The sequence below is a fragment of the Manduca sexta genome, chromosome 9, assembly GCF_014839805.1.
Source record: "Manduca sexta isolate Smith_Timp_Sample1 chromosome 9, JHU_Msex_v1.0, whole genome shotgun sequence".
In the NCBI taxonomy this organism is placed as follows: domain Eukaryota; kingdom Metazoa; phylum Arthropoda; class Insecta; order Lepidoptera; family Sphingidae; genus Manduca; species Manduca sexta.
The window spans coordinates 13,052,887-13,197,065 of record NC_051123.1 but is presented as its reverse complement, the minus strand read 5'-3'; the positions used below and the strand labels follow the sequence as shown (position 1 = coordinate 13,197,065).

The window sequence follows — 144,179 nt, the reverse complement described above, 5'->3', positions numbered from 1 at the left end:
CCGCAGACCTTAGACTGCAAGGGACACTACTGGTTTTATGATTTTTTACGAAAATGATCCCGAGCAGATACTGTGCCGTTCGGGCAAAAGAGCGCGTCTGCAGCAAACCGGACCGCAAGACGTTTACACTGTCCATAGAATACGTACTGAAAAAAAGTTGTGACACATCTTATTCATATCGCATATTACAGCAAATACACGAGAATGTGTAAAACAATAAATACTTCACAGTTTTTGTATATTTCCAAAGGATTATCAGATAAAATGTCAGTTTGGAATCATAATGCGTCTGAATAAAATTTTACGATCGTAAAGGTAATTTTTGAAATGTCACATCAACCAAATTTTATTGGATTGCTAATGTCAGATACTTAATGGGGAAACCTATTGAAATAACCTTCTGCCGCGGCATGTGGGGAGTGGAGTCTATCTTGGAGTAGAAAACGCCGCGCCGGCAGCCGTTAGCTACAACACGGTCTGCAGGTCGTTCCGAACTTGTACCTGAGAAGTAACTAAATGTCTAATGGGCCGTTTTCAATTAACGATCCCTATCTTTAATCATCGAACTGATCCTTAGTTTTAACCAATCAAAATGAACAAAATGGTCACGATGGATAAAACAAACAATTGTGATTTTTACTGAAAATGGCCGTAAAAGATAAGGAACGCGATAGATCGAAGACTTTTCACGTTTTCTCCAAGCCTTGACCACGCAGTTGATATTATCTGCCATTGAAAGAAAAACCGATGAGTTTAAAATTATTCGTTAAAACTAGGTTTTTTATGTTTTAATATTTTTTGTTAATGCAAGAAAATATTTTAAACAATCTACTTCTCAATAAGATATAATCTGAGTAGAATTAAGTGCGTGTTTATATCTACTCTAAACCAATGCGCAGACGCCGAGTCAGGTCTACGGGCCACGTGCGCACGCGCACGTGGGACGTCCCGCGTAGCTACTAATGATAGCACAACACCGAGAGGAGTTTGGACTTGATTGACATCGAAACTTGGTTATACAAAAATGAATTTTAATACCTACTCGATAAGTATCGATACACGCAATCGTAAGTCGTAACACAAGACAAAACAAGTCTTATATACTGTAAATATAATTAAGCCTCTTTTGACTATGTTTAGAAAATTTTAAGTAAATTACAGTTATGTTGATTATCCTTTTAAATATTTTCACCTTGTAACGTTGTAATTTGGTATTTAAATTTTATAACATTAAATACAATTAAAAATTGAGACTACAACGAATTTGAAATATAATTTACTTTTCAAACATTTCATAATAAAACAAAATCAGTACTATTTTATTTCAACGCTCAATAAATACACGCAAAAAGGAAACTCCATTATACGGGATCACACCCGGAGCGTTCGGAACGTGAGTTGTTAACCTAGAAAAATAAGGACGCAAACTGCCCTCAGGGCAAAGGCCAACAGAGCGCCTTTGTATCATGAAACACTGAAACAATGGCCGGCTTATTATCCTGCGGCTATACGCAAATGAGAACGAATGCCTAGTTACGATTGACAAAGGATATTTTATGGTGAATGAAGGGTCGCATGCCTGGGAATTACCGCGGCTGTCTATGAACAGGAAGAACAGAAATTGTTATGTGGCACTCTCGCTCGTCATCCTAAGACGTACATTTTATGTCTCCTCATGCCTATTGTCGCGTGTTCACATATCCAGGAATCAGTAGGTGGATATCCAGTACGACGGAGACAGAATAATTACATGCGACAATCGAATGACACAATTTGTCTAGTTTAAATTATCATCGAGTTCAATAATTACTGTGCTATGAATTATGATGTAAAAAATAGCTACACGATTGCTATTATTGTTTATTTCACAACTATGAAACATTGTTCATAAACTTGATAGTAAACATGTACAATCATATTAATCCTGCGTTTAACGTAACGCACGTATAAGTGGATGGTTGGCACCGCTCCAGGCGTTGCTTTCCAATTTCCACCGTGATGTTGTCAGCAACGGGAGAATTATGGAAACGAGACGTACGCCCGGCGGTAACTTTGCAACGGTCAAGGTTGGTTGTCTAGTTTTGGACACTTGAGTTACTGGACTTGGAATGGAGTTTTTCTCTTAAGTTATTTATGAGCCTCACGAAAACAATTAAATATAACGTTAGATGGTTATATTTTTATTGATCTGATACGGAATATCTGACAAGAAGTTATAATGCTTACAAATTATTGCTCAACGATCTGATATGTTCAAATAACAGATAAAGTATTTTTAAAAAGTTCTGAGTATGCCTGAATGAAGCGTTTAGTGAATTTTCAAACTTATTTGTCAGTATTGAATGGTTGCAAAACAATTGCCAGTATGCCAGATCTACTGGTGGTAAGATGCAGCAATTTCCAAATGGATACGATTATCAAATGTCGAGAGAATTAACCTATTCAGACCTTATGGGCAGGGTTTGAGATGCAGAGTCCTCTGGCATTGTGATAGTTCATAACCGCCGGTAATCAGTTGTCTTATAATAAAAAAGACAGAACAATAAACACTAAAGAAACTCAGATATGTTGAGACATTTCTCAATAGAAAAATAGGTTAAGACCCGTCCGCGGGCCGGCGTGACGACCTTCTTTCCACTCGATCTGTATTGATTTTCATTTATCTACAAAATTGAGTTTTCAACTCTGATATTATTGCCCTTACTTTCTCGTTTCACCCGAAGAGAGTTATTTTCAGCCATCACTTACCATTTTAATATGACGTTGGCCTAGACACCGCCATTTTGTAAATTGGATACATTTTGATTATAAATATAAGCGTGGAAATTTATTTATTGCGAGCAATTGTGTTTTAGAAATGTTAAAGACATATTAAAACTGGGAGATTTGTAACATTTTTGATAGTCCTTATTTTCTATTATTCCCTTAGCTTTCTGAAAAAAATTCTGCATTATAATGTGCACATTAATATTATGTTTCAATTTATGTTTTGGTTTACACCGGCTGATTCCGCTAAATTTAGAATAACGAGTATTCTTTTCTAATTTAGATAACAAAATACCAGCCACAGATCAGCGGCGATTCTCTAGAAAGTTCCATAAGACTAGCAATAGACTGATCATTTGCACTTTGGATGTGCATTAGTGAATCAGAAGTGAGCATGTTAACTGAAAGGTTATCGGGCGGCGTGCGGCGTCCGGCTGCAGATCTCAAAATGTTTATCAATACAAGTTTATGGAAAATGCCGTGTGTGCATATTAACCTAATATAACTTGTCACCCTCGTGGTGGTCTAAAGCGATCCATATTGACTTTACTACTTTAAAATTATTATGAAGAGCTAGGATGTGATTTCCGCATAAAGTTTTTCTTTTTCGTCAAATAAGTTGAAACATAGACGCGTAGTCAGAATCGAACAAGAGATACCGCTCAACAGAGAGCTCTGTCCGTCAGTCGCTAGTTCAGCGCATGCATGTGCAATCTTTGGAATGATTCCAATGTACACAATATCTTGTATACATGCACTTCCAACTAAAACGACTCTATAAAGTTTTAATTGACGGTTCTGTCGTTGTTTGACAATACCCAGGCAATAACGAAGGTCTGGTAGATTTATTGATAACACAATTAGTTATCAAGGCTCCAGTGAGTGTGGTAAATGTATCACTAAATCGTATTCGTGATGAAGGTTAAGGATTAAACCACACGGGGCTTGTTCATAAGATATTATAATACAGTCTTAGTAGTCATGATAGCTTCTGTAGTTTAGTGCCATGCCATTAGTAATTTATTTTTATCATAAAAGAAATTTATCACCAATAAAGTTATAAGTTTTTAATTACGTATATATAGTTTGCCGTGTATCTACTAATAACAAAATAAAAATAAAAGGGATGAATAACGAGGCGATTTGGCGATGTTGTACGGATAAAGCGAAAATACAGCGCCGATAGCATACTACAATATAAGACCAAGTCAAAATAAAAATGCTTTAATTATCGCGTAGGCGAACAAAGTTGGACTTATGTTTCGTTAAAAAAGGTATATGTATTTTTAGAAAATTACATTTAAATCAATTATAATTATAGACAATTAAATGTATTAAAAAAAGCGTAGCGTAAACCAAAGAAGCTGGCTTGGGCTGGCAGGTAAAGGGTAAAAAAAAACACGTTGCAATAAATTTGTAGACATAGTCTAAAACTATCTATAATATTGTTTCAGTGGACGAGAAGATATTCTGCTGCCACGGCGGTCTGTCGCCCGACCTGCAGGCGATGGAACAGATCCGGCGGATCATGCGGCCGACGGACGTGCCCGACCAGGGGCTGCTCTGCGACCTGCTGTGGTCCGACCCGGACAAGGACACCGCCGGCTGGGGCGAGAACGACCGCGGCGTCAGCTTCACATTCGGCACTGAGGTCGGTAACGAGGGCCAACTAAAACCGGCAGAACCTCAATGTGAAACAAAACTATATAAATTATTTCAATTTCTTAGAATTAAGGAACACTTTGTGAATCATTCGGAAAACACCTCAAACCGGCGCGTTCACAGTACAACCAACAATACAATACATACTACACAGAATGTTAAATATTTTTCATATTACATAACATTATAATTGAAGGGACCGATACATACATGGATGCAAACAAAACATCACACTGTTTGTTGACTTCATTGATGAGTGAACAATGCGTCCCTCAATCGTCATAACGACTGACATATTTTTATACACGTACACTACACACATGCGACGTATGAGTGTTGTTCGCGCCAGCTTCAGATAATCGAAGTATAACAGCGGGTTTTCTATGTTATCATATCCGAAGGATCCAAGAACTCTATCCTCCTTTCCCGGTCTATGGTTTTAGAATCGTGGTGTTAATGCACATTGAAGAACACATGACATGCGTGACCCGCCAGCGTGTAATAATAATAATATCAGCCCTGTATTACATACTGTCCCACTATTGGGCACGGGTCTCCTCTACTACTGAGAGGAATTAGGCTTTAGTCCACCACGCTGGCCCAGTGCGGATTGTTAGACTTCACACATCCTCGAAAATTCCTATAGAGAATTTCTCAGGTATGCAGGTTTCCTCACGATGTTTTCGTTCACCGTTAAAGCAAGCGATAATTCACAAAGAATACACACATATTTTTTTAGAAAAGTCAGAGGTGTCTGCCCTTGGGATTTAAACCAGCGGACATTCTCGGCAGCCCGTTCCACAACCAACTAGGTTATCGCCGCTTACAGCCAGCGTGTGCAATGAAAAAAATAATAAAATACGCAGTCTCGAAAAACATCGTGCCCGTCAGGCCAATAAACCTTTCGCGGTTTATACATCGCGATAACACAGATAGATGCGCTGTCGACCTTCACACAGCCGGCTTCGCTTCCTCATCACCGAAGCTGATTAGATACCGGTCAAGGTCTTGAGCCCTCGCGCTGCACCGCGCAGGCGTCGTTTGACTTGGTACCGCTGCAATGTCTATTTCTGCCGCCGATCAGCAGTGTTCGTGCACTGTTTGAAAGATTAGGCAATTATGTAGTGGTTCTATAATATCGTCGGCTTAGTGCAAGAACTCACTAAGGGCAAAAAATCATCAAGTACAGTTTATAACGCCCTAAACATAATATATTTAACATACTCACTTGATTTTAAGAATAAAAATTATATCTAAGATGATATAGGGAAAACAATATAACTAAAACTAAAAGTGGCTTAATTCATACTTTTGTATTTGTCAGTTAAAGTGTTCTTGCAGTAAACCGACGATATAATGATTTGTAAAAGGTTCTGCATGAAGTCAAAATGGCCTTCGATACGTCGAGATTAAGAATATAACAAAATTACGGTAAAATTTGTATCTAACTTTAGATGAATCAGTAGAGGCACAGATGATTTTTTGAAGAAGGAACTTTGTGTAATCATAAAAGCGAATAAGTCTAATTCACAATACAAGGTGTTGTACAAGGTATGATCCGCGTGAAAAGTCTTTTAGATTACTGATGTCCCTAAATCACTAAAGATTATTTCAACCACCTCTACGACACCAGCGCCATATATTTAAAAGATCTGATGAAAAGCTCGTATTACTTCCCTTGGAAACAAATTGCCAGTATAATAAGTATTTAGCGGCGTAAAGATAGACACCGCTGTAGAGGAACAGATGGTTGCGTTCCTCTATGGGAGGGAAAGATTTCCAGTCAGGCAGATGTTGCGCCTGACCGGCCGCGGCCCCTCCGACTGTTCCTATTCGGAGGTGGTATATATGCTGCACGTCGCGCAAGTTATGCAAGCGTAATCCAGGATCGTCTGTCGCCATCTTGCGTGATTGCTATGCGATAAATCACTACAGTTATGTCCATACCACATAGGTCTTCTCGTAGTTCTATTGATGTTGACGAGATGGCGGTGAGTATACTAACTGTACCGTCACAAGTAACCAACTAGTTAATCCCAGACATAGTCTAGCCTTATCCCTCAGTTATATTTGCGTTTACTTCTAACAAACACCCAAACATTTACATTTATAACATTAACAGTTAGAATAAGACGTGTGCACGTGTTTGCAGGTGGTGGGCAAGTTCCTGTCGAAGCACGAGTTCGACCTGATCTGCCGCGCGCACCAGGTGGTGGAGGACGGCTACGAGTTCTTCGCCAAGCGGCAGCTCGTCACGCTGTTCTCCGCGCCCAACTACTGCGGCGAGTTCGACAACGCCGGTCGGTATTTTGTTTCATACGGCCACTGCAATGTGACTGACTGCTCATAAACACTTTGCACGAATAATAAAAAAATGCGCCAAGTATTCGCGTCGAGTGCATTAACTGCTAAGTATTTGTCTTAATTCTCAGTCACAAAAAAAACACACACATCACGCATTTTTTCGCCAAGTGTGTTCCGTTCCATGATGTGATAGGGGGCGAGCCTATCGCCATATCAGGCACGAATTCCAGATTCCGGGCTGATACTGAGCTGAAAAACCCAAATATCACTTTGCTCGACCCGGGATTCGAACCCAGGACCTCAAAGCGCTGCTGTACCACGCATGCAGTACAATTATGCCACCGAAGCAGTCTATCAATTCTCAGTAAACTATAACTATATGTAAAAAAAGGAATTCGTGCTACCCACTCCCATACATTTTGGCACACACTGTTCTATGGGTACCTTCCACATGGAAAATATACAAGCTAACCCCGGAACGCGACACACGTGAGCTACTATTATGGGGCCGATTTTACACACTGTGTACGGTGGTCGCTGTCCGTCGAACATGTTCCAGTTAATTTAATAACTGCATTATATTTTAATTTAATAATTGCGTTAATTGCAGGTGCACTGATGTCCGTGGACGAGACGCTGATGTGCTCGTTCCAGATCCTGAAGCCGGCGGACAAGCGCAAGCTGTACTCGGGCCTGAACATGGGCCGCCCCAACACGCCGCCCCGCGCACAACCCAAGAACAAGAAGAAGTGAGTCCACACCCGCGCACGCGCACGCGCACACACACACGCACACGCACACGCACACACACGCACACACACGCAGCACACGTACAGCACACGTACAGGATCGCACAAAATATAAACAAACGTTCCACGGGATCGTCGCGTTTTTAAGTTTTGTCATAATACATAAAAACAACAACGTTAATGAATCGCATTTGAAAATCGTTTAAAATTGTAACGATCAAGATGTATGTTCCTACAAATTCACGATTGCTTAAATTTCCCAGTGTGATTTTAAAAAAATACTTCGTCACAATATGAAGGCACAGAAATATCGACATAAAACTAGATTGGTCTCAGCTCATCCCAATGGCCATAGGATCAGCTAATGCAAAAAATATGAGGTTATTCTAGCTAAGTAATTTTAAATCTTATGTCCAATGATATTAATGTCAGTTTTGTGTCACCACAGAGACATATGAGCCAGACGAAGCCTAAAGGTACCGGATTGTGTGATGTGTTAAGTGATGAACTAACACACAAATAACCGAGTGTCAACTCACTGGTACAATCGATTCCACTGTGTGTTTTAACAGTTTTGTTTAAAAATAGACTATATTCACGTTGAAAAAGGTTTCATTTTCATTACACGTAACATTCATTATCATTATCGCACGAGTCAACTCATGTAATTGCGGATGGTGTAAAATCCCAGTTGAGCCCTAAAGGTCCTTAGTTGAGGTCGACAAACGTCCATGTGCCAGTAGTCACTGTGGCCTTATTCCTTGAAACATTGCTCAATCTTCGGTTAACATCTTATAATTTCAGTATGATTAGCTATAGTTAACCTCACCAGCGATAAAACCTAACCCGTGTGTATAGTCATGTTAATATCGCGAAGATCTATATTCTAACATGTACTCATAATAGTAAAATGATTGTCACATAATTTGACAAAATGATCTATTGATTCAAAATGTTGTCTCTAAAGTTGTAGTTATTATGTTGTGTACTGTTACGTACGTCGTGATCCTATTCTTGTATAATTATATTTTATATTTTTGTGAACTGTTATGAACTTAATTGCCGAACATTTTAGTTTTTTTTATTCGCTTCCTACAGTCAATAGTCTATATACCTAATAATATAACTAAACACGAGTGTTTGTCTGTTTCCGTTGGCGCGCTGCAGCTAAGCCCACCCGCCGCCCCGAGCCACCGACATGCATGGAGTCCCGCCACCAACCGCCCCGGCCCGCGTACGGACATAGAGTATCCCACAATATCACCCCAACGAGTCTGTGTGTGGTCTAAACTTTATCACGAGCTTCCTTACCTCACCAATACTATATTCTATAATACTATGTTCAATATTTCATACTGTTTGTTGCTACTGAACGCAAACGACTCGTGTTGGTCATTTATCCAAGTTACACAACAATAAGGATGCAGACATGATGGTTTGAAAAACTCACGTTTATTTGAGCTATTGGCAACAGTTGTAATTCTTGACTTATTATCATCGAAACTGCCTTTTGATATGATGCCAGTGAGACCGGATAAGTGATACTCTAAACTTCAACTTGGCCTTTCTGCAAAAATGCGCGTGACCGACAGTAAAATAACTGTTTATTAAAAATTTTAAGGGCATATACCAGTGTTTTGCAGATTTTATGACGATTTGCAACCAAATACCTACTTTACTGTCTGTTGTACGCGCTTATCCATTTTATAGAATTTGTATTCATTATTTTTATGTATAAAATGGTTTTTACAATCAAGTATTATTTGTGAAGCCGCTAGCTCTCTGATGTCCCCCGTGTAGTCGCGGTGACGTGTACAGAGCGATGTTGCCAGCCCACTGTAACATAATTACACTTTGCTTCGCAATAACCGTAACTTGTAAGTTTGTATTTTTTTAATACGACAATTTCAGGTCCAAAGGATGTTTATAATATAAATATATTGGTATTTGGTACTAAGTGTTGCACAGTGGCGGTGTATTTCTCTGTACGTTGAGTTTTTAAGTTATGTAGTAAGCAACATTAAGAACCAATGTCACCGTTCACGCGCGATTAAAAATCGATAAAATTCGAGAAGTCGCGCGTGCGGCAACACTGGATGGGAGATTGTTTTTTTAAATCCGAAACATTTTTACTCTTTAGATATAAACTGCCAGTGTTATTCCATTTAGTCATCTATATTATATTTTTTTGTTTATACTTGACGATGGCAGTCCAAACTTGGCTTGGGATATCCCTGTAGGGCGTTTTGTCTGCGGACGGATGTAACGTGTGCTGCGTGAATATGTCTGGGAGAATGTTTTCGTATGACTGATGTATGCTTGAGTTGTAATCATTATCAAACCGTGTTAATGTAAGTGCGTCGGTCGGTTTCCACGTCGGCGGGCAGACGATTCCACGTATACAAAAATATTTTGGCTAAATAGAAAATTTCTTTATGTAACAAACAAATATTCAACAATGACAATATGCTACGTTACTACCGCAGTACGACGAGGCGTCCTCACGCGCGACGCTCCGCCCGCGTGGAAACTGCGCGACACGGATAATAAATTTAATGACCGACTAATGTTAATTGAAAGGAAATATTCAAAGTAAACTAAACTCCTTTGTATAATTAAGTAGTAAGCGTAAAGAATCCACTTGTAAACGACGCGTAGTGTGTTGATTATATGAACAAAATAAAAAAAAATATATAGTTGTAAAGACGCAATCACACCGTCCCCTTGGTGTGTACGATGCTTTGTGCGACTGAGGAGTCTTGTGCAACCTGCCACTGCGACTTTTTGTAGCCGCGTCTTTCCTTATCTTTTTCGTCGACGGTTTTAATTGGAAAATTACGAAATTGGCACATCTTGTAAATATTGTTTTTTGAAAAAAATGTCATGTACATTGTCTGGAGAATAGATTTTTTAATTGAATGAAGTTAGCGTGTCTCGCTTACTTGAAGCGGTTTGAAATAGCCGTTAGGTATGCTTCGTTGAAACCGTCACGGTTGCGACTAGTAAGATATCAATGTTTGTCCATGCGCCGCCATGTTGAAATTACTTATTTATGTTTATTAATTTTCCACCGATAGTGTTACCATGGTGTTATTCCAACGGTTGTATGAGACGAAAGGCGTTCGGAACATTATAATTTAATCGCTATTGAATGTGTTAGACTGATCCGCGCGGCCGCCTGCCGATCAACAAACAATCAATGATCTATTGATGTATGAAGAGAATTGTATATTAATTTCATAAATAAAATACTTCTGAAATATGTGTTTATTTATTTTTACTACTAGTGTAATTGTTGAACAGTTTCTGGCGTCATATAGTTTATAAACTCTTGGGAAGTGCACTTACATCTCTACAATACTATAAAATTGCGCTACACTTGCTTGCTAGAGTAATTATTGTAAAGTAATAATTTAGAAACTCCATTTGCCCAACACAATATGAACTTGTGTTGTTTAATAATTTAAATAAAAAATATAATATGGATAAAGTTGATTTAGAATCGTCAAGGCGTAGGCTAGTATTAAAAACGATCCGAACGGCAGATTTTTGAGTGTTTGGAAGTAGATGTATTCGTGACACGTGATGCAATAATTAACATTTCTAAAAGGGTAAGTGGATCTGAAATAATATGATCCATATAATGAACTAACGTCTACATTGAGTGCAGAATGTGAAGTTGAATTATTTTTCATTAACGTTGACCAACAATGTGTAATACGAGAAAGATGTCTTGATTATCTGAAACAATACGATAAATTAGTAAAATTGTCAAACTGTATATCTAATAATTATCAAAAAAATAGTCCTCTCGCGGCTGCACCAGCGTAGAACACCATAGCATTTATTGAATCCAGGAAACTGTACTTTAATGCCAGTGATGTGAATGTTGAACGGACTAACTATCGCATTTTTAAATAAAATATTCGAATGGAACAAATACTAAACTACACAGATCACGGGACATGAAGCATGATTTAATTAAACCGCAAATCATAACAATTTTTTATTTTCAATTTTATGAAATATAAAAACTTAAATTTATATTGTAATCCAAAACATGTGCCCTTATACGGGTTAAATACTACGGACTAAGATAAATAAATCATGTCTAGGATTCGTAGAATGGTTTTAATTACAATTCTTACCACGACGAAAGTGTGCAAATCCATCGGCAGGAACCGGCCTGCGCGGACCACCACGGGCCTCCTGTTGGCCTGCAAGATGTTAAGCAACATGCGGCGCGGCTTCACGCCCATTGTGTGCCACACGCTTTGGTACGCCGCCGTGGAAACGCGGTCTGCCTGTATAGTTAAAATTACTATGCAAATGCGAAATTTTTGAACACGTTTGGTGGTGGCTTGTTAAAAGTAAACGGATAAGACCGGATAAGATGTAACCCATATCTTCACATCATTTATCACCGTATCTAATGTGCTAACCTTAGACTTGCGTGATGCCCACTCGCATGAGTTTGAGGCAGCATACTACGATAATATATACTTTTAAAACGACTAAAATTATGAAATCTTAAAGTATACGGAAGTCATTTAATTTTTCTATCTACGACATACACCCTGGGAAATTTATCTTGCTATGCCATAGTGTTTCTATGGTATTTAACTCTCACCTAACTTAGGTACTTGTTAAAGATTAACGATGTATCCATAAATATAAAATATTTTCGAATATTTTTATATAATTAGTAATTTTACTTTGAATATATATTACCTGAATGATAATTTGATTGCCATAATAACAATACACAAATATATCCAAAGCAACCGCTGCCAAATATTCCACGGTGACCATGTCGAATTTCTAAAAACAATTAAAGCTGTAAATCATGGCCAAAAGAAAAAGAATTCCCGTACCGGGAATCGAACCCGAGCCTCCTGGGTGAAAGCCAGGTATCCTAGCCACTAGACCATACGGGAGATATCGTACCATTCAAAATAACGAAATAGTATGTTATATTAACCATTAAAGCATCGGAATGTTTGTCGGCAAACATTCCGATGCTTTAATATAGAATAGTAACACTATTGGTCTGGCAAACAGACAATAAAAAAACGATATGGACCTTAAAAGTAAAAACGACCCCCCAAAGCGGGATCTTGAATAGTATCGACACTTCGTACTTTTATAAATCGCTTTGTTTCAATAATAATATTACAAAAAGGAAAGATTTGTTTGTACAAGCCATTCTCTGGAGCTACTGCTTCGATTCTGGAAATTCTTTTACTACTTATATTAGACTACATTATTTGTGTAACGCAACCTGTCAAAATTAAATAACAATTTTGCAACGGGAAGCGCTGTTCTGCGTCTCCCATTCTTGTTTGGAATGGCATGTAATATTTTGCAATAAAATTTTATTAAGCGAGTTATTTTCTTAAACATATTAAATTGCACCACGTACAATTCCTTCATCATCCTTGTGACTACTTTTTACCCCGCGAACGGATTTTTTCGCTAGCGGAGCTCAAACTGAGTTAAGTATGCTTTAAGAAAATGTAACAGAATTTTTGCCGTAACCATTAAATATCTCACCAATGTAGCCGCGTACAACAGTGTGCAGAGGTACAGCGTCACCTGGACGACTCTTAGCACAAGGAGCGGCGACACGAACGTCTCAAACATCTCCTTGTACTGTTTTATGATTTGACACAAGCGGGCGCAGTCGCACAGTGCGTCCACGGTTGCTTCGTCGTACTCCGAGCTGTACATGTCTAATAAGGACGCAAAATGTCATTTACTTCAATAAATAAAAACCCTAAATACAAACAATTGCCTGGAGTGGAGTGCATTGCACGTTGTCTGACGAAATAATGCTAATATTTCGCGCCAGTACTTCACAAATTAGGAACATCACGCAACTTTAAAATTTCTATTATATATAGCCAAAAAATATTAAAGTTATATGCGCTGCAAAACAATTTATTATAGAATTACGTATAGTAGTGACAGCGTGTGTTCTTGCAGCCCGGAGAGACCCCAAATTTGCCACCAAGGCCCAGGCAAGAGCAAAAGAAAATATTCAATTTTATAAGTCATGACCCCCCCCCCCCTCCTCACGCCCCTCTAGCCAATGGAAGGTGCATGTAAATAAAGTTTTTTTTATTTTAAAATCATGTAAATTACATACATTTAAAATTTGGGAAATGAGGAGCACGAGGAAATATGATTACTAGTTCGCCATTATATTCTAACTGTATTACTTCTTACTAATAATGTAGTGTTTTTTTCTATGACTCACCGCAGTAAGATTCAAGCGCACATGTTGGAACCTGAAATATTCAAGTGATTTAATTATAGGGTAGTATTCTATCTATTAGTGATAATATGTAATGTTATTTATAGCATAGAATGGTAACAAATGAGTCAATTACCTTCATTTATTAAGTAGGTATGTGATTTTCACTGCTCGTAAACATATATTTCCTAAGAATAAGGAATACGCTACGATGATATGGGTAAAAATGTATTATTATAATACGTAATAGAGAAGGAAGCGACTGCATGAGTTAGCGTCTGACAGCAGCGGCCTGAACGGTTCTATCAAAAAACTTATTAACTCTTGGTCTCTCGTGAATCGCCGGCGAGCCAAGACAGCTACATGACATTTGCGTGTGTCACGGGATTATAACCTTATATACTACATATATACTACATAATAAGGTTATTTTTCCGTCACACGCGTAGCTGTCAATGTTTGCCGGCAAACATTCAGCTACCTCACGGGTTAAGCAAATTTTTTAAATGACATTTCTTAATTAATTCTAAAATGGCGATACCCTAGTTGGGTGTTTAACGGACTGCCAAGACTAATGTCCGCAGGTTCAAATACCAAGGGCATACACGTCTGACTTTTCTAAAATTATGTGTGTATTCTTTGTAAATTATCGCTTGCTTTAGGTGAAGGAAAAAATCACGAGGAAACCTGCACATCTGAGAAGTTCTCTATAGGAATTTCGAAGGTGTGTGAAGTTTACCAATCCGCACTAGGCCAGCGTGGTGGACTAAGGTCTTATCCCGCTCAGTAGTAAAGGAGGCCCGTGCTCAGCAGTGGGACAGTGTATAATACAGGGCTGATATAATATATATAATAATATTTCTTGGCACAAATTATCTTATATAGATGAAGACCGACTGACGTTCAAGTCAGATCCCGACTGTGCGGCCTTCCTTAGGAACCGGAACGATCTCTCCTAAACCCAGGACTGTGGAAATCTCACTCACCACTAGTCACCATAAATAAAACACAAGGACGATATTTCATTTTACGTTGTCTCATGGTCAGACACTAGACATCGATATTTACCACATAGCAGTGGCGAAGGGTGAAATTTTTGAAAAGGTAACCCGGTGTAAAAAAAATTAGCGTCAGTTAAGATATCGGGGCAATTTATTGGAAAACAAAAACGAAGACAACGAATTAGTCTTGAATCGAAATCGACAAACATTGACATGCCTACTAAATTACCTATTATGCGTAAATAATTGAAACATCCATAAAATCGAACAATAAACGTAGATAATTCCCCTTCCAGTCATCACAAATATAAGTACCTACGTATTAATTTGTTATAACAGCAAACTAAAGTAAGTATTCAAATTATAACCAAACTACGTAGTACCTATGATTATCTGTTTATTTTCAAAATAAACTGTAAGTAAATGTAATTTCTCCTTATAGAAATAGCTATTACGATCGCCAAACAGACCAACAGTTTAAATGCACCTACATGATAAACTTATATAATTATCAATTTAAATAATCAAGAAAGGTTATTCGTTAATTTTTGATTGTAGCGTGGTGATATTTTAAATTCAGTAAAATAAAATATTTATTTTCTTCTAACAAACATTTTGTATCTGAAATCAACAACTTTCAGATCTACTTCATATATTTAACCATCTAAATACTAATATGTGAAATCACATACTAATAATATACTTACGTAAAGGTAGACATTAACTGATCACAAAGTAGTTAGTTATTTCCATTATAATACACTTTTATTTGTAGTTTCTAAATAAACAAAGCGCTGGTAACTAAATAACACAGAACTATCAAAAAATAAAATGAATATGACAATTTACAAACACCGCAACTTGGTAGCATAATAAATTATGACGTTTGAAGGACGTAAAAAGCGACAACTATACAAAGTCGGTTAACGTGAAGCCGAACTAGCTCGGGTTACCTTTGCCCATATCTTCCGCGCGATTTCGACAAACACTGGCATAGAAAGTCATAGAAAGTGCTGCCATCTATATTAAAAAATATACTACGACATTAAGCCGCTTGACAGCGGGTTACCTTGCGCCTGTAGCGTCACAATTTCACTTTGGTAACGGAATTTCTGGGGAACTACATACAAGGTGCGCCATCTAATGTTATTTTAAACTAGCTTCCGCCCGCAGCTTCGCCCGCGTGGATTTCGGGTTTCAAAAATGGAGAAGGTGCTCAATTTGTCGGGATGTTCTTTTAATTTATGGTGGTATGCAGGTGGTCCGATTGTCCGGTCAGGGTCTGATGATGGGATCCTGGTGAAATCGAAGGAACTTTTAACCATTAAGGTTGCACACGAAATGACGAAAGCTTAAAAATGGAGTAACTTCTCCCGTTTTCCCAACATTTTCCATCACTGCTCTGCTCCTATTAATTGTAGCGTGATGAAAAGTATACTATAACCAGCTCAGGAGTATGAAAAATAATTGTACCAAGTTAAGTTAAAATCCGTCGAGTAGTTTTTGTTTCTATAACGGTTATACAGACAGACAGACAAAAATTTTACTAATTGCATTTTTGGCATCAGTATCGATCCCTAATCACCCCCAGTTATTTTGGAAATATATTTCATGTACAGAATTGACCTCTCTACAGATTAATTATAAGTATAGATATGCAAAAGTAGCTCAAAAATTGTCAATAACGAAAACATGCATTTTAAAGTAAAACAAAAGAAATAATATCGTGAAGCCAACCAAATAACTAATGATATATTAAATTTTGTGACTGTTCAATTTAGTCGGGTCCGCGATATCACTTTTGTTGAGTTTCAGAACGCGACATTACATTATTATATTCTGTGCTCCAACGCACACTGCTTTGATGTTAGGAACACACCTACATTGCTTAGACAACAGTGAACTTTATACAATAGCAATAAAGCTCAAATTGACTCTACGTATTAGTTAGAAAACGTTTGTATGGGAAATAGAAAAATGCTGTTTTGAGGATTTTCCCGGCAATTATTCGAATTTTTCTCACCTTTTAAACCTTCCCTAGACCTCCACGAATAATTCAAGACCAAGATAAGATAAATCCGTTCAGCCGTTCTCGAGTTTTAGCGAGACTAACGAACAGCAATTCATTTTTATATATATAGATAAGTAATCGATATCGGTTAAATTTAATAAACAACGGGCTAATGGCCGATAGTTGTCATTATTAAGTTATCATTAATTAATAATTTAAGCTATTATAATTATTGTCCATTGTCTGATATGTTGTAATTTAAATTTACCTATTAAATATATTGTTTAGTATCACCGAAAACCTAAAAGGGAAGCCGGTGGGAATCGGCTTGTATGGACGCTTCGCCACTGCCACATAGTATTTTGTTGCGCTTATACGCCTAGCGAAATGTAGTTGCACTGTTGCTGTCTAACCCTTCGAGGACAATGTCGTGAGGGCTGTTACACTTCATGTAATAATACCCTGGTAGACACTTAAGTAACGAAAAGACCAAAGTGGGCTTATATTATATACCTTCTTCTACATTTTACAACAATCAAAATTTTGTCGAAATTGTACTCACAACTTTCCTATCGTAATGAAAATCAGAATTTATAGTTTCAGCAACATTGTAAATGTAATTGTGTCGCTCATCGGCGGTGAACTCGGCGCGCGCCGCGAACAGAGCCGAGTACCGCACACCGCGTCGCAACAGCGCGGAGTAACGCGCATTGCGCAGGCTGCAACACAACAGGTCCAGCTGCCCGCAAATCAGGATCGAATTTGCCGCGAAGAAAACTCCTTGAAAAGAGTTGTTCATAGAAAAATAAACTGAAGACATACTAAATAGTTTTTGTTTATAGTGTTGTAATAAATAGTGATATGTATTTATTATCTCTTTAGTACTTACCTACGTAATCTGATGATCTCCAGTATAAAAAAAAAATATCACGTAACAATTCTACTATCTTAACTCACTAATAAATATTATCCACATATGGAAAAATTTTAACAAACCTTTGGATGTAGAGTTTAGACCATACCCTATATTACACAGTATGAGTCTTATTCAGGGAAGGTCTTGCGCGGACGGAGCCGCGGCCAATGCCTTATAAATAAATTCACAGGTAACTTACCAAACTGTCCCATAGCCAATCCCACGAAAAACTGCGTCAGAAAATAACGCAAGAAGACAAATTCCAAGAATGGAGACTGAGTGACGTCACTATATACCCAGCTCTGAATAGGTTCCTTTGTCCACACTGAAAGAACGATACAATGTACCCACGTACTCTAATTGTCCCAGAAATGTAAACAATCGGTGATATGTGTCTCGTATTGAAGGTTTAAAGGACATTGTGACCGCTCCAAATTACTGGGCATTATGAGACGGTTTATGAATCATGAGTAATAAAACATGTATTGTAGAGGAATTTGGATAGTAGCACTTTAATAATTCATTGTTTATGAATAAATTTGACGAGCTTACATAGGTTAGTGTCGATTTGCGTAACTACCAACTACGTGCAATTTTACTTGAATTCTAATAAAATTCTCATGCCTATAAGTAATCATATTAATCAGTTACACAGATGACATTACTGACGGCAAAAAAAAAACGGAAAATGCAAGGAAGGCTCGGAAATCCCAAGCCTTTCTACTAAGAATTGTAAGAACCGGAAGTGGATATTGAATTTTTTCCACCCACGGGGATTTCAAAAATTCTTTGTATATTGTCCAATCCTGAATTATGTAGTACATACACACAGAGGCACGTAAATAACTAGTAATTAATTATGTAATAGTTTTCGCCTCCTAGTGATCATCGGTAATAAAAGCAGCCTATGGCACTCAGAGATAATGCAGCTGCTCAATTCCCATAACAAGATCGTTTGCTGAAAACGGTCGTAGTTAACAATTATTAATGATCGGGTAAGTATCAGAGATTAGCCCATTCTACTATTAATTGCAAACTGTACCTATATATAGCTTTTTCTACCGACTCAGCCCTCATGAACTAAGTTTAGTAAGGCTATAGAATTTAAAAAAAAAAATACGTTTATTGCGCTAAAATTGTACACTTCATATTTTCTTATAATTGAAGGTTACTCCATACCAAATCTTATCAAAAACGGTTCTTTACTGAAGACCTAACATCGAACTCAGACAAAATGACCTTCTTTCACATTTGTAACATTAATATGGACTAGTAGTACAAACTTACAATGAAGGATAAGCGGCAAGGTGACATACATAGTAACGCTGAACATTGTGCAGGCGGTATATATCCTGCCGAAGTTCCTCGCCTTGCAGTAGCTGCCCCACATCGTCATATTCGTCAAGCCCCTCGCCGAATGATGCTTGAAGTTCTTCTCCATATAGTCCACTAGCGTGTACAAATCTTTTCTATAAAGGGCGTAGTATGACACTATAGCCACAGAAACCAACAGGGGCAGACAATCGGCTATTTTGTCCAGACTGGACATAATGTCCTGCCATTCAGTGTAGAGATGTACCGCAAGGGCAACTGGCATGTAAGTGAGTACAAATAATACCATCCCTAAATAAATGTTGTTCATTAATATTTCACGGTTCCTCTTCGGCTTTGGAAACCAATCCCAACATGCAACTATTTTCAAAGGCAGGATAATGTAATGAATGTAGTTCGTTGCTTTTTCTATTTTCAAATCCTTAACGGTCATTGCGATTGGGTGCACGATAAATGATTGTCTTCTGTGGATTTTGAATACGTGTTTATAAGGCTTTTAGCTACAAAGAGTCCTTGCACATTAGGTACACATGGGTATCATTTATTTACAAAATATTTTCGACGAAAACAAATATTTCTTTATCATCTCTAGAATTAGATTCTTAAAACAGTGACGAAATCAATTGGACAGCGTTACGTCATGCTGAATTTGTGCAACCTCAACAATGGTCTAAATTAAAGTACTTGATGTGTAACTATCGCAAATGATGTCTTCTTAGGTAACAAAAATATTTTGTTTATTACGTTAGAATAAAATGAGTCATGATTTTTATGTTTGTACTTGAATATTGAGACGTTGATTAATTGCGGATTGGAAATTTTTGGTCAACACGAGTCAATTTAAATTTGTTTGCTCCCTTTTATGAAATGAATGAATTTAATGAAAAGGTCTGTAAAAATTAATAGAAAACCATTTTGGCTGGTGTACGCGGTCTATAAGACGCGACAAAAGTTTAAAACTTGTCAAACTTCCTAACTGTTTCTAGCAGCAATTATATCAAGAAGTATAATTACAGTTATACTTACTTGTAATTAATCGTTGGTAATTTCTTTGATTAGTTTAGTGTTAGTTTTGTACAACCTCAAGAAAAGGGTTTAGAATTTATATATATGCAACGCTTCGCTCAAATTGTGCAAGCGTAATCCAGTATCGTCTGTTGCCATCTATCACGGTTGCTGTGTGATATCACTACAGTTCTGTCACCGCATCGAGCATCTTGCAGTTCCGGCGATGTTGACGAGATGGCGGTGTATGCACCGCCACATAACGCCTATATATTTGTAGTTTATTTGTTTATATAAGTAGTCATATCAGAATCAACACACAAACCCACATCACCTTTATCACCGAAGGTGTAGGCAGAGGTGCTACTAGGGCATCTATTTTGCGCACTGTGTTCCATCCCACAGTGAGATAGGGGGCGAGCCTATTGCAGACTCCTAGCTAATACTGAATAGAAAAACTCAATCATCACTGCTCGAACCGGGATTTGAACCCCCGACCTTGGAGCGGTGGAGTCGTATCGTGCACACTACAGCAACCCCACCGAGGCAGTCGCAGTCAAAATCAAAGTATTATTGATCGTTGACATTAGGGATTATTTTTAGTAAACAGTTAAATTGTTCTCATAATAAGAGCTTGTAAGAGAGTGATGTGGTGGCAAAGACTGAAAGAAGTATGCTGAAATTGTTTGGGTTCATGCTGAGGATGGATGAAAGGAAATTATTTCGTTACCGAAAAATAAAACAAGAAAACGTATAACAAATATTATGCTTATTAATGCAATTGATTACAATTTAAGTAAAAAATATTTTAAATTTGTTTGAAATAACCAATGCAACGTCTGAAGAATTCACAATAACATTCCAATTACAATTTGTTGATTGGCTGTAATTTTTTTAACAATTGTGCCAATATCAACTATGAAAAGAAAAAGACACTTGCTTTATGTATATTAAATAAATCTATCGCCGGGTGAATAACATTAAAAGTGTTAGTGCCAGATTAAGATGCATGTCCACACGTCCAGTAACGTAATAAATCAAATAAAAAAATGTCATACTAAATGTCATATTCCACATTGTCAGTGGCACTGTTTATTTATTTAGATATGCTAACAGTTGCTATAATTTATTATAATTTGGACATCAGATGCAAAACATCAGAAATGCAGGTATCGACAAAAAAGGTTGCAAAAATCATCTATTTTTTTACTCTAAACTTTTATATATTTTAATATATTTTTTATATATTTTAATTCATTCAAAACAGTTATAAAATTTAAAACATTAACAAGAGGCATGGTTATCTATGCAGTATGCACCATTCTAACAAATAAATATTTGTGTCTAAACTATTTGTAAGTTTCAAATAGGTGCACGTAGTTTATCAAAAAGGAGCGAAAATATAAATATTATTATTATTTACTTTATTTTTTTATTGCTTTGAATGACGAGACGAGCTTGCGGTTCGCCTGATGGTAAGCGATACGACCGCCCATAAACAGCGGAAACACCATCCAACATCATGAATTACGTACTAAGTATTGTTTAGTATTCCACTGCGCTCGCCATCCTGAGACGTGAGATGTTAAGTCTCACTATGTCCAGTAGTTACACTGGCTACAATGTCCTTCAAACCGTAACACAACAGTGACTACACACTGTTGCTTGGCAGCAGAAATAGACATTACAGTTGTATCTACCCAGGCGGACTCTCACATATGACAGACCAACCACCAGTGAATATTGATAACTAGGTGGTCTATCATACCTTTCTTCATACAATAAGTTAATCACATTGGTAACTGTGTTTGCGGCCAGGTCTTTGATTTTGTAAATTCTGTCCTTTTTGTTAACTATGTCCTATCGTCACACGATGATATGTACAAAATAACGCCATGGGAATAAGTTCAACATCAAATAAATCACATCATAATGTTATTTCATCCACGAGGACGCGCCCCACTACTGACCTTACCGCTTACAATGTGCCTGAGCGAGTGCACGCGCACTCTATAATGTTTAGCGTCTAAATTGAGACGTGGATCAGTCTCATTACCACGCGACACCTCGTACCACCCCGCAACAGCTAGCTCAGACATGGTGCTAGCTCAGACGCGTCTTCATGGATGAAATAACCTATACACACGCTGTAGTACACGGACCTATGCACAAGACGTTTATTAAATAAGCTTAAAATTCCTGTTTATTATTCGTGTATTCTTGAGCAGTTTCAGCGCAAATTTGAATTTTTATATTAATTTTTAACGTATATAGTATTTTATTATGAATACTAGCTTCCGCCCGCAGCTTCGCCCGCGTGGATTTCGGACTTCAAAAATGGAGGAGGTGCTCAATTTGTCGGGATGTTTTTTTAATGTATGGTGGTATGCAGGTGGTCCGATTGTTCGGTCAGGGTATGATGATGGGATCCTGGTGAAATCGAAGGAAGCATATAGCATGATTCAGTATTCACGCGTGATCGCTTATTATTAGCGTATTTCATGTATAACTTTGGTGTTTCTATACTGATTTCTATGATTCTTTTTTATGGAATATTTAATAATGTTAACTTTTTTAATTAGGGATGTCTGAGAGCAGCCCCGGATCTTGAATTTTTTGAAGGCGGGGCAAAATCTGGATAATGCCGCCCCTAACCACCTATATTTTTACTTTCGTCATCATCATCATCATTTCGCGCTCCGCGGGAAATAATTTATGTGTGTTATATACTGGTCTAGCTTTTGCCCGCGGCTCCGCCCGCGTTATAAAGTTTTTCAAGCTAAAGTTTTCCGTTATAAAAGTCACGCTATATATTTTCCCGGAAGCCTGTGTTCTTCCCAGGATCTCAAACTGTCTCCATACCAAGTTTTATCCTAATACGTTGGGTAGTTTTTGAGTTTAACACGTTCAGGCAGACAAATTCAGCGGGGGACTTTGTTTTATAATAAATTTTTGTATAACTTTTTAAGAGGAACAATCCCGTCATACATCATTGTTGCATAACTTTAACCGTTTACGCAGCGCACGCAACAGAAGCTCTCAAAAATAATATATTTTCCCCGTTTTTGCAACATGTTGAAACTGTTACTGCTCTGCTCCTATTGGTCATAGCGTGATGATATATAGCCTATAGCACTCCAGGAACAAAGGGCTATCCAACATAAAAATATTTTTCAGTTCGAACCGATAGTTCCTGAGATTAGCCATGACTGAACCGCTCCTATTAGGTATAGCGTGATGATATATAGCACTCCACAAACAAAGGACTATCCAACACAAAAATATTTTTTCAGTTTGAACCGGTAGTTCCTGAGATTAGCCATTACTGCTCCGCTCCTATTGGGTATAGCATGATCATATATAACCTATAGCACTCCACGAACAAAGGGCTATCCAACACAAAAAGATTTTTTCAGTTCGAACCGGCAGTTCCTGAGATTAGCCATTACTGCTCCGCTCCTATTGGGTATAGCGTGATGATATATAACCTATAGCACGCCACGAACAAAGGGCTATCCAACACAAAAATATTTTTTCAGTTCGAACCGGCAGTTCCTGAGATTAGCCATTACTGCTCCGCTCCTATTGGGTATAGCGTGATGATATATAACCTATAGCACTTCACGAATAAAGAGCTATCCAACACAAAAATATTTTTTTCAGTGTGAACCGGTAGTTCCTGAAATTATCCTTTACTGCTCCGCTCCTATTGGGTATAGCGTGATGACATATAACCAATAGCACGCCACGAACAAAGGGCTATCCAACACAAAAATAATTTTTCAGTTCGAACCGGTAGTTCCTGAGATTAGAGCGTTCAAACAAATAAACAAACTCTTCAGCTTTATATAATAGTATAGAGTATAGATGTCGCAGTAGTCAAAGTTGCGTTAATGATGAAATGTGTATTCGTCTGCCAAGTTTGAATTTCCCGCCCTCTAAATTCGTCGCCCGGGGCACGGGCTCCTGGCTTACCCCCTCCCCTAGATCGGGGGCTGACTGAGAGTGTTATAAACGTAAGAGTAGACAAATATAATGAGAAAGCTTCGAACTGCTATGCTATCGGGAACTACACGTGTTATTGTGAGTCAACCAAAAAAGATAGACATATGCTGTCGTGGGATAATTTTTATATAATTTTAAGGCGAACATTTCCGTCATACATGATTTCTGTGTACCTTTAACCATTAAGGTTGCACTGGCGGCGGAAGCTTAAAAAATGGAGTAAATTCTCCCGTTTTCCCAACATTTCCCTTCACTGCTCTGCTCCTATTAATTGTAGCGTGATGAAAAGTATACTATAACCAGCACAGGAGTATGACAAATAATTGTACCAAGTTTCGTTAAAATCCGTCGAGTAGTTTTTGTTTCTATAACGGTTATACAGACAGACAGACAGACAGACAGACAGACAGACAGACAGACAGACAGACAGACAGACAGACAAAAATTTTACTAATTGCATTTTTGGCATCAGTATCGATCCCTAATCACCCCCTGATAGTTATTTTGGAAATATATTTCATGTACAGAATTGACCCCTCTACAGATTTATTATAAGTATAGATGAAACATTTTAATAATTAAGTATTTACTTATCACATATAAATGTCATGATAATTTATTGTGTCATTTGTACCTTATAGACGATGCATCACCGTTGATGTATCACGTGTATAAGTTGTGCTTGCAGGACATTGGTAGCGAATCAAACATTAACATCAATTTTGTACCGTTATTTATTTATTATGTTCAGGTGCTACCATTAAGGGAACATAAAAAAAAAAAAAACTACACTATTCCCACGTTTACAAAGCGAGCAACTTGTTACAGCGGTGATCATTTGGGATCAGTTCAATCCGTAACATTAGATAAAGTTCATATCACAAATTTTCTAGTTACTATACAGTTTGTCGGGCCATCAACCCACATTGCATATTCAATCTGATATAAATCATACTAATATCACGAATGGATCTGATGGAGAGATAATCACTTTACAGTTGCCGATTGGGCTGGTCTCCATAAGTGTCGTGTAGTGTAACACTTCGTGACTAACAACGATTTGTAAGTACTTTGATGTTGGAATAAGTTCGGATGAATGATCATTGATTCGTAATTACTGCTAAAACGTACGCGTCGGAGGCGAGCCGCAAACAACTGCTTCGGTCGAGCGCTCAGCCGCATTGTTGCCTGCGGTCGCTGCAGTTTCTATGACGAGATGGACTGCAAATGCACACACCACGACTATTATTCAGAATGAATAAGAATAATGATTCGCTACTTTTATTTTAGTATGGTTTTATAAGTAAAAACACCACTGGTGCTGCGGCGTGGTGCAGTCTTGTACCTTCACCCTTTTTTTCTTTTTTCGCGGGGTTAAACGCGCTGTCGATACATTCACTTGGGGAACGATCGGTACGGTTATGTTGGTTTCGCCGGTCTTACGGCCCAATGTTGATGTTAAGGAGTACAGCATGATCCGAGCGATCATTGGACCGAGTCCCTAACCTTATGTACACCCTACACCGGCATACAAACCAGAACCCGCTCTCTAAGCGAGGGGACTTTCCAACTTAATCCTAACTTATATTAAAAGCCCAACAAATAATATATTAGAAAATGCATTTTTATTTATAAAATGTCCCTGTAGGGGAATGTATAGAAACCATAGAACTCAGAATGAGGGGTTTTCGAAAAGCTTATCACTGCCTGCCGGCATTAATGCCTTAAGAGTTGATTGGACGGATACATATGGACACCTCTTTAGTTTTGAAAAAATGATTCACCGGTTTCAACCTAGCGCAAACTCGCGTCGTGCTGGATAATGTTCTACGACCGCTTGGTCGTCGACACTCGACACTATCGCCACTCTGCACCGGCAGCGCCACCAAAGCACCGCGGCACACCTGTCCCACTGTATTGAAATAGCAAGGGCAAGAACAGGCTAGTTGCAAAAACATTTGTTAACAAATTTTTAATTCCCTCGCAGATCTGTGTTTCGTATTTAAATTAAATTTATAGATTACTAACCCCTTAATTGGTAACATAATGTTTTATAAAAAAAGATAAAATATTGCGGTAAGGTCGTTTTTTCGTCCGTCTAATCCAATTCGATATTACATTTGCAAATTTTATTTACGTATATTTACGAATACTTACTGAACTGTACTAAGGGAAAAAAAACAAACATTTGTTCTGTAATCAGCTGACGAGGTGTTTATGTTTGTACATTTTCCGCAACTAATTTACGTGAGTAATATATAACATCTACTATTATTTATTATTAAGTCCGCACAGGAAGTTTTTAGTCGCCGACAACGTTTGCGCGTGCATTTCCATATTATGAAATATTAAAACGTGCAGCCCCCAACTGAATACCATTTACTGCGTTTTATTGTTTGAAACGTGTCGTCGGATCGACTTAAAACGTCGTGAGTACAGGGCATTAGGCACTAGTAGTACAAAAAATATTCAAAACTTATAAATAACCAAATATACAGGGTCATTTTGACATTGCGTTACTAAATGAAGCCACATACTCGTCTTCACCTTTGCTGACATCGTACCAAAAATTATCCATTAGTAACGAATATTTTCACCAAAAATCCTGGTTTTAGTATCCTGAATTTATGATGAATAATTCAAAAATGTTAAAAAATTGCATTACGTTATACTTGAACGGCGCCTTAAGCCACGATTGAAGGACAGGTCATAGTGCTCAGGGAACACCGACACACGGACTTCATTCCAGAGCTTACTCGTCTAATTAAAATTACTTTCTATTAATGTTTATTTTGTTTGAAACTTACATTTTTTTATTTTACATTTACGGCTCAAGTAACTTATTGTGTAGTGTTATTTCCAAGTAGATAAGTGTGTGGTTTCATTTAGTAACGCGATGTCAAAATGACCGTATATATTGATGGTGCACAACATTCAAAAAATATATTACGATTGTTTTTAAATAGTATCCAAAAGTTAAATTAATTTTTTATATATTATAAATTCGAATTATAAATAGCCTCTTCTTTTCTAATTTTTTCTTATTCATGGGAAAACAAAGGCGTTATTGCACCACTGGGAAGTGAGAGGACCGCTCATTTTGATTTCACCGGTCTAACGACTCAATGTCAACGCTGGGAAATATACTCCCAGTAGGGTAGCATTTGAATTACTTGTAATTAAAATAAATATTTGGTAACAAAATACATATTTGGTATTTTAATTTCGTCCTAAAAAAAATATTTGTAAGTAATTCGTATTTTTAATACCTGACACTGTTATTTTAAATAGTATTTACTTAAAATATTTAAAGCTTCATAATACAATTCGTATAACCTAAACCTTCTTTTGGATACCTTTTTAAAAACAACAACGTTTTTTCAATACATCTTACAGTGTGTATACATTTTTTTCTCACAATACTAAGGTAAGGTTTTACGTTTTTAGAAGATATGTAGTAAAAATAATCTTTATTAGTTTGCAACACGGTCTACAAAATGTATTGAAAAATACAAAGTACTATGACTGTTCCGTATTGTGAGTGTATGTGCTCGACTAGAACATCTGAGGAGGTAAGATTCCGCTCAAAAGTTGAATCCCGGCATTCAAGTATGTCTGACAAATTTGCACGACTCGAGGATCGCTGCAGCCGTAATCTCTAACTAAGTCGTCTGTCAGGCATTGGATACTGGCCAGGGAGACTGCCGAGGAGTTCACGACGGCGTCTGGTAACTGGGGGAAATCAATTCAGGAAATACATGACATGTACTTACATGTGTTGCCGACACGTGACACTGCGCTAAAGCTATTGAGTCTCTGAAGGACATCGTTTAGATTCCTTCCTAGCTGAATTTCGGCCATGATAGCCAATCTTAACGGAGATCAGCTAAGTACACAGATATTATAGTGCATAAGTGTGTGCGCAATATACAGGTGCACTCTCTGTTCCTTCAATCTTAGTCCGGTGAGATGACAATCCGACATGACCGGAGAGAGATCGGGCGCAAGACCAATGGCTTTACGTGCTTTCCGAGGTACGGCGGTGCCACATCTCCTCTCCATTCCTGATTCCCAGCTACGACTGATTAATTTTAAGAAGTAAAAACTCGATCACAATAAATTGTTGGCCTGACCCGGGACGCGAACCCAGGACCTCAGTGCGGTAGTTACTACTACGTCACCGAGGCAGTCAAAACACATTGTTGGTGAAATTGCTGCTCATTATAAGACTCAACATTAAATCTCTCAAGGTGATAGGAGCAAGTTTGCGTCACACATTGCTTTGTTATTGCGGATGGCACTGCTCCTTGCAAATGTAGCTTACCATCAGGCGAGCTATTTGCTCGACTAGCCATTGGTATATAGAAAAATAATTTTCACAACGAACAATGGCACCAACGAGAAGCATAATAAGAATTCAAGAGATTAATATCTAGCCCTTTAAAAAGAGGCGATAGCCTAGTTGCCAAGACGAATGTCCGCGGGTTCAAATCCCAAGGGGTCACATCTCTGATTTTTCTAAATAATTATATGTGTATTCTTTGTGAATTATCGCTTGCTTTAACGGTGAAGGAAAACATCGTGAGGAAACCTGCATACCTGAGAAATTCTCTATAGGAATTTCGAAGGTGTGTGAAGTCTACCAACCCGCACTAGGCCAGCGTGGTGGACTAAGGCCGAAATCCCTCTCCGTAGTAGAGGCCCGTGCCCAGCAGTGGGACAGTATATAAAAATACAGGGCTCATATCATAACAAATATCTAGCCTTGATAGATTTATTGGAACATAATATCGTAAGTCATAATTACCAGAGGCACGAAGTTTTGCTCATTGGTTACAATATCGTTTCCTGCAGACTCCATGCGGCTCACATCAATGGATTCCACCTCTGAGGTACTTGAGTCAATGGATTCAGATTCGACAGATAGCAGTCTGGGACGTTTGCGTCCGGAACTCCGAGTGCTCGGAGTCTGGGCACGTTTGCAGTTCCTTTGGGGTTTTTTCATATCTTTAAGGTCTCGAAAGGGGCTCGAGCATGATTGTAAGCCCATAACATGCCGTGCGTACGCGTTCCCCCTGCATCCCATACACACGGTATTATAAAATGTATTATACAATATAATATAAAATCTACAATAGGAAATAAGCAGCGAGTAGATACAAAGCATGATACAACTATACGCACCACATGTCCTCGAGGGTGAAAATGATTTCGATTGCTCGATGAGTCATATTTCTGAAGCAGGTGTTCTTACATTTCATCTCGTAAATGTGTTGGATCTGAGTACCGGTGGCGGGCACGACGATTGACAACCAGGACTGCGGGTTGGCCGGCTCCCCCTGCTGGTACACCCCGGGCCCGGGTTGGTACGAGTGCAGAACGCTCTTGGCCAACACTTCACCCCCTAAGACAATAAATACTAGCAATCAATCGAAGTTCCTGCTGACCAAATTACATTTTTACAACAGTGTTTTATAACGAACTAGCAATAATTATCACTGACAATTTTCTTTAATCGAAGCACGTCCAAATGTCCAAAATGGAATGACCGTATGAATGACATAACAACATGCTTTTACTGTCAACACTGACAACAGAGTTTCAATTTGACACCACAATCTCCATTTACAAAATGATTCGCCATTTATTGAATTCATTTATTAATAAAAAATCTGATAAATGAAGAACCGCTCTACTGATTTTGTGCAAACTTCACATGAACCATCTACTCAATAGTCCGAACAAAGCCTAAACATTTGGTTTGGATAGGTGAGCCCGTTCTAGCTGGCTCAAACCTCACCTTCCTTCCTTCTAAGGAAGGTGAGGTTTGAGCCAGCTCTCAGAAATCAGAACGGCATGAACGTGGGCTTACGAAAATAATCTCTTTTCATTCAGCCTTTAACTAACCACTAAGCTGTCATTAAAATTTGTCATTTAAATACTAACTTAAATGTATATTTCCTATTTTTCTAATATTTCTTCAAATACCGGAAATACCGAAAATACCGGAATACCGGAATTTATTGTAGGTCAATACCGAAAATACCGGTTTTGAAAAATGGTCCGGTATTGCGACCCCTAGTGCGTCGTCTTCTTTATGAATGAAACATGGACGTACAAATGTCACGACAGTACAAATAAAACTTGAAAATATATTTTAATGAATATAATATAGAGTTATGTCAAAACTCATAGAACAAATATTGTTGTTTATGATGTTAGCTATCTAGTCCTGCGAGGTTGTTGGTATTTTTTAACCCTGTATAATGCACATATTACAATACCATTTGTTTTCCTGCGGGGAAAAAGGCGTTATCGCTACCACCACAAGGGGGTGAGTGGAACGGTTGTGTTGGTTTCACCGGTCTTACGACCCAAGGTCGACACTCGGAAGTATAGCATCATGCGAGCGAGCATTGGACCAAATCCCTACCGCTATGTACGCTCTACACCAGCTTACCAACCAAAACCCGCGGTGGCCCTCATCGGCGTATACGAGACGGCCCCGGAGTATCTTGTTGCACTGAGATAGTTGCGCGGAACAGTCTCTGCATTATACCGCATTGCGGCACCTCTGTATTTGTGGGGGCTAAGATGCCCCCGGACGCTGAAGGACGCCTTTGGCGTCTGCAACATCGGGAGAGCGACGTTGTTGTCCACCTCGTAGTCGCTGTATTCGCGCGAACTGACCCCCCCTGCTCGCTCCGCGGCTCTCAGTGTGTCCCAAGTAGTCGCCTCTTACGACAGGTAGAGATGCCGTGGCGGAACTCTTTACATGCCCCCGAACCACAGGGCACGAGGCGCCGGTCAGTCGTCTTCCCGGCGCCTCCTTCGTCTCCTCTGGCTGCGGACGGGATCGTCCAGCTCACGACCCCGCACTCTCCTTCCGCGAGATGACGCACTCGCAGAAGGAGCCCATCGCTCGCCATGACCTCCTGTCGCTGACCATGGCGGTATATTACACTACTACTGCCCCAAAACACCTTATTACTTGTCGCACCTTTAGAATTAGTCTGCGTTGCCGTTTGCCTGATGGTAAGCGATACGACCGCCCATAAACAGTAGAAACACCATTCAACACATTGAATTATAAAGTACTGTTTGGTATTCCACTGCACTCGACATCCTGAGACATGAGATGTTAAATTTCATTATGTCCGGTAGTAACACTGGCTACAATGCTATCATTTCATTATGTTAGCTGCCACATAAATTGCATGAATTATTGCAAGGATGCAATACCAGTGCGTCGGTGCACTACGCGTGTGATATCCGAATTCAGTTTTTCATACTAGTAATAATATTTTCAAATCAGACAAAAAAGTTGCAATCTTTTGTAATCTTACCAACAGTCAATTGTTGTACTAACAGCCGTTCTCAATAAACCATCCTGATCTCAATCTTCAATCCTATTCAGAGAATGCATCAGTCAAAATAACTCATTTGTAAACGTGTCAAATATAATTGTTCTGGTAGGTCCATTTTTGTGATAATGAAAAGAGTGATGGGGACCGTTTATTGAACATTAATGATTGTTAATCACTCAGACATTCTTAACCGTGGCTGCACAGGGTAGGTTTGGCTGCTGGTAGGATGTTTTATTTCCGCCCGGATAGCGACCACCGTACACAAGGAGTTAAAACTCGCCATAGTGGCCCATGTAAGTGTGCTGCGTTCCGGGATCAGCCTGTGTATATCCGTTTCCAACGGGCCGGCACAATTGTGTCGACTGCCGAGGGCTAATCATCTCTCGTCAGTCGACATTCTATTTGAACCCCCCCGAAAGCTTGTACACTAAATGCAGACCGGTTTAAACATAGCATAATATGTTCTGCGAGACGTATCAGTAGAGACCGGATTATATGAAACTTAAAAATACCGAAAAACGTCAAAATATGCAACATAAAATAATGAAAAGCAAGTAATAACTAGATTTTTATTTATCAGCATACAATTGACAATAGAAAAGAAGGCATTGCTTGTACCTACACAAAAAGTCCCGTATTTAATTTTCAGAAAGTTTATCTTATTTGCAATAATATAACATATAGCCTAAGATAGGAAAAATATGCACATGACTTATGGCATTATATGCAAAAACCGGCGAAAATAGGCAAATTATGCAAATGTATATATTAACTCCAGTTACCAGTAAAAGATGGATGTCTCACGGCTTGTATCCTGAAGTTAGCATGAGTTCCAAATAAGGGGCCGTTCAAATATTACGTTAAGTAATTTGGGGGGTCTTATTAAACATTACGATGCGTCACAGGGGCGGGAGGGGGTTTCGGAGAAATCGTTATGTAACATTGTTTTTTTTTATTTTAAAACACAAAGGTATTTTAACGACTTTCCGGTATTTTGCGTAAAATAATTGTGAATATTAGAAAAAGGCGTACACGCAACGTTACGGCGCGTTACATGGGGGGGGGGGGGTCAAAAGTCTTCAAAAATTGCGTTACGTACTACTTGAACGGCCCCTAATATACTTACTGGCTGGCCTCAGTTTGTCGTAATGGCTTCTGCAAGTTTCCACTCTTTTTCCAGCTTGAATGGGGTTAGCAAATACAAGCATAGCCCGCACACACATCGGCTCATTCCCTGGTAATCTTCCATAGTTAAATTGCACCGCGAAAGGTAGATCCGGTTTCACGAGCGCAAGGTTGAACCTCCTCGTAAACTGTCAATAAATAATATTTATATTAGTGTTTTTTTACACACTCTACAGTACAACATAGACTTGGAATTCTTAATAACTTTCAAGTTTTTGAGATTGACGCAGCATCCACCTTTAGATAGGGCGGGGTGTACCATCTGATTACTATTGTATGGATGATATGTACTTGTTAAAAAATAATAATGATCTTCAATTCATATTTAGTACTAGCTTAGGCGCATGCGCATCCGCCCGCGTGAAAAAATAATTCCCGCTTAAATAATTTCCTGGGATAAAAAGTTGCTTATTGCATTCGGGACTGTAGCTTCCTATTAGTGGAAAAAAAACGGTTTAGTAATTCCTGAGATTAGCGCGTTCAAACAACCTCTTCAGCTTTATAAATGAGTATAGATTTATAATGACTGATCAGTGATCACCATCTCAAGTCATATTTACATTAAGACACCATTTCGGCGGAAGATTTTATTCCGATTGCGAACTGAAGCAAATTATATATAAATTAAGTATTACTTACAGTATAATGTTTTGGTTTTTCCTTTGGAACTAAAACTTTCACCGTAAACGGTAAGAGTTTCAATGGTTCCTTGCTAGGAACTCCAAGCGAGATCTGCACAAAATAAAACATAACTGTAGTTTATACAAACACACGAGTTGAAAAATTAACAAGAGAATACTATACAAATACAATACGGATGCGAATTATACTTAATATCAAAACGTACCGACATCCTCGTTAGCAAGTATAGAATAGACTTAAAATTTAGGAGATAAACATTACACAAATGAAGGTGCAACTAAGGGCGTGTATAAGAAAGGCAAATAATGTAGGATATGTTGGCTGCGGCAATGCGAGTGCAAAGTGCCACACGAAACACGTGTTGTGATTTGACATTTGCGGCACTTCTGTTCATCCCAACACGTAGCGTGTGCTCTTGGGTCCTTGTATAGGTACTTTTAGAGCATGTGGCGTGTTGTGTTGCACTAGCTGTGCACTTCTATTTATTTATTTTCTAATACACAGTCATTACAGACATTTTCCAAAGTGATAATGTGGGGTATTATTAATGTAAAATCAAAAAACAATTATAAAACAAAAAAACAAACAAAACATTATTAAAAATAGAACAATATAAAACATAAAATGAATAAATACTAATTATTAGGTATAAGATAGATAATGGTTACAAGAGATTAGTTCCAGCCGCTGCTCGAGTGGGCTTCAGGTAACATTTCAAGATAGAATTGATAGAGTAGTCCGTACGTATTTTGTTCCCTGCTACTTCATCTTAACATTAGATTACACTTCTCACCCAGTTATGACTATACGCCGACTGCTTGTTAACTAAACATTTAAATTATGTATTGTAAAATTGTTAAAGCTTACAACAGATCGTATACATACGTGTTATATGGAAAAACATTCAACGAACTAGCTAATTACTGATGCTGAAATTACTATTAAACGGAGGTTTCGCGGAGAGCTGTGTCATACAGAACAAGCTCGCTCAAGTCGCCGTTCGAGCGGCACCGCGAGCGATTTTGTATCAGAGACTTTCGCGCCCTCACACACACACACCAGTACAACTGCAGTAAGCCAGGACCGGCACGGATTTTATGACACCGAGCGGTACAGCTCAGTGAGTCTCGGGGAACAATAATCTGTCTTTATCCCGCAACGAAATTAATCAAATAGAAAGATAGGGAAGAGTTGGAAATATTAATTGTCCACTCCCCTCTATAACTAAGCGGGAGACAAAATAATAAAGGACAAAATAGTATAGGGACATTTACAACTAGAGAAACAGGTAAAAAACAGCGCCACGAATAAAAATGTAATAATACGGTACTGTTACATATAAAATACAATTACGAAGCATTTTCAAATAGTGATAAGAAATAAAACACAATAAAGTAGCCATTCATTAACTACTTAAATTTGATCGCTTACCTCCTACGACATTATACCTACTGGCGCGCCTCCAGGTCGAGTGGTGCGCGTGCGGCGGCGCGGCGCGACGTGCCTCATTTCAATGAACGACGTTTAAGTTCATGATTTTTGATCGTATGATTCATTTCCACGAACAAAATAATGACCTTTTTTAACTTGACTTTATTATATAGATATCCGTGTGGAACTACTAAGTTACTGTATCTACTTGAAGCAAACTATACAATAAATCTACGTACATACATGTTTAAACAAAAAAAAACTAATCTAGAATGAAGAATATTTGTAAACACATACGCCGGTATTTAAAAATGATATTACTACTCTACTGATAACAACATTTGTAAAGCATGAAACAAACCAAGCGAGGAGAGTAAAGAAAGCTTACAATTCAATTAGAATCCACATAATTAATGCGTAGTTTCGATTTTCAAGGCCAAAGTTTTTATTTGGTAACCATTTCGCTGTGGTGTCTACAAATCCATGCCCATCAATAAAAATTCAGACCTGTAGAGAAAGTCCATAGGTAAGTGAGGCATCCGGCCGTAATACTTAAAAAACGCACAGCCAAGAAAGACAGTGACCAGTGGGCTAGGATTACGAGACCAATTTTTAAGTATCACGAGCTCAGCTCAATGCCAACAACGATACCCGTATTCACAATACTAACCCTGTATTGTATAGGGTCATTTTGACATTGCGTTACTAAATGAAATCACATACTCGTCTTCACCTTTGCTGACATTGCGCCAAAAATCATCCATTAATAACGATTATTCTCAACAAAAATCCTAGTTTTAGTTTTCTGATTTTTTGATCACTTATTAATTTAATGCGACTATGGCTATATTTTTACTGTCCGGCCAGCTGCGTCAGACACGTGACGTCACGGTCTCTATTCTAACCGGCGTCAACCAGTCTCGACTCACCGTGTTAATACAATATTGGTGTAACTCCGAATTCCGATGCATATGCAGTTAATCACTACACAACTTTATGTACCTACTCACATTATATCTTTACATTTTGTCGATTCATTTATATTTAGGTTTTCTGCTGATTTTATAACTTGCTACAAGCCAGGAAATCAAATTTATTTATGTTTTCCACTTAATAGCCTACAAACACGGACATCATGTCGTTTTTAAGTTTACATTAAGATGTAAACTTAAAAACGACACTAAAGGAATCTACTTGTATTTAAATTGAAACTGACAACATTAGAAACTTTTTCATGACGCGATTAAAATGTAACGAAAGCCTTCATATAGTACTTTGTTTTGTTCATTTAGATACCGTCATTTCTTTTTTCTATTATTGTACGCGATTAAATTACCGTGACGTAACTTATTACGTCTTGGTAATTTTATCGCGTAGTCTGCTTCACTTTAAAGAATCGCACTAAAGTATTAATTATCGTCCGAAACCCACACATACGAAGTAAACCGCATACTACAGGCAAAATATTGCATGTGACGCTTAAACTACACAAATATAAGTACATATTACATTAATAAAAATTGCAAACAATGCTAGTTCGTGTCTATTAGGAGCAAAGACTTGTTTTCGAAATAATTAATTAAATATAATAATTTCATTTATGAACACAAAACATTTGTTAAAGCAGAACAAAATTGAAAAATAGAGAAATTATTTTAAAAATAGTATTATAATACAAACCTATTTAGTACGTACCTACAAACTGCAAACTTATCAACTCTATATAGTCCATTGAAATGTTACAATTTTAAGGACCGAATATTTAATTTTTTTGAAGGACGCAATTTTATTTTTGGGAAATGTGTGGGGGATCAATAGACGCTTAACCTCAAGTTTGTGGGGTTGCCACCTTTGTCCCGCGGCCACCATCTCGGAAAAAGCGGTGAAGACACTTTTTTCGCGGTATCTTGGAAACTATGCTTACAAAAAATTGTAAAGACATAATTTGTAGCAAATTGTTTTGTCTACAAATATTTCCGAACATCATAAAATAGTTTTTTAAAAATCTGTCATCATGCCTATTGATGAGTTTTTCCCATTAGTGAGTTCTTGCAGTAAACCAACGATATAATATATTTTGTGATATTCTATTCCTTATGAGGTGAATCACTTGCGATTAGCTCTGTACGATATAACGCTCAGCCAAGGTCTCTAAGTACTGAGGACCTATATAATTCATTATATTCGTCTGGCAAGCGATGTTTCAAATATATTTTATTAATGTTTAATTAAGTTGTGTATTAAAACGAAATGAATGTGTTTTTAGTAGAATTACTTACCTATTTGAAAGGTATGTTTTACAAATTTCAAGAACATTTTATGTGGCAGTTATTGTATTAGACGGCCAATGCAGATAGAATTTATTTTATGATAATTTATTTGTGAGCATAGACTAAGGAGGTTTTAATTTAGTCGACTTATACTGCCGTGCTAAGTTCAAGAGCGGTATCTCAAAAAAAATCTAAATATTGGTTTTATGTCGTCAGATAGCTTAAAAAAAATACCCATGCAATGAACTTACGTAAATAACAGTATCTTGTTTAGAACTTGTTAAAAAAAACCTTAAAAGAGTTTATCTATCTCCGTTTCACATAAAAACCTATAAAACTGTATTTACTGAACTTCTCTTATTTCGAAATAAGGTTTCTCTGACATACGGCTTTTACGCTTAGCACGGCAGTATATATTTATGTGATGAGTGCCGTTTAATAAGAAATTGTGAAGCAAGCCTTTAATATTTAAAGTACCTGCTTTTCCTCGGTGTCCATAGATATGCTGCGGGAAATTAATAAGAAAATAATAGAAAAACTGTTTTTTTTTTTAAATAAATACATATAATACTAATAATCAATACTAAACCATTTGAAAAATTATGATAAAAGAAAAACAACTCACGGGTGTTCGCGGTGCGGGTTGAAGTTCTGGTGCCGCATGTTGCTGCCTCGGCGGCGGCATTACAAGTTCTGGTGCCGCGTGTTGCTGCATCGGCGGCGGCATTACAAGTTCTGGTGCCGCGTGTTGCTGCATCGGCGGCGGCATTACAAGTTCTGGTGCCGCGTGTTGCCGCCTCGGCGGCATTATAAGTTCTGGTGCCGCGTGTTGCTGCATCGGTGGCGGCATTACAAGTTCTGGTGCCGCGTGTTGCTGCATCGGTGGCGGCATTACAAGTTCTGGTGCCGCGTGTTGCTGCATCGGTGGCGGCATTACAAGTTCTGGTGCCGCGTGTTGCTGCATCGGTGGCGGCATTACAAGTTCTGGTGCCGCGTGTTGCTGCATCGGCGGCGGCATTACAAGTTCTGGTGCCGCGTGTTGCCGCCTCGGCGGCATTATAAGTTCTGGTGCCGCGTGTTGCTGCATCGGTGGCGGCATTACAAGTTCTGGTGCCGCGTGTTGCTGCATCGGTGGCGGCATTACAAGTTCTGGTGCCGCGTGTTGCTGCATCGGTGGCGGCATTACAAGTTCTGGTGCCGCGTGTTGCTGCATCGGTGGCGGCATTACAAGTTCTGGTGCCGCGTGTTGCTGCATCGGTGGCGGCATTTCAATTCCCAGTGCCGCTTGTTCATTCATCGCCAACATTTCTCCAAGTTCCGAGAACGAGTCGAATCCCGACGGCGAGCTACAAATCGTTAATTTGATTTAAGACCAAGACCAAAAACAATCACAAAACATATTTTGATTATAAGTTTGTTCCCGCCTTTAACACCATAACTTCAAATAATAGAGCATGTTTTCGCTTTTAAATTGTTTTATGTCTTGTTTAATGGGGTTTCGTTTTTTTAAGTAATTAATTTCGTCGGTTGAAAGGTTAGCCTTGCACCATTTGATATAGTTTCTTATTTGACGTCTCTTTTTACATTACTATACTTAACGAATGCTACAAAAAACATTCCCTCCTTCAAAATAATTTTCCTTGCAACATCATATTATCGTACTAGTAACAAACTATTATTTTTTTATTTATTCAAAGATCGCGAACACCAAACAAACAAAAATTAGTAATGAGTATCTCTAGTAATCTCAACAGAGATTAGCCAGGTTCATGCACTGTCTATTCCTGCACTCTCATGAGTTCGGTGAGACGGCAATCTAACATGACCGGAGAGAGATCAGGTGCAGGATCAACGGCTTTACATGCCTTCTGAGGGACGGGAGTATCACACCTGAGTGACTCAGTACCTAATGTTTCGAGATGGAAAAACCCAGTCACAATTATTTTGGCCCGACTCGGGATTCGAACCAAGGACCTCTGCGCGGTAGCTGTACTTGTACTGTGTACAATTACAACTACGCCACGGAGGCCGTAATTCCTATATCCTATACTTATTTATTCAATTATCTTGATTAGTTTTTATCTATACATACTGATATTATAAGAAGTTTGTGAGTTTGTTTATAGGTTGGTAGCGACTAATCTCCGGAACTATTGAACCGATTTAAACACTACACCTGATGTTACTTTTTTATCTGCGATCAAAGGCTAGTTATAAATATAAATTAAATACTCACTCTAACATGCCGTATTCGTCTAGAAATTTATCTAAATCTTCAATAAAGTCAGACATATTTGTGGTTTCTTGTGAATTTTGACCTGAAAATAATAAATCAATTTAATTATAAACCTCTTTGAGATTCTTAAAAATAACAACGCAATACTAATCGCCACGTTAGGGCAGGTTGCGTTCTCGGCTTTTGTATGCCTGTGGCCGTAGGGCATGCAATCCGAAATTAGGTAAATTTGGAATCTCGAAACAAATTTATCCATATTTCAATTCCAAAATTTAGAAACATTATATCAGAATGCTGATAGCTAGGGACCGGCTTATATGTAACATTAAATTATAAGTTTTAGGAACAAAACAAAGGACACATTACAAATCTTAGATTCCAATATTATTATATTGGGAAAGTTTGCGAAATTGGGTGTTTGTTGTCTAAAACAAGCAGAAACAGTGGGTCAGCTTTGCTTGGAATTTGGCAACGGGTACTCATATTTACTATCTTACAATATATTTGGATATTTTCCTATTATGGCGCTATGAATTGTTACAGCTTTTAATAGGGCTAGCGAATTATTATAAGTTAATTTCTAACTTGTTTATCCCTGAGTACTTGGTGGAACCGTTATACCGGGAAAGGTATTACACAAGGGTGAAACCATGAGCAAAACTTATTACTTATATTTATAATAAGGTAAATGAAAAAGCTGACAGCATGGCAGCCTTCGCCGTGCGTAAACATAGGGCCGTTTTGATTGGCTAATATTGTTGTATCTCAATATTAGCCAATCACAACGGCCTTATGTCCGTTTCTCAGTGACGTTGGGCACTGAGAAACAGACTTGTTATCACAGCATTACTCCGTCCTTAGATAAAAAACGTCTATTAATAAGGGGGTTAGTTATTAGATCTTCATACACTGGGTCTTAAAAAAATAAAAATAAATTAATATACTTACTTAATTTATCACGTAGGCGAACAAAGTTGCACTTATGATACGTCAAAACAGCATAAGAATAATTATTATCATTTCTATACAACTATTACTTACTTATATAACTATGGACATTTTAAATTAGGGATAAAATTTATAATAAAGACAAGGTACAAACCGAAGTAACCAGCTCGGGCTGGCAAGTAGGGGGAAATAGAAAGGTAACGCGTCGCGATCCTCACCGGCGAGGACATGAGCCCTAACCTAGCTAACCTACCAGCCTTTCACTAGCTACCTTAGTGATGACTACCTGAAGAAGAAAGGTAGAAAGAAACTCCGGGCTTTCTTTTTTGTCATCAATTGTTCAGTACATCTTTTGTATTTTTTTTTCCAAGTCTTTCTTGTACATATTCACAATAGTTATATAAGCTAATGCACGCACATCACCGTTAACATGGGATAAGATGAAATCATATCGATTAAACCTGGAGCGGCATAAAATAAAATTAAAGATAGGAAAGAAAAGAGAACATAAATTCATACTTAAATAACGGCGTACAGCGTGCATTCGCCTACATTTACGATCATAAATTTTCAGTCATGAGAAATGAAAAAAGGGGACTTTGTTTTACAATATATTTTTGTAGAACTTTTTAAGGGGAAGAATTCCGTGATATATATTTATTTTATAACTTTAACCGTTTACGCAGCGCACGCAACGGACGCTCTCAAAACTAATAAATTTTCCCTGTTTTTGCAACATGTTTCATTACTGCTCCGCTCCCATTGGTCATAGCGTGATGATATATAGCCTATAGCACTCCACGTTCAAAGGGCTATACAAAACAAAAATATTTTTTCAATTCGAACCAGGAGTTCCTGAGATTAGCCGTTACTGCTCCGCTCCTTTTGGGTATGGCGTGATGATATATAGTCTATAGCACTCCAGGAATAAAGAGCTATCCAACACAAACATATTTTTTCAATTCCAACCGGTAGTTTCTGGGATTAGCCATTACTGCTCTACTCCTATTGGGTATAGCGTGATGATATATAACCTATAGCACTCCACGAACAAAGGGCTATCCAACACAAAAATAATTTTTCAGTTTAATTTTTCAGAGATTTGCGCGTTCAAACAAACAAACAAACTCTTCAGCTTTATGTAAAAGTATAGATTTCTTGGAACTTTTAAAGAGGATCAATTCCGTCATACATATTTCCTTCGTAACTTTAACCATTTACTCAGCACGCGCAACATAATTTTTCAAAAGTAATAAAATTTCCCCGTTTTTGCAACATTTTTCATTACTGCTCCGCTCTTATTGGCCTTAGCGTGATGATACATAGCCTATAGCACTCCACGAACAAAGGGCTATCCAACACAAAAAGATTTTTTCAATTCGAACGGGCAGTTCCTAAGATTAGCGCGTTCAAAATAACAAACAAACTCATCAGCTTTATATCATAGCAGAGAATATAGATTATAAAGTATGGATGGCAACCAAAACTGCAAATGTGCTACCGGCTACGTGACCGAACGCATGCGGCGTAACCTGCACGAACATGTTCGCGAATGTTCGTACCGGAAATCGAATTCCTACTTTACCTCGTTGACATAAGAGTCCAAAATAGTGCGCAAGATATATTTATTTAACGAAACTTGGGCGCGCGCTAAAGGGTTTTTGGACGATACTTTTAAGCTAAGATGTTTTTATTACATAGATACGTTGTCCGAGCTCAATACTGGCAAGGCGAAAGTAAGGTAATTGCCCGACATTCACTTGTCAACCTCCAACTGCTGTCGCCGCTAGTCTAACTTTTTTATTTTTATAAATAAAATGCCTTCCTGTGTTTTTAGACGATGTACGAATTATCTAAGATGTTTTTATTACATAGATACGTTATCCGAGCTCAATACTGGCAAGACGAAAGTAAGGTAACTGCCCGACATTCACTTAGTCAACCTCCAACCACTGTCGCGACTAGTCGGCTTACTAACTTTTTGTATTTTTATAAATAAAATGCCTTCCTGTGTTTTTAGACGATGTACACATTATACTCCAACTGTGAATGAAAAACGTTTCATTTTATACGTTAGTAATAAGTATACACTCTTTAACTTACTTTTAAACTAATAAATGCATTTTATTCGACTGTCATGGCGACGGGGCGGCCGACGCTCGGGCCCATTCGGAACCACTCGGGCTCGCTCGGGCCGTATCGATGCGAGCCGCTAGGGCTGTGACTATAGTAAATACTCCGCTGTTTTTATGTGCAATTTTGTTAGTGTATGACGCGTCTATTTGTAAAATGTCATTGCGAATTATACTCCAAATGTCAATGAAAAAAACGTTTCATTTCATACGTTAGTAATAAGTACTTATACACTATTTAACTTATTTTTTAACTAATAAATGCATTTTATTCGACTATCATGGCAACGCGACGGGGCGGTCGACGCTCGGGCCCACTCGAGCACACGCGGGCCGTTTCATTATGAGCTGCTAGGGCTGTGATTATAGTAAATACTGCTCTGTTTTTATGTGCAATTTTGTTAGTATAAGTACTTAATATATTTTTACAAAACACTTAAATCTCTTTCATGACGTACTAGCAGACGATACTTTCTCCATATCTGGCAGTCTGGCACAATCCTAATCCTAGGTAATAATGAAACAGTTTACGTAGTCTTCGGATAAAGATTAAGCTGAGAAATCAAAATGCCAAATGTGATGGGACCATTTTATAAGTATATAATAATTGTTAAATCTCATTATCGAGTGAAAAAGTAAAATAAAAACAATTGTAGCTGTAGCGACAGCGTCGCACATAGTATCACGTAGACCCAGTTTTCAGTATCTTGCTTAAAGTACTCTTGGTGTTCAGTAGCATGCATTGATTTATTTTTTTGACCACCATATTTTAAATACATTTTCTTGTAATTTTTATATTAACTACACTAAAGTAATTTCATATAACGCTTGATTTTGACTTCATTGCTTGATTTTGGGTTAAATTATCAGTTATCACGATGATAATGCTTAATGCGGAGCCAATAAATAAATCGGACTACAAATTACAAGTTCAATGGAGGATCGAATCAAAACAAAACTTCAAGTCAAAACTTTCCGAACACGTTTTGGCCGCGATCGATCACTGCATTTGATATTCGTTATAACTTCCGACGTATCGAAATCGGAATCGAAGCTGTAACACCCTAGAACGAAAAACGTCGATAGCAGCTAAGAGTTTTAAGATTAATAAGTATAGAGCGGACATTGAGAAGATTATCTTACAAAATGTTGCGCTTCTGTGATGGTTATTCAATCTACCGTGAAATAGCGAAACACCGATGCAAAATACTTCATCATATTTTTCCATATCATGATTTGCACTTTTTTAATGTGAATATTGGCATATCTATAATTTAAAAATGAATCGCAGAATGTCTCGCTAAGCGCAAATCTCGAGAGCAGCTGAACCGATTTCGCTACTTCTTTTTTTATAATATTCATTGAAGTACGAGGATGGTTCATATGGAAAACATTTTTAAAAATTGCTTGAATACCTCTAAAAACAACACTCTTCTATATTTCCATACAAAAGATTTGTAATCTATCTATACTCTATACTTATAATAAATCTGTAGAGAGGTCAATTCTGTACATGAAATATATTTCCAAAATAACTATCAGGGGGTGATTAGGGATCGATACTGATGCCAAAAATGCAATTAGTAAAATTTTTGTCTGTCTGTCTGTCTGTCTGTCTGTCTGTCTGTCTGTCTGTCTGTATAACCGTTATAGAAACAAAAACTACTCGACGGATTTTAACGAAACTTGGTACAATTATTTGTCATACTCCTGTGCTGGTTATAGTATACTTTTCATCACGCTACAATTAATAGGAGCAGAGCAGTGAAGGGAAATGTTGGGAAAACGGGAGAAGTTACTCCATTTTTAAGCTTCCGTCGCGTGTGCAAACTTAATGGTTAAAGCTACACAGAAATCATGTATGACGGAAATGTTCTCCTTAAAATTATGTAAAAAATATCCCACGACAGCATATGTCTATCTTTTATGGTCGACTCACAATAACACGTGTAACTCCCGATAGCTTAGCAGTTCGAAGCTTTCTCATTATATTTGTCTACTCTTACGTTTATAACACTCTCAGTCATCCCTAATTAAAAAAGTTAACATTATTAAATATTCTATAAAAGAATCATAGAAATCGGTATAGAAACACCAAAGTTATACATGATATGCTAATAATAAGCCATCACGCGTGAATACTGAATCCCATCATCAGACCCTGACCGGACAATCGGACCACCTGCATGCCACCATACATTAAAAAACATCCCGACAAATTGAGCACCTCATTTTTGAAGTCCGAAATCCACGCGGGCGAAGCTGCGAGCGGAAGCTAGTAATACTTAAAAGTCAATGCCATACCATAAAGGTTAAGTGTTGCAGGCGTCGAAAGCGCAATTACCCTAATTGAGCTAACGACGCCTGCAACCCTAATCAAATCGACGCAGCAACCTATTAGCGCAATTGACTTTGGAACGAATTTCCAAGAATGATTGACGGATTCTCTATTTAGATATTTGGAGTTTGTATTCGTTTTCATCGACGATTGACTTATATCGTCAGAAAACGAATTTTTGCATTATCAACATTTGGATACAGTTTTTGCTTACAGAAGAATGGAATAACTATTAATCTCGACAATTGTGACTTTCTCAAAAGCGAATTAGATTTCTTAGGCTATCACACAACGAGGAAGGAAGAAGGAATTCGCCCAACAGACAGACGGACAGACAGACAGACAAAAATTTTACTAATTGCATTTTTGGCATCAGTATCGATCCCTAATCACCCCCTGATAGTTATTTTGGAAATATATTTCATGTACAGAATTGACCTCTCTACAGATTTATTATAAGTATAGATTACAATAGGGCGACGATTACTAACTGTCGTTCGTCGTCATCGTCGATTATTAATTATCGATGAACTAATTGGGAGACATAGGTGGTTACAAAACCTCTGTGTTTTAATTTGAGATGAAGTTTCAGTGAAGTATTGCCACCTCGTCTCCGTGAAAAGTTTTTATCACACTGTTTATATTTAGCAAAATTGCCTTTAACTTGATCAAAAAATGTTCAAATTAAATTATTTTGGACATGTTTTGTCCTTATAAATCAATTTAGCACGTAAGACAACACTTTTCTTTCACTTTATTAAATTAAGTACCTTCATACTCTTAAATTAAAAAAAATGGTGGTGTAATGGTATTCAGGAGTTCGCGTAATGGTGTTCAGGAGTTCGCGTAATGGTGTTCAGGAGTTCGCGTAATGGTGTTCAGGAGTTCGCGTAATGGTGTTCAGGAGTTCGCGTAATGGTGTTCAGGAGTTCGCGTAATGGTGTTCAGGAGTTCGCGTAATGGTGTTCAGGAGTTCGCGTAATGGTGTTCAGGAGTTCGCGTAATGGTGTTCAGGAGTTCGCGTAATGGTGTTCAGGAGTTCGCGTAATGGTGTTCAGGAGTTCGCGTAATGGTGTTCAGGAGTTCGCGTAATGGTGTTCAGGAGTTCGCGTAATGGTGTTCAGAAGTTCGCGTAATGGTGTTCAGGAGTTCGCGTAATGGTGTTCAGGAGTTCGCGTAATGGTGTTCAGGAGTTCGCGTAATGGTGTTCAGGAGTTCGCGTAATGGTGTTCAGGAGTTCGCGTAATGGTGTTCAGGAGTTCGCGTAATGGTGTTCAGGAGTTCGCGTAATGGTGTTCAGGAGTTCACGTAAAATTGGATGAAATTTGGTATGGAGATATTTTGAGACCTTGGAAGAACATATAATGATTTTAATATACCCCACACTCAAATTTGAGAAAACACGTTAAAAAATCGAAATTCCTATGGAAACCTCTGTTTTTTCGCTAACTGTGTTTGCCTCGTTATCTACCTTCGCGTCGCGTCGTCGTGAATGAAAACATTTTATGTAGTAAGGTTCAAAAGTTTTTGGCCTGAGCTATAAAATGAAGTATTGACATAAAACCACTATTATTATTTTTCAATATAGTCTCCATTTATTGCAATGCACTTTTCACAAAGCTTTACTAACATTTCTATATCCATAAAAAGTACTCTGAATTTTTCTCTTCAAGGACTCGCAAGATGCCTGATATCATTCACACTAAGTCAAGTACTTATGTGATCATATAAGGAATGTGCACAAGAAAAGTTTAGCCATCTGATTATTTAACATGAATACCATGCATTGTTGGAAAAATTCATATGGGAAGAAGTGAAAAATAACATTTGATTTGCTGATAAGGTATTATTGTATATCTGGATGACATAACAATAAACAAATCAAATGGTGTAAAATTCTATTACATTCCCAAGAATAGTCAGCCCCGGATCTACGGGGAGGGGGTCAAGCCGGGGCCCTCGCCCGGGCAGCGAATTTCAGACGGCGGCAAATTCAAACTTGGCAGACGAATACATAACTCATCATTAATGCAACTTTTACTACTGAGACATACAGTACATTAATTACTAAAATTATTTCCCGCGGGGCGCAAAATATAGGTGGGTGGGGGTGGCGTTTTCCAGATTTTGAGATCAGAGATCAGAGAGTATATATAGTTGATAATTTAGGAAGGCATTTCATCAAACCCCTTCCTTTCAAGTTGTAACTACAGCTTTCGTGTTCATTACACAACATGATCTTCCTCCTGATTTAATCAATGTGACCAATGTGGGATCATTGTTACACATTTTTATAAAAAATAATATATTTTTTATTACAAATAGTCTTTATTGAGCTCCAGTTATTACAATTTAAAATTGTGGTACAACCTCCTGAATTGGGCTCCTATATCTGTATGTCAAGAGAGAGTTCCTACCATATCTACTTACAATTTATTCCAAAAAGAAAAAAATTGCTGTTGACCATACAATTTATACAAATTTATAAGTTCACAGTGTCTACAAACTGCAATAAATTCAAAAAATTATTATATTTCAATAATATTACGTTTAAAACATTTAATATTAACTGTTTCTAAACGAAACAAATACCTCCTCAAAGATCAATAAACTTGTAAACATAGTATAAGGCCTTTAGCATCCATCTACGGGCTCTGTCCATATAATACAGGGTTGATATAATTATATTGCATTGCATTTAGACATAGACTGTAAATGCAAGTCTCATGGTTGAGCACCAGCCTCATCTAATGGAGAAAGGGTCTACACCTTAGGGGGCTGTGCAGTGCAAGTACCGATCGGAACACTTTACAGACCCATTGAACTTCTTCAAGTGAGGACTTGTTAAGAATGTACAATAACCCATAATTTTTTTTGCCATTAAACATGATTAAGACACAGTACTGAGTCACATTTCACAAATTTAAAATTGATATTATGAATACACATTAAATTATGTATTTTGTATATTAAATTAAATTATGTATTGACTACATACAGATTATTGAATATGTATTGGTCAGATTGTAATTGTGAATATTTGTGGACTACCAGAGCACAACACACTATTTCATAAATTTGATATTAGACAATAAAATATATTCTACAATTTGTTTTAAATAATATTAAATTTACATAAAAATACCTGCAATATTAATGCTTTCTTAAAGTTTTCATATACTTATATGATAGTTTTACAATGAGATTATTTTTTTATTATTTATTGCACTTAATATACAAATGTATACAGGCGGACTTAATGCCATAGGCATTCTCTACCAGTCAACCTTAGGGTGGTGCAGAGATAATCAAGGTAGGTGCATCACGATAATACGACATTGAAAAGAAGGTATATATAAAATACCTATAATAACTATAAATACAATATAAGTAACATTGTAACTATCAAAATACATAAAATACATATTATAATTATATAAACATATACGTATAAATATACATATATACATAAGAATATATACATATATACATAATATTATAAGTTAAGGTGGTGACTATTCCGCTTCATTCAGCAGTAACTGTTGAACTCTTTTTGAAGGCAAACCGAGTGGTCGACGATCTGATTTCGGTTGGGAGTGAATTCCATAGAAGAATAGATTGGACAGCGAAAGAACAGTGAGTAAAGTCAGAGCTTTGACGTGGGCATTTAAGGAGAAGATTGTTAGCTGAGCGAAGGTTCCTATCGTGACTATTACAGAGGTATTGGAAATTTGAAGATAAGTAAGTAGGAGGAGTAGGGGAGTTAAGAAAAGAGAATAAAGTAGTTAGTGCTCGCAACGAACGCCGCTGACGTATAGGCAGCCATTTAAGTTGTAGACGATAGGAAGAAATGTGATCATATTTACGGAGGTTAAACACAAATCGAATGCAGTTATTTAGAAGTCAGTCTAGTTTGTTGAGTAAGTCTGCATTCAGATCAAAATAGCACACATCACCATTGTCGATTATAGGAAGGATTAAGGATTGCACCAGCAGAGTCTTGGTCTTGGGCGGGAGAAAGTTCTTCAGACGGCAAAGAGCACGAAGGGTACCGGTGACTCTCTGACAGACTGACGTTACCTGGGGCCTCCAGCTCAGGGTAGAATCGATATGCAGACCGAGATCTCGTACACTAGAGCTCCAAGGAATGATTGTATCGTTGAATTTAACAGGTGGAATGATCGTATTATCCACCTTGCTGATCATCCTGGAACTACCTACAATAATGGCCTGACATTTCACAGGGTTCACGGATAAACCGAAAATAGATAGATTATATATTAGATTCAAAGTTAAGAAGCTAAATATTAGTTTCTGTTTCACTTAATCTATATAAAAATTGATGAATACAATATTTCCAATAACACTTATATTCAAAAGGGCTTGCATTGCTTGTTTTATACAGATCCAATGTGAGCTTTTAAATGACAATTCCCACAATACTCTTAATAACTGACCCTTTGCTCCATTAACACTTTTACCTTATTGTTTTTTGAGTAGTTGTGTTAACTATTTAGGGATACAACTACCAGTGTAGGCTGATAAAAGTATTTTGTAGACATTACTACAATTGTTCAGGTGCAATAATCACTTGAACATGTTATAATAGATTTGTAAGTTCAAGGTGACATTGCAACTTTACTTCTTCACTCCTATGGCTCATTATATTTTACTGGTACTGTTAAAAATAACGATGAAGCGTATTTAATTATATTTTTAAGTTTTGAATTGAATTCACTTTCAAATAGTGTATTTGACTATAAAATGCAATCGTTCGAACATAATATATTATGAATGATGTTTTTATAAGAACGTGTGCAAATATTTTAGGGACTAGAAATTTTCTACAAATACAAAATATGTTTTAAAGAGAATTTACTATGAAAACTCAGTTCATTTACCAGTGCAACAGCAACAAGAACTTTTATGAACACACCAGAATTCCAAGCACTACATATATGCAAAGTACAAGTCTATCACTAATTAACAGCTCATTCAATTTTAAACACTAGAGTTTTATTTATAATTTCCACTGAATTACAATATGGGCAAAAGCAAAGGGCAAGAGATTCAATCGTCACTTTGTTCAATCTAATGTTGAGTAGGACATACAAGAGGCGGTACATTTGTCCGGGACATGACGTCAAAATGTAAGAGTGGCTCAAAATTATATATTGTACTACTTCAAATTTTATGTCGCGGCAGTCGCGTTACTTATTCTCTGTCTCTGGTAAACTGTAGGACGAAGACAATGAGGTAGAGAACCGCATGCTACAAATTGCAATAGGATGATATTTTACAATGGATATTACATTACGGCGTTTCGAGTCGCGAGAGAGAGGGAAATATTTTGAGGGTTAACATTACAAAATACTGTAAGATACGCATTGAAACGCCGAGCCTCACTACGCCTCGCCTCATTTGAAGTAGGACGTTGTACCGGCTCAATGCTAAAAAGAGGCTACTCTTACAAACTCTTTTTTATGTCATGTCCTACCCAACTCTAGTTCAATCGTACTGCGATAAACGCAGAGACAAATAAACTAGATAGACTCGCTCAATTCGCGGCTAAGTTCGCATGTGTTCGCATGGTTCGCAACTGAGTTCGCAGCTAATACCAAAGAGAATTATTATAATATATATTTTTTCGAGACCAAACACAAATAAACAAACTTTGAATTCATTGATTATTCAGTTGGTAGTTCTAACCAGTGTTGTCAAATTATTTCTACCGTTGAACCGCAGACGTACTAATAAAGCATTTAGATCACCTTGGATTAAAATACAAAAACAGGTTCTATCCAGCGTAAATTGTCTGATGACCTTTTTTAGTTGCCATAATATTTTTTGGTGCCAAAAGCATTATTATGTAATGCAATGTGTAAGGCGTTTAGTGGTTTAACATTTATCTTTTCACTGACTGTTGTAAATTAAAACTTTAGTAAAAATTATGACATGCTTTCAGTGAAAATTAAACATGATTTTTCGCTAAAAATAGAGTTTGTACCACCAATTTTTAGAGGATTACCCATTAACTTATGTTGGCACGACCGCCCTCTATCTGGTTTGAAAGTTAGATTACTTTTTCTCGTATTATATCATAATCAGCTATTCTGTTTATAAAATTTACATACGCATATATCATACATATATTTTTTTCCTGTAATCCCAAAAAAACCGTAGATTTACAAATAAATCGTTAAATCTAGCTACTTAGCCTGCTGGACTAGAGTAGACTAGAGTCTGGCCAACGGGTCGTGTCACATAAATATAGCGGCAAATTAAAAAAATCTACGGTTTGTAACCCCGTGAAGACTAAAAAGATGAGTTTATCTTGCAGTTATATTTTCATTAAAAAAATATCTTTTATTTTAACAATCTTAAATAAAAACATTAGTCACTTGATGTTTACCCGCGGTTATAAGGTAAATTTTTTTTAATTTGCCGCCATACTTTCTAGCCACGATTCTTTGGCCAGACTCTATTTACGCAAGGCTAACAGCAGATACAGATAAACTAGACCAATCAGAGCCTGCAAAAGATTGCAAAAACTGCGCTCATTAGCTAAACCAAAATCGGGCTGATGGAAATGCAAGGGATTGGTCGTTCCGATATGACAGGCAACGTTATTGGTTGAGCTTGTTCAAATGTGGATCACGCCAGCTTCTTCTTGAACTTAACGTAGGTAATAGCTGCTTGTTCTTGTTCTAAGGTAATAGCAGTGCTATGCCAACTGTTTAAGCACTGTATTGCTGTGGTACAGCTACACAGTGCTTGAAGTCAAGTAAAAAAAAAACCTTAAAAAGCAAAGCGCGGGAAACTTTGGATTGTGACGGATATATTACCAGTAAATATTTCTTATCAGCTAAGTTGTAATTATTTGTATATTTAGTAATTTAGTGTTTTCTCAATTAGCGTATATAATATATGGTTTTTTTGTAAGTGTAAATATTATTTATTAAGTAGTAGGTATGTACCCTGACCAAGGTTGGTTTATCCCCAGGGCGGGCGATTTCGTTACAAATACAACAATAAATTCACCGAGGTTCATGGATTGTTCTTAAATGTGTGTAATAGTCGTAGGTAAATGATTATATTTTTAGTAAAACAAATATTTACGTTCTCTCTTTACAGAGACATCAGAGAGTTACATCGTCTCCATTATATTGCACTCTGAATTTTACTGCGTGGCTATTGGCTACAGCAACCTATTAAAATATAATAACCAACTATGTTGACTGCCTTGGTGGCTTAGTTGTACTGCATGCGTGGTACGGCAGCGCTTTGAGGTCCTGGATTCCAATCCTGGGTCGGGCAAAGTGATATTTGGGTTTTTCTGCTCAGTATCAGCCTGGAGTCTTTTTTGTTTTTTGTTTTCGCGGAGAAAGTGCCTTATTACTACCGCCCAGCCTTCGAGGGGGGGGGGGGGGGCGGTTGAACGCTTATGTTGGGTTCACCGTGCCTTACGACCCGGCGTTGAGCCGCCCGGATTGGAACTTGACCTTCGGGCGACCGCCGGGCCGAGTCCCTAACCTATATACAATGCAGGGGGGGGGGGGGCTCAGAAGCCCCCGCGTAACCGAAGGACGCCCTCGGCGTCAACGGCAGCATAAGGCCTACCTTCCACGCTGCCGTTCATCCCGGGGGTCATCACAATGTGCGAGATGTGCACAACGTACACTAAGGGCGGACGGCCCCCCACCGCCCGCCGACGACTACCGATGGCCCCTATTAGTCGTTTTTTACGACAGGCAGGGGATACCGTGGTGGAATTCTCCAAACGCCCTCATTCCACAGGGCGGATCAGCCCGGAGTCTGGAATTTGTGCCCGATATGGCGATAGGCTCGCCCCTTATCACATCAAGGGACACATTACACTTGGCGAACAGTGGGTGCCCTGGGCACCCACAATATACAGAGGCACAAGCTTCTGTATACCCCTTCGGGAGTAAATGCGTAATAATGTGTGTGTGTGTTGAATATAGGTAAACTTCTACATCCCGCCCTGGATCTTGAATTTTTTTGAGGCGGGGCAAAATCTGTAAAATGCTGTCCCCACCACCTATATTTTTACCTTTGTCATCTTCATCATCTTTTTGCGCCCCGCGGGAAATAATTTTAGTATTGAATATACTGTATGTGTCAGTAGTAAAAGTTGCATTAATGATGAGTTATGTATTCGTCTGCCAAGTTTGAATTTGCCGCCCTGGGCATGGGCCCCGGCTAGCCCCCCTTTAGATCTGGGGCTGTCAACAGCAACAAACTATATATTCATTTTATTTATTCTATTTTATTTGGGTAAAAATAACACAATATAAAAAATAGACGTTTTTAATAAAGGTATTTAAGTAGGTATTTACTACTGAGAACATCGTTAAACTAGAGGCCATAAAGTATTATACTACGTAACTAGGAGCCGCCGAGCCTCAGCGCCGAGCATTAACCCATCAAATAGTCTGTGGTTTATGGCTCATCAGACTTAACCTCAGAGCTAAACTAAGGGCCTTGCTGAGGGGTAAACCCAAATAGAAATATAGGTTATAATATAATATGGAAGGTAAACCTGTCCCTATATTCTGAGCCATATAGTAGTTAGTATATTATAATTATCTTTGGCTAATCCTGTTCTGAGGCTAAACCACACCCCAAAGAGAATTATTGTGTAGCTGCGTAATATCAGAAGGTTGCGTGTTCACATCACGTCGGGGTCACCACTGTAGCGGCGTAGTTCAGGAACAGATGGTTGCGTTCCTCTATAGAGGGGAAAGATTCCCAGTCAGGCAGATGATGCGTCTGGGGCCTTATTCTCTATCCCGCACGTTATTTTGACAGTGCGTAACAAGCATATAACACAACCCATCATGTTTAGTACTATAGAAATTTGGCTTACAGAATACCATTCCACACACATTTCTCGAAGATAACATGACACGGCCGCGTTACGCGATTTCACTATCATACAGAATAAGGGCCCTGACCGGCCGCGATCATGCCCTGGTAACTTCGAACTAATTATTTTTTTAGAATAAGCGCCATCTCTCCCCTATACATGGCACTAATTTCTTAATATCTTTTTTCAGTGTGACTAGTTCATTATATGTTAGTTTTAGTACGTATAAATTTTGATAATTCTGGTATTTTTTTTTTATTTAAGCTTGAACTAAACAAGCTGTTATGCTTTAAAAATAAATTTTATTACTTCCTATAAAAGTTATCTACAATACTTATAATTTTAAAATAAATTTGGACGAATAGCAATATTTTTAGTATTTTATAGTAGTTTACTGCTAACAAACAATAGCAACTTCCAGTAAACGTCATAAGATATTTTTCTGTCGGTAAATTTGTATATTCGTGCGCATTTTCTTGTGATTTTTGTTTTTTGTTGTATATTTACGTTGAATTGAGCTTCAGTTCTTCCGTATTTAAGAAATAAATATTGACTGTGTTTGTATAAGTATTAGTGACATACATTAGATAGGCCCTCTATAAGAAATTTGAACTATTTATATCAGTGTAGTGTTGTTTGTAAAACATTTTACATAATGTCCCGGAACATCAGACAATGTATTAATAAATGTGTAAAAGAAATAAATTAGTTAAAATATACTATTGTATTATTTATCTTTGAATTGGGTCAAATCATTACATTTCGACCCATACGTAGAACAAAATTTATCTGCAAAACACTGATTCTGACACTTAATAAAATAAATTCCTTATTTGTTATTTACATAACAGCATATTATGTTCCAAAAATTGTTACTAAGAACCAGTGTCAAAGAGAATTATAATATATATGGACCAGTGATTTACAATTACGACGTTTTCTACCGATGGGTCGACATAGAATTAAATATATTATTTTGAAAGTTAGAAACCTATATATGCATATACATGCATAGGTATATTTATTTTATTTCCCTATATGGCGTCCAGATGTCGCTCAACGTTATGAAATTTTAAACTGAGAGTTGCCAGTCTATTTCCAGTATTATATATTAGTCTATGGCCGCGATCCCTCCCACAGTTCTTATTCGGAGGTGGTATATATGCTGCATGTCGCGCAAATTGTGCAAGCGTAATCCCGGATCGATGTTGCCATCTATCGTGATTGCTGTGTGATATCACTGCAGTTGTGTCACTGACTCACTGCATCGATCCTCTTGTAGTTCCGGCGATGTTGACAAGATAGCGGTATATGCACTAACTGTACCGCCACAATTGCCACACGAGCCACACCTTTGTATCATTGCCTAGCAACTAAGCAATAAATTAATGCACTTTGGCAATCATTAGCAACCGTTGTTTACATGGTTTGAAATTCTCGAATACAATTTATTTTATATCAATATACGTACTTTAAATCAAAAATGAATAAAAATCTCAAAGATTTAGCTCCTATTGCCATACCTCATGGTCCACCAGTGGAATGCACTGAAGAGTATTTCAAATCTTTGAAGGAGAGTGCGAGTATGGTAAAGTAAGTATGCATTCTAAAAGAGAGCAGTTAATATTTACATAGCATCAATTCTTTTCCTTTTTTAAGGATACGTAGGGGTGTAAATACCAGTATTCCATCAGTTAGATCCCACATGTCAGCTTATCGCCATTTATCGTGCCTAATTTCGGACTCCAGGATTCCGGCCTGATGTTGATCAGGATAATCCAATATCTCTTTTCCTAGTCTGTGAATCGATACCTCAGTGTAGTAATCCTGCCGAAACACAGTATTAATATTCTCAAGCGAGCCACGTTTCCTTGGAGTTTAGTGGTTATGTCAGATGCTACGGCCATCTCACCGAATTGTCAACGGCATGCTCTTCAGTTCGGGTCTCCAATCTATTTTTGTAGCTGGCATTTCGACTAGAAACCCAGCAGTACAGGAATTAATCCATATGGGGTTTTTATCTATTAATATTTGTCTCTCGATAAGAAAATACCCAGTATGGGACATAGCGCGGCCGACGCCACAAATCCTGATGGAACAAGCCCGGCGCGACCTTATGGAGGCGGAAGAGAAACTAACAGAAAAGCGAGAAGAAGAGAAGAAGAACAGGCTTATGATGGATGCCAAATGGGCCGAATTGCGCAACAAGGAAATGCTGCTCAAAGAATCCTTCATCAGCTTTAACAAGGTTCGTCAGATGTCTTATTTTTATCGTGTTGGATATTTTTTCCACCAGATCCACGCCATGTTAAACTGTAGTGCCTTTTTACCCAACTAACTAAAAACGTTTATTTTTTTTATTTAAATAACAAATTTATGAAAACATTTAGGTATTCTATATATTGTCTAAATGCCTAGGTATTATATAGACTACCGGAGGTTACAGATTCTCAATAATAGCGACATTAGACTAAATCTTCCAATCATATTATTTATACAAAACTATTCAATCAAGGGAAGTCACATCTTCATTTTTTTATTTTTTTAGGAATGCTTACAGACTAATAACATTAAGTTTGGTTACATTAATGTATAATCCAATTGCTAATAACTAGCCTCCACATTTGAGTATACAAATAACGATATCAAAACAGCGATATCAAAGTAACAGTATTACACTAGTTCTATAAGAAGTACGATATCACAGATATGAATATAATACAGTAGACAGATATGAATATAATACAGTAGCAAACATATCATTACATGAAAATGCTTTTTTTACTCACAGTTAAGTACAACTGAAGTCTGGACTGTAAATACACAGTAAGTTAACTTAATATTTCACACAAAACAGTTCATAAGAGAGAATCAGGAGAAGCGTGATCGAGCCGAGCGTAAGATGGAGGCTGACAACGAAGTGCTAGTCCGAAAGACACGAGAGACGGAGGCCATGAGGCAACGCGTGGCTGAGATGGAGGAGGTCAGGGTGCTCATGGAGAAGCAGGTCAAGGACTACACTATATATGAGGTACGCTGCCGTGGAGTTATTTATAGCGCTCAAGGATAAGGGAAGAGTAGGATAAGTAGATGGTAGGTGGGTAAAGGATAGAAAATTTTCTATAAATACAAATGTGCTTTTCGTATTTGCTCGCGTAGAAGCGATAAAATAATGACTTAAATATCTGAAGGACTAACGATACTTAATCAAAAGTAATATTTTTTTGGAATACACAAATCAACATGTAAGCTATATTTACACATGCTCCAGTCAACCACTACAAGTTCATTTTTATCTACTATATTTCGGTGACGAAAATACTGACTACCTACTACTAATTTTTGGAATCTAGATATTGATATATATATTTAGCTATTTTAATCTAATTAAATGTCCGTATTTATATAAGCGGTCTTAAATGTTATTCAGAATTAATAGTAATGATTCTTATAAATTGTGTCGACATATAATAAGTACAACTTTGTTCGCCTACGTGATAAATAAAGTAGATATTTTATTTATTGAAAGTGCCAGATCGACTGGACTAGTGCTACTCTCTCACAAGAAACCGTCGCAAAGAGGAATTTGCTGTGGCTTTGGATTTAATAATATAGGCCCCTAAATATGTAATCGCTGCTCACGAACATTCACAAACTGAGTGAATTAACGACCTATGCGAGCTTTTAAGGAAATATGATAATAATAGGCATTGAAAGTTGACAAATAGTATAGACTAGAGCAAATATTCTAGAGACTTAACTCCTTCCTATCTTTCTATTTGATTAATTTTGTTGCGGGATAAAGACAAATAATTATTGTTTCCTGGGACTTCACCGCTCGGTGTCATAAAATGCGTGTCACTGCTGATCCAGGTTACAGGAGTTGTAGTGGTGTGTGTGAGGGTGGGAAAGTCTCAAATAGTACGTCTAACGATCTAAAAATAAAGAAAATATAGGCTGGTTCCTTCTTAATGTTTAGAAATAAAAGCCTTTGCAAACTGTTAAAGAACGCTAACCATGTAGGTCTCGGCGTTTCGATGCGTACGTGTTTAAAACAATTTTAATTAACAGGACTACCTCATGGCAGTGGTACACAGTTACCCAGAGTTCAAACAACCGCTGGACGTTTTAAATCGTTATGAAGCATTAGGTTTGTTGTGTTTATCTATATTATTTACTGGACTTAAAAAATAAAGTGATTTGCCTGGGATTCTAATTTGCCCACGGGACATACACTAACCCCCTTATTCATAGACGTTATTTATCTAAGGACGGAGCATTGCTGTGATAACAAGTCTGTTTCTCAGCTTTGTTTATCTGACAGTCAACCAGGGTTACCAACTCCTAAAAAAATAACCCTAAAGTCACGATAAAATATCCCTAAATGCAAATGCAAAAACTCCAAGTAAAGCCCTGTACTATTAATGTTATTTTGTATGGTGTATTGTATAACGAATGTAAATACCTATCTAAGAATATAATTGAAAGAAGTTCCCTGTTTTATTAAAATTTAAAGGCCGAAGCCGTGCCTGTAGTTGTGAGGATCAAAGAGAATTATTATACAGCGTCTCAGAACAATAACAAGCATTGTTCTGAGTAAGCGTGGATAGTGAGTGAGGTGTATTTGGAATTATTGCAGATAAACGGTTTTTGTTCAGTCAAACAGTAATACATGAAAACATTTTTATTATTCTAAAAATAGCCCTAAATTTTTTGGGCCCTGAAAAAAGTCTACTACACTTATTTTAGCCCTAAATTTAGGGCTAAAAGCGCTAAGTTGGCAAGCCTGCAGTCAACTAGATTCTAGATGTATCTCAATATTAGCCAATCACGACGGCCCTATGTCTACGCACTGCGAAGGCTGCCATGCCGTCAGCACTGAGAAACAGACTTGTTATCATAGCAAAGATGGAGCTTAGATAAATAATGTCTATGAATAAGGGGATAAAGTTTTAGGTTTGAGTAGCCAGTAGTACCACCGCAATTTTTTTTGCTACCGCTACGGCGCCAAACAACAGTATGTGTGCACTGTTGTGATTCGGTTTGGGGTCGTTCAAGTACTTATTACGTAACGCAATTTGGAGGGGAGGGGGGTCTAGTAAAACGTTACGATGCGTTACAGGTGCGGGAGGGGGGGGGGGTTGAACAACGCGTTATGTAACGTAACATTGGATTTTTTATTTTAAAACAATAACCAAGGTATTTTACCGATTTTCCTAGACTATAGCAACCCGTAATAGGGCCGGATTCGATAATAGATCAATGAGATTACAGTTTATTTGATACCGTAAAACCTAGCACCTTTGCCATCATTCCAAAAAAACTTTTTATCAAAAATTAAACCGCCTGCAATAACACTAAATACCAATTTTTTTTTAAGATTACCATAACTCTATATGAGTTGAGGACTTATATGTTTTCTTCCACAAAGTATATTGATAGATTAGGTATTTGAAATGCCATTTCAAAAAGTATCTTTTATCTGAAATCTCAGATTCTTTATTTGCAAGTATTTTGTAACTTTTATTTCAGATGGTAGTGGTAGGATATATTTTATATCCGCTCGGATAGCGACCACCGTACACAAGGTGTTAAAACCCGCCATAGCGCCTGTGAGACTGTCGCGTTCCGGGATCGTCCTGTGTATATTCGGTTCGAAGATGCCGGCACAATTTCGCAAACGAAAGTTGCTATTGGGTTTTGCTAGGTTTTACGTATTCTTATTGTTATACAGATGAGTTATTCTCATTGGTTTATTCCCGGAATTGATCGGAAGATAGCGATTTGTATCGTTCCGTGGCTAATGGTATTTTTTATTGACAGCCGCTGCAAAAAGCACCCTAGCCGATCGTCAAGAGCGGGACCTGGAAATGTTGGAGAACGCTCGCCAGGAGATAGCGGCGTTGACCGAGGAGAAGAAACTCTTCATCATGGGTCTTAACAACACTCTTGCCAATTTGCGGGTGAGGATTATTTTTATTCTCTTGAATGACGAGACGAGCTTGCCGTTCGTCTGATGGTAAGCGATACGACCGCCCATAAACAGAAAAAACACCATCCAACACTTTGAATTACAAAGTATTGTTTGGTATTCCACTGCGCTCGCCATCCTGAGACGTGAGATGTTAAGTCTCACTATGTCCAGTAGTTACACTGGCTTTAATGTCCATCAAACTGGAACACAACAGTGAATACACACTGCTGTTTGGCGACAGAAATAGACATTGCGGTGGTACCTACCCAGGAGGACTTTCACATATGAGAGACCTACCACCAGTAAAGGTTGTGGAGATATTAGCCATGTATAAAACCTACGTTACATGAAGCTGCGATAGCCTAGTTGTTTGTGGAACGGACTGCCGAGACGAATGTCCGCAGGTTTAAATCCCAAGCGCACACACCCCTGACTTTTCTAAAAAAATATGTGTGTATTCTTTGTGAATTATCGCTTGCTTTAACGGTGAAGGAAAACGTCGTCAGGAAACCTGTATACCTGCGAAATTCTCTATGGGAACTTTCGAGGATATGTGAAGTCTACCAATCCGCACTACAGCGTGGTGGACTAAGGCCTAATCCCTCTCAGTAGTAGCGGAGGGCCGTGCCCAGCAGTGGGACAGTATATTATACAGGGCTGATATTGTTATTAAAACCTACATTTAATTAGAGCTGAACTATATAAGGATGCGTTTAAATATGGTACTTGTGTCATCTGGTTCAGTCACCTTGTCCAACTGTTCAAACGTTTCTGAGCAAACGTGGGTGTGCGTTGCCCGCGCGCCTTATGCCAGTAGTTTTAAGGTTGCTTTTGATGTGTCACAAATACAATAGCATAATTGGTTAGGCGTGGGAAAATACAAATAGTTACTTGTAATAAAGCTATTAACATGATAAAATTCGAGTATTCGTATGTACACCTACGGCAATTTTTATGAACGGTAGGGATTGAAGTATATTCTGTAGACACGAAAATCCATATAAACTATAAGTCCAAAATCTGAACTAAAATGGCGACAACACGTCACTGTTATAACCTAGTTATTCACTTGAATAACAAATAATTTTATTTATTTGACTAATATCTTATATTTAAATCCAGGGTTACACTTTGACTCGAATTCTTATATCATGAGCGCCACTCCGTACACATTTTGATTGCAGTTCAATTCAGTTGAACACAGTGAATGTTCGGAACGCCAAATTTAGTACGTAGTACATATACATATATATCGATGATGGTAGGTGGTAATAGTAGGTCACACCAACACGAAAATCCTGCTGAGTGGTTACTATTGTTCAATCTATTTCTGCGTCGCTAGCGTTCTTGTACTGCCTTCGGAATACGCTACGTTTACGAAACGTTTCCATTGCGATTCGCATGCGTCGGGCCTAGTGTGCAATTGAGAGACTTTCCCGCCCTCACATCCACCACTACAACTCCTGTAATCCAGGATCAGCAGTGGCACATTTTATAACACCGAGCGGTGAAGCTCGGCGTCAATAAGTAATGAACTAAGGAGGCGTTTTAACCTCAAGGATAGGGACGTTTACAACCAGATAAGCTAGTTATAAAGCACCACGGATAAAATTAAATGAAAGGGTCCTATCACATGAGCTGTTAGATTTGATTACAATAGGCATGGCAAAAACGCTGGAAAGCACGGAAATTCCGTCTAGGCTCTAGTGGGCAAGTGTGAGTTGTCGCCAGTGGCGTAGCGTGGCGTGTCTGTCGCCCCGGGTCGCCCAATTGGATGAATGTGGTTGCTGCTCCAAGGAACCGGGCGAGAGGGAACCACGCTGCGCCACTGGTTTTCAGATGCCATCAAGCTGGCTTGTTCGTCTCGTCATCCAATTGTAATAACTCCGCAGTGGCGATACGACAAAGTGAGGAATCGCGTGATAAAATGGGAGTTGGCGCTGAACCGCCTGAAAGAGACCGCGTCGAGGAGGCACGTGGAGCTCAGCCATGTGCGAGCCGCCATATGGAGTCTGTACGTGAAGATCTGCAACCAGAAGGGACTGCCGCTGGAGGCACCGGTCTCCGACTTCGAGCAGCAGCTCGTGGTCATCATGAGAGCTCTGTTGGAGCTGCGCAGGATATATAGGATTGCGCAAAGACGCTCGAAGGAGAAGTAAGTCTTTCATATTATGTAATATCAGCTTTTGCTCGCGGCTTCGCCTAGCATGAAGGAGGTTTCCGGGGTAATTTTTTTTCCGTCTTCCTTGATATATATTGTTATGTTATGACCAAATTACACAAAATCATTACAAATAGTAGCCTATGTGTTATTCTGATGTATAACCAATATTACTGTAAAGTTTCATCCAAATCCCTTCAATAGTTTTTTCGTGAAAGAAGAACAAGCGTACATACATCCATCCTCACAAACTTTAGCATTTATAATATTACTAGGATATCAGCCACTATTTTCAATAAACGATCCGAATCGCTTTATTCGATCTATCTCTTAAATAGATCAATCAGAACGAAGCATTTTTGACATGCTTACAAATGATTGTTGTCCTGCGATCTCAGGTTCGATTCCCCGGTCGAGTAAGGTGATATAGCGTTTAACTATTCAGTACTAACCCGGAGTCTGAAATTTGTTCCCGATATGGTGATAAGCTGGCCAAGTGCAAGTTGCGTCTCTACTTACCTGTTTAATATTCATGCATAACAACTGTGACATTTTAATAGGACATTGCTATTTATTACTTGAAAATAACTTTTACTCATTATTTGCTACTGCCTCGGTGGCGTAGTTGTAATAGGGTATTACACTCTTTTTTGAAAAGTGTCTTAAATTAATCTTAAGATGATAAAATACCACTAGAAATTTTATAAAAATATTTTCAATCAATAGGTACTTTTAAAATACATTTAAATATTACATTTTAAATTTTCCCGCGTAAATAAATGAAAACGCTAGAGGCCACGTTGCTGACGTCATCTCGATAGTAAACATTAATGGTCTTATTCATAATAAAACTATCAGAATTATCGGAAGTTTATCTGGGCGTTATCGGAGGCATGTAAAAAATTGGTATTCATAATAGTTAATTTGCGCTAAAAATCTCCGATAAAAATGCTTTGATTTATCGAGCCTAACACCCGTCTTTACACCTATGTTAAGCGTTCGATAGCAAAAAAATGGCTGACATCGGTCAGCTGTTTCGTGTTTGACGCTTGGTGCCAAAGTCAGTCTGTACTTAGAAGTAAACAACATTTCGACCTCGTAGCCCATCATTTTCGTTTCAAGAAGTAATTTTATTTAGTTACGTATTAAAAATGCAAGCTAGGCTGCTTTAGGTAGAAAAATGTGTCGTCAGAAATTCAATCCGTTTTCTCTGGATAATGATGAATTCCGTTAACGGTATCATTTTTCCAAACATACGGCTGCATTTATAAGTGACTGATAGTCCGCGAAGAGTTGCAGCTTCACCGTATAGGTTGTGGCAGATAACCAGAATTGCAAGTATTAATTAACTGCATTGACGTGTTGGGATCGTCGTGAGGTAAGTTAATTCTATTCCATATTTATACAGACTTCGGTAAGTACGTATACCTAATGATGAGCTACTTTTAGATTCGTTTTCTTAATAGATGCAAGATGTTGGAGGCCTCTATGATTATCTCAAGCCACTACCGGTGGTATATGTAGCAGAGTGGAGCGTGCGCTCGTATTACATGCTGCAGATTATAATTATGCTCCACTTCTTTTCAGAGGAACCCTTGTTAAGGCTGAAATATCACCATGTAAAAGGCTTCCCATGTATAATTGGTTGTATTTATTACACCCATATAAAATTAAAAAATATGGTGGTGATGCAGCCTAATATTATATAGAAAGGGATATTATTCCCTCAATGTTGTTGTTCAGGTAAGATTTTCAGGAATATGTAGTTGAAAATTAGTTTAGGTTTTATTTTATTGCATAAACTAAACTCAAGAATTGTTGTAGGTAACTTGTGATACTAATCTTCAGATCAGAGATATTGTTAGATGGTAAAGCAGCACTCATAATTCCCGGATATTGCAACAAGAACTTTGGTGTGTGAAAACAGCATTTTCAATATCTGTTTCATGGCATATCTAAAATTTGACAATGTGAAGACTACTATTGTGTCTCTTGCAGTGTTGCACAACATTGCAATTGCTCAAAGAGAGATAAATGCCACAGAGCAGTGTTTGCAATATTGAAGAGGTGTCAGAATCAATTATCATTATTGACCCAACACATACCTAGATTAAAGTTGTTCACACTGAAAGGTAACTAATTAAACAACATAATTAAAGTTAGTCATTGTCATTTATTTTTATCAAATTTATTTTTCTTTTATTAATATATCTCAGTTTTATTTTTTTTATTTCACTGGAGCTCATTGTCCATCTGAATAGCATGCAACTCTCTCTTGTGTTGCACTTCTACTGCAATTTATCCTGCGGATGTGGGACAAACCTGAAATTATGCAATGTATAAGCATACAACATAATACTGAAATAAAAACAATATTTATTCAAATATACAACAGTAGTATCCCACAGGATTATAGCATAAAATTTAAATTACTTTATGATGATTTTTTAATACCTCCCTTATGTTTCCAGGTGGAGGGGGATTACAGTATACTAATGCATCACATGCATGCCTTAATCTGTGTATTGAACAAATTGTAAATCATATTTGATTATATGTTGACTTGTCATAAGAGCCTTTTATATGCCTACATGATAAATAAACATTTTTATTTATTTTCTTTGTTATTTTAACTAATAAAGACCTCAAAAATATGTTTTACTTATGACCTACCTAAAACAACAGTATCCTACATGATTATAGTATAAAAGGGATACATACATATCTCCTTTATATTTTCTATTGAAAGTGGGGTCTGAGGAATGAGCATGATCTAAAAAATAAAATTGATTTATTCCTTTTATATTTCATTGTGCTGTTTTAACTTTATTATTTGTGCTGAATGCCACCAGGGTACATAATCGCTATTGTATACTTATTATCCTAATATTTTATTTATATGAATATTTTAAGAGTGGCTATCATAGTGCGTATTGTTTGATATGCGCAATGCAAGAGTAGCAATATTACATTTCAGTTAGCTCAGCTCCCCCAAATGAATCTACAACAACTTCATGAAATTGTAGTTCGTGTCGACATTTTATGTTCAAGAATATGAACCCGCTCTCTAACCAATTTCTTCAACATAATCTTGTAAAAAAAGCAATAGTTATTAATGCAGGCATGAATAGCGCAAACGTTCAAATACAGAAAAGAGCTGCACCAATCTTGTCTTCCTCCAACCACTTTTCACTTCTCTACCATTTTATCGCAATTTGCTGCATGCGTTCTTCCAAGTTTTACAAAGAATTTCGAGAACAACAAATAAATCTTCTTCCTGTATTTATGTTGTTTACTTTTTTCAAATGCCATTCTGACTAATGTTGAGTAGGACATACAAGAGGCGGTACATTTGTCCGGTACAAGACGTCAAAATGTAAGAGTGGCTCAAAATTATATATTGTACTACTTCAAATTTTATGTCGCGGCAGTCACGTTACTTATTCTCCGTCTCTGGTAAACTGTAGGACGAGGACAGTGAGGTAGAGAACCGCATGCTACAAATTACAATAGGACGTTATTTTACAATGGACATTACATTACTGCATTTCGAGTCGCGAGCGAGAGGGAAATATTTTGAGGGTTAACATTACAAAATACTGTAAGATACGCATTGAAGCGCCGAGCCTCACTACGCCTCGCCTCATTTGAAGTAGGACGTTGTACCGGCTCAATACTAAAAAGAGGCTACTCTTACAAACTCTTTTTTATGTCATGTCCTACCCAACTCTAATTCTAACAATGACAGACAATTTTTTTTTTATTGTCTGTTTCCAGAGACAAAACTTGGTAGTAATTGGTAGAACTTATTTTAATTTTTTTTGTTCTATGAAATGGTAACATTGTGCACATTTAAAGACCTTTTTGTTATCGGCGGTTTATGGAACCATTATGAATAAGAAATTTTATCGAAGGCTCGATAAGCTTATAGGACGTGTTAACTATTTGCGATTTATACCTTCGATAAGGGTTTTATTATGAATAAGACCATAAGTAACGTTGCTGTGCATAAAGAAAGAGGAAATTATTACAATTAATATGAGCTACTATCCTTACCATTGGTGTGTTGTTCCTGAATGTGAGAATACTAGTGTAAAAACGCCAAAAAAAAAATATGGATTTAATTGCCAACTGATATAACTATGAGTATAAATTGGTTACAACTTACGAGGAGAGTTCTAAATTTAATATCCGAAAAAAATATTTATTTCGATAAATTAGAAATAGTGAACGCGTATTGACACTTCAAGTAGTTTACTGCCTTCGCATATTTGTAAAACAGATAAAAAAAAGTCAAAACTTTGAATTGAATTTAAAAATTTATTTTATAATTTTATGAACTATTTTCCGATTGCTTTTTGATTAAACTATATTATTTATGTAATTTTGGATTTTTCCACATACTCTAAAATACCCTATTGTAATCGGAACGAGTATGATGACCGCGCTGAGGTCCTGGGTTCGAATCCTGGGTCGGGCCAAAATTATTGTGACTGGGTTTTTTCATCTTAAAAATTACTCAGGCGCACCTCGGAGTTAGGAAGTTGGCGGTGTGATACTCCCGTGCCTCGGAAAGCTTGTAAAGCCGTTGGTCCTAAGCCTGATCTCTTTCCAGTTATATTAGATTGCCGTCTCACCGAACTATGAGAGTGAAGGAACAGAGTGCACCTGTGTATTGCACACACTTGTGCACTATAATATCTCCTGCGTGGCTGATCTCCGTTCAGATTGGCCGCCGCAGCCAAAAAAATCAGCTAGGAGCATTCAATGATTTGTACTTGCAGGGACGCCGAGTCATCGCAAACAGCGTAGTGGACCTGAACGGATACAATATCTACATATCCAGTTTACTAATAAACTATTTGATAAATTAATGGATTTTATTAGTAGATAGTTTCTAGACAAAAATTAAATAAGTTTTTAATTATTCGAGTACCTACTTACAAAGAATCTCTGCTGCTTCCTACCGAGGTAGGTATTTATGTAATGTTATGTACCTATATACATCATTCAGGTAATAAACTAGGTAAGTATTGCTGGTAGCATCGCGTGCGTATGATCTTCTCCGGTAGTAAAGTTTGGCTGTGTACGTTCTAGATGTACTAGATTTGGTGTTCTAAACATTCACTGTGTTTAACTGACTTGAACTGCAATCCATTCAAACTGACTAATATGGTCAATATTGACAGCTTGTGGTTGTGTACGGAGTGGGGCTCATAATATAAGAACTCGAGTCTAAGTGTCAACCTGGCTTTGAATAAAAAATATAAGTCAAATAAATAAAATTATTTGTTGTTCAAGTGAATAAATAGGTTTTAACAGTGACATTTTGGTTGCCATTTTAGTTCAGATTATGAACAAATTGTTTTCATGGACGTTCGTGTCTATAGAATATGCGTCAATGTATGTAGGCATTTCAAGACTAATAACAGGGCGAGTAGTAGAGGAGGCCCGTGCCCAACAGGGGAACAGTATACAATACAGGGCTGATTTTATTATAACAGGGCGAAATCTTGATTATCAAAATGAAATATTGCAACGTATAAATCATTGTTTTTATTATTTTATATTAATCTATACCAGCATTTCCTCGTGGCTTTACCCGTGTGAAAATGTTTTTCCGGGATGAAAGTCCCGCTGTAAATTTTCCCGGGATTGAAGTATACAATTCAGGAGAAATGTAGAATACTATTAGTGAAAACAAATCAAAATCGGTTTAGTAGTTCCAGAGATTAGCGCGTTCAAAGAACTCTTCAGTTTTATACAGAGTCATTTGGACATTGCATTACTAAAGGAAACTACATACTTTATTTACTACACATTTACTTGGAAATAACACTATACAATAAGTTTCTTGAGCTGATGATGACGCTTATGTCATCATCTAAACTATTGCTTCTAAATGAGAAACTACAAAATACCTAAGTATATAATTAAATTCGCGAACGTATGTATGTATTATCTGTCAAAAATAAATAAACCATAAATTAAAATATTATTGTATTGATTTAGGCATCAACTTAAGAAGTATAGTTTTTTTTTTTCAGAGCTTATTGGATTTTTGTGCCTGTTGTATGGTTTGTAACTGAAATCATCTTTTATATGGTTAAGTACGTAATCAAATAATACTGGTATTAGGCTAAACTATTCTGTGAATTTCTCATCATAATTTTGCAAAATGTAAACAGTGTGATAAAAACTTTTCACGGTAAGGAGATGGCACTACTTCACTGAAACTTCATCTCAAATTAAAACACAGAGGTTTTCCGAACCCCCATGTCCCCCAATTAGTTCATCGATAAATAATCGACGATGACGACGAACGATACCTAGTTAGTAATCCTCGCCGTACTGTATTACATAATATTTTTATTTTACTTTAATCTAATATCCGTAACCGAAACTATCCGAAACTAACGGATAATCCGAAATAATTATGTATATCCGCAACCGTATCGGAAACCGATATAATTTTATTCCTATATCCATATGCGTATCTACATCCGAAATTGCATATCCGTAACATCCCTGGTTCGTCGCACCGCGCCGCAACCGAAGAGCTGACGTCGTCGCTTTAAATACATTTTTTTTGTTGTGGTCGCGGATAAAGTGCCTTATTACTACCGCCCAACCTTCGTGAGGGGCGACTGAGCGGTTATGCTGGGGTAACCATGCCTTACGGCCCGGCGTTGAGCCGCCCGGATTTGATGGTGACCTTCGGGCGACCGCTGGGCCGAGTCCCTAACCCTATATACAACTTAACCTATGCACGGCCTACCAGCTAAAACTCCGCGGTGGCCTCAGAAGCCCCCGCGCACCGAAGGACAGGCAGGGGATACCGTGGTGGAATTCTCCAAACGCCCCCATTCCACAGGGCGGGTCGCTTTAACTACCTAGGGTATTGTGCCGGGCCACATCACTCAATCAACAATTAGACCAGCAGCGACGACGCTACGCCGACGTTACAAAAAGACAAATATACCTAAACATCATCATCAGGCACATAAAGTCCAGTGTTGAACATAGGCCTCCCCTAAAGATTCCCAGACGGACCTGTCGAAAACTGCCTGCATCCAACGTGTTCCCGCGACGTTTATCAAGTCGTCTTTTCACCTTGCAGGTGGACGTCCAACACCAACATAAACATCACGCACTAATCATCACATTTCATTAGAACAATATTTTCTATGCTCAAACTATCATCATAAGCAACAAAAGACACTAATCAAACAACCATAATTGCTTAAGTTAGGTACACATAACACATGATTTCTGTAATTTTAAAGTGATTTCATTTTTATAAATCAAAACACACACATTTTTATGTAGGTAGTTATATCCACTTTAATACACTGACGGACTCATAAACTGCATCAATGTTCAAGACACCTTTGAAATAAACATTTTAACTAAGTATTCAAACTTTTTATACAAATTTAAATTAAAACCTATAGTTTGGTTCGTTAGCTTCATAACAGCGTAGTAGTGTATGTTTGTATACTGGAAAGGGCCATTAAGTTTTTTTGAACAAAAACAATTAATGTAACGAAAATTGGTTTTGGTTGGTTAATTGAAAAATTGATTTTTACAAATAAGAAAAAAGTTGAAGCACAGGTTTTTTTTTACTTTTAATAAGGTGTATTGCCACTACGTGCCCGATCTTGCTGAAACGATCTTGCTTCATTCTTGTCAAATCACTGCTGTTAGTGCTGCCACTTGTTGTGGGTACAGGATTTCTCGCATATACAGCTTTTTTTAAACTGTCCCAAACATGCTAAATGAGATTAAGATCCGGACTGCGTGCTAGCCAATTCATGCTACGTATCCCAACCTCTTTGCAATATTTTCGAACTTGTGCAGCGGTGTAGGGTCGGGCATTATCTTGAACTAGCTTTTGCCCGCGGCCCCGCTCGCGTTATAAAGTTTTTCGGGCTAAAGGTTTCCGTTATAAAAGTCACGCTATATATTTTCCCGGGAGCATATGTCCTTCCCAGGGTCTCAAACTGTCTCCATACCAAATTTCATCTTAATACGTTGGGTAGTTTAAAGTTTTTGAATTTAATACGTTCAGGTAGACAGATGCAGCGGGGGACTTTGTTTTATAATATATTTTTGTAGAACTTTTTAAGAGGAACAATCCCGTCATACATCATTGTTCATAACTTTAACCGGTTACGCAGTGCACGCAACGGAAGCTCTCAAAACTAATAAATTTTCCCCGTTTTTGCAACATGTTTCATTACTACTCCGCGCCTATTGGTCATAGCGTGATGATCTATAGCCTATAGCACTCTACGAACAAAGGGATATCCAACACAAAAATATTTTTTCCGTTCAAACCGGTAGTTACTGAGATTAGCCATTACTGTTCCGCTCCTATTGGTCATAGCGTGATGATATATAGCCCATAGCACTACAGAATCAAAGGGCTATCCAACACAAATTATTTTTTCAATTCCAACCGGTAGTTCCTGAGATTAGCCATTACTGCTCCGTTCCTATTGGGTATAGCGTGATGATATATAGCCTATAGAACTCCACGAACAAAGGGCTATCCAACACAAAAATAATTTTTCAGTTTGACCCGGTAGTTCCTGAGATTAGCGCGTTCAAACAAACAAACAAACAAACTCTTCAGCTTTATATAATAGTATATAGATTAGAAAAAAAAATTCGCCTATTAATGATTAATTCCATGTAAGGTACCACGTATGTTTCTAACACCTCTGTTGTATAGCGTTGTGCAGTCAAACCTCCTCTTCTACCGTTTTGAGAAACCATGTCGATGAACACAAGTTCCGTTTGCCCGATTAATCGAAATGCCACCCGAAACCATACATGAACCGCCTCCAAAAGGAACACGCTCCTCATTGCAACTTTGAGCATATGTGTCCCCACGTCGACAATAGACTCTTCTCCGACCGTCTGCACCATTTATACATGTCCTACACACATCGGTAGGCAGAATGAAGGCCCATTGCTCTTCAGTCCAATAGGGGACCGGCCTATGCTTGATTTTGTACATTATTCTATATGTTAATGGTTAATAATACGAAAAAGAAGCACTCCTGCGAAAACTGCATAAAAATTGGTTAAAAAATGAGCGAGTAATTCATATTTAAAATATTGTAATGTGCAGAAGTAGGCGCGATATGGGGATATCGCTTCATCTATTTCTTTCGCACGCGTCATAATTCCCGATGACGTCACATGTGGGCATTTCGTCTCTTTTCTGTTTCTTGTTAATTACCCCTTCCTCCGAAATTCAAAGACTTATAACTTGTTGATTTTTTACCCGATTTTAATAATTCCTTCTGTGTTATACTTTATATTATGTAAATATTTGATAATAGTAAAAAACAAAAATGAATCCGGTACCCTATTAAGATGTTTACGCGCAAATCTTAAACGAGCTTGGCAGTGAGCTACAGACAGATTTGACAAACTCGGTCAAAGACTCGGACGCATTGCCATTGTGTACCTATCTAGCAAATAAATTGTACAGAAAGCGTAATATGACGTTCGGTAATCTCTACGTAGTCTTCTTTTAGATATTATGACAAACCGAAATATTAATGTTGGAATTAAAATAAATGTTGGAATATCGTGTACTTAGAATCTAAAAAGAATACGATACCAACACATTTAAATCTTGTAACTTTAGTAATTATGTAGGTAACTTTTTTGGTAAAAAAAACTATTTTATTAACGAAATATAATTGAAGAAATAATCAATACGTTTCTTTAAAGGCAACAGCGGATACAAAATAATAATTTCCTTGTCATACACTTGCAAGATGGTATTTATTTATTGGATGTCGTTTTATTTTCACGTATGGTTTGAGGGGTAGGGGCCGATTTTGTAATAATTTGCGTATCTTATTTCAAATTCAACGACTTAAAGAACTGCTGCAACCAAGTCAGTGAACGTATTGAGAGTTCATTTGTGAGCTGACCTTCTTAACCTTATAGGTTCGGTAATAATATCATCAGCTGTGACGTAGTTCATTCTCTTTAGTTAAGCGCGCTAAGAGACAGTGTGATCAAAAAACCACAAATATAAAATCGGGATTTTTGGCGAAAATATTAATAACTCATGAATATTTTTTTGCACGGTGTCAGCAGAGGTCACCACGAACCCATGGTTTCATTTAGTAACGCAATGTCAAAATGACCCTGTATACACTAATTAAGAAAACACTAATTATAACCTAGCTGATAGTAAATATTTACTTTTAATACATTCGCCACAATCCGATGTTTCCCGCGATTTGCATTTTGCTGTCTGCCATTTTTTTAATTTGACTACAAGCACTGTATTGCTGTGCCAGGAACCCTGACTGTTACGCCGTCTACGATTACCTACGTCAAGTAGAAGCTGGCGCGATCCATATTTGAACAAGCTCGACCAATAAGGTTGCCTGTCATATCAGAACGACCAATCCCATGCATTTCCATTAGCACGGTTTTGGATTAGCTAATGAGCGTAGTTTTTGCAAACTTTTGCAGACTCTAATTGGTCTAATTTATCTGTATCTGCTGTTAGGCTTGCGTAGATAGTCCAGTCGGCTAAGTAGCCAGATTTAACGAATTATTTGTAAACTTGCGGATTTTTTGGGATTACAGGAAAAAAAGTTATATGTATAATATATGCATGTGTTAATTTTATAAACAGAATAGCTAACCATGATATAATACGAGAAAAAGTAATCTCATTTTCAAACCAGATAGAAGGCGGTCGTTCCAACATAAGTTAACGAACATAAAGTTAAGCAGTCTTTTAATATGCTAGACATTTACGACTAGGATGGGAGCAAGGATAAATTGCGTAGTATGAATTATGAAGTTTTATTAGTAGAAAAGAAACTGATTTTAAATAAAATTAAAATTGGTGTCTTAGTGGAATTATAAACATATTTTTAAAATCATATTTATCGATAGAGTGACGTTTCTACCCATTTTTTAGAAACCAAAGAAGTTTCCGCAACTGACCATATAAGTACAATTTTATCAGAAGCATTACCACGTAGGGTTACAGCTTTCATATGATTTTAAAAAATCGAAATTGGTGACACTCAAGTAAAATGTCAGAAATATCCAGAATATTCAATGGAACCAGAAACTAAAAAAAGAGGAAGTCGAAGATCCGTAATCGAAACCAGTGCTGCCAACTTGATGGGTAATTTTTCTTTAAAAACTGGTGGTTTAAACTCTGCTTTTAGCGAAAAATAATATTTATTTTTCGCGGAAGCATGTGATGGTTTTTACTAATGTTATTAATTTACAACAGTCAGTGAAAAGATAGATGATAAACCACTAAAACATCTTACACATTATATTACATAATAACGCTTTTGGCACCAAATAATATTATAAGAACTAAAAAAGGTCATCAGAAAATTTACTTTGTATGGAAACTCTTAAATTTTAATCCAAGGTGATTTGAACGCTTCCCTTTGTATGTCTCTGGTTCAACTGACAACCTCAGAACAAGAACAAGCATAGAAGGAATCTAAATTACTCTCATATAAGTACTTATCCTATTTTTTCAAATAGGCCAAAACCGTTGAAAAGAACGAGACAAATATTATGTTGCTAAGGTCGGCTTGCGTACACTTTAAAATACTCAAATGGTTACCTTTGGTCATCTTTATGATGCCGAATTAAAAAGCAAATAAAATGTCAAATGTTCCAACTTGCCAATCTCAAAACAATGTCACAAACGCGCCCACACAATTTAGTTACGTTATACTTCAGCGCGTGCTTTTTAAAAGTGGCTACATGTTGTGTAATATTTTTGTTGTTAATTTTAATAAATACACAGTGCTATTTAAGTAAAATATAGCCCTACGAACAAGCAATGGCCTGCGTTATTGTGGGGTGTAAATCTCATTCTTCTCGTAAAGAAAATGAAACTGAAATCATCAGCTTCCATCGGTGAGTAAACAAAAAACCTAATATATTTGCTTAAACCCTGTACATAAGTGCAAAAAGTGTTATTAATTATACTTTATTATGCTGTAGTCATATTATAATCTGCTGTTGGCCATTCAATCCAGTCATTATTAAGTATTTATCATTTTTACCAATTTACGTAGCCGTGTTCAATAGTGTTGTGCCGCATATTCTTTCGATAACATAGATGTTAGTATATTGTAGTTTACTATTTTGCATAAATTGCCTTTTACTTTCAATATACGGTGGTGTAGTGGTAAAAGCCACTTGGAAACCGTGCGCGAAGGCTGGGGTCGAGGAAACTATCTGATTTTCATAGTGTGTTTCATACAATGTGTTTCATTGCAGATTCCCTACAGATGATGCTATGAGGCAAAAATGAATCGTTGCCATAGCTCGTCCAAATTGGCATTGGAAAAACATCACCGTGTTTGCTCTAAGCATTTCGATAAAGTTTTATTAACATTGAAATAAATTATCAAACATATTATGTGACATGAATGATAGCGCTGTGTTTTAATTTTACTGTCCCATTTTAGTAGCTTCTGTCGAATCCCACCTCTTGGATATTTTTTAATGCCTAAGAAAGTCAGAAAAGAACAGAAGGCGTACCGGCTTTCTCCCAGACGAAATTCCGGCCGATTTCTTGTTTGTTACTTACAGCGGTTTCCATTCCTTCCGAAATTTCTAACATTTTCTTAATTTAATAATCTAAATGCTAAACCATTTTTGTGTGAATGACATTTCGGAAAGCATGGAAACTGCTACAAGTAGCAAATGAAAATTGGACAAAATTTAGTTCGAAGAAAGCCGGTAGTTCTATAGTTTATTGTAATTTAACAGCTTCTTAACGAGTGCTCTTATATACCCAGACTTCATTTGGTACTTTAATACCAAATCAAGCTTTTGATATCTTTTTTTTAGCCTTTATCTAAAATAGCAATTTGCAACGGTTTGTAGTTGACTGACCGGAAAGTGTTTATTTTAGCAGGTTTGTGAATTTACCATAGCCAATAGACAAAGTATCTATCGATATCGATAAGACGTCAGAAGGGATCGCAATATAATTAAATTTCTTGCTGTCTAAGACAGAGTACACTCAAATGTCATAGTGTTACTTCATGCTTGTCATTGTTCTGAGCTGACAACACTGGTCAGTACTACCAACTGAATAATCAACGAATTTAAAGTCTTATTTGTCTCTGGGCTCGAAAAAAAAAAGTTATAGCTGTCAATGGTTACCTGGGAACCTGAGCCGCGAACGGAGCGAGTCTTTCGAGTGCTTTAGAGTTTAATCGTCTCTGTTTTTATTTATTGAACTCGCAGCATCACTGAATCTCTTGCCCATATTGTTTTTCAGTGCAAATGATAAATAAAGCTCTAGTGTTTGAAATTAAATGAGCTTTTAATTAGTGATAGACTTGTACTTTATATATAGGTAGTGCTTGGAATTCTGGTGTATTCACAAAAGATCTTTTCGCTGCTGCACTGGTAAGTGAACTGTGCTTTCATAGTAAATTCTTTTTAAAACATATTTTGTACTTGTAGAATATTCCAAGTTCCTAAAAGTTTTGCACATTTTCTTATGAAAAAATCATTCACAATATATTATGTTTGAACGTTTGCATTTTGTAGTCAAATACACTATTTGAAAGTGAATTCAATTCAAAACTTAAAAATATAATTAAGTACGCTTCGTCATCATTTTTCACAGTATCAGAAAAATATATTGAGCCCATAGGAGTGATGTAGTAAAGTTGAGATGTCACCTTGAACTTACAAATCTATTATAAAATGGTCAAGTGACTATTGCACCTGCAATGGTATCCCTCAAGTCCTCAATGTTTTCTCAACAACTCAAAAAATAATAATTTAAAAGTGTTAATTGAGCAAAGGGTCACTTATTAAGAGTATTGTGAGAAATGTCATTTATAAGCTCAAGTTGGATCTGTATAAAGCAAGCAATGCAAGCCCTTTTGAATAATATTTCATAAAGTATTTTTGGAAATATTGTATTCATAAATTTTTACATAGATTAAGTGTAATAGATAATAATATTTTGCTTCTTAACTTTAAATGTAACATATAATCTCAGTGTAAACTATCATCATATATATGAAAACTTTAGGAAAGCATTAATTTAGCATGTATGTTTATGTAAATTTAATATTATTTAAAACAAATTGTAGAATATATTTTTATTGTCTAATATCTAATTTATGAAATAGTGTCTTGTGCTCTGCTAGTCCACAAATATTCACAATTACAATCTAACCAATACATATTCAATAATATGTATGTAGTCATATACAAAATACATAATATAATGTGTATTCATAATATCAATTTTAAATTTATGAAATATGACTCAGTACTGTTTCTAAATCATGTTTAATGGCAAAAAAGAATAATTGGGTATCATACATACTTAACAATTCCCCATTTAAAGAAGTTTAATGGTCTGTAAAGTGTTCCGATCGGCACTTGCACTGCACAGCCCCCTAAGTTGTAAACCCTTTCTGCATTAGATGAGGCTGGTGCTCAACCATGAGACAGTAAACGCAATGCAATATAATTATATCAACCCTGTATTATATACTGTCCCACTGCAGGGCACGGGCCTCCTTTACTACTGAGAGAGTTTAGGCCTTAGTCTTGCTGGCCTAGTGCAGATTGACTTCCTACACCCTTGAAATTCCTATACAGAACTTCTTAGGTATGCAGGTTTCCTCACAATGTTTTCCTTCACTGTTTAAGCAAGTGATAATTCACAAAGAATACACATAATTTTAGAAAAGTCAGGTGTGTGCTCTTGGGTTTGAACCTGCAGACATTTGTGTCGGCAGTCTGTTCCACAACCAATTAGGCTGTCACTGCTAATGCAATGCAATACTGGTATTATATTACTATTGCTTCCACACTAATAGAGAGCCCATGCATATCATTGCTAATTAGGTATTATAGTTTACTTTCCTATATAGGGAACAGAATTTTATGCAAACAAAGCTGTGTGCAGGTAAGGGTTTGGCTACCATAGGGCAAGGTGCAGTACACCAGGACCCCCTGGACACTGAACAGTGACCTTTTATTACTACAAACCATCTTAATTACCAAAAATTTATTTAAGGACCTTTTTCCACCTAAGTCCTTGTATTGGTTAAACATTTTACATATTGGGCCTAATTTTTTTTAAATGACTGCCTCGGTGGCGTAGTTGTATTGCATGTCTGATACAATAGCGCCCTGAGGTCCTGGGTTCGAATCCCGGGTCGGGCAAAGTGATATTTGGGTTTTTCTGCTCAGTATCAGCCCCGAGACTGGAATTTGTACCCGATATGGCGATAGGCTCGCCCCCTATCACATCATGGAACGGAACATACATGGCGAAAAGTGGGTGCCCTAGTTGCGCCTCTGCATACCCCTTCGGGGATAAATGCGTGATGTTATGTAGGTTTTTTTAAATGATCCCTTGGATTTGAAGCTTAAGTGACTGTGAATGAAATCCAAACAAGACCTATGTTGTAAAATCTCATGTTGACTCTAGAGTATGGATACATATAACTAAACATAAGAGATTTTAAATATGTAATGCCGGAATAAGTTCTTAAGTAGATACAATCAATAAATAAAATCAGCTGATGACCTTTTAAATGCATGTTTCTGCATTTTGGGTCAAAATTATATTGCATTTACAGTACTGATTGCTATCTCATTAAATAGAAATCACTGTGTGACATTTTTGATGTAGTTTTAGTTTAATTATTCACATTTTCGTAAACATGTTTTGTAGAACAACAATTGAGGTACTTCATTTTTTTTAAATTTTCCCGCCAAAACGTCGATTGTCAGAAATGTCGTTGAACGGAACAACGCATGCATAGTGTGACGCAATTTTATTACAATTGTCTTGAAGAGCCGTGTTACCGTTCTGATCGCTCTTTGAATATTACGGAATAGGTATATTATTAGGTTTTAACGGGTAATTGAACTATAAAGCATCCGGCACCAACTTTAAACAAAAGAGGACTTTTCAATATAATTTTTGTTAAAACTATTAATAGTTTTTTATACTAACCAGTAGGTTTTGCGTCGTGTCAGTGATTGTGATAACAAGCTTGCAAATATTTGTATTTCTGTATCTTGATAAGTGGAAGTGTTTTGTGAAATGTGCGTGAAAAAATGTGTAACCCCACATTGGAGGAAGATCATGTTGTGTAATGAACACGAAAACTGTAGTTACAACTTGAAAGGAAGGGGTTTGATGAAGTGCCTTCCTAAATTATCAACTACCGAGTACACGAACACCATTTTTAATGTAAGAGGTTAGTTATGCTGTTTACCTGCATATATCGTTTGATTGTTGATGTTATCTGGCTCAAATTTTCAATAATATGTACTCGTACTACAGTACTAAGCACTAACTTTGAGATTTTCTCTTTGTGCAGTTTCGTATTGTTCTCCTCATTAAAGTTAACAAATCATAAAATATGAAGGCAGTTTCGCTTCTTGATAACCATTCGGATATGAAAAATGGTTTTTAGCCGAATGCACGCAAATGTAGCATGTTTTCTCATCTATGACATGGTGTGAGTGAAACATATAGGTAGATAAATTCATTATACACCACAAATAACTAATTAACCATTTGTAACAAATGGTGGTCCTATTGCTTAGCAGTGCCTTGGATAATTTTAATAATATATTAATCAATTATTTTGTACCCCATGTTTATTAGAGACTAAGTGCTGCTCACAACTTCCCTGGTGTCAAAAGCATTTACCAATAATTAAGTGGATATATAATAAAATTACTTTGTTGTTCCAGTTAACATTATATTGCACTCTTAAGAAAATAATGACTCATTCCAAAATTGCTAATTTGTGGGAATCGTCAAACAACCACTTTCTGTTTGTGATCTTTTAGTTTTTTCTCTTATTTTTTTATGCTGTAGGTTTCATTTTTTAACTATGTTTAATAAGTTCAATTTTATAGCAACTTCAAAAGAAAAGGTAGGAAACAAAAATTAGTTTTCTGATGACTGCCACAAACTAAGAGTGCGATATAAACAGTACTAACTACTTGGCTTTTAATAGAGAACTGTAGGTGGCAGTATAAAACTGAAACAAAAGGCCATGGTGTGGATAAAAAAAGAAACTTTTCCAACCTATAATTTGTTTATGTATTTTTATATAAAAAACAATTTAAATATGAGTTCCATCTAATTATTATTGATAGGCAGTGTGCTGTGGTATAGTTGATTGAAGGCAATGTGGCCAGAATATGTTTTTTGTAGATGGGAGCTAGTTAGTTAGATGTTATTAAAGCATAATCATTTTATTTATTTATTTATACATATATTATAACACCATAATAGTTGATACTAATGCAATGTTATACAGATTTAATTTTAATTTATTTCAATACTTCTATGAGCCATTTTAGTGAATTCTGACAGGTTACATATAAATATATCCAAGTTCTGAGGTATAGTATTAAGAAATCGTATGGCCCGTGACAAGGGCGCAAACCTTAGAATATGTGTTCGCGGTGTTTGAAGGCGGAACAGTGGTAGGTGGCGTCGAGTGCTGACGCGGCCGCTCGGCACGCATAGCTGTAGCGCGGAGAGCACCTCCGGCAGGTGTACCCACCCGCGTCACACTTTCAATATTAATTTGACAAGCCTAACATCCCTCCTCACTTCCAGCTTGCAGTAACCAACCATACCTATCACTAACAGGCTGGGGTACATCAAAGGATAATAAGGGTACATACCATATTGCTTATTATATAGAAAGTGAGTGAACTTATTTTGTATTTTTTCCACAATGAGTGTATATTTTGTTTCATGAGGTTACATATCCATTACCAGATTTGTTTGTATTGAATATTGACAACAAAGTTTATTTATTTTAACAAATTACTAAATGCTTTTGGAACTCATAATTATGAATTATCGATAAGACCGCCAATTGTACCACCAATGTTTTAATCATTTGCACCGTCTGTATACAAATTTGTTGTTTCTTGTTTCTGTACTGTATGTCTCAGTAGTCAAAGTTGCATTAATGATGAGTAGATAGATCTTAGACCTTAGAACCAGGGCTGACTATTCTTGGGAATGTAATAGAATTTGTTTATTGTTATGTCATCAGAGATGTGAAAAATAGTTTAGTAAAAGTATTTAAATACAAAATGCAAATACATTGTTAGTTTAGGTATTTAAAATAGAAATACAAAATAGTTTTAAATAAAAGTATTTAAATACAAAATGCAAAATACATAATTTCAAAATAGGTTTTCCAAATAAAATACTTGGTCCTTATTTAACTGATTTTAATACGAGTGTATGTTCAAAGAGTTCATCTTTCATGTTAATTCTATGGGGCCTCATAATAATTCCACCGAATGAAAGTAGTCGTTCAAAAGGTTCAGAACTTGGTAAGCAGGTATTATATTTAAGGAAGAGTTTTTTTTACATTTGGACATCTGTTCAAGACTTTCTAAAGCATTATCTTCATCTTTTAAATATTGTAGTGTTTCCAGATCTAATGTAGTCATCGCTATTGATTTCAAATTTATTTGACGCGCAATGTTGGCATAATATTGTTCTTGGTGACAAGGATTACGATCAGAGCGTTTAAAAATAACCTAATTTTGACTTTTTAAAAGAATGAAAAATAAGAAAAATTAATAATACATGTAACAAAACTATTTTGTATTTTACAAATACAAAATATTTATATAAAGTATTTCAAATAAAATACTAAATACTTTTCGAAAAAAAGTATTTCAAATATAAAATAAAGATAGGTATTTTGTATTTGTATTTAAAATACATATATTTCAAATAAGTCACATCCCTGTATGTCATCCAGATATACAATAATACATTATCAGCAAATCATATGTTATTTTTCACTTCTTTGCATATGAATTTCTCGAACAATGCAAGGTATTGATGTTAAATAATCAGATGGCTACACTTTTCTTGTGCACATTCCTTATATGATGATCACATACTCGACTTAGTGTGAATGATATCAGGCATCTTGCGAGTCCTGCACCCTGTTCACATGGGGGTCAAGGTCCTGGAACCTGTGACTCATGGTCTCCATCTATAAACAGAGTAGAACGGAATATTGTTCTACTTTCCTATATACATGTGCAAACTTGCTATCTTTGTTATTGTTTAGTAATCTATTATCCACCTTAATGTTGTTTTAAATAAATTGGATCAATTATAGCCCAAAAAGTATTAAAATAACTAACAATAATATTATTTTTTTGGCACATAGGTAAGATACATAAGAATTATTATTACAATTCCCTTATATAATTAGGAATATTTTATTCCAAAGAGTAGTTATTTTTTAAATTAATTTTTTTAAAAAATAAATCATATTTACAATATTAGTAAGTGAAAAAAAACTTCAAACATTAAAAAAAAAAATTAAAAAATTACTTCAACATAAAACATAGTATGTTACTATAAATATTTATACTGGTTGATTGACTGTAGGTTAGGTATATCTGATGAATATAAAATGTTTTCCATTCACGACGACGCGAAGGTAGATAACGAGGCAAACACAGTTAGCAAAAAACAGAGGTTTCTATAGGAATTTAGATTTTTTTTAACGTGTTTTCTCAAAATTGAGTGCGGGGTATCATTAAAATCATTATATGTTCTTCCAAGGTCTCAAACTATCTCCGTAGGGAACTGAACGTGTGAACATTATTTACGCGAACTTCTGGACATCATTACGCGAACTTCTGGACATCATTACGCGAACTTCTGGACATCATTACGCGAACTCCTGGACATCATTACGCGAACTCCTGGACATCATTACGCGAACTCCTGGACATCATTACGCGAACTCCTGGACATCATTACACGAACTCCTGGACATCATTACGCGAACTCCTGGACATCATTACGCGAACTCCTGAACATCTTTACGCGAACTCCTGAACATCATTACGCGAACTCCTGAACATCATTACGCGAACTCCTGAACATCATTACGCGAACTCCTGAACATCATTACGCGAACTCCTGAACATCATTACGCGAACTCCTGAACATCATTACGCGAACTCCTGAACATCATTACGCTAACTCCTGAACATCATTACGCGAACTCCTGAACATCATTACGCTAACTCCTGAACATCATTACGCGAACTCCTGAACATCATTACGCGAACTCCTGAACATCATTACGCGATTTTAGCAAGGCGCGGTTTGCTGCACTTATATACTTTATATTTTAGTAGAAAAATAAAGAAAGTGCGTGGAAATACGTAATATAGCATGATTTAATTTCACTGCAGTTCATTTTACATACTATACTTACTATATACCTAACACGATCTTTTGCCCGCGGCCCCGCTCGCGTTACAAAGTTTCCTGTGTGATTTGCTTTGGAATTGTCATTCGATCGAATACCTACAGATTTTTTATTTTCTTCATTGGGTATATCACTATAAGCGACTTGGGTATGATATATTCTGTAACTGTCTGTACCTGCGGCGGCGTCGTGTGTCGGGTCGGCCACTTCCCTACAATATAGTTGAGGAGGCCGATGGCTGGCACATGCGTGACACTCGAGAACGGGTGCTGCTTGTGTGGACTGTTCTGCCCATTTCGCTTGCTATTACTTATTGCTAGGGGTACTATAAGTTATTATATTTCATGATTCTTGAGAGGATTGTGCACTCGTACGGAAATTTCTTTTATTACCTGTTACGAGCATATAAATGAGTTCATTTATATGCTCGTAGTTTAGAGCAGTTGCTTTAAACAGCAATAAAAAGAAAACCATTGTAATTTATCTCTTTATTGTGTATCATGTACTGTAGTTTATACCTTAAAATGATTTTAAAAGCAGCAACATCAGAGTTTCTAAGTCTAAAATTAACAATTGGTTATTGTAAAAATAAAATTAATTTTAATTGTGCATATTTCACCCATTTATAACACATATTTGCATTCATATTTTGTTGTATTGATAGTGTATATAATACAATGTCTCAGTAATCACTAACACGAAACGAAAAACGACGTAATTTTTTTTTGTGCTGTGGCAGTTGCACACGGGTGTTCTTGATAATGGCATACTGGTGAACTCTCCGACTTTGCAAATGTAACGTCCATAGAGAAGCGAGTGGAGGGATGATGAGGAAGAGGAGACGAAGGAGGAAATCCCAACATGGGTAGAAAGGAGAGTAGAATGTGTAAGCCTCTTTAGGACCTAATGTATGGAGATCTAATAACTAACGCCTTATTCATAGACGTTTTTTTATCTAAGGACGGAGTAATGCTGTGATAACAAGTTTGTTTCTCAGTGCCCAACGTCATTGAGAAATAGACATAAGGTCGTTGTGATTGGCTAATATTGAGATACAACAATATTAGCCAATCCAAGCCCTATGTTTACGCACTGCAAAGGCTGCCATGCCGACAGCACTGAAAAACAGACTTGTTATCACAGCTTTGCTCCTTCCTTAGATAAAAAACGTCTATGAATACTAAAACAGTAAATGAATGCTAAAACAAATTGTTTACTGAGCCTAGTAAAATGTGTGTACAATTAAATTTGCAATGAACCCGGCTTGCCATTGTTTCCTAATTCCCAAACATAACGGGCCACATAGGGCATGCTACAATGGGAGGTTTCATTTCCGGGGCTGATTCAGATATTTGTGACCTAGCTCCGAAATTCTGAGACTGATTCCGGTACTGACGATTATATACATATTATTTTACATTGTAATAAAAAAAGGGATTTTTTTTATATCACAAACCCAACAACGTAATATTTTGTATTAAATACTAATTAGTAATAATAAGTTGTTTAGTATCATAAATTGAAATTCTACGTTGATGACTATTCTTGTAAAAAAATATTAAAAATCTACTTACTTAAGTTAACTAATCGAAAACTCAACCATTTAAGTTGTCAATCTACTTACTTTTTTTCACGCCCGTTGCATTCTCATTGAATAGATGAATGTCTATTTATTTCGTTTACCTTATTATAAATATAAGTAATAAGTTTTGCTCATGGTTTCACCCTTGTGTAGTACCTATCCCGGCATAAAGGTTCCATTATATACTCAGGGATAAACAAGTTAGAATGTAACTTATAATAATACGCTAGCCATATTAAAAAGCTGTAACAATTCATATCGCCATAATAGGAAAATATCCAAATATTGTAAGATAGTAAATATGTTTACCCGTTGCCAAATTCCAAGCAAAGCTGACCCACTGTTTCTGCTTGTTTTATTAGACAACAAACAACCAATTTCGCAAACTTACCCAGTAATAATATTAGAATCTAAAATTTGTAAATTATCACATACTCAGTGTACGAGCGTGGAGAATGTTTTCAAGAACTAAGTATTCGTTCCGAATTCGTAGTCCTAAAACTTATCATTTAATGTTGCATATAAGCCGGTCCTTAGATATCAGAATTCTGATATGATGTTTCTAAATTTTGGAATTGAAATATGGATAAATTTGTTTCGAGATTCCAAAGGACATTGTCGAAAACGGCCCCAGAACCAACAAAGGGGTGACTAACACCATAATTATTTATGTATTTTTTTATATTATTTGCAATTATGTGTATAAAACGGACAAGCTGCTACATCCAAAATGAATATATAAAAGTATTGTAACGACTTAAAGTCAAAGTCGCCGACATGTTTCCAACTAATTGTGTATAGAGATGTATCGGTTTGACAAAACGATAAATCTAATTACCGATAATTAATTATTGAATCATTTTAATATATTCGATTTGTGAGGCGATATGTTCTTTAATTATTATAATAATGTTTAATCGAGCAGTGGATGCGTCTCAAATAAATAAGTAGTTAGTTTTAGGAATAAATTGCTTATAGATCAAGTCGTCTATGAAAAAAGTTTTTTTTTAGTTTTTAATTCATATTGAGTTACTTTGTTTATTTAGATTCTATATTAGCGACCCGCCCTAGCTTCGTACAGATAGCAGAGCATAATATATTATGCGAACATTTATTTTTCTGGCGTACAAAATATTTATGAATTATACATATAAAAAGTATTAAATTACTATCGGATCCGCCCGTGTGAAAGATTTTCCGGGATAAGGGTCCCACTAAATATTTTTCCGAATAAAAATAACGCTATGTTGAATAAAATCGATTTTTGTATAAATGATCTATATAATCGATCCAGAATCTAGTCGAGTAGTATCCCTAATTCTTACTTCATTGTTCAATTCAATTTAATGTCACTCACACTTCACTCATCAGAGACAAATAAACTAGACTGTCACTTTCCATATAATATATTATAATTCTCTGACTCTCACTATATCATTGACGATTCGGCTATTATAAAGACTCTGTGCGATTAATTACGATATCGACATACACTGGCTGAGATTTCTGGGCTTTGTGAACTGATGTAACAATTTACATGGCATTGATAACGGATACGAAATGGAAATTGCTTTCTGCATTAATTTGGCTCTGCTGGCGGGACCATGGTGTTGGAGAACGAGCAGATTCGCCATTGTATACAACAATGGACAGCGCCTCGTTTAGTAAGCACATTTTTCTTTAATCGTACAAGTTTAAACTGCCGCCAAACTTCTAGTTCGCTCCTCAGTTCCTGTTCTTGGTAACTGCGTGGAGACAGCGACCAGAGTCTGTATGCTACCTACTACACACTTTAGCATGTGGCTGTGGCAACTTAAGAGCAAACTAGCAAGTATATTATTGATTAAAAAATGTGTGTCATATGCTTGAAGGTTTCTTACATTTAATTCAGCTGGAAGATTTGAATACATAAATCTGCTTTCCGTGTGACACAATATTAATATATTACCATTCTAATTTGAGCATAATGTATTTGTTTGTTTTTTTTTTCAGGTTGTAGCCCTTGATCTTATATGTACAACATGTTGGACCACGGCCCAAGAGCCTATACATACTTCAGCTGTAAAAATGTTAGTAGAAGCTGCGTGCTCTGTAATAGATTGTTGGAACTCCGGACTCGGACTCACACCAAATAATTTCATTAAGGACAAATACTCCACATCATGTTTATAGCAGAAATATCATTTTAGAAAGACTGGCACCATTGGAGGTACATATAATGAAAGATTATATTCATTTAACTAATATGGTGATTGGCAAAACTGAATTGATAAATAATACCATAACAACAACCCTCCTGCACAATACTCAGATAATATTTTATTAAACAATGTAGGTGATGAGGAAATAAATAATATGAACCGAAAATATTTTTATTTGTTTAATTTAATCCTACATGCCCTAAGAGTCTACCAAAAGTGTAAAATATGCCATGCTTCTGATGAAGCGTGAATGCTCAACAGTGCGCCTCTATCTGTCTCTTCGAGCAATACGTACGTATATATAGAAAATACACAAATTCTGAAGGGTACTCTTAGAGGATGTTAATACTATAACTACATAATTAGGTACCTTTTTACTTATTAAAATTATATGAATCAAGTCTTAAAATAGCCTGATTTAAGTAAAAAATAATCAGATACCTACATAGAAGGATCTTAGAATCTTTAGGGCTTATGTATATTAGATAAGTACTTATATTATCAATAAAAAGCATATTTAAAGCGTAAATGATAGGACTATAAATCTACTTTGAACACTGAAAAGTTTTCAATGTTTACTATCAATTATAACCTCAAAATCTCATCGTTTTTTTGGATTAATGCGATATCCCAGCTTGTCCGTTTTATAAATAATATGTCATGAGAATTTATTAATGATTCTAAATATTATAAACATTTTTCCATTACTGTTGGTTCCAGGGCGAATTATGTATGGGCACAGAACAATGTCCTTTACGTAATTTCGGATTGCATGCCCTACGGCCACAGGCATACAAAAGCCGAGAACGCAACCTGCCCTAACGTGGCGATTAGTATTGCGTTGTTATTTTTAAGAATCTCAAAGAGGTTTATAATTAAATTGATTTATTATTTTCAGGTAAAAATCACAAGAAACCACAAAGATGTCTGACTATATTGAAGATTTAGATAAATTCCTAGCCGAATACGGCATGTTAGAGTAAGTATTTCATTTATATTTATAACTAGCCTTTGATCGCAGCTCCGCCTGCGTGAGAAAGATTTTCCGGAATAAATATTTTCCCAGGATAAAGAAGTAGCACCAGTAGTTCCGGAGATTAGTCGCTACCAACTCACAAAGTTCTTATAATATCAGTATGTATAGATTTAAACTTATCAAGATAATTGAATAAATAAATATAGGAAAAAAAGAATTACTGCCTCGGTGGCGTAGTTGTAATTGTACACGGTACAAGCACAGCTACCGCGCAGAGGTCCTGGGTTTGAATCCCGAGTCGGGCCAAAATAATTGTGACTGGGTTTTTCCATCTCGAAACATTAGGTACTGAGTCACAGCTCGGAGTCAGGAAGTTGGCGGTGTGATACTCCCGTCCCTCAGAAGGCATGTAAAGCCGTTGATCCTGCACCTGATCTCTCTCCGATCATGTTAGATTGCCGTCTCACCGAACTCATGAGAGTGCAGGAACAGAGATGCATGTGTACCTGCCTGATATACGTTGCGATTGGCCGCCGTAGCCGAAAATTGGGCTAGGAGGTTTCATTCATTATTCATTGATACACTCATTACTAATTTTTGTGTGTTTGGTGTTGGCGATCCTTGAATAAATAAAAAAAAAACTGTTACTAGGTCGTCCTAGTAACAGTTTTTTTTTATTATCGTTAATATGATGTTCCAAGTAAAATTTTTTTGAAGGAGGGATAGTTTTTTTTAGCATTCGTTAAGTATAGGATTGTAAAAAGGGACGTCTAACATGAAACTATATCAAATGGTGCAAGGCTAACCTTTCAACCGACGAAATTAATTACTTAACAAAACGAAACCCAATTAAACAAGACATAAAATCAATTTAAAGGCGAAAATATGCTATAATATTATTAAAACTTACGCTAGACATATTAAATTAGTCGAAAACAACACGGTTTTACTCACGTATCAAAAGTAGTCGGAATCGCCGACCAGTTTCGACCTATTAAGTAGGTCATCCTCAGGGGCGAGTGCTAAGAGGACGTCGCGTCGCGGAGACCTCTCGATCACTGTCAGCCAGCCACGCCCGCGCCGCCGCCCGCCTAGCGGCACGTAAAGCACGGCTCTAAGATTGGGGTGGGGGTGGTTCAGAGGGTTCCGAAGATGTCACATCTGTTTGATCAAAACAGCAGAACGCGGTACGTCTGTGGATAGAGCGCTAGCATTTCTACCCTTCGTTAAAAGCATTACAGACAAAATAGGTCATTTACTACGCCGGCAATACAACATTAAGACCATTTTCCGGCCCTTTGCGAAGATAAGGAATTTAATGCGCTCTCCTAAGGACAGTGACCCACTGAATGTGCCGGGTGTATACATGGTGCCATGCGACTGTGGCAGAAGCTACATAGGTGAAACAGGACGCAACGTGGCTACTAGATTGACTGAACACATTCGGTGTTTGAAGAAATTGGACAGGAACGGCTCTGCGATCGCCGAGCATGCATTGGATTCGGACGTTTCCCATTACATCCGTTTTGACAAGACCAAAGTATTGGCTATAGAAAAGTCTTTCGGCCCGCGTAAAATACGTGAGGCCATAGAAATAAACAAACGTCCGAATTTCAATCGTGACGTAGGCTGGACGTTGTCGACTACTTGGAGACCGATTCTTCAAACCGTACATAAATGCACTTACAGTCCTACACGAGGATTTGACACAGTCAGTTCAGTACACACAAGTGTTCTACATGCACCGGTAGCTTCACATGATCAAACAGATGTGACATCTTCGGAACCCTCTGAACCACCCCCACCCCAATCTTAGAGCCGTGCTTTACGTGCCGCTAGGCGGGCGGTGGCGCGGGCGTGGCTGGCTGACAGTGATCGAGAGGCCTCCGCGACGCGACGTCCTCTTAGCACTCGCCCCTGAGGATGACCTACTTAATAGGTCGAAACTGGTCGGCGATTCCGACTACTTTTGATACGTGAGTAAAACCGTTTTGTTTTCGACTAACGAAAATATGCTCTATTATTTGAAGTTATGGTGTTAAAGGCGGGAACCAACTTATAATCAAAATATGTTTTGTGATTGTTTTTGGTTTTGGTCTTAAATCAAATTAACGATTTGTAGCTCGCCGTCGGGATTCGACTCGTTCTCGGAACTTGGAGAAATGTTGGCGATGAATGAACAAGCGGCACTGGGAATTGAAATGCCGCCACCGATGCAGCAACACGCGGCACCAGAACTTGTAATGCCGCCACCGATGCAGCAACACGCGGCACCAGAACTTGTAATGCCGCCGAGGCGGCAACACGCGGCACCAGAACTTGTAATGCCGCCGCCGATGCAGCAACACGCGGCACCAGAACTTGTAATGCCGCCGCCGATGCAGCAACACGCGGCACCAGAACTTGTAATGCCGCCGCCGATGCAGCAACACGCGGCACCAGAACTTGTAATGCCGCCGCTGAGGCAGCAACATGCGGCACCAGTACTTGTAATGCCGCCGCCGATGCAGCAACACGCGGCACCAGAACTTGTAATGCCGCCGTCGATGCAGCAACACGCGGCACCAGAACTTGTAATGCCGCCGCCGATGCAGCAACACGCGGCACCAGAACTTGTAATGCCGCCGCTGAGGCAGCAACATGCGGCACCAGTACTTGTAATGCCGCCGTCGATGCAGCAACACGCGGCACCAGAACTTGTAATGCCGCCGCCGATGCAGCAACACGCGGCACCAGAACTTGTAATGCCGCCGCCGAGGCAGCAACATGCGGCACCAGAACTTCAACCCGCGCCGCGAACACCCGTGAGTTGTTTTTCTTTTATTATCATAATTTTTCAAATGGTTTAGTATTGATTATTAGTACTATATGTATTTATTTAAAAAAAATACAGTTTTTCTATTATTTTCTTTTATTAAAAATAATTTCCCGCAGCATATCTATGGACACCGAGGAAAAGCAGGTACTTTAAATATTAAAGGCTTGCTTCACAATTTCTAATTAAACGGGACTCATCACATAAATATATACTGCCGTGCTAAGCGTAAAAGCCGTATGTCAGGGAAACCTTATTTTGAAATAAGAGAAGTTTAGTAAATACAGTTTTATAGTTTTGTATGTAAAACGCAGATAGATAAACTCTTTTAAGGTTTTATTAACAAGTTCTAAACAAGATACTGTTCTTTAGGTAAATTCATTGGATGGGTATTTCTTTAAGCTATCTGACGACATAAAACCAAGATTTAGATTTTTTTTGAGATACCGCTCTTGAACTTAGCACGGCAGTATAAGTCGACTAAATTAAAACCTCCTTAGTCTATGCTCACAAATAAATTATCATAAAATAAATACTATCTGCATTGACCGTCTAATACAATAACTGCCACATAAAATGTTCTTGAAACTTGTGAAACAGACCATTCAGATAGGTAAGTAATTCTACTAAAAACACATTCATTTCGTTTTAATACACAACTTAATTGAACAATAATAAAATATATTTGAAACATCGCTTGCCAGACGAATATAATGAATTATATAGGTCCTCAGTACTTAGAGACTGGATGAGCGTTATATCGTACAGAGCTAATCGCAAGTGATTCACCTCATAAGGAATAGAATATCACAAAATATATTATATCGTCGGTTTACTGCAAGAACTCACTAATGGGAAAAACTCATCAATTACAGTTTATAACGCCCTGAACGAAATATAATATTTAACAAACTCACTTGATTTTAAGAATAAAATATTCAATATTATAATAGTGTTTTACTTGCTTTTAACATAATAGGGTACCGGACTCATTTTTGTTCTTTACTATTATCAAATATTTACATAATATAAATTATAACACTGAAAGAATTATTAAAATCCGGTAAAAAATCAACAAGTTATAAGACTTTGAATTTCAGTGGAAAGGGTAATTTACAAGAAACAGAAAAGAGACGAAATACCCACATGTGACGTCATCGGGAATTACGACGCGTGCGAAAGAAAGAGATGAAGCGATATTCCACATCGCGCCCACTTCTGTACATTACAATATTTTAAATATGAATTGCTCGCTCATTTTTTAACCAATTGTTATGCAGTTTTCGCAGGAGTGCTTCTTTTTCGTATTATTAAACATTACATATAGAATAATGTACAAAATCAAGCATAGGCCGGTCCCCTATTATATCTAATGTGATATCGGGAAAACAATATAACTAAAACTGACTTAATTCATACTTTTGTATTTGTCAGTTGATGAGTTCTTGCAGTAAACCGACGATATTGTAACGAGTGAGTCACAAAGGCGTGTTAACGCCATCTATCGTCAGAAATTACCTGTTTCTTAGGTCGGGCGGTAGCGCTTACTTATTAGTTTGATTATGTATATTATATATCAATCGTTTCAACGTTGAGACTGGATTCGATAAATAAATATAATATACACACCTCAGATGCGTCAGTTTCTAGTTTGTCTTTACATTTGTTCGACAACAATTTCTCTCATTAGCGTATAATGTTTCTTTCTTTAGAATTGGCATGTAGAATTTAATATGAACATTATTAGCGACACATGATGTTCAAATTAAACACGTAATATTTTTTTATAATTAAAAGAACAATAATATTGGTTCAAGAAGTTTTGCGCTAAACGTTATGCGATTGTATCTTGATAGATATGTTTGATGATAAAATTGGTTGACCTTCAACTTTTGAACTTGTTGTTTATTAATAGGTACCTATCACACGCAAAACGTAAACTATAAATTGTTAATAATTCGTAGCTTCCGTTGAACGGAAAATAGATAATTATGAAAAATAGATACATAGAACTCATATAGTACATACAATATACATATAGTAGTAGTAAGCGGCGATAGCCTAGTTGGTTGCGGAACGGACTGCCGAGACGAATGTCCGCAGGTTCAAATTCCAAGGGCACAACCTCTGACTTTTCTAAAAAATTATGTGTGTATTCTTTGTGAATTTATCGTTCGCTTTATAGGTGAAGGAAAACATCGTGAGGAAACCTGCACATCCGAGAAGTTCTCTATAGGAATTTCGAAGGTGTGTGAAGTCTACCAATCCGCACTAGACCAGCGCGGTGGACTAAGGCCTAATCCCTCTCAGTAGTAGAGGAGGCCCGTGCTCAACAGTGGGACAGTATATAATACAGAGCTGATATTAATTAATTAATATAATACATAGAACTATTTTTTTTTCCATATGTGGAAAAACACAAGGTCGAATATGTTGCGCTCTTCTAAAAGAAATATCAGCAACTTATCTAATCAGTGTTTTATCACTTTGATTCTCACATTGTCCTGAAAGAAAGTATAAATATAAACTAAAAACGAATAATGAACGAATAAAGGTACATTAAAAAAAAAATTAGCAATATTTCTGAGTATCGCCTCGTGAGTGCCACGCAAGGAACATTCAGAATGTTGAATATAATATTATTATACGCAACGTCACGTCACGTCGCGTCGCGTCATGTTGACATTATCAGTTTACGCGAGTAAATATTATGAAAAAATGCGTAATAGCGATAAAACTGTTATACTAGACTTATAGACTTGTAAACAGAATTCCCAATTAGCGCGGGTGTTTCGAAAATTCCACTTATTAGATTCAAAATCAAATTACTCAAAAAATATGAAGTTTAAGTAACATCTGGTGTATATTTCAACAAAATCTACCTACAGAATCAAAAGATATAGGTACAATAGAGCCTCGATACTCCGAACGCCCAAAATTTATACCCTTTTCGGATATTAAGCGTTCGGATTATAGTATGCAAACATTTTAGGATAAACAATAAAAATTCATAATGGAAACTATGTTTTAATCACTATAAATTGTTACAATATAATTAAGGGATGATTCTATTACATTACATACATGTGTATTTATACTTTTTGAACATTTCTAATATAGTACACTGACGGCTAGTTTTTAGTGATATTGAAAACGCTTTGTCCTTAAATTTGCGCAAAAGCATTTATTCGGGAATTAAAATGTCGACTTCATCTGCCCATTCTTCAGGCAGGGGGTCGTTCGGATTAGCTTAGGTTCGGATTATTGAGGCCATATTGTATTAACTTTTTAAAGTTTTGTGAAAACTCATAGCACCACGCTGCGACGCCGCGCCGCGCCAAGACGCGACGTAACAATGGCGTTCGATAGATAAAGTCACCACGTGGTTTGTTGCGGACAACTTGTTTGTTTCGAGTTTTGACTATAAGTACTATTTATGCATCACAATGGCGAGCGGTTACATTTTATTACTGGGAACGATGTTTAGATGGCGGGCGCAGTGCAATTTTCTGCAGTCTTTTTTATAGTCAGTATTATAATGTCCAGAAGGATGTTATTGTTTTGTACAGTCGTTTCGTTTCTTATCAATATCGACTTGACGCTCGCGTCGTCCGCGCTGTGAGTGTTATAAAAGATTATAATAATATCAAGGATTTACTGCGAAAACCTGCTAAGTGCAGTGAAGACCGTTTTGAGTTATTAAAAGTTTAAACCTACTAAAAGTGCTTAATCATAGCAGGTCTCAATTATTTTAGTAGTCAAAGTTACGATATATTATAATAAAGATTTTTTTTTGTGTAATAAGTATTACTCAATGTGTGTGATAGAAGTTGAAATCAAAAGACGCTTTTGGTCTGAGATACTTGACATCAATTTCAGGCAAAGTGAGAATAAATGGTGGATGCCCGTGGTCAAGTTTATATAATTGTACTATTATTATCTATCTATCTTCTATCTATCTATCTATACTTATACTTATAATAAATCTGTAGAGAGGTCAATTCTGTACATGAAATATATTTCCAAAATAACTATCAGGGGGTGATTAGGGATCGATACTGATGCCAAAAATGCAATTAGTAAAATTTTTGTCTGTCTGTCTGTCTGTGTGTCTGTATAACCGTTATAGAAACAAAAACTACTCGACGGATTTTAACGAAACTTGGTACAATTATTTGTCATTCTCCTGTGCTGGTTATAGTATACTTTTCATCACGCTACAATTAATAGGAGCAGAGCAGTGAAGGGAAATGTTGGGAAAACGGGAGAAGTTACTCCATTTTTTAAGCTTCCGTCGCGTGTGCAACCTTAATGGTTAAAGCTACACAGAAATCATGTATGACGGAAATGTTCTCCTTAAAATTATGTAAAAATATCCCACGACAGCATATGTCTATCTTTTATGGTTGACTCACAATAACACGTGTAACTCCCGATAGCTTAGCAGTTCGAAGCTTTCTCATTATATTTGTCTACTCTTACGTTTATAACACTCTCAGTCATCCCTAATTAAAAAGTTAACATTATTAAATATTCCATAAAAAAGAATCATAGAAATCGGTATAGAAACACCAAAGTTATACATGAAATACGTTAATAATAAGCCATCATGCGTGAATACTGAATCATGCTATAAGGATTATTTTCGTATATATATAAGGTCGCGAACGCACAGGCAGGCGGCTTGCTTGGCACCTAGAGGCTAGCGAATCACCTAGCGAGTAGCTTCGTAAAACGAACATTCTCGAACGTTCGCGACCGGCTCCATTTTTGAAGTCCGAAATCCAAGCTGCGAGCGGAAGCTAGTTATTTAATATAATTGTACTAATAGCAAGATCCAATGTTCTGTCATCTTCGTTACATACATACATGATTCCATTGGTAGATGTTGGAAATAGAAAGAAATCTACGACTCCATTTCCTAATAAGTTACCTACCTCAGTGCGAAGGTTTAATGAAATTGCCACATTTGGTCCACTTTATAAATGGCAAATTGAAATCCCCAAGTAGTACAATCCCGTCAGCTAACTTAACATAGTTGTTGGCATTATCTAAAAAAATATTTAATTCTATTGGTTTGACAGGAGGAGGGAGATAGACAGTACAGATAGCAAGTTTTTTATATTTTGTCTGCACGCATTTCAACCATTACCCAAATATCTTCACACGTAGATTCCCAAATTGATAAGCGGACTAAATCAAATTTACGGAAACTGCTAACAACACTGAGGAGTGTTTCTTTATATGAGTATTATTTATTTAAGTATATTTATTGATTTATTTATACAGGTTGTCCTAGAAAGTAGTGTCAACCGGAAGGCCAGAGATAGAGCACCCTTTGGGGTATCCGAATCACACCCATGTATGTTCTGCGATTTTTCATAGTTTTCGAGTTATGAATATTTTTCGGAATTTTTGAGAATTTTCGATTTGAACGATTAAATGTTTTCATTAAAAAAAAGTAAATGATTTATTCGAGATTTTTTTATTGCAACAAAATTTTCATTAGAACTGTACTTTTTGCCTAAAAACAATCAGCTTCGTAACTTTAATGAAAATCATGAAAATGTTGGTATCAAGTGAAAAACTTACGTTCTATGAATTATAACTTAAATATCCTTCTTTAAATTAAAAAACTAAACAGGTGACTTCGTGATTCTAAAGTAGGTCAAAAACTTCTTCAGACTCTTAACGTACATATTCATTAAGTATAAAAAAATAGTCCTTCATGGGGGCTATTTTGGCTTAAATTAGCCTTAAAAGACAGCAAGGTGGAAAATTCGTTAAATATGCCATTAGATTATAATTATTTTTTTGGACTTTGCCATCACTCCTGAGGTTAATTAGTTTTTAAGCTAATCGAAAATGACTGCAAGAAAGCTATAAGTTAAACATTTGGCATATTCTTGTGTTTAAGTTCAATTAAATTTGCATGATTCGTTGTCGTGGTTTAAAGTTTGTAAACGTGGGTGTAAGTAACTCTTTTACCTGCGATTACAATGGGCCGAGAGGATAAGAGACCGAATTATTGCTATCGCTCATGGATGCTTTTCTTTAAGTCTTCGTAGCAAGTGTTGAAAAGCGTCAGTGACTGTTCAAAGGAAGACACCTTTTCTACAACGTTTTTGTAACTTCGTAGTCATGGTTCGCAGCGCCTGTGTCACTTCTTCCCTCATAATGATACTGCAGCTTCTTCTAATTTTTGGCGAAATTTTGTCTCGGCAACAATTCGACGGGCGACGTTGGTCGAATCACCGTTGACGCGTTGACGTGTAAAGATTCTCGATGCGATTCTAGCAGGGTTACCAACTCCTAAAAAAAATTTCCCTAAAGTCACGATAAAATATCCCTAAATAGCCCTTAATGCAAATACCCCAAGAAAAGCCCTGTACTGTCAATGTTATTCTGTATGGTGTAGTGTATACCCAATATGTATAGCTATCTAAGAATATAATTGAAATAAGTTCCCTGTTTTATTAAAATTTAAAGGCCGAAGCCATGCCTGTAGTTGTGAGGATCAAAGAGAATTATAATACAGCGTCTGTGAGTGGGGTGTATGTGGAATTATTGCATTATGTTTTGTTGAAAAACTTAAACGTTTTGCGTTTTTAATCGTTTTTTGTTCAGGCAAACAGTAATACAAGAAAAAAAATTTATAGCTCTAAAAATAGCCCTATATTTTTTTAGGCCCTGAAAAAAGCCCACTACACTTATTTTAGCCCTAAATTTAGGGCTAAAAGTCCTAAGTTGGCAAGCCTGGATTCTAGTTAATTATGCCGCACAGTAAAGTCACAGACTCCGATGCCTTTCCAGCTAATACGGAGTTGACACAGTGCACGGCCCACAACACAGTAGCGACACAGACCCGATGCGTTTCCAGCTAGCGCACAGTGTCCACACAGTGCACGTTAACTTAGGAGAATTCACCCACAGTTTTAAATATAATATTTTAGTGAATATATAGGCCGCCCAACCAGCTCTTGCTGTTGAATGTCTCAAAACTGTCTACCAAACGATATTTATCAATTATTACCACTTTGACAACAAAAACTAGAACTTCAGACACTTTTTTAATTATTTTTATAATACGAGCAAAAATAAACCGTTTACCGCGTTAAATTGCGCGTCGACACCTATGTTATGAACATTTATTCTCTTTTTAATGTACCATTTACTGCGGAAATGATTTATAACGTTCTTTATGATATTTTAGCAATCGAATATGGGGCATTTTGTTGTACTTATTTAACTGTTTTTACCATATCATATCTTGTATAATATTGAGGGTAGCAGTTATCATTACACAAAGCTGAAAAACATAAGAGTTTTTGTTAAAAGTGTAGATTAGCAGGTTTTTGCAGTAAATCCTCGATATGTATATTGTATAACTCTACGTATGGGCGACTTATGTGCGGACCTTGACGCTTCGGCGGCTGATATGGGCGTGGCCAATCACACCACATTCTATTTTCAAATCGTGTAAATCCGTCGCGAACTATAGAGTTAATAAGTTTGCAATTTATATGTATGTACTAAATAGGTTTGATTTATAATATTTTTAACTGTTATACACATTATAACTTATTTCTTTATTTTTCGATTTTGTTCTGCCTTAACAAACGTTTTGTGTTCATAAATTAAATTACTAAATATAATTAATTGTTTTGATTTTTAGCATTGTTTGCAATTTTTATTAATGTAATATGTACTTATATTTGTGTAGTTTACGCGTCACATGCAATATTTTTCCTGTGGTATGGTTTACTTCGTATGTGTGGGTTTGGGACGATAATTAATACTTTAGTGCGATTCTTTAAAGTGAAGCAGACTACGCGATAAAATTACCAAGACGTCACTTAATGTAAATTTAAAAACGACACTAAAGGAATCTACTTGTATTTGAATTGAAACTGAAAATATTAGATTTTTTTTCATGACCCAATGAAAATGTAACGAAAGGTAATAAGTAAGTACTTTGTTTTGTTCATTTAGATACCGTCATTTATTTTTTCAATCATTGTCTTTTATTACATTAAATAGCGGTACGTGCTATAAGTTTGAGTTACCTTGCGATATTGTGCCTTATGTTGAAGATACAATTTTCGCTAGGTTCATCGCTTGATCTAAATCTATTTATGCTATTCGATAGTGGACAATTATTTTACACAAGGGTTCTTCGTAAACTGGCTATCACGGTGACGGCTTTGTATTCATTCAATGAAATAGTTTGTCGCGGCTGTAGGAACGTTAAATATTTTGTAGAGCGCACGCGGACTCATCGGTGATGGTCGTGCACACAGTGACGCTGTTGATTTCGGTACAATATGTATTTCGTTTTATAAACACGCTGAAGAAATTAAAACCACTATATTCATTAAATCCTTACTTTTCAATTCGGTTCCTAGTGACTATCGCAAAATTTCACGTGAGAAACAAAGAAAAAAGGATATTGTAAAGAGTGGAAGCGGACATGATGCCCGTGTTTGTAGGCTACCAGGTGGAAAACATGCAACAAATAAATTTGATTCCCTGGCTTGTAGCAAGTTATAAAATCAGCAGAAAACCTAAATATAAATGAATCAACAAAATGTAAAGATATAATGAGAGTACATAAAGTTGTGTAGTGATTAACTGCATATGCATCGGAATTCGGAATTACACCAATATTGTATTAACACGATGAGTCGAGACTGGTTGACGCCGGTTAGAATAGAGACCGTGACGTCACGGGTCTGACGCAGCTGGCCGGACAGCAAAAATATAGCCATAGTCGCATTAAATTAATAAATGATCAAAAAATCAGAAAACTAAAACTAGGATTTTTGTTGAAAATATTTGTTATTAATGGATGACTTTTGGCGCGATGTCAGCAAAGGTGAAGACGAGTATGTGATTTCATTTAGTAACGCAATGTAAAAATGACCCTATACAATACAGGGTTAGTATTGTGAATACGGGTATCGTTGTTGGCATTGAACTGAGCTCGTGATACTTAAAAATTGGTCTCGTAATCCTAGCCCACTGGTCACTGTCTTTCTTGGCTGTGCGTTTTTTAAGTATTACGGCCGGATGCCTCACTTACCTATGGACTTTCTCTACAGGTCTGAATTTTTATTGATGGGCATGGATTTGTAGACTCCACAGCGAAATGGTTACCAAATACAAACTTTGGCCTTGAAAATCGAAACTACGCATTAGTTATGTGGATTCTAATTAAATTGTAAGCTTTTTTACTCTCATCGTTTGGTTTGTTTCATGCTTTGCACGTGTTGCAGTAGAGTAGTAAATATCTTTTTTAAATACCGGCATATGTATTTACAAATATTCTTCATTCTAGATTAGTTTCTTTTTTTTTTGTATAAACGTGTACGTAGATATTATGTATATTTTGCTTCAAATATATACAGTAGTAGTAGTTCCACACAGATATCTATATAATAAAGTAAAATTAAAAAAGTCATGATTTTGTTCGTGGAAATGAATCATACGATCAAAAATCATGAACTTAAACATCGTTCATTTAAATGAGGCACGTCGCGCCGCGCCGCCGCTCGCGCACCACTCGACCTGGAGGCGCGCCAGTAGGTATAATGTCGTAGGAGGTAAGCGATCAAATTTAAGTAGTTAATGAATGGCTACTTTATTGTGTTTTATTTCTTATCACTATTTGAAAATGCTTCGTAATTGTATTTTATATGTAACAGTACCGTATTATTACATTTTTATTCGTGGCGCTGTTTTTTACCTGTTTCTCTAGTTGTAAATTTCCCTATACTTGAGATTTAATGTCTCCTTCATTATTGGTCTCTCGCTTGGTTTTGAAGGGAAGTGGACAATTAATATTTCCAACTCTTCCCTATCTTTCTATTTGATTAATTTCGTTGCGGGATAAAGACAGATTATTGTTCCCCGAGACTCACTGAGCTTTACCGTTCGGTGTCATAAAATCCGTGCCGGTCCTGGCTTACTGCAGTTGTACTGGTGTGTGTGTGTGAGGGCGCGAAAGTCTCTGATACAAAATCGCCCGCGTTGCCGCTCGAGTGGCGACTTCGTGGCTTGACCCTAAATATAGGAATGTGGAAATGTTAAGTATAGATTAGGTAATCCAGATAGGTAGTAATGTGGGCTAATTGACGCGACGTAACAGTTTTTTTTTTATTCATAGCAGAGAAAACTGTAGCTCCACTGCGCTTAGTGTTAAGTGAAGTAAAGTGAATTTTGTTTTCCAATTCTCCAAGAGATGAAACGTCCCTTAACAGTCGGCACATTTATACCGGCTTGCCTAGTAGCTTCTTCACGCACCACTGATATGACCAATATTGTTCTAAGTTATCCCAGCTCAGGCGTTATGCTCTCGAGTTTTAGCTCTTGTAGTTTCTCCGCACGAACCACCACAATTCCTAACAAAGGAATTGACACAACATCGCATCGTGTGCATTTTAGTTTGCAGTTCACTGTCAGCCTGTTCTGTATGACACAGCTCTCCGCGAAACCTCCGTTTAATAGTAATTTCAGCATCAGTAATTAGCTAGTTCGTTGAATGTTTTTCCATATAACACGTATGTATACGATCTGTTGTAAGCTTTAACAATTTTACAATACATAATTTAAATGTTCAGTTAACAAGCAGTCGGCGTATAGTCATAACTGGGTGAGAAGTCTAATCGATGAAGTAGCAGGGAACAAAATACGTACGGACTACTCTATCAATTCTATCTTGAAATGTTTCCTGAAGCCCACTCGAGCAGCGGCTGGAACTAATCTCTTGTAACCATTATCTATCTTATACCTAATAATTAGTATTTATTCATTTTATGTTTTATATTGTTCTATTTTTAATAATGTTTTGTTTTTTTGTTTTATAATTGTTTTTTGATTTTACATTAATAATACCCCACATTATCACTTTGGAACATGTCTGTAATGACTGTGTATTAGAAAATAAATAAATAGAAGTACACAGCTAGTACAACACAACACGCCACATGCTCTAAAAGTACCTATACAAAGACGCAGAGCACACGCTACGTGTTGGGATGAACAGAAGTGCCGCAAATGTGAAATCACAACACGTGTTTCGTGTGGCACTTTGCACTCGCATTGCCGCAGCCAACATATCCTACATTATTTGCCTTTCTTATACACGCCCTTAGTTGCACCTTCATTTGTGTAATGTTTATCTCCTAAATTTTAAGTCTATTCTATACTTGCTAACGAGGATGTCGGTACGTTTTGATATTAAGTATAATTCGCATCCGTATTGTATTTGTATAGTAATCTTTTGTTAATTTTTCAACTCGTGTGTTTGTATAAACTACAGTTACATTTTTTGTATTTTGTGCAGATCTTGCTTGGAGTCCCTAGCAAGGAACCATTGCAACTCTTGCCGTTTACGGTGACAGTTTTAGTTCCAAAGAGATCCCCAAAACATTATACTGTAAGTAATACTTAATTTATATATAATTTGCTTCAGTTCGTAATCGGGATAAAATATGTAGCAAGACTTACAGTGGACTTTTATCCCGGAAAACCACCTTCACGCGGGCGAAGCCGCGAGCAAAAGCTAGTAATAAATATAAATTGAAGATCATTATTATTTCTTAACAAGTACAATCATCCATACAATAGTAATCAGATAGTACAGCCCGCCATAACTAAAGGTGGATGCTGCGTCAATCTCAAAAACTTTAAAGTTATTAAGAGTTCCAAGTCTAAAAAACACTAATATAAATATTATTTATTGACAGTTTACGAGGAGGTTCAACCTTGCGCTCGTGAAACCGGATCTACCTTTCGCGGTGCAATTCAAGTATGGAAGATTACCAGGGAATGAGCCGATGTATGTGCGGGCTATGCCTGTATTTGCTAACCCCATTCAAGCTGGGAAAAGAGTGGAAACTTGCAAAAGCCATTACGACAAACTGAGGCCAGCCAGTAAGTATATTAGGGGCCGTTCAAGTAGTACGTAACGCAATTTTTGAAGACTTTTGACACCCCCCCCCCCCCTGTCACGCGCCGTAACGTTGCGTGTACGCCTTTTTCTAATATTCACAATAATTTTATGCAAAATACCGGAACGTCGCTAAAATACTTTATTGTTTTAAAATAAAAAAAAAAACAATGTTACATAACGCTTTGTACGAAACCCCTCCCGCCCCTGTAACGCATCGTATTAACCCAAAAAGCTCAAATAGAATGTCGACTGACGAGAGATGATTAGCCCTCGGCAGTCGACACAATTATGCCGGCCCGTTGGAAACGGATATACACAGGTTGATCCCGGAGCGCGACACACTTACGTGGGCCACTATGGCGGGTTTTAACTCCTTCTGTACGGTGGTCGCTATCCGGGCGGAAATAAAACATCCTACCAGCAGCCAAACCTACCCTGTGCAGCCACGGTTAAGAATGTCTGAGTGATTAACAATCATTAATGTTCAATAAACGGTCCCAATCATTCTTCTCATTGTATCTCCAAAATGGACTTACCAGAACAGTTTTATTTGACACGTTTACAAATGAGTTATTGTGACTGATGGATTCTCTAAATCGGATTGAAGATTGAGATCAGGATGGTTTATTGAGAACGGCTGTTAGTGCAACAATTAACAGTTGGTGAGATTTCAAAAGATTGCAACTTTTTTGTCTGAATTGAAAATATTAAAAAATTTACATTATTTTTCAATAAAAATTTGCAATTTGAAAACAATCGCGTTTACCACGTAGTATCCAATGTTCACTCTTATCATTGATATTTATTTCTGTCACAACATACCTTAAGAATTACATTGACGCAAGTGCAAAAAAACATTAAATTGACTTTATAATCCACAACATTTGAAAAGTGACAAACTATCGAATGCAACATCGACTTACGTGTAATTACACGAAATTAATTATTTGTCATAGTAATTCTAAAGGTGCGACAAGTAATAAGGTGTTTTGGGGCAGTGGTAGTGTAATATACCGCCATGGTCAGCGACAGGAGGTCATGGCGAGCGATGGGCTCCTTCTGCGAGTGCGTCATCTCGCGGAAGGAGAGTGCGGGGTCGTGAGCTGGACGATCCCGTCCGCAGCCAGAGGAGACGAAGGAGGCGCCGGGAAGACGACTGACCGGCGCCTCGTGCCCTGTGGTTCGGGGGCATGTAAAGAGTTCCGCCACGGCATCTCTACCTGTCGTAAGAGGCGACTACTTGGCACACACTGAGAGCCGCGGAGCGAGCAGGGGGGATCAGTTCGCACGAATACAGCGACTACGAGGTGGACAACAACGTCAATCTCCCGATGCTGCAGACGCCAAAGGCGTCCTTCAGCGTCCGGGGGCATCTTAGCCCCCACAATTGCAGAGGTGCCGCAATGCGGTATAGTGCAGAGACTGTTCCGCGCAACTATCTCAGTGCAACAAGATACTCCGGGGCCGTCTCGTATACGCCGATGAGGGCCACCGCGGGTTTTGGTTGGTAAGCTGGTGTAGAGCGTACATAGCGGTAGGGACTTGGTCCAATGCTCGCTCGCATGATGCTATACTTCCGAGTGCCGACATTGGTCCGTAAGACCGGTGAAACCAACACAACCGTTCCACTCACCCCTCGCGTGGTAGCGATACGCTTCCTGCCTGCAGGAAAACAAATGGTATTGTAATATGTGCATTATACAGGGTTATTTGAAAAATACCAGTAAGACTGAGACTGAGACTAGATAGTCCTGCGAGGTTACTGGTATTTTTCAAATAGCTATCTAGCTAACATCATAAACAACTATATTTGTTCTATGAGTTTTGACATAACTCTATATATTCATTAAAATATATTTTCAAGTTTTATATGTACTGTCGTGACATTTGTACGTCTATGTTTCATTCATAAAGAAGACGACGCACGCTCGCGCACGCTTTCGTTGTCAATAATAATAACACATTCTCATTACCTAGTTAATATAAATTGCTCGCGGGTTTTGTATACAGTATGTACCTACAATGAGTGCACAATCCCTTCATACTTTACCAGGCTTAGGACCGGCTACATTAAAAAGTTAAAAAGAAATTAATCGTATGTAGGTAAGTATTTCAAACAAAATCACAACGTTTAACGTAATTATTCTTATAAGGCTTTTTTAATATTAAATATTGGTAGAAGGTATTATTCACTTTCAGAGTTCATCCGTAGGTACAATCGATCGACGCGGCGACGAAAGATCGCGGCACACAAGGAGTAAGAGTATAGCGCCTGCGCATTAAAGTAGACTGGCGGTTGGATAAATAGGTCAACCACCTCCGCCGCCCCGCTTACAACCGCGCGATTGGCACGAGTTTGTTTACCGAATCGTCACGATGTGCATAGAATTAATAACATTAAAGCGGAAATGAAATTAATTATTTATTTTTGTATGAACATAAAATCTAAATTGACAAAAGTCCTAGAACAAACATTGTTGTTTATGATGTTAGCCTAAGATGTTTTTATTACATAGATACGTTGTCCAAGCTCAATACTAGCAAGACGAAGGCAAGGTAATTGTCCGACATTCACTTAATCAATCTCAAACCACTGTCGCGGCTAGGCGGCTTACTAACTTTTTGTATTTTTATAAAAAAAATGCCTTCCTGTGTTTTTAGACAATGTACAAATTATACTGCAATTGTGAATGAAATTCATGGCGATGGGGCAGTCGTCGCTCGGGCCAATTCGGGCATACTCGGGCCCACTCGTGCCGTATAAATGCGAGCCGCTAGGGCTTCGACTATAGTAAATACTGCGCTGTTTTTATGTGCAATTTTGTTAGTGTATAACGCGTCTATTTGTAAAACATCACTGATGTTAGCTATCTAATCCATCAGGGTTGCTGGTACATTATAATCCGTATAACTTGAGATGGGAATATTTGTTACAAAACACTGTTGTAAATGTAATTTGGTCAGCAGAAACTTCAATTGATTGCTAGTATTTATTGTCTTAGGGGGTGAAGTGTTGGCCAAGAGCGTTCTGCACTCGTACCAACCCGGGCCCGGGGTGTACCAGCAGGGGGAGCCGGCCAACCCGCAGTCCTGGTTCTCAATCGTCGTGCCCGCCACCGGTACTCAGATCCAACATATTTACGAGATGAAATGTACGAAGAAATGCTTCAGAAAAATGATTCATCGAGATATTGAAATCATTTTCACCCTCGAGGACATGTGGTGCGTATAATTGTATCATGCTTTGTATCTACTCGCTGCTTATTTCTTATTGTAGATTTTATATTATATTGTATAATACATTTTATAATACCGTGTGTATGGGATGCAGGGGGAACGCGTACGCACGGCATGTTATGGGCTTACAATCATGCTCGAGCCCCTTTCGGGACCTTAAAAATATGCTGAAGAATCACCAAACACACGGCAATCGTGCCCAGACTCCGAGCACTCGGAGTTCCAGACGCAAACGTCCCAGACTGCTATCTGTCGAATCTGAATCCATTGACTCAAGTACCTCAGAGGTGGAATCCATTGATGTGAGCCGCGTTGCGTCGGCGGCGAACAATATTGAAACCAATGAGCAACACTTCGAGCCTCCGGTAATTATCACTTACAATATGTTCCAATAAACTATCAAAGCTAGATTAATCTCTTAAATTCGTATTTTGCTTCTCGTGGGTGGCATTATCCGATGTGAAGTTCTTTTTTTTAAACTAATGGCTAGTCGAGCAAATAGCTCGCCTGATTGTAAGTTACATTTGCATGGAGCAGCGCCACCCGCGATAGCAAAGCTATGCTTGAAGCTGACTGGCTCTTCTCACTTTGAGACGTTTCCTCGAAAATTCCTCAACCTATCTCAATCGAGGTTACCTTGAGAATTAATTCAAGGAATTCTCGAAAATGGTATTCCTTGGTTAAAGTTTGAGTTATCTTGAGGATCCTCTGGTGAGGTTGTTGGTGCCCAAACCACTTCTACCCAAAATATTTGGTAATAAAATCCACAATAGTGTCTTTTCTAAAACGATAGCGTCTTTGGAATTCTATGTCCTCGGAATATTCTATTGGGTTTTTTGCATCTCTAAAATAACGCCGCTCGAGATATTCGTATAGAGTATAGTACAAGTACTGCAGGAACCGGTGGAATCCATTTTTGACACACTTGAAATAATATCAGAATAAAGGAATCGGATTGTAACACTGTTTACAAAGCCAATAACTTTCCTCGAGTCTTCCTTAAGGAAAGTCGCGAGGTACCTTGAATTTGACAGTTGATTCCTTTCTTCGAGAAAGGATAAGTGTTAAATGACGTTGAATGGAGCAGATTTTGTTTTGAACCAAGTAAACAGATTACCTGCAGTGAGGTTGAGTGGAGTCGAGGAATTTTCGAGGACACGTCTTAGAGTACGGGTGTAAATGTTGAATGTTATAATGAGCAGCAATTGCACCTACAATGTGTTTTGATTGCCTCGGTGGCGTAGTAGTAATTGCAATCGAATACAACTACCGCGCTGAGGTCCTGGGTTCGAGTCCTGGGTCCGGCCAAAAATTAATTGTGGCTGGGTTTTACCTTCTTAAAATTATTCAATCGCAGCTCGGAGTCAGGAAGTTGGAGATGTGGTACCCCCGTGCCTCGGAAAGCACGTAAAGCCGTTGGTCCTGCGCCTGATCTCTCTCCGGTCATGTCGGATTGCCGTCTCACCGAACTATGAGAGTGAAGGAACAGAGAGTGTTTGTGTATTGCGCACACACTTGTGCACTATAATATCTGGACGCGACTGATCTCCGTTGAGAGTGGCCATCATGGCTGAAATTCGGCTAGGAATCAGTCGATGTCCTTCAGAGACTCGATAGCTTTAGCGCAGTGTCACGTGTCGGTAACACATGTAAGTACATGTCATGTATTTCCTGAATTGATTTCCCCCAGTTACCAGACGCCGTCATGAACTCCTCGGTAATGGCCCTGGCCAGTATCCAATACCTGACAGACGACTTAGTTAGAGATTACGGCTGCAGCGATCCTCGAGTCGTGCAAATTTGTCAGACATACTTGAATGCCGGGATTCAACTTTTGAGCGGAATCTTACCTCCTCAGATGTTCTAGTCGAGCACATACACTCACAATACGGAACAGTCATAGTACTTTGTATTTTTCAATACATTTTGTAGACCGTGTTGCAAACTAATAAAGATTATTTTTACTACATATCTTCTAAAAACGTAAAACCTTACCTTAGTATTGTGAGAAAAAAATGCATACACACTGTAAGATGTATTGAAAAAACGTTGTTGTTTTTAAAAAGGTATCCAAAAGAAGGTTTAGGTTATACGAATTGTATTATGAAGCTTTAAATATTTTAAGTAAATACTATTTAAAATAACAGTGTCAGGTATTAAAAATACGAATTACTTACAAATATTTTTTTTAGGACGAAATTAAAATACCAAATATGTATTTTGTTACCAAATATTTATTTTAATTACAAGTAATTCAAATGCTACCCTACTGGGAGTATATTTCCCAGCGTTGACATTGAGTCGTTACACCGGTGAAATCAAAATGAGCGGTCCTCTCACTTCCCAGTCGTGCAATAACGCCTTTGTTTTCCCATGAATAAGAAAAGTAGAGGCTATTTATAATTCGAATTTATAATATATAAAAAGTTAATTTAACTTTTGGATACCATTTAAAAACAATCGTAATATATTTTTTGAATGTTGTGCACCATCAATATATACGGTCATTTTGACATTGCGTTACTAAATGATACCACACACTTATCTACTTGGAAATAACACTACACAATAAGTTACTTGAGCCGTAAATGTAAAATAAAAAAATGTAAGTTTCAAACAAAATAGACATTAATAGAAAGTAATTTTAATTATACGAGTAAGCTCTGGAATGAAGTCCGTGTGTCGGTGTTCCCTGAGCACTATGACCTGTCCTTCAATCGTGGCGGGGCCGTTCAAGTATAACGTAACGCAATTTTTTAAGATTTTTGAATTATTCATCATAAATTCCGGATACTAAAAACCAGGATTTTTGGTGAAAATATTCGTTACTAATGGATAATTTTTGGTACGATGTCAGCAAAGGGGAAAACGAGTATGTGGCTTCATTTAGTAACGCAATGTCAAAATGACCCTGTATATTTGGTTATTTATAAGTTTTGAATATTTTTTGTACTACTAGTGCCTAATGCCCTGTACTCACGACGTTTTAAGTCGATCTGACGACGCGTTTCAAACAATAAAACGCAGTAAATGGTATTCAGTTGGGGGCTGCACGTTTTAATATTTCATAATATGGAAATGCACGCGCAAACGTTGTCGGCGACTAAAAACTTCCTGTGCGGACTTAATAAAAATAATAGTAGATGTTATATATTACTCACGTAAATTAGTTGCGGAAAATGTACAAACATAAACACCTCGTCAGCTGATTACAGAACAAATGTTTGTTTTTTTTTCCCTTAGTACAGTTCAGTAAGTATTCGTAAATATGCGTAAATAAAATTTGCAAATGTAATATCGAATTGGATTAGACGGACGAAAAAACGGCCTTATCGCAATATTTTATCTTTTTTTATAAAACATTATGTTACCAATTAAGGGGTTAGTAATCTATAAATTTAATTTAAATACGAAACACAGATCTGCGAGGGAATTAAAAATTTGTTAACAAATGTTTTTGTAACTAGCCTGTTCTTGCCCTTGCTATTTCAATACAGTGGGACAGGTGTGCTGCGGTGCTTTGGTGGCGCTGCCGGTGCAGAGTGGCGATAGTGTCGAGTGTCGACGACCAAGCGGTCGTAGAACATTATCCAGCACGACGCGAGTTTGCGCTAGGTTGAAACCGGTGAATCATTTTTTCAAAACTAAAGCGGTGTCTATATGTTTCCGTCCAATCAACTCTTAAGGCATTAATGCCGGCAGGCAGTGATAAGATTTCCGAAAACCCCTCATTCTGAGTTCTATGGTTTCTATACATTCCCCTACAGGGACATTTTATAAATAAAAATGCATTTTCTAATATATTATTTGTTGGGCTTTTAATATAAGTTAGGGTTAAGTTGGAAGGTCCCTTCGCTTAAAGAGAAGCCGCAATGCGGCTTAAGTACGGTTTCGCGTTGCCATTTTAGTGAAACAAGATACCCCGGACCATTCCGTATGCGCCAAAGATACTACCGCGGGTATTGGTTTGTATGCCGGTGTAGGGTGTACATAAGGTTAGGGACTCGGTCCAATGATCGCTCGGATCATGCTGTACTCCTTAACATCAACATTGGGCCGTAAGACCGGCGAAACCAACATAACCGTACCGATCGTTCCCCAAGTGAATGTATCGACAGCGCGTTTAACCCCGCGAAAAAAGAAAAAAGGGTGAAGGTACAAGACTGCACCACGCCGCAGCACCAGTGGTGTTTTTACTTATAAAAACCATACTAAAATAAAAGTAGCGAATCATTATTCTTATTCATTTTGAATAATAGTCGTGGTGTGTGCATTTGCAGTCCATCTCGTCATAGAAACTGTACCGACCGCAGGCAACAATACGGCTGCGCTCTCGACCGGAGCAGGCTCGCCTCCGACTCGTACGTTTTAGCAGTAATTACGAATCAATGATCATTCATCCGAACTTATCCCAACATGAAAGTAGTTACAAATCGTTGTTAGCCACGAAGTGTTACACTACACGACACTTATCAAGACCATCCCAATCGGCAACTGTAAGGTGATTATCTCTCCATCAGATCCATTCGTGATATTAGTATGATTAATATCAGATTGAATATGCAATGTGGGTTGATGGCCCGACATACTGTATAGTAATTAGAAAATTTGTGATATGAACTGTATCTAATGTTACGGATTGAACTGACACCAAATAATCACCGCTGTAACAAGTTGCTCGCTTTGTAAACGTGGGAATAGTGTAGTTTTTTTTGTTATGTTCCTACTAATGGTAGCACCTGAACATAATAAATAACGGTACAAAATTGATGTTAATGTTTGATTCGCTACCAATGTCCTGCAAGCACAACGTATACACGTGATACATCAACGGTGATGCATCGTCTATAAGGTACAAATGACACAATAAATTATCATGACATTTATATGTGATAAGTAAATACCTAATTATTATAAAGTTTGATATTCATAATAATATATTATATACGTTAAAAAAATAATATTTGAATATATTGTTAAATGGAATATTAAAGGCATAACTCAAAAGTATGAATAATGGTTTAGGGATTTACGTTTCATTATAGAATCTCTGTCTCGCACAGAATTAAAAGTTTTGTAATATTACCAAACGACTTTAAACGTTTGGTATTTTTCCAGTAGAGACGCACATAACTAAGTGAAATAAATTTTTGATTCTTTTATGGTGCCATTAATTGCTCCTACAATGTAAATTTTCATATCCGTAATATCCGAGACATCTGTATCTAACTGCGCAATGGATAGACAAGCGCGGGCGTCAAATGCAAACGATTTAATTCGGATACGATTATGGATATTGCATACAAAACTTGTCTGCGAATAATTGTCTATAAGAATAAAGCATACACGTTGCTTTTAACAATATTACGACACGCTCAAATTTAGTCGAGAATTGTGTATTTTTAATTCAAATTTGCGCTGAAACCGCTCAAGCATACACGAATAATAAACAGGAATTTTGAGATTATTTAATAAAAGTCTTGTGCATAGGTCCGTGTACTACAGCGTGTGTATAGGTTATTTCATCCATGAAGACGCGTCTGAGCTAGCACCATGTCTGAGCTAGCTGTTGCGGGGTGGTACGAGGTGTCGCGTGATAATGACACTTATCCACGTCTCAATTTAGACGCTAAACATTATAAAGTGCGCGTGCACTCGCTTAGGCACATTAAGGGTCAGTAGTGGGGCGCGTCCTCGTGGATGAAATAACATTATGATGTGATTTATTTTATGTTGAACTTAATCCCATAGCGTTATTTTGTACATATCATCGTGTGACGATATGACATAGTTATCAAAAAGGACTGAATTTACAAAATCAAAGACCTGGCCGCAAACACAGTTACCAATGTGATTAACTTATTGTATGAAGAAAGGTATGATAGACCACCTAGTTATCAATATTCACTGGTGGTTGGTCTGTCATATGTGAGAGTCCGCCTAGGTAGGTTGGTTGGATGATGTTTCTGCTGTTTATGTGCGGTCGTATCGGTTACAATCCGGCGAACGGCAAGCTTGTGTCGACATTCAAAGCAATAAAAAAATAAAATAATTAATAATAATATTTGTATTTTCGCTCCTTTTTGATTATCTACGTTGACCTAGTTGAAACTTACAAATAGTGTAGGCATAAATATTTAATTGTTAGAATCGTACATACTCATAGGTCGTGCCTCTTGTTTATTGTTTTAAATTTTATAACTGTTTTGAAAGTATTAGTAACAAGTCTGAGCAAATGGTGTAGCGAAATTATATAAAAGATTAAAGTAAAAAAATAGATCATTTTTGCAAAATTTTTTGTCGATACCTACATTTCTGATGTTTTGCACCTGATGTCCAAATTATAATAAATTATAGCAACTGTTAGCATATGTAAATAAATGAATAGTTCCACGGCCGACGGATTTATTTATTTAATATTGTCAATGTGGAATATCACATTTTTTATTTGATTTATTACGTTACTATGTGGACGTGTGGATACATCTTAGTCTGACACCAACATTTTTAATGTTATTTTGTATTCACCGGTGATACATTTATTTAATATAGGTACATAAAGCAAGTGCCTTTTGCTTTTCATAGTTGATATTGGTACACTTGTAAAAAAAATACAGACAATCAACAAATTGTAATTGGAATGTTATTGCGAATTCTTCAGACGTTGCAGTGGTTTTTCAAACAATTTCAAAGATTTTGTACTTAAATTGTAGTCAATTGTTTTAATAAGCATAATATTTGTTATACGTTTTCTTGTTTTATTTTTCGGTAACGAAATAATTTCCTTTCATCCATCCTCAGAACGAACCCAAACTATTTCAGCATACTTCTTTCAATCTTTGTCACCACATCACTCTTACAAGTTCTTATTATGAGAACAATTTAACTGTTTACTAATAATAATCCTTAATGTCAACGATCAATAATACTTTGATTTTGACTGCGACTGCCTCGGTGGAGTAGCTGTAGTGTGCACGGTACAACTCCACTGCTCCGAGGTCTGGGGTTCGAATCCCGGTTCGAGCAGATTATTGAGTTTTTCTATTCAGTTTTAGTTCGAAGTCTGCAATAGGCTTGCCCTTTATCTCACTGTGGGATGGAACAGTGCGCAATATGCCCTGGTAGCACATCTGCCTACCTTCGGTGATAAAGGCGTGATGTGGGTTTGTGTGCTGCTTCTGATATGACTACTTATATTAACAAATAAACTACAAATATACATATAGGCGTTACATAATATAAGTACGTATAGACTATAGTACTTTAAATATAAATATAATGTACTGCTGTTAAATGTAAAGATAAGGCGGTGTCAGTATGTACCTACTTGTAACACTGTAAGCAGGAAAAATCTTGTTTGGGTAAGTAGGTAAGTACATGTAGTTTAGCAATTAATTACCCTAATTCATAAGCAATACAACATTTATCATATAGGTAAGTACATCAACATAATAGGCCTAATTTTAATGTGTGCTAGTCAATTGTATACCAACACAAATATACAGGGTATTTTTTCAAAGAGTATCCATATTTTTTTATTACATTCCAAATATACCTAATGACTAATATAAAATGGAAAATATTTAAAATTAATTATAATTAGCAAGTTATTTACAATTCAAAATATCTCAAAAAGTGTTTGATTTATGGTCAATGTTTATACGTTTGTACGCGCGATCATTGATAACAATCATAGAACGATACACACAAGCCAATATGAACATGTGTTAATTTGCCGACGCGACGTAACGCGTAAACCGATCCTTGCCTACTTCCTTGCGACGTGACGCGGGCACGCACTCTGATAATGATTATTACCTACACATAGTACATAGTTCTTTACTTTTACTGGGTTTAGGACCGTCATAATAAATAAAACCTAAAATACTATTTTACCATTTTAAAATCGCAAACCACTGTTAGTCTTTATTATGGCGTATTTAAAAAATTGGAATCAACTATTAACCTTCAACAATACGGGTGGATGCCCTGAAGAATTCAGTAACTTCCACACGTAATACTCGCTAACACCGCATTGTTTAGCTGCATCATTGGTGCCGGCACGAGGGTCCCGCTCGAAAAATTCGATAACCGCGTTTTCGATGACCGGGCGTATCACGGCATGTCCTTCTTGATCAGCTGCATGAGAGGGTGCACTGAACTGCCAAAACTACAATAACCTTTGGTTGGCTGCCAAAATCGTTCTCCGATTGGGTGCGCGGGAGTTAAGTTATTCCTTGTCTTGAAAACTATTAAACTATTTGCGCACCACGTTAACTTTCCCAAATTAAAATTTAGCACTGTATCGTCTTATAATATTCGCGGTTTGAGTAACTGACTTTATTTTGTTGAGCCATTAATAACAATTATGACAAATTTGGCAAAATGCAAATCTAAAAATACCAAGCGCATACGTAATTATGTCACGGTCAACACTGGCGAGTGGGAGAGCAGAGAGGTGGCGGCGGCGGGCCGCGCGGGCAGAGGGGCAGGAGGCCTCACAGGTGTTGTAGGTAGATAGGGAAGATCGCGATCGGCGCGGGCGCCTGCACCGGCCGAAGTGCTTGGGCGGCGGGCGGCGGGGCGGCGGTACGATGCGGCCTAAGCGTTTGATATTTTCGAGCCTTTCTTATCGTATGTTTTGAATGTGTGCGTGCGTAGGTCAAAATTTGTTATTGTTATGAATGTTTATGAATGACTTGTAGTACTATTAATATACACCTTTCGTATTGTCTGCGTGTTCTGTTTTCTAGGGACAAAAACTCTGAATTTTATGAAAAAAAAAATATTATTTTTTATTTTAGGAATCGTGTATACTACCGATTCTGAACCTCCTGTAAAAATTTGGCTACACTTTGAAAAAACACCCTGTATACCAGGGTATTCGATGAATACGACTCAGAGGTTGGGAAACACAAAACAAGCGCAATCTTAAGTTTGTTACAAATTAATGAAATATTTGTTTTTAGATGAATTACTGTCCATTTTAGTGAATATTTTTATAATTTTAATTTAAATTTGTTTTTCTGCACTCCTTTTACTCACCGTAACTTTAGGGATCAAGTCCAGGACATCAGGTTCCCAGCTGAGTTTCTACCTCAAAAATTGTCCGTATTTGGTAGGTATAATCCAACAGCGGTACTACGCCTGACGAAGTATAATATTATGTAGAACCAACTCATTTGAAACGTACAGAATTATATATTCCCAAACAATATCAAATAAAGTAGATAATATTGAAATTTTAGAAAAGAAATGGAATCAGAATTATTAAGTTCCATATTTTGCAAATTGCGGCTTGCGCGAGGCCCGGTGTCAAATAATAGGGTATTTGACATTTTTTTTATATTACTACACGTACGTCGTATAAATTCTAAAACAGAAGAAATCATTAAAATCTGGTGAAAAATCCACACGTCCATAAGCCATTGAAATTTGGTAGTAGGGTCGGTGTCAAAAAACAGTGTGTGTGTTATGTGACGTCAGCGGTTCGTTACGATGAGTGCGAAAGAAAGAGATGGAGCGATATTCCCACTCCACGCTCACTCCTGCACGTAGCAATATTTGAAATTTGTATTACTGACTCATTTCTTATCGAATTTGAATGCCGTTTTCACAGAAACATTTCTTTTTTTTACTAATTACTGCTACATATTCAAAAATGCACAAAATGAAACATAGTCAAATACCCTATTATGTGCAATCACCTACTTCACACTAGCCCATAAGTGTAGCTGTTGAATTTAAGGACATACAAATAGAGTAAAACGATGAAGAAACAAGTTTCATTTATAACTTGATATAAAGTGTTATTACTTATTGCACCTGATTTGTTAGAAATATGACGTTTTGTTAAGTATGCTAACCGTCCTGGCGGTCCAAGTACATATATAATAAGTAATGACTAATGGTGTACATTGTAGTCAGTGTAACTACTGGATATAAGACTTAACATCTCATGTCTCAGGATGGCGAGCGCAGTGGAGAACCGAACAATAGTTTGTAATTCAAGGAGTTGGATGGTGTTAGGCGTCATCTGTCAGGCGGCAAGCTCGCTGCATCATTTAAAGTATTTAATAAAAAAAAACTTAAAAACAAATATCTACAAATATTGGTGCAATCTTGAAAACCCCGGAAAATACCTACATTTAGTATTAGCATTCTTGATATTTCTTCATTTCAACACAACGCTAGGGAATTATAATTATTATACGGCATTGTAATAAAAAAGCAAATTTGCAAATTCGGTGATTCAAAAAATAACATACTATTAGGGAGTTTTGGGTGTTTCCTCTGGACGAAAAATAAACGTTCGATATGACTAGTTTATTGTCGATTATAACGTAATATATACTTACTTATAAATATACTTATACTGATATAAGTATACATACATAAGCGCAGCGGCTCGAGCGAGCCACGTCACTGACGCGGCGTCTAGCACAAATTGAGACTGTTATTGCCCGCCGCTTGAACAAATCTGGTGGAACATCATACATGTTTTATTATATTTAATTTAAATTAAAGTTGATTATTCGTTACGTTTGTGTGGATGTACTTATACAATGTAGGTTTTGCTATAGTGTAAGCTACATTCTTAATTAATAATATTAGGACTCCTGAGTCCTGGCTAGTTAACTTTTTCTTAAAACTGTTTACGAAGAGCTTTATGTCAATAAAACTACAACGTACATTACACAATAATTATAATTATTCAGTTTAGTAACAAATTGAAACAAATAATTACAACAAATACAATTAATCTTAAACAAAACAAACAAATATCGTATCGGTTTATATTCGTCGGTTACTTTCCCGATTAAATTTAATATCTGTAATTCTTAATGTTGTGCTGTGACAGTTGTAAACTTTAATTTTGTTATCATAAAATGACTAGACTCAGGGTCAAATTTAGACTACCTCAATTAAAACACTGAATAATATTTAATATTTTAACATGAGGTATTTGCTATCACAGTGTATGGAGGTGGAAAACATAAGATTTTGACTATTGGATTTGGAAATATCGGTTCCGTTTATATGAAATGAAATGATTTATTTGAATCTGTAAAATGTTATACATTATTTAGATTCCGTCAATATTAACTCTACCACCAGTTCGGAAAGCAGTTTTCACCAGAGAAGAACGGGCAAGAAACTCTGGTGTTGCTCTTTTCAATCAGTTTAGGGTAAAGACTACAACAGTACATGATAAAGTGAAAAGAGAGAAAAAAAAAAAAGTTTAGAGCAGTTCATTTATAGGCTCGTGAAATAAGGAATAAATTAATTTAAATTTTTATATGACTGCACAACCCTCTCAGGAATCATGAAATTTCTCTATTATCCTTATAATTATTTCATATAATTTAAGTAATCATCTAAAATGTATCGATCCCGTGTCGTCAAAATTGACAAATTGAAAATATAATGGCGGATCCCAATGTAATTCAAATTTCGGTAGCTGTACCTACCTTTTGTTTTTTTTTACTTTCAATCGGGTGTTTTCGGGTGTTGATGTTTTTACAAACTAGCTTTCGGTAATTTTTAACTTTGTCATTCCCTAAAAATCCAGAAATTACTTGTAAAAGTAATTGTTTGCTGGCAAAAGTTTAATTCGTGGATCAAAAAAATACACCTTTCACCTTTTCGTCTGACAATGTTGGAAAAATAGGAAATTTTGTAAAATGCCACTATAAAAGGAAACTTTTTAATGAATATGGTCAGTTTTTCTTCATTTTGAAGCACAATTATTAGAGAAATCATAAAATAAACTTAAGGGCGAAGACAATACATTTGTTTGATTATTTGTGTAATCGGGCCTTATACAGGGTCATTTCGACATTGCGTTACTAAATGAAACCACAGGTTCTTGGCGACCTCTGCTAACACCGTGCAAAAGATTATTCATAAGTAACGAATATTTACGTTAATAATCCCGATTTTAGATTTATGGTTTTTTGATCACGCTGTTTCTTAGCGCGCTTAACTGAAGCGAATGAACTACGTCACAGCTGATGATATTATTACCGAACCTATAGGGTTCAGAAGGTCAGCTCACAAATGAACTCCCAATACGTTCACTGACTTGGTTGCAGCAGTTCATTGAGTCAATAATTAATTACTACAAAAATATTTCGTTAATTATAAACGTTATTTTCGTTAATAAAATAGTTTTCTTACCAAAAAAGTTACCTACATAATTACTAAAGTTACAACATTTAAATCTATTGGTATCGTATTTTTTAGATTCTACATGATATTCCGACATTTATTTTAATTCCAACATTAATATTTCGGTTTGTCATAATACCTAAAAGAAGACTACGTACACATTACCGAACGTCATATTATGCTTTCTGTACCATTTCTTTGCTAGATAGGTACACTATGGCAATGCGTCCGAGTCTTTGACCGAGTCCGAAGAGCGCGGGATTATTTAATACAATAGTCGTACTCTTTCTCGCCTAAACTCGCAGTGTTGTCAGTATAAACTTTTACCAAAAGCTTGCTAAAACGACACAGCATTTCAAAAATTCTGATATTAGATTTTTTTTTATTACATGATCTAACAGATTTAACACACAATTGTATTACAAAATAAAATAAGTAATGATTTATGATGAAATGATTAATGAAAAGTGTACCTAATTAAAATAATACACAGCAATATTTTAGTATTTTTGAAACATTATTTTAAGTAATAAAGTATAATAGAGATTTTGGATTCAGTGATTCATTTTCAATAGACATACAGGGTATAAAATAAACAAGATATTACACAATAAGGTAATAATAAAAGTTTGGTAACACTGCGAGGGCACGTGTTAGTTGTAAAACTGTGGCTCGTCAAATATCGTGTACCTCCAGATTAGTGTTGCCAAGATCAATTTGTTTAAAATCAAGAAGGTAAAACAAATCGAGATTTAGTGTTGTAGATCGGGACATAAAAAAAAGCAAGTATTTTTTTAATTTTAGTTTTATGTATTGCGTTTTACAAAAAATATCACTGCAAGTCATGCTAAAGTTGCGTTTTAATTTGGATTTCTGTTTTAACATTAAAGAACAGATCGCCGGGGAGTCGCATCTCTAAGCAAGAGAATAAAACAAAACTGTACCTTCAGCGCTTGTGAGATGATACGTGCTATTTTGGTTGCATTGTCGCACTCAACACAGTGATTAATGCGTAGTTTATTATTTCATAATACTTAATGGTTTTAATAATTTATTGGTGCAAAACGGGTCACGTCCCAGAACTCTGAAAATCGGGACGTCCCGCGCAAATCGGGACATCAGGCAACACTACTCCAGACCTTGCCGCTACTTTGTGGAATTCACTAAGCTCGTGTGTCGCGTCTTGGTCGGTCAGGCACAAAGAAATTTAAAGTGGTCCCCTAAATGCGACCATAACTTGTATAAAATAGAGTCTATTTTTAGAAATAGTTTTTGTCATTTTGAATATTTTACGATCGCGAAGTTGCATCATTGACGCGTACGCGAAACTGAACTAATCACAATCTATTGATTATGTTTCTATCCGAGGCTGTCATTACGATTTTAATGTGGATTTATGAATTTGCGATAGTTACTGAATGGAAAAATCCAATATCATTTTGTCCGACCCGGGATTCGATCCCGAGACCTTAGCAAAGCATCCGTACTATAATACAACTGCGGCACCGAGGTAGTCACCAATTAACTGTATTAAAAATACTTTGAAGTATGAAACAACTTTTAAAGGAACAAGCAATCTACAAATCATCATTAGGTATTGGTAAACACATTTACTATTTTGAATAATGTTTAGATACCTATTAGACGCCGCGCCGCGCCGCGCCGTGACGCATCCCGTCGCTCGACATTTTTACCTCAAATTATTACATTACCTAATTATTATCAAGACAAGATTGTAACTTCGTTATTAATTGTTCGTGTGAATTGCCAGAATTGCAGAATGATATTCTATGAGTGTTATAAATCTAACCGTTGAACGTATTTATTATACCTACTTATCTGCTAAAATGGATGAACTACCTACATTAGAATGTGTGTGTTTTGATTTAAAAGAATGACACCACTTTAAAATTACGGAAATAATGTGTTATGTGTACCTAACTTATGCATTTGTGGTTGTTTGATTAATGTCGTTTACTTATGATGATAGTTTGTGCATAGAAAATATTGTTCTAATGAAATGTGATGATTAGTGCGTGATGTTTATGTTGGCGTTGGATATCCACCTGCAAGGTGGACAGACGACTTGATAGACGTCACGGGAACATATTGGATGCAGGCAGCTTTCGACAGGTCCGCCTGGAAATCTTTAGGGGAGGCCTATGTTCAACAGTGGACTTTATGTAGCTGATGATGATAATGATGTTTAGGTATGTGTCTTTTTGTAACGTCGGCGTAGCGTCGTCGCTGCTGGTCTATTTGTTGATTGAGTGATGTGGCACGACACAAAACCCTAGGTAGTTAAAGCGACGACATCAGCTGTTCGGTTGCGGCGCGGCGCGCGCGGTGCGACGAACTACCCTTGCGCGCCGAGTGTATATCACTTGTTCGTGTGCGTGAGCATAATATTATCAATGACTGTGTGCGATGTTGCCGCTCCGACGAATTCTAGTATAATAGTAGTGACAAAAGGTGTGTAAAAATAAAATGACTATTTGAATATTTATTTTGTTTGAAAATTTTACTTTTTTGTTTTTGACCTTAGGTTAGAGTAACTTATAGTAAACGGCTTCTTTCAAGATGACTTTCTCGCTGTTAAATTTAAGTCTAGGGTGACAAAATGACCCTGTATATGAATCAGGTGTATAAAGTAAAAAGATCTGGTTTCCTTAATTCGTTTATTGTCACATTACAATAGTTTCAAATGGCCTGTAACTTTGTCAATAACATCTTTCGGAGCGGGTCCAATACCCAACACTGTTACGGTGTTTGGCGCTATCTGAGTCCTGCCCGCGTCCCGTATTAGCGATGTTATTATACCCAACTTCTTTGCGTTATCTACTATTTGTTTAATTTCATCCAAAGAGTCCGTTTTCACAGCCACCTTAGCCTGGCCAGTCATCTGCCAGTTCTTGAGCCCTTCGGGGTCTTTTCGCTGGGCCTTTTCGAACGCTCCCACCGCGGCATGAGCGCACTGTGCAGCTATTTTCCCTTTTCCCATATTCAAATCCGTCCGCACCACAAGTACCATTTTGTATTCTTCTTTCGAGGTAAACTGTAACAAGATTAGGTCATCAGAGGAGATAAAAATTTAAAACAAAACAAGTTTTTATCATCATTTATGCGCAGAGTGCAGTTATCCTTATTCATTTATTCGCGGAATTTAGCTGAACTTATATGAAGAAACCAACTCGTATTATGTTAGTACTTTTAGTTCCGTATCACATTATGATATTCATTGTCTCAAGTTATAATTGATCGAAATTATATCTAATTTACTTATGCAATTATTGTAATCTTTCGATTACGATTATATTTATTAATGTTATTATGAAAAGATTCCCAAAAAATGTAATGTATGCCGTTATCTAATCTAGTCAAAACAGTTTTCAAAAGGATATTTTTAGCACCAACCATTAACTTTCATATACTTTCATCGATAACACATTGTGCAGTTCTACGATCTGCCTTTAACTCGCTTCAATGACAGATCGCCGCAACAATATTCTTCAATCATATTGCAAAATGGAAGATATATCATGCCGAAGTGTTGCACTACAATTAGTTGTAGTCAATACAAGACGAGATAAAATGTCCTTTTTAAACATTATGTACAGCGTCGGATAAATCTCGTTCAATTCATAACAAATGATAAAATACCCTCGCGTTATCCACTGTAAAATCCATTCCAATCGTGGCAACGTATTATGTAGTGACAGGTAGCGGCATTTCTGTTTAATTGTTGACTCATGTTATCAAAGCGTCGAAGAGCAAGACTAAAATATCGCGTGATGCAGTCTGCGGGGCGAGCGCCGAAGCAACCTGTAGTCTGTACTATCTATACTATTATATAAAGCTGAAGAGTTTGTTTGTTTGTTTGAACGCGCTAATCTCAGGAACTACTGGTCCAAACTGAAAAATTCTTTTTGCGTTGGATAGCCCTATGTTCGTGGAGTGCTATAGGCTATATATCATCACGCTATACCCAATAGGAGCGGAGCAGTAATGGCTAATCTCAGGAACTACCGGTCCGAACTGAAAAATTCTTTTTGCGTTGGATAGCCCTTTGTTCGTGGAGTGCTATAGGCTATATATCATCACGCTATACCCAATAGGAGCGGAGCAGTAATGGCTAATCTCAGGAACTACCGGTCCAAACTGAAAATTTTTTTTTGCGTTGGATAGCCCTTTGTTCGTGGAGTGCTATAGGCTATATATCATCACGCTATACCCAAAAGGAGCGGAGCAGTAATGGCTAATCTTTGGGAACTACCGGTTCGAACTAAAAAAATCTTTTTGTGTTGAATAGCCCTTTGTTTTTGGAGTGCTCTAAGTTATATATCATCATGCTATGACCAATAGGAGCGGAGCAGTAATGGCTAATCTCAGGAACTACCGGTTCGAACTGAAAAATTCTTTTTGTGTTGAATAGCCCTTTGTTTTTGGAATGCTCTAAGTAATATAACATCACGCTATGACCAATAGGAGCGGAGCAGTAATGAAACATGTTGCAAACACGGGGACAATTTATTAGTTTTGAGAGCTTCCGTTGCGTGCGCTGCGTTAACGGTTAAAGTTATGCAACAATGATGTATGACGGGATTGTTCCTCTTAAAAAGTTGTAAAAAATATACTATAAAACATAGTCCCCCGCTGCATCTGTCTGCCTGAACGTGTTTAACTCAAAAACTACCCAACGTATTAAGATGAAATTTGGTATGGAGTCAGTTTGAGACCCTGGGAAGAACATAGGCTCCCGGAAAACCACTACTTTTATAACGGAAAACTTTAGCCTGAAAAACTTTATAACGCGTGCGGAGCCGCGGGCAAAAGCTAATTTAGTATATAAAGCATATTTGTTCATGATAATTCACAACATGGCTGTAAGAAAATCATTCTCGAAAACGAAGAGGGACGAGTGCTGATTTTTTATCATTCCTGACATGATGACACTCAAAAATCTTAATCGTATAACTAAGGTTGAAGCTCAGAGCATTGAAGGCTGTGTCCTGAGTTACGGCGCAGTCACTCAAATATTGCTAAAAACAGTATATTCTGTAGACACGAACATCCAAATAAACTATTTGTTCAAAATCTGAACTAAAATGGCAACCAAAACGTCACTGTTATATCTTATTTATATGTGTATCTATTTATTTATTTATCTTATTCTTATACTAGCTTCCGCCCGCATCTTCGCTCGCGTGGATTTCGGACTTCAAAAATGGAGGAGGTGCTCAATTTGTCGGGATGTTTTTTTAATGTATGGTGGTATGCAGGTAGTCCGATTGTCCGGTCAGGATCTGATGATGGGATCCTGGTGAAATCGAAGGAACTCCTCTAATATTATTGGCGCCTAGCTGCTAGGCCGGTCGCGAACGTTCGAGAATGTTCGTTTTACGAAGCTACTCGCTAGGTGATTCGCTAGCCTCTAGGTGCCAAGCAAGCCGCCTGCCTGTGCGTTCGCGACCTTATATATATACAAAAATAATCCTTATAGCATAATTCAGTATTCACGCATGATGGCTTATTATTAGCGTATTTCATGTATAACTTTGGTGTTTCTATACCGATTTCTATGATTCTTTTTTATGGAATATTTAATAATTTTAACTTTTTTAATTAGGGATGACTGAGAGTGTTATAAACGTAAGAGTAGACAAATATAATGAGAAAGCTTCGAACTGCTAAGCTATCGGGAGTTACACGTGTTATTGTGAGTCAACCATAAACGATAAGACATATGCTGTCGTGGGATATTTTTTACATAATTTTAAGGAGAACAATTCCGTCATACATGATTTCTGTGTAGCTGTAACCATTAAGGTTGCACACGCGACGGAAGCTTAAAAAATGGAGTAACTTCTCCCGTTTTCCCAACATTTCTCTTCACTGCTCTGCTCCTATTAATTGTAGCGTGATGAAAAGTATGCTATAACCAGCACAGGAGTATGAAAAATAATTGTACCAAGTTTCGTTACAATCCGTCGAGTAGTTTTTGTTTCTATAACGGTTATACAGACAGACAGACAGACAGACAAAAATTTTACTAATTGCATTTTTGGCATCAGTATCGATCCCTAATCACCACCTGATAGTTATTTTGGAAATATATTTCATGTACAGAATTGACCTCTCTACAGATTTATTATAAGTATAGATAGATGTGTAATGCCTGTATATTTAAATTATTCTATTTTATATACATTATTATTATGTTGTATCTTTCCTGCGGGAAATCACGGCATAAAGGCCGGTCCTTTTGGAAGGCTTGCGTGGGGACATGGATCCAACACGTAGAGGCCCCTTTAAGATACATTACTCTAGTTGGGGTTTATACACCTTGCGAGTACTCTCTCTGTCTATACTTATGGAGGAAATACAGCCAAAGACAGCGCTTGCAAGGTGCAGGGACTATTGCAGAAAAGATGGGAATTATACTGGGTCTATGGATGGGATCTAGCTGGACTGGTTGCTGGGCTATTGATTTTTTTTAATAGAGACTTTCCCGCCCTCACACCCACCACTACAACTCCTGTAAGCCAGGATCAGCAGTGGCACGCATTTTGTGACACCGAGCAGTGAAGCTCGGCGAGTCTCAGGGAAAACTAATATGTCATTATCCCGCAACGAAATTAATCAAATAGAAAAAAATAGGGAGGAGTTGGAAATATTAATTGTCCACTTCCCTCCAGAGTAATGCGGGTGACAAAATCATGATGTAAGGAGGCGATTTAACCTCAAGGATAGGGACGTTTACAACTAGATAAGCTAGTTATAAAGCACCACGGATAAAATTAAATGAAAGGGTCCTATCACATGAGCTGTTAGATTTGATTACAATAGGCATGGCAAAACGCCGGAAAGCACGGAAATTCCGTCTAGTCTCAACAAGGTCCATGTAGTATACAACCCCAGATGTTATTTGCATACTGTTTAACATGATGTTGCGCTCTTCATGCCAGAGACCACACTCCCAAAGTACGTGATGAGCAGATTGTTCAGCCTCGTAACCAGGTGTAGAGCATGGGCACGCAGGAGAATCAACCAGCCTAAATGAGAACAGTTTACCCTTAAAATTACCATGGCCGGTAAGAAATTGCGATACACAGTAATCTATTTCTAGCCAAGTTTTAATTAGGCGATCGCGAACGTACGGAAAGTATTTATATAAATGACGCCCTTTCGAAGACGAGTCCCACCTACATTGCCATTCATTTAATAACTCGTTGTGTACATCAGTGTGCGTTTTAAATAGTCTATCGATTCTTAAGAGCTCGCGAGACGTAAGAAACTTTTTATCCATATCCTCTCTGGTTGAGTAATTCATAGTGGCGCGACGCTGTACCTCCAAATCGACAGGGAGTACACCCGCGAGGACAGGCAAAGCTTCTGTACTAACAGTTCTATACGCCTTACACAAGAATATCAACGCCAATCGTTGACTCTGGAGCAGTTTCCTGCGCACAGCACCGATAGTTGCCCTATCGGCCCATACAGGTGATCCGTATGTAATGCAAGCTAAGTAAGTCGCTCCATAGATGATTTTGAGCGTAGTGAAAGACAGTCCCCACGTAGAGGTCGATATCCTTGTCAAGGCGTAAAAGTTACGTTTTGATTTTTCCCCGACGTTATTATATGCTCTAGAAAGGAAAAATTTCGTTCTAAAATCAAACCTAAATAACAAACCGATTCTTTCCTTTTACAACAATATTATTAAATTTTATTCGCGGCGGTGATTTTAATATACCTTTTAAAAGCAGTTGGAACGTTTTGTGAGGTGCGAATGTAAGGCGATTTCTTTCACCCCATTCAGATATTAATTGTAAACACGTATCCGCCAAACTTTCAAGCCCCGATCTACTATTAGATTCTATTAGTAAGAGGCCGTCATCCGCATATCCGGTTAAAGTGCATCCTACAGGTAAGGGAATTGAAAGAAAATCATCGAAGCTCAAATTCCATAAATAAGGACCTACAACTGAGCCTTGTGGACATCCCATACTCAGCGACTTCGACACGGCATGGTGGCCGAGTTTCAGTTTGGATGTTCCGTACGAGAAGTATGAGTAAATTAGGGAATATATATTCCTATAGCAGCCTCGTATTTTTAACTTAAGAAGTATCATAGGCCACCAAGCATTGTCGAAGGCACCGGAGATGTCTAAGAAGATACCGAATACATATTTATGTTCCGATATACTTACTGTTCTTCTAACCGATATTGCCGCGTCTGTAGTCGACCTACCTATGGTAAATCCGAATTGATTTTTGTGAAATACTGGTCCGCCCGGTAGCAGACGAGGGACAATGAGGCGTTCTAGAAGTTTACCTAAAGATGGTAACAACGTAATAGGTCTATATGACTTGGGATCATCGGGAGCCTTGTCGCCACTTTTAGGTATTATTCGAATGAAACCGGAGCGCCATATTCGCGGAAATATACCTTCAGCAATACATCGGTTAAAGACAGATAGTAACGAATCTCCGGCTGATTTACACGCTTCTTTAATCATCTTGTTAGACACTTTATCCTCGCCGGAGGCTTTGTTTAACGGCAGAGATGCAACAATGGCAATAAATTCATCTAATGTCGCAAGGTTTGAGACTGGAGAGTTTGGCAATTCCGCGGCCCACATTCTAATTTGGTTGTGATAATTGTTGTCATTAATAATATCATCGGGTATAAGTGAATGCAACAGTGCTTCCGTAGTCTCCTCAATACCAGTCGTATAGCTATTATTAAATTTAATATTATCGATGTAAGATAAATTAATTGGTCTATTTGCTTTAAACTCTTGGTATAAAGGAGACCAAGGGCCCTCCTTATCTAACCGCGCGGCGATTTTACGCAATAAATTACCTTTCGATTTTTGTACTGCTGCTCTATAGTGCGACCTGGCAATTTTAAGTTCATTAAAAGCAGATGTAAAAGTGTCACCTGTGACACAACGCTTTTAAGCCTGTTAAACCTCCTGCGCGCCCTACGAAAAATTCGGCGTAGGTGGACTAGATTTTCGTTCCACCAATCACATCTACGAGTATTTGTAATTGAACCTCGACCGATAGCAACATCTGCACAGTATGTGAACGTAGCCGACATAAGTTCAGCACATGTTTCAGATGAGAGATCATTGCGAGTAAAATCTCTGGCATGTCTAGAATATTGGGGAATATTTAAATCTCTGGGCTATTGATTGAGACAACGGGACGCCTGCCAAGTAAAATGTCTCAATCTTATGTATTCAAGGCAGGCGGTGACTTGCCCCCCAATAGATGGGCATCCCATAAGTGGCGTAAGCCAAGGACGCAACACCGGTGTGGGTGGCTTAAGGGTGTCGAGAGGTGTGCACCGATTTCACCTATCCCGTTTCCTCGCTATTACGCAGATTGAGCACTTCCACCCTGGAGCTGAGGTTCTTAGCTCTTGCGACTTCCACCCCTAGCCGGCCAGTTAAGGCAAGCCAAGGGTCAGGGGGTCTCATTTAGCCCCCACGGAATCAGGGAACGCGGTGTCGCCACTCACCGTCGGCTCGCCACAAAGCCGCCCCTGCGGGCTTATTATTATTATTATTATTATTATTTTTTATAACTTAACGTTTTCTCGAAGAAATTATTCTTCGGTTTTAAATGAGACTCACGGGCCTAAACCAAGTCAGAATCATTTTTACGATAAGTGAGAGATAGGGGTTTCTTCTTGGAGAAACTTACGAACTATTCTACACGTGTTTAGAATTGCTGCCTTTTGCATAGTAATATATGAATTTGTTGGGAGATCTAGTACCTTAATAGAGTTTAATAATAGTGTTGGTATTACACCCGTACTGGAGAGAACCAGAGGTACGATATGAACTTTGTTCAATTTCCATATCCGGGTTATTTCTTCTCGTAATTCTGTATATTTGTTAATCTTTTCGGTTATTGTTTTTTGTAAATTATGAGTGTTGGGTACCGCTACGTCGATTATGTATGCTATTTTATTATTCTTGTCCATTAGTGTTATATCTGGTCTATTGTTATGTATGGTTTTATCGGTTAATATGGCTCTGTCAAAAAACATTTTATATTTGTTGCTCTCCAGTACTGGCTTCGGATTATATTGATAGTAGGGTTCTGGTTTTCCGGATATCAGACCATATTTTAAAGCTAATTTTTGGTGTATGTAATGAGCTATTTGGTTATGTCGGTGTGTATAGTCGGTTTGGGTTAGTGTTGGGCACGCGCTAGTTATGTGTTGAATAGTTTCGGGTTGGCGTTGGCATTTCCTGCATTTATCATCAGTTGTGTTGGGGTCTTTTAATATGATTTTTTTTATAATTCTTGGTATTTATAACTTGATCCTGAATTGCAAGCATAAAACCTTCTGTTTCTGGGAATAGTGTGCCTACTTTAAGCCATCTGTTAGATGCTGTGGGATCTACGTGCGATTGTTCTAAATCATGTTTATGCCTACCATGTAATTCTTTTCTACGCCATGAATCTAATTTTGTGTGAAGTTTTTCTGCTACTGTTTTAAACTGCTTATTTCGGTCAATCAAGTTTAAAGGTGTAAAATTTTGGTCTGATTCTACTGTGGCTAAATGAATTTTGCTGGATAAAGCTTTATTGTAAAAGAAATTTCTTAATTTGCGCTCTTGTTCTTCCCAAAGGATTTTAAGATCGATCAACCCTCTTCCTCCTTGCGTTCTTTTTATGGTCATTCTTTCTATCGCGGATTTAGGGTGCAAATAATTGTGTTTTGTAAGAGTTATCCTAGTTTTAATTTCCAAATTATTAATGTTTGTACGTGACCACTTTACTATCCCAAAAGAGTATGTTAACACTGGTGTGGCAAATGTATTAATAGCTTTTACTAGATTTTTAGATGTTAGGGATCTTTTGCATATTTTATTTGGTCTATTTAAATATTGTTTAGTTAGAACTGCCTTTATTTGTGTATGATTTATTGTCCTACCTTCGTGCATGCCTAAATATTTGTATGTTTCATTTTCTTCCATAAGTGAAAAGCAATGATCATGTGTAATACTAGTATTTAATATTTTTCCTTTGTGTAGCTTAAGAGTTTTGCATTTATCAAGTCCAAAAGTCATATTAATGTCTTTACTAAATTGTGCTGTTATTTCTATAACTTTATTTATTCCTTTTTCTGTCTTGGCAAATAATTTAATATCATCCATACACATGAGATGACTAATTGTGCATGAAGGGGTGAGTTTGTATCCATGGTTATGTTTATTAAGCTGGTGAGAAAGGGGATTGAGGGCAAGGCAAAACCACATGGGACTCAAAGAGTCTCCTTGAAAAATGCTATTCTCTATTGGAATTTCACATGTAGTTATCGAATTTATTCCGTTTGTCAAGTGTAATGTAGTCCTCCATTTAATCATAGCTCTTTCCAGAAAAGCTACAAGTTGTGGGTGAATTTTGTATATTTGTAGGACGCAGATTAACCATGAGTGAGGTACGCTGTCAAATGCTTTCTTATAATCTATATAAGTGATATTTAAACGATTGTTAGTAGTTGCATGTTTTAGTATTGTAGAATCTATTATTAATTGTTCTTTACATCCCATATGATTACGCCTACAGCCCTTTTGTTCTTCGGTTATTATTGTGTTTGATTCTAAGTGTCTATTTATTTTATTTGTAATGCACGATGTAATAAGCTTGTACAACGTTGGTAAACATGTTATTGGGCGATATTGTGAAGGGTCACTTGTTTTATCAGATTTCGGAAGCATATAAGTAATGCCTTTTGTGATAAATTCTGGTAGTACAGCTGTGCCTTTAATAATGTCTATTATAATTTTAGCTAGAATTTCGTGTAGTGTGTAAAATTTTTTAATCCAAAAGTTATAAACTCCATCTACTCCTGTGGCCTTCCAATTTTTCATTCCTTTCGTTACTATCTCAATATCACTTCGTGTAATACATGTAAATTCCATTTGTTCAATATCTTTTACATGTTCCTCTTCGCTTTTAATCCAGCTGGCGTCATGATTGTGTTCCGTTTTCTTTTTTCATATGTCGGCCCAGTAAGTTTAAGTTCGTCTGCTGTTGGTATTTCTTTATTAGGAAGGTCAGTCGTGCATCTTTCACTCAGGGATCTATAGAAAGTTTTTTCATCTATATATATAAAAATGAATTGCTGTTCGTTAGTCTCGCTAAAACTCGAGAACGGCTGAACGGATTTATCTTATCTTGGTCTTGAATTATTCGTGGAGGTCTAGGGAAGGTTTAAAAGGTGAGAAAAATTCGAATAATTGCCGGGAAAATCCTCAAAACAGCATTTTTCTATTTCCCATACAAACGTTTTCTAAATAAAATGGAGAGTCAATTTGTAATTTATTACCGCTGCATAAAGTTCAAATTCGCGTGCGCGTTGGAGGATCTAATATCGCGTTCTGAAACTCAACAAAAGTGAAAGTGAATCGCGAACGCGACAAAATTGCATAGTCTCAAAATACATAGTACATAAATAGTGGTCGGCTTCGAGAAACTTAATTTTAGCTAACTTCAGTTGTTAATATATAATACATAACTCAAAGGTGACTGACAGTGATATATCAAGGAACAGCCCAAACCATTGGACGGATCGGGCTAAGACTTTACATGCATAAAGCTACTATGACGTAGGCATCCCCTAAGAAAGGATTTTGATAAATTCTACCCTTAAGGGGATAAAATAGGGGATGAAAGTTTGTATAAATGTTCTTAGATTTTCGACTGATTGAACTGAAATTATAGATTGGGGATAAAATTAGTTTGAACCTATAAGTACCGGGAAAATATGTAGCAAGACTTTTATCAAACAGTGGAATTTTATCCTGGAAAACACCTTCACGCGGGCGAAGCCGCGAGCAAAAGCTAGTTGGAAATAAACATTTTATTATCTAATTTTCTCTGGTGGGATTTTTTATATCTTGAAAGTCTTTGTGATTTTACTGTCAGTCTTTGTTTTAATGTATCTAAAAACTCTTGTGGTCGAATATTATTTCTTTCATGTGTTGAATGTATTTTAGTTTTATTAAATATTACTTCTACTTTCTTAATCACTTTCTTACTTCTGTTATTATTTATGTATTGTGTTAAAACACCTATATCCCCTCGTATTTTGTTTATGTCTCTTTCTATTCTTATTTGCCACGCTGGTTTTCTCTAATTTGGATTTATGAACTATATTTCTATTATTATTTTGAATTTTAAAGCCTAGAGTTTTACATATTACTAACGAGCTGCAATATATTAATGTATGTAGATGTACTAAATCGCTATCAATACTGTAAAATTTCATTAAAATATCGTTGTTAAACACATCTAGTAATACGCATAATTTTTTAGTTTCTTTTAATCGAGGTAATTTTGGTCTAGATGTAGGGTCAGTTCCGGTATACAGTGTTAAGTAAGTTTGCAGTTGTTCCTCAATTTCTTTACAGCGTAATTCGGAGTTAATGTCTGTGTCTCGTGTATCGTATTCATTTAGATGAGCTAGTGAGATGAGTGATGGGTCTGAGGTTTGTGTGGCAACGTGTGATGTTTGTGAGTGTATTTCCCGATTCGGTGATAGCAAGTAAGTTACTTCACTACTGTCTTCTTCAAATAAGGGTGTGTTAGGTAGTGTATTTTGTGTTGAGTTTATAGTATTAATTAGCAATTCTAAATCTTTCTCTTCATATTCTAATTGTAAGGTTACTTCTTCTCTTATTGTATTTATTTCGTCATCTGATAAAAGTTTGTTCCTTAATATTACGCGTCTTTGGTCAGCAATTCTTTGGGATGTTACATTAATATGCGGGTATTTGATTTTAAATTGTTCGAATAATCTATTGCAATACATAGTTTTGTCTGTTTCTAGTTTTGTAATATATAAGTAGGTGCGCATTATGAATTCATTTATTTCTTTATTCCATTGCATACGCACCCTAATCTTGCCAGCTTTGGTGGTCACAGGTTGAGTGACTTGTGCCTCCTGCGAAACATCCGCAGCCGGAACTCTATTGGCTCGACTTTCAATTTGTCGATCTGGGTCGGCTGTAGCATCTAATCCAAGATTGGACTCGGTATGAGTCCGCCTGCTCAACTCCACACCGCTGACGGATCGCATGCTGTGACACCCAGCGTCAGCTCCAGGTGTGTCCCGGCGATCGCCCCCGGGAAGCGGCCCTCTCAGTTTACTTTTTGTTGTAAATATGGTATATGTTCTTAGTAATTAAATAAAGTTAGTAAAAAGATGTTATTGACACGAGTGTTTATTTCGGACTAAAGAGAAGTAACTATGGCAAACAAAATACAATTAGTTCTAAAAATAGAACATATAAAAAATAATAAGTCACGACGAAGGTTACAATCTCCAACAGCCGCCCTTAATCGCAGTTGTGACAGAAACAAAGTAAATAAAATAATTAAGTTTCTAAACCTAAGTTAACTACACATCGTTTGTGTGCTAGAGGTCCGAGGGCCTTCGTTAGTACATCAGCAGGCATATCGTTACTTTTTATATATTCTAACTTAACAATATTATTAGATACCTTTTCCCTAATAAAGTGAAACCTAGTATCTATATGCTTCGTCCTGCTGTGGTGTACAGGATTTCGAACAAGATTAATGGCACTTTGGCTGTCAGAAGCTAAGTTAACTGAACAAAGTATACCTGTTATCTCGTATATAAACCGACGTAAGTAACACGCTTCCTTCGTGGCAGACGCTAATGCCATATATTCTGACTCGGCCGAACTTAACGCAACAGTAGGTTGCTTCTTGGATTCCCATGATACTGGACCTCCACTTAACTTGTAAACATAACCGGTGTATGACCTTCTGTCGATTGGACAGTTTGCCCAGTCTGCGTCACAAAACCCTTTAAAGGTTCTCTATTCTTCCTGTAAACCAATGAATAGTTTAGGGTACCTTTTAGGTATTGCAGAATCCTTTTAGCAGCATTCCAGTGTTCTTTAGTAAAACACGTATTAAATTGACTTAAATAGCTCGTGGCGTAAGCGATGTCTGGTCGTGTGTTTACCGCTAGATACATGAGGCATCCTATTAAGTTTTGATAAGGATAAGACTCACCGACTTGACCATCCATTCTTTTTCCATATTCTTTTAATTAATGGAGTATCCACGGCCTTACAATCCTTCATATTAAATTTTTCTAATATAGAAAGAATATAATTTCGCTGGTTCAACCTTATACTCTCGGAATCACTTTCAACTTGTAGTCCCAAATAACATTTCAGTATTCCGAGATCTTTTAATGAAAAATATTTCGACAAATCATTCTTGACAGTGTCAAATGTCAAATCAGAATTAAAGAAGACTATTATGTCATCAACAAAGATTCCTAATATTACAAGTTCTTTACCAAAAGTTTAGTATACACACAAGGTTCGGAAGGAGTTCCTATGAAACCTATTTTAGAAAGCGTTTCATTTAACTTTTATTCCAAGCTCGCGGTGCCTGTTTAAGACCGTAAAGAGATTTCTTCAATAAACAAACTTTGTTTTCTTTACCCTTTTCAATAAAACCAAGAGGTTGCTCCATGAAAACTTCTTCTTCTAAATCTCCGTTAAGGAAAGCTGTATCGACATCTAAGTGCTTCATTCTCAACTTCATATCTGCAGCTATCGCAAACAACGTGCGGAGGGAAGAATGACGAATCACTGGTGCGAACGTCTCGTTGTAGTCTACACTTTCAACTTGATGAAAACCTTTGACGACGAGTCTCGCTTTATACTTGATAATATTACCATAAGCATCCCTTTTAATTTTGTAAATCCATTTACATGGTATAACCTTTTGTTAGGTCTATCTACTAAATTCCATGTATGGAGTTTCCTTAAGGAACTATACTCATCAACCATAGCATGTTGCCACTTATCAGCATCATCGGCATGAGTAGCTTCGTAATATGTCGTAGGTTCATTAGAATCTACCATTGACGTATTGTAAGCTTTATAAAAATTTGTTGCTTTTCTGTCTCTGGAAGGGTATCTGCGCTCAGGGTGCGATTCCTGTTCCAAATTCGCTGTCATTTCTTCCACACTAGGCAGCGTTAAGTCACTGAGAGACTCTCGCTCTTCCAGAGTCACTGACTCTTTTGCACTTTCTAGATTTACTGGTAAAGTTGCTTCAGCCGCCGGGCTGATATTCTCATCACAGTCATAGAATTGACAGTCATGATCAAACTCAGACTCAATCTCTTTTTGCTCATCAAATAACAATATAGATTTTGACTGTGCGACAGATTGCTTCTGCTTTAGCGCTGTAAAGCAATTTTCAAAAAAGGTTGCATCTCTGGATATAATAACTTTTCGTGGGTTAGCAGGGTCCCTAAAAATATAAGTGCCTGGATTTTCAGAATAACCGACGAAAATTGCTTCCTGTGCCTTGACATCTAATTTCTTCCTGTGACACGAAGGTATATGGACTAGAGCTCTACAACCAAATACTTTTAGATGGCTAAGATCACCTTTTCGTCCATACCATTTGTCATAAGGAATTTGTCCACCTAAGGCTCGATGAGGAGACCTATTCTTAAGGTAAATGGCAACTTGGAATGCATCTTGCCAGAATGCTTTCGGTAGTGAACTTTCAGCTAGCAACGTTCTTGCCTTTTCTGTAACCGAACGATGGGTGCGTTCCGCTACTCCAACTTGCTGAGGACTATAAGGCGTCGTTGTTTGATGTTCTATACCTTTTGAAGCAAGATAATCAACAAACTCTTTATTCACGAACTCCTTACCTCTATCAGTCCTAATTGCTTTAATTGTTTTATCTAACTGATTTTCAACAAAACATTGAAACACACAAAATATATCTTTGACTTCTGTTTTAGAAGAAATAAAATAAGCACATACTTTTCGCGTATAATCGTCTACTATTGTCAACATATATCTATTTCCTTGAAAAGAAGTTGTAGACACCGGTCCCATCAAATCCATATGGATCAGTTCCAAAGGGGAAGTAGCCCTATTAAACGCTAACCTTTTGAAAGGTTTTCTTGCTTGTTTACCTTCCACGCAAGCGATACAACTAGTTTTATCTACTCCTGTATACTTTATACCTGCCTTGTGATTTTTCAGTTGGTTCATGCCTATACGACACAAATGTCCTAACCTCTTATGCCATATTTGATAACTATCCTGACAACCAGAGTGCACATCTTGTGTCAAAAAATTATCCGCCACATTCTCGGAAACATTTACAGTACCATCTAAAACGTACAGTCCACCAAGGAAGCGTGTTTATTGAAATATTTCCAATTCCGCAGCACTTAATCTGTTCTCCATTTGCGACAGTAACAGCACCTTGATTCTGTATCGAGATATTCTGAAACCAGTCCCGTCTAGAAGTCATGTGTCTAGTACAACCTGAATCTACATAAATTATGTCCTTTCTTGGGTTTCCAGAAGTATTAAGACTTGTAAATATCGTATCATTGGTATTTACCGCATTGCCTTTCTCCTTCTTGTTTCTCTGTGGACAGTCTGGTCTCTTATGTCCAGGTGTCTTGCACTCATAACAAACTATATTCTTCTTCATTGACTTAGGCTTCTTCTTCGCATGAAAGACAGAGTCTAATGATGTAGCCACATCTTTGGACATTTCATTAAGCAGTTTTGTTTTTACCAACTCTGTAGTCACGTCTACATTGCAATTTTCTAAAGCCATAATGAGAGGTTCATACCTTGGAGTTAGACCTCCCAAAAGTATTGCAGCAATAGACTTGTCCTCTATGACTACATCAATATCAGCAAGATCCTGTGCGGTTGACATAACTGCGTTAATATATAGTTCAATATTTTTGAACTCTGATAGACTCAACCTGTACAGTCTACGCTCCAAAAATAATCTTCGTCCTATTCCCTTATCTTCAAAGGCTTTTTGCAAACAAGTCCATGCCTCAGATGCAGTTTTTGCACATCTTATATGGGTTATCGCTGCACCTTCTACTGATAAGCATATCTTTGCTAATGCCTTTGCGTCTTTGCGTACCTTTGTAGAGGCAGGGGTTGTGTCTCCATTTGGGTATCCACCGATTGTTTCCCACAGATCCTCATGCATAAGGTAATTGCGCATCTTAAATTTCCATGTAGGATATCCATCTTTATTCCTCAAACATGAAAATGTAAAAGATGAGCTCGACGACGGGGAATTTTTCACACTCGAAACATCTCCAGATTCATGTGACATTTTCAGACTATTACTATTTCCTAGTCACACAAAAAATATATACAACTTTATTTTACTAAATAACGTGAAAAACTAAGAACTAAGCGTTCGTGCTGATAACGTGTTGTAAATATGGTATATGTTCTTAGTAATTAAATAAAGTTAGTAAAAAGATGTTATTGACACGAGTGTTTATTTCGGACTAAAGAGAAGTAACTATGGCAAACAAAATACAATTAGTTCTAAAAATAGAACATATAAAAAATAATAAGTCACGACGAAGGTTACAATCTCCAACACTTTTTAATCGCGTCTCCATTTTGAATGGGTTACCTTTACCTTGTTAGCCGTGTAAGTTTTATAATAGTACACGTTGACGCCCTCCACGTGGTCTAGTGTTCGACTCGGACGTAAGGTAGGTTTTCGGGGTTTATTATTATTATTAATATAACTATTTATTATATATAATTAAAATTTATAAAAAGACATAACTTTTTAATTTTTTTACCATCTGATAAACAAAAAGAAATATGGGTTCCCGCGTAAAAGAACATATAGCTGACGTGTAACACTGACGCTCTACGAAGTCTGCAGTTGCTGAACACTCTGAAGGAGACTCCAATCAATATCTGCGACTAGACAAGCTACAAATCCTTACCAAAGAACACCGATTCCTGCCTAAGATGATTCGCGAGGCTATTGAAATTAAAAAACATCCTAATTTCAATAGGTAAGATGGTTGGAAGCTTGCACAAGCCTGGGGTCCAGTTCTACATTTAATTAAATCGGAACCCAAAAGACCGGCTGCCAGATTTCATGAAATTCTGAGCTCATTCTGCGTAGATCGAACCACCAACAGCTAACTAAAATTTAAAAAGTTGTATATTTGTGAATTGTAGGTAGATATTGTAACTTTGACTTTGCGGATGAACAACACCTCAGTCCCTCCCGTGACCATGAAGGCTGTAAAGTCTTCGAAACGTTTGGAGAAAATATTACTTAAAACCGCGATAAAATCCGAAAAAATTGTTTAATTTTAATGTCTAACATTCGAGTAAACATAAGAAATCATTAAAAAAAAGATAAATTAAAACAAATGTACCAAATAATAATAATTACTAAGTAAACATAACTATGACATAATATGTAGAGAATTTTGTAAAGTTGTTCTTTAAATGCTAATTTCTTAAGTTTTTTTTATGAAGTATTTGGAAAATAAATAGCTAGGTATTTCATTAAGGTACCTACTTGAACCAAATATCACAATTTATGTAAAAATCAAAAGAAAACCTAATATGGATTATAATAAAAGACATATTTACAATCTGGGCACCGGTCATAATAATGTCATTAGCTACAAACTATCATGCGTAGCGGACCGTTGTACATCGTTAATAATTTAAGCACTTGGGACTTCAATTAAGACATGTAAATGATAGTATTTCCGAAACTTTGGACGTACTAAAATCTTAGAATCATTATAATTTTTGAAATTCTTACGTACGAAGGTCGGGCGCTCGTCCGAAAGGCTGCGTCCTGAATCACCCGCTAATCCGAATTGCGAAGTGTAGGAATAAGCAGACGGCTGTCCTTAGTACAGTGCATATGTATCATATTTATTACAATTTGTACGTAATTTTGTAGGAAACCCCTTGTAAATATTAAATAAACTTACCAATATGACACTATGACCTTCAAACTTTTGTTAATGAATTGATTAATTGTAATGTGATTACAAATTAATATTAGGAAAAAAATATTGGGATTACGATTACAAATTGCGTTTCGTAATTAGTATTTAGATTAATAATAACATTTTTGTAATCGTAATCCTACATTGATATGTAAAGAACTATCCTCGTACTTCAATGAATATTATAAAAAAAGAATTAGCGAAATCGGTTCAGCTGCTCTGGAGATTTGCCCTTAGCAAGACATTCAGCGATTCATTTTATATTATAAATAATTCCCTGGCTGCGTCGGTGGCATAGGTGGGTTACAAGCGGCCCACCAGCGACAAGGAAAAAATCTCCTGAATATCAGACCGGAGAGGCGAGTCTGAATTTATCTCCGGCAAAATGGGAATGGGCTCGGCCCTTTCACCAGTGGCGGCCCTAGACGCGGCGAGGCCCAGGCAGAGTAAAAAACGTTCCCCTGTTTAACAATTTTGTCGGTAAGAACTTAAAAAAAAAATGTCCTGCGAAGCCTCTGTAAGCGAGAGGGCCCGGGTGGTTGTCCGGTTCGCCACCCCCAAGGCCGCCTCTGCCTATCACATCGTGGGACACTTCGCACATTGCAAAAAGTTAATACATTAGTTCGACCTCTAAGTCACCCCTACATAGTGGAAATAGAAGCCACAAGTGCGTACGTGTGTGTGTGCATAGACAATAGTAAGTATATTTTCTTTAAGCCACGCAGGTGACGTCACGGCATTGATAGCCAGCCGCGCGCTGAATCATTTCATTGCGGTTGGCATTTATAATTTTTTAAGATAAGTAATTGAAAAAGAATATTCCCGTGGATTATTGTAACACTAATCTGATTTATTAAAAATTATGCCCGCGGCTCCGTTCGAGTGAAAAAGTTTTTCTGGAAAATATTTTCCCGGAATAAAAATTTGCCTATAGCACTCGGTAATGCGGCTTCCTATTAGCAGAAAAATTGGTTTAGTGGTGCTTGAGATTGTTAATTTTATATTAAAATTATTATTAATTTATGCACTTTATGTAGTAACATAAAGTGCATAAATTAATAATAATATATTTCAAAAATGTATTCAAGTATGAATACATTTTTGAAATATAAATATAAAATTATGTATGTCATCAGACATGTTTTAGTGCTCCTAAAATTGTTATTTACTTACACAAAATCTATATATTATATTACATATTTATTATTTAAAAATCAGCACTAAAATTCAAAATTTTTACACACCATTTGCTGAAAGAAAAATGTATAAGTCGATTTTCTCAATTCTTTATTAACCTTACTTTTTAGTAAACAGAAACACCATCACGATTATCCTCCTCTCTAGAGGTAGACAAAGATGTAATACAACTACAAATATGCGTAAACCTATGAATTGCTATTTATTGGATACAATTCTAGACTTCACGCCGACACTGAAGAGTGAAAAAACGGGATCGAATTAGATGTATAAACGCAGTAAACCTATCTGGAATGGAACACCACTAAGACACAGAGGCAGCCTTTATATGTTAAAAAAATATTGATAAATACCAACATATTAATCCATCGTCTAGTTATTTAATTTTAATATAGGCAATAATATAACGCATCAGGTAACAAACAAGTGAATTTATCTGCCATGTGTTATCATTAAGATGACTTTTGTCAAATCGGAAATTAACCATTAAGTACATAGTATAGCTATAACCGATAGACAGGTTTTCATTATTAATCTATAACAATACTATGTGTTGTGGTTTGGTCAGTTTAATGAAGAACAGATATCTGTATGGTGAAATTTTGTATTTCTTTGCCAATTTTTGTTTTTTATCTGAATCAGGTTATGAGGAGTGTATTTATACATAATATCAATGCAGATATACATAGTGATAAACTATTAAGCATTTTAAATTTTATATTGCACTTCAAATTTTAACTGGTTGGCTTTTTTAAACAGCTCAGTAAATCTTTCTTAGGAGACTGTCCATAATTTTTGGATATTAAGATCTGCATTCATAGTTTTTAAAATCTTTATCATATCGGCAAGGAAATAGGCAATAAATGCAATAATTTTACTATGTTAATCAGTCTCCATATTCAATGTAGATGCACCATAATCTGGCCGTAATCTACCGTCAAGGAAAAAAGATATTACCTTGACCATGTTATACTTCACAATGTTTATTGCATTTAGTTGCCATAAATCCCTAATAAATGGATTCAAATTACATATTGGAGACATTTTTTAGCTTCCTCGACTCATTACAGGTGAGTTTTAATGATTCAAGCTAATTTTGTCTGAAAACCTAGTATTTTTAATCTTGTAACATGGCAATTCTCGATTTACACATGGAGACACTAACGCTAACCAATCCTGCTGCTCGTAAGGATCAAAGACTGATCACTAAAGGTTTGATTAAATTAAGACAGTTATTGCATATTTCATCCAGGCTATTTATATGTTCTAACATTATACAATTGCATTAAAATTTATAGTATTTTTTTATTACGCTATTAATTGAAATCACATACTTATGATGTTGAAAATAATAGTATACAACAAATTACACAAACTAGATATTAAATAAAAAGTTTTGAACTAAATAAATATTAATAAAAAGTATGTAAGTGCTTTAGGATTTGGTATACTGGTGTGATGTGAATTTTTAACACACACTCACGCTCACACTATATTTACACTAAATCACAAAATTATATAACATTCATATAAACATATGAAATCATTATGATATATAGACTGACGTTAAGACTAGGATTTTTGGTGAAAATTTTCATTATTTATGAATTATTTTTGGCACAATATTAGCAGAGCTAGAATATATGTAGTTAAATGTATCACCGCAATGTCAATATTACATTTTAATCAACGAGGCATTCAACCAGCGATACTAACATCCTACACACTGAATATTCAATATGTATAGTCCAAATGAAACATCAAAACAAGAGGCTTTCTGCCCCATTGATGTTTACTTTTCCCGAGAATTGTACTGATTTATCTTATAAAATGTACCTATACTTAAGTCATTGAGCCGTATGCAATAACCACCTTCCTTCTAAATGGAAACATCTGTGAAAGTTGTTTAATGTTTTTTCTTGCTATCATGACGGTTACTGATTAAGCCTCAGAGGTAGTAAGGCAAAATTAAAGAGCAGTTATAACACTACGAGACAAAACGCTGTATAACTTTGACAGATATATGGAACGTTAACTTCATTAGTAAGGCCCTGAATGTATAGCCTATCATACCTGTATAAATAAAAAATTACAGTAATTAAAAAATATTTATATATCTTACCTTTTTAACAGCATTTTCAGCGCTAGAATAAAATCCTAAACCTTTTTTTAATACAAATAACGATACACCTATGCACAAGCCACAACCTATACCGGTAATGAATGAAATATTTAAATAGTCCATTTTCCTTTGAGTCGAAATATTGGATATTTACTAATAGACAAGCTTAACGATGTTTTAACCCAAATTATTATACCAGTAAAAGTAAAGAATTAAAACTTAGGAATTACATATAACCTAAAAATGTATTTGGCTCAAAACTCAGAAGTCAGAACAATGACATCTGTCATTCCGTATTTTATATCGTTTAAGGTTTTTCATTTATAATTCCTTTACCATTGCTTGTACTTGTTCTGAGACCATTTGGCAAATATGTGACAATAGTTATGTTTTGAGTTATGTCCAATACCTGGGGACAACACTTATTTAAGGTTTGTGAATTTTAACATGAAAAACATATTCAATTTCTGTAAAATTTTGAGTTCGAATTTTGTCACAAAAAGTAAAGTTTTAAATTTTTGATGTAGCGGCAAAATAAAATCCTAGAGTCTGGCCAATGTGTCGTGGCACAGAAAGTATGGGGACAAATTGAAAAAAATAAACCTTATTGCCGCGGGCAAAAATGCAGTGACTAATGTTTTTATTTAAAATCGTTAAAATAACATATTTTTTTAAGATATAAATATACCTGTAACGTAAACTCATCCCGTACAAACCGTAGATTTTTTTGAATTTGTCGCCATATTTCAGTGACACGACTCGTTGGCCAGACTCTATGAAAAAAAAAAAATTAAACAAAGGTGTTGAAAAATTTAATTTCTAAAAAAATATGTCTTATGATTTGTTGAAAAATATAATATTTTTGCACTAATATTAAATATTTAAGTAATTCATTACATTAAGATTTGTATTAAAATGGATTAAATAACAATTTATGATAAAAAATAATACAAAAACATGACTATTTAACAATACACAAAATAACAAACAAAAGAACACAATAATTTTTATATAGGTAAGTACTTAAACCGTTTTTAGCAGAAATACACAAAATTTTCTATTTTTTACTTCGAAATTCCGACTAGAAATCCATGGCTATTAAAAGTTACGTGACCTCGCCAGAGCCAACCCGGACTAAATCGCCTGGCTTATTTTTTTTTAATCCTTAAACTTATAAAAAATAAGGTATACAGGTGTTAGGGACTCTGTTCAATGCTCACTCAGATGATGCTATACTCTGGAATGTCGACATTGGGCCGTAAGAGCGGTGGAAGCAACATGACCATTCTACTCACCCTCCAAGTGGTGGTAGCGAAAATTCTTACGTATATTTCATTTACGTAAGAACAATGTTTTATTTTTCATATAAGTACTGCTTGTCATTGTTCTGAGATAAGTACTTACCGTTCAAGGACGGATCTATCAACAATCATCAAATTCTTTTAAGTTCTATTACTCTTCTTTACTCACCCCTTTTTATTTATTCCTAAGTTCTTTTCTTATAAGGTAAGAACAATCAGAGAGTTCCTATATATGTGTAGATAATTTATTATTGCATAATTTTTATGTAATGTGTTCATTAGGTTCAATCTTGTTTTGTATAACTGTAATCAGTGTTATTTTTGTATTTATTAGTATTTGTTTATGTTCACTTTCTTCTAGTATGTATTGGTGTTTGGGTGGAAACTTTGCTGGATTTTATTTTATATTTAAATTATTCTGTGTGTTTCTCAAATATTAAAAAAATAATAAAAAGGTGTTTTTTCTCTAAACATTTATTGTTTTTTCCATAGTTTTAACATTTTACGCTGTTAGCGTTTTATCAGACATAGGCAGTACTTAGTACCAACCTATTTATCTATAAAAGTGTATTTAAAACTAATTTTCATTTTGTAATTTTTTTAAATATGTAGCAGCAATAAGTACAAAAAAGAAATGCTTCTGTATTAAAATTCCATAAGAAATGAGGCAGTAATTTAAATTGCAAATATTGCTATATGCAGGAGTGGGCGTGGAGCAGGGATATCGCTCCATCTCTTACTTTCGCATGCATCGTAATGCCAGCTGACGTCACACGCAAGTATTTCGTCTCCTTGCTGTTTTTGACACTCACCCCTGCTACAAAATTTCAATGGCATATAACTTGTGGATTTTTCATCAGATTTCAATGATTTTTTCTGCTTTAGAATTTATACGACATACATATTTTATAAAAGTTATAAAAAAAGTGAGTCAAATACCGTACTTAAAGAACATTTAGATACCTACTTCTTTTTGTACATTCCACACGTGACACGCCCCCGCTGATTTATACACAAGCAAGTCATCGTTTACTGACCTATACCAATATTGTTTTCATTGAATCAGCTATTCGGTAATCGAATCAATACAAAGTGTATAAAGTGGTGAACACAAAAACTAGTTGAATTATATGTAGGTTCAAGATTGCAATTAAAGATATTAAACTATATAGTTAGGAGTTTCATTAGGCAATTAGAGAATGTTATAGCACTTAGCGTATAATATACGTCGCTTTAAACATTTATTACATTTACCAAATGTATGGGGTCTAACTATTAATAATTACTATACACATACATCACGCATTTATCCCCGAAGGGGTATGCTGAGCCGCAACCAGGTCACGCTCTTTAGGCCAAGTGTGTTCTATCCCATGATGTGATAGGGGGCGAGCCTATCGCCAAATCGGGCACCAATTCCAGACTCAGAGCTGATACTGAGCAGAAAAACCCAAATATCCCTTTGCCCGACCCGGGGATTCGAACCCAGGAACTCACAGCGCTGTCGTACCACGCATGCAGTTCAACTACGCCACCATGGTAGTTGTTTTCTTAGTAATAATTACTGACAAAACTAAACAATTTGTCTCTTATCTTTAATTTTGTACCTTAGTGATCTTGAAATAAAAACTAAAAACTATTTAAACGGATTTTATCGCGGTTTTTTATATTATTATTTTCTCCCGACGTTTCGAAGACTTTGCAGCCTTCATGGTCACGGGGGACTGAGGTGTTGTTCATCCGTAAAGTCAAAGTTACAATATCTACCTACATTTTTCAAATATACAACTTTTTAAAATTTTATCTGTTGACGGTCCGATCTACGCAGAATGAGCTCACAGTGTCTTGAGGTCTGGCAGCCGGTCTTTTGGGATCCGATTTAATTAAATGTAGAACAGGATCCCAGGCTTGTGCAAGCTTCCAACCATCTTCCCTATTGAAATTTGGGTGTTTTTAATTTCAATAGCCTCGCGAATCATCCTAGGCAGGAATCGGTGTTCTTTGGCAAGGATTTGTGGCTTGTCTAATCGCAAATAATGATTGGAGCCTCCTTCAGAATGTTCAGCGACTGCAGACTTCGTAGAGCGTCGGTGTTTCACGTCAGCTATATGTTCTTTTACGCGGGTCCCTATATTTCTTTTTGTTTGTCCTATATAAGAGAGGCCACAGTTGCAGTCTATCTTGTATACACCCGGTTCTTGCAGAGGTATATGGCACTTGACAGGTGGTAAAATTGACTAATCTTCTTAGGCGGCTTGAAATAGGTTTTTATTGAAGCACGCTTCAGGATGTAGCCAATCTTGTCGGTGACTCCTCTCACATATGGTAGTACAACCGGAACACGTTCAACTGTGGCTGGTTTCACTCGGTCTCTGTGACGGCGGCGTGGAATTTGGAGCTTGTTGTCTCGCAGTACTTGCTTGACATGTTGTAGCTCAGCGGCCAGGTGTTTCTCGTCACAGATTCCTCGTGCTCTCTGAAACAATGATTTGCCCACGGTAGCTAACTGTTTTGGATGGTGGTGAGATTCACCATTCAGATATTTATCAGTATGGGTCTGTTTCCGATACACAGTATGACTTAAGGTCTGATCAGGATTACGAATGACTAAAACATCCAAGAAAGCAAGAGATTTGTTGTGTTCTAACTCCATAGTGAATTGGATTTTATTATTGATGGAGTTAAGGTGATTTAAAAATGCAGATACTTTGTCCGATGGTAAAATTGTGAAAGTATCATCTACGTACCGTTTGTAAAACCTTGGAGAGACCGGTGATGTTGTCAGGGCTGTCTCCTCGAAGTCCTCCATGAATATATCGGCGACTACCGGAGATACAGGGGAGCCCATCGCTACACCCTCTACTTGTACA

At 36.9% G+C, this 144,179-nt stretch overlaps 6 protein-coding genes and 1 non-coding gene across 11 annotated transcripts in view; 3 read left to right on the top strand and 4 right to left on the bottom strand.

Annotated features, from left to right (window-relative positions):
- Positions 1–7,485, top strand: part of LOC119188519 (serine/threonine-protein phosphatase alpha-2 isoform) — a 57,722-nt gene extending 50,237 nt beyond the window's left edge. The window contains exons 6-8 of the mRNA XM_037436661.1: positions 4,221–4,417; positions 6,581–6,728; positions 7,343–7,485. Coding sequence (XP_037292558.1) covers positions 4,221–4,417; positions 6,581–6,728; positions 7,343–7,485 — 488 coding nt within the window. The remainder of the gene's footprint in view (positions 1–4,220; positions 4,418–6,580; positions 6,729–7,342) is intronic.
- A 1,387-nt stretch (positions 7,486–8,872) lies between these two features.
- LOC115448451 (putative odorant receptor 85e) lies at positions 8,873–19,430 on the bottom strand. Its single transcript, XM_037436660.1, is given in 8 exon segments — positions 8,873–11,222; positions 11,630–11,785; positions 12,213–12,302; positions 13,035–13,213; positions 14,724–14,725; positions 17,280–17,529; positions 17,865–17,990; positions 18,953–19,430. Coding segments are annotated over 8 exon segments (1,338 nt in total). The 3' UTR covers positions 8,873–11,165.
- Trnae-uuc lies at positions 12,347–12,418 on the bottom strand. The gene has a single exon. It is a non-coding gene; the product is annotated as a tRNA-Glu (tRNA).
- Positions 19,431–24,574: 5,144 nt separating the features above from the next.
- On the bottom strand, positions 24,575–49,742 carry LOC115448452. The gene is made up of 8 exons (XM_037436843.1): positions 49,458–49,742; positions 39,139–39,220; positions 37,528–38,248; positions 33,199–33,291; positions 32,501–32,687; positions 29,192–29,411; positions 28,815–29,082; positions 24,575–27,739 (listed from the first exon to the last, which is right to left on the bottom strand). The coding sequence occupies exons 2-8, from the start codon at positions 39,192–39,194 to the stop codon at positions 27,563–27,565; spliced, it is 1,722 nt and encodes a 573-aa protein (XP_037292740.1). The 5' UTR covers positions 39,195–39,220; positions 49,458–49,742; the 3' UTR covers positions 24,575–27,562.
- A 5,117-nt stretch (positions 49,743–54,859) lies between these two features.
- Positions 54,860–66,455, top strand: LOC115454219 (coiled-coil domain-containing protein 42 homolog). The gene is made up of 7 exons (XM_037436620.1): positions 54,860–55,039; positions 55,493–55,694; positions 56,304–56,477; positions 57,518–57,596; positions 59,270–59,409; positions 61,313–61,575; positions 66,366–66,455. The coding sequence occupies exons 1-7, from the start codon at positions 54,930–54,932 to the stop codon at positions 66,391–66,393; spliced, it is 996 nt and encodes a 331-aa protein (XP_037292517.1). The 5' UTR covers positions 54,860–54,929; the 3' UTR covers positions 66,394–66,455.
- Positions 66,456–74,770: 8,315 nt separating this feature from the next.
- On the top strand, positions 74,771–111,403 carry LOC115453685. 5 transcript variants are annotated; one of them, XM_037436793.1, is made up of 9 exons: positions 74,780–75,027; positions 82,630–82,776; positions 86,572–86,652; positions 88,772–89,453; positions 100,809–100,901; positions 101,212–101,398; positions 104,420–104,639; positions 104,749–105,019; positions 106,345–111,403. In XM_037436793.1, the coding sequence occupies exons 3-9, from the start codon at positions 86,597–86,599 to the stop codon at positions 106,519–106,521; spliced, it is 1,686 nt and encodes a 561-aa protein (XP_037292690.1). In that variant the 5' UTR covers positions 74,780–75,027; positions 82,630–82,776; positions 86,572–86,596; the 3' UTR covers positions 106,522–111,403. The 5 variants fall into 5 exon arrangements, with proteins under 5 accessions (XP_037292687.1, XP_037292690.1, XP_037292689.1 ...); XM_037436792.1 differs by lacking the exon at positions 74,780–75,027 and adding an exon at positions 77,405–77,858; XM_037436790.1 differs by lacking the exon at positions 82,630–82,776 and having other exon boundaries at positions 74,771–75,027.
- Positions 111,404–119,489: 8,086 nt separating this feature from the next.
- LOC115454180 (peptidyl-tRNA hydrolase 2, mitochondrial-like) lies at positions 119,490–140,295 on the bottom strand. The gene is made up of 2 exons (XM_037436949.1): positions 140,009–140,295; positions 119,490–119,880 (listed from the first exon to the last, which is right to left on the bottom strand). The coding sequence occupies exons 1-2, from the start codon at positions 140,129–140,131 to the stop codon at positions 119,515–119,517; spliced, it is 489 nt and encodes a 162-aa protein (XP_037292846.1). The 5' UTR covers positions 140,132–140,295; the 3' UTR covers positions 119,490–119,514.
- Between the last annotated feature and the right edge of the window lie 3,884 nt (positions 140,296–144,179).

What these genes read in the sequence shown, in the direction of transcription:
- LOC115448452 (XM_037436843.1), bottom strand. Translation starts at nt 39,194, where the DNA reads ATGTCTGACTTTATTGAAGATTTAGATAAATTTCTAGACGAATACGGC. An exon ending in GACGAATACGGCATGTTAGA is followed by an intron (nt 38,249 to 39,138) that starts GTGAGTATTTAA and finishes AACGATTTGTAG; the next exon opens with CTCGCCGTCGGGATTCGACT. An exon ending in TTCACCCTCGAGGACATGTG is followed by an intron (nt 29,083 to 29,191) that starts GTGCGTATAGTT and finishes TATGGGATGCAG; the next exon opens with GGGGAACGCGTACGCACGGC.
- LOC115454219 (XM_037436620.1), top strand. Translation starts at nt 54,930, where the DNA reads ATGAATAAAAATCTCAAAGATTTAGCTCCTATTGCCATACCTCATGGT. An exon ending in CCTTCATCAGCTTTAACAAG is followed by an intron (nt 55,695 to 56,303) that starts GTTCGTCAGATG and finishes CACACAAAACAG; the next exon opens with TTCATAAGAGAGAATCAGGA. An exon ending in AGGACTACACTATATATGAG is followed by an intron (nt 56,478 to 57,517) that starts GTACGCTGCCGT and finishes TTTAATTAACAG; the next exon opens with GACTACCTCATGGCAGTGGT.
- LOC115453685 (XM_037436790.1), top strand. Translation starts at nt 86,597, where the DNA reads ATGTCTGACTATATTGAAGATTTAGATAAATTCCTAGCCGAATACGGC. An exon ending in GCCGAATACGGCATGTTAGA is followed by an intron (nt 86,653 to 88,771) that starts GTAAGTATTTCA and finishes AACGATTTGTAG; the next exon opens with CTCGCCGTCGGGATTCGACT. An exon ending in CGACAAACTGAGGCCAGCCA is followed by an intron (nt 101,399 to 104,419) that starts GTAAGTATATTA and finishes TTATTGTCTTAG; the next exon opens with GGGGTGAAGTGTTGGCCAAG.
- LOC115454180 (XM_037436949.1), bottom strand. Translation starts at nt 140,131, where the DNA reads ATGGACTATTTAAATATTTCATTCATTACCGGTATAGGTTGTGGCTTG. An exon ending in CTGAAAATGCTGTTAAAAAG is followed by an intron (nt 119,881 to 140,008) that starts GTAAGATATATA and finishes ATCTTGTTACAG; the next exon opens with TTTACCTCGAAAGAAGAATA.